Genomic DNA, 106,155 nt, shown 5'->3' on the forward strand with positions numbered 1-106,155 from the left:
TGGCACAAATGATGTTACTAGAGCCCTAGCAATACCACTGGAATAGGTCTCCTGGGTGGCACATCTCTCATCCCACGGGGCAGCTGGTTTGTTCCTTGCCTTTGAAGACATACTGCCTTGGCAGATACCCGAAAGAGCCAAATCTTATGGACTCTGTTGTCGCTTGACTGTTTACTGCTCTGTCATTTACCAGCAGCATTTCACTGGATTGAGCCCAAAACATGAAAAATCTGATTGCAAGATGACCACAGACAGAGAAGACCATTTCCCAGTCAGGTCCGAGAAGAACAGAATCCACCCTCTCCTAAGGTTACCACAGTCTGCAAATTAACCGTTTGTACACTGCAGCTTCAGCTGGGTTTCTTTCAGTACCAGTGCACAATTAGCAGTAGAGAGCAATCAGTCTTCTTAAAACTGAAATATTGATTATGCTAACAGCAGGAACACAGAAAGTAGACAAAGCAATTTTAGAATAGAAGTCTTTATTTTGTGCCCATCTGCCCTTTTCATTGCATAACGATAGCATAGGTCAGCCTGGCTTCTTCAGATGTACAGCAGAGAAGCGCTTCGGTCTGCACAGTCCCCTGATAGCTTCCTCTTTTGGAAGGAGAGGATCTCTTTTTAGCCATCCAGAGTTCCTCTGCTCAGATCAGCTCCAGCACTTCCTCTGCATCTTCAGCCGCCTTCTCCATTCCTGCTTGTTTTCTCAAGTCCTGATTTAACATCTCCATATAGCAACCGTCCTTCCAACTGAGTTAATATATCTTGTCCATAACACAGAGCAGTCGCATTTTCATGATGTGCTGTATTCTGCAAATCCTGGTGGAAGGTTATGTTATAGAGACATACGTTAATTCACTGTCAAGTGGCTCAAGGTTTAAAGCACCATCAAATTAAATTAATGCAAAATTGGATCAAAGTCAAGATATACCTACAAATTTATATGTGGACAAATTACTTTTTAAAAAGATGTATTCAGAGGAGCTGATATTTAAAGATTTTTTTAAAAATTATTTACTCGGAGAACACATATTTGGAATAATAAAAGTACAGAAAACAGGATTCTCCAAATAATCTAGAAAAGAAGGACTACAGACACAAACGCTATTTCTAGTGTTTCATTTCTTTTCTGCGTGTGATACACAAAGAAATAAATGTGCATATTGACTGTAGTGGCATTCATTGCATACAGATGATTTCCCTTCCGAGGAACATTTTAGATACAGAGTTCAGCTCTCTGGGAGGACTTTATAATGTCTTCTTTCATAAGCAGTTGTTTACATTGCTCTTTTAAGGCCCATTCCTGCCATTGTTCGTAAATGCGTTGGGACTACTCACCTGCACATGGCACAGTCTAAGCCTTATCAAATTCTTAGATAAATAAAGGAGCAGACCAGGCAAGGCAGAAACCTCACAACAGGCTATTGCAGGAACGCCAGCCCTGCTGTAATGATGCGATGGGAGGACAAAAAGGTTATGCATACACCACTTCACATGCAGCAGCTGTCTGATGTGCATTTACTGTGAGACTTATTTAGGTCTGTGGAAAACAGGACAAGAATAACTTAACAAACAGTATGAAAAAAGACAAGTTTTCTCTTGAAGACTTGAAGTCTATGCTGTATCTTCTATACTTTGAAAACTATACACTTTTGACTGGGATTGCTTTACCCAGAAGTATGGTAACGTATCTTAGCAACAGTGGCAAGGGGGAAGACTTGCCGTACTGTAAAAGAATTAAAACAAAATGTATATAGCTGCTGACTGTTATAAATACATCCCTACCACTCTGAGGGGGTGTTCAATTATACTCCTGATTACTTTCCACATTTCCTTTTTCAAAGGGGCGGGGGTATTTCTTCAGTTTTCAGCTCACCCACGAAAAGCCATAAGCATTTTAATTCCTCTTCAGCTCTGATTAGACAGGCCTTACAGTATAACCTGTCACTACCCCAGCTACATTAGAAAAAGCCATTACTGTAGCACCCTGGAGATAACCTCTTCGTGTGAGCCACGCTGCCACTCCCTCAGGTGTTCAGCTGCCATCAGCCTAGAGCAGCATCTTCCAGCTCTGTGCAGAGCAGGTGAGACTAGACATACCGGGACTGCAATATTTCACATCGCTACTTGTCAGGCAAATAGAAAGCTTCCTGCCATGGGGGAAGTTTGCACAATTTCACCCTTTACTAAGGTGTGTGGTTTTCCACAAGTAAAATAACCCCCTGAGCACAAGCTCCATCCATGCCCGCTACCTGAGTCCTCAGCCAGGCCGAGCCCCTTGCAGGCTTCCCGGCTCCCCAGCGGCGGCAAAGCCAGGTTAAGAGAACTACAGCGCTCTCCTCCTCCCTGCACAGAGCTCTGTGGGCAGCAGGGACAGGGACCGCATCCTCCTCCTGCTGTGGCTGCAGGGACAAGCGCTCAACTGCACCAGAGGCACTGAGCTGATTCTAAGGGATGAGCTACAAAGTGAGGGCAAGGGCTCCAGATTTTAAGTGACAGAGAGCCAGAGTACTGAAAACATCAGTGAAAAAAGTGAAAACACCTTTTTTCCTTCACCAAGGGCAGGTGGGCTCCGATTTCTTTTTAAGGATTGTCCTCTGCAAGCAACTCTGGCAATGGCTATGACTAACAGCCTCACCGGAGTACCTTTCCAGCAAACAGTTTGCTCTGCCTTCCCAGCAGTGAACACTAGTACTGCCCACCTCCTGGGGAAACTTCACTTAATACCTGTGAAACACCAGGAAATCTTGCAGGTGATTATTCCCTCTCAAAGAAGGGAAGGAGGGAGCCCTTGCTATGTACTATGGCAGGGGAGGGAATCTCAGTCCACACAGTTTGGAGCAGATTTACACACAAGAACAGACCAGGTGGTTGCCTAGGACAGCAGTTTGGTCGGGGGATCCTGAGAGTATGCCATGACTTCGGCTGGATATTTTTTACTTTATCTGCTACAGAGGATGGGGCAGGGAAAGGGTCAGGGACAAGCAAACACAAAGTGACTCTGCTTAGACTTGCCCAGTGTTATTTTTCAAGGCTTTTGGACTATCTGCTCTATCTAATGATCTATCTGGCACTGTCATTACTCCAGAGGTGTACAGACTAATTCCGTCCTAAGTGTTCTCATCTTTTGAAAGGCCGCACTTGACTACTGTTATTAATTCCGTGCATGATGAAGACATTTAAAGCCTCGCAGGCTTTCTCACAAGCGGACGCCTTTCATGCTTCGCTCTTAACTATCACAGCAGATGAATTTACACACACACGCACACGCCCGCTCCTCACACCAGACGCCGCTGCTGTGAAACGCGGGCCGGCTGCCACCCGCGCCACGGCCACCCCCGCCAGCATCCCCGGACCCAGCTCCGCGTTCCCACCTCCTCCTCGTCCTCGTCCTCATCATCCTTCACCCCCTCCCCAGCCGCTGCCTCCTCTCCCGCCGCGTCCTGAAGCGAACTGCGCCCTGGGGAAGCTGCCGAAGCTCGCCTCGTCGTCGTTCCCCGCGCGCCCGCCCCCCTCCCCCCGCCACGATACCCAGGGTCGAGCCGCCGCCGCACCGGGAGTGAACCAGAGCCCCGCTCGCCAGCCCTGCCGCCTTCCCTTTAAGGCTTTCGGAAACTTTTCTCCCCACCGTGCTGTCAGGCTCCGCTAGCGGGGCTGCGGGATGGGCTAAACCGAGCCGGGAAGTTTCTCCCGCGGGCACCGGGCCGGAGCAACTTTCCCGCACGGCCCTCGGGCGGCCGGAGCGACTGGGGCCCCGGCCTCCCGGGGGCCGTGCGGGAGAAACGCGAGGAGGAGCTCGGTTCGGGGGAGGGGGAGGTGAAGTCGGGGCGTGGGGAAGCCGCTCCCTTCTTCTTCCTCCTCCTTCCCCTCCTCCTCCCCCCCTCCGGCTGCTCCAGCCTGGCAGCCAGGCGGCCGCTGCCTCCGGCCGGAGCCGCTGCCATTGGGAAGCGACCCCCACCCCCCGCCGGGATGGGGACGCCTCTGACGGCTCCCGGCCTCCTGCTCCTCCTGGCCGGCACCGCGGGGCTTTGCCGGGCCTTCTTCTCCCTCCCGCTCCGCGTGTCCCACCCGGCCGCCCCCGGCGGGTCGCCGCCCGCCCCGGTGGTGCTGCGGCCGGGGGGCGTCAGCCGGCAGCAGGGTCCCCTCGGCGGCGCGGAAGGTTTGGCCTTGGCCTCGGATCCCGGGGGCACCCTCAACTTTTTAGCCATGGTGGAGAATCTGCAGGGAGACTCCGGCCGCGGCTACTACCTGGAGATACTGATCGGCACCCCGCCGCAGGCGGTAGGAGCGGTCCGGGGGCTGCGGGCTGGGGGTGGGAGCCAAACTTCTTCTCGGTGGGTGGGAGTCTGCCGGTGCCCCCCCGCCAGCCAAACGCAACTTTCTCCCGGTGCTCAGTGCTGGCGCCTCCCCGCCGGCCCCGAAAGCCGGTGCCCTGCGCCGCCGACGACCCCCGGTTTCAGGCTGTCTCCTGGTGTTTTGATTCGAAGCGAGACGTTTTGTCAATTGAAATGACTGTGGTTTAGAGTCGCGGGGTGGTTTGGTTTTGGATTTTTTTTAATCTTTTTTTTTTTTTTAAAGCTGCTTTGTATTGTGATTGGGTGCTTTCTCCCGGTGCCCCCTCCCGACCCGGGAGAATCACTCGAAATCTTCCCGCTGGACTAAGCGGTGGCTAGGCAAAAAACAGCCCCTGCTTTCGGGAATTCGCGTATTGTTCATTAATAACACGAAGAACGTGTCCGTTTTGAATATTGTTTTCAAATAGACCGTGTTTCCTTAAATCTCCTCCCACTGCCTTCACCAGCGTTGCCGAAGTTTTGTGCAATGTAGTTGCTCTTTCATCTCTGTCATGAGATCCCAGGAGGAGCGGTGCTGGGCTGCTGGTGGGGATGACTAGTCAGCTGAGTGGGGATTAATTTCCTGAAAGCCCTCGGGGTTTTTCCTCAGAACTTGGTGTTTGCTTCGGGAGTTCAGGTCCATGCGTTCCCAGGGTACACAAAAAAAAAATCCTTATTCTACTGCTTTAGCTCCACTCCGTAATAAAAAACCCATGAATGCCAAAATGCCTAGCCAACAGAGAGTGTTCAGCCGTTGCTGCATTTTTGGACTTCTGTGAGCTCTTTCTTTTTTACACCTTGAATGTAAGAGGGTTGGCCACATCTTGCTTTAACTGAAATGTATGATGGTAGGATTGATGCATGTATTGAGAAAGGGTGGCATTGTTTTATGATAAATAAATGGAGTTTAAAAAAAAAAGCTAACCAGGTCTGATGTATCAAGGTGTGGCCCAATAGCCACAGAGACTGTGAAATAATTTTTCCTTCGTGTTGTGTGCTGCATATTTGACTAGTTCTATCAGTGTGGCGTTGTGCGTGCTTCATTACTCCAGGCAACGTTCAATATTGGTTTCTGCCAGAATCAAGCATACCAGATTTGATTGGACTAATAATCCAATTCAGTATGTCTTAAATGAAAAAAATCATTTTAGGTAGAAAAAGCAACTATCAAGCATATCATCTTATTACACATCTAGGGGGATTCTGAAATGGAAAGAAATGGAGAAGGAAAAATATGACAGGCTTTTCATAATGTGACTGAAGGTCTAAAAGGGAGAAATGTGCTGCCCTCAGTGCACCTGGAGGCTTCACTTGTGCTTAACAGCTAGTATTACTTGTATTACATGTGATGTAAGGGTTCAGATAAACTTGCCTGAATGATTTTTTCCATCTGAAAAAAGCTCTGAATCTGGTTGCAAAGTTTTTACTATTGTGAACTAGTTCTGAATTCTTGTAAAGTTAATTATTTAAAAGACTGCCACTGGTGTTTAGCACATGTCAAGTTTTATTCACGAGTAGGCCCACCGAGGTTGTAAGTAAGGTTATAAATGCGCTTGTTTCCAAAATCAGATCTTGGTGTGTAGTGACTCAGTAGAGTGCAATTAAAATTTATTCTCTACTTTTGATGGAGACAAATTTGTTATCTCGTTCCCTGCCTGAAACTGGAAAACTTGCAGATCACAAATGTACTTGTTGTTTTTCTGCTTTGCAAGGGATAGTTTAAAGCTGCAAAGACGCTGCAGGCTAGTGCTACTTGAATCCTTCACAGTGCTGATACTAAAGGCAAGTATCTTGATATTGCTGAGTGTTGGGATCGTGTTAAACTCGTTGGACAAGTAGTTGCTGGAGTCAGAGTGGGCCATGATCAGGTAGAAAAGGAGAGATGTCTCTTACTGACTTAAATGCTCCTCCCAACCTGACTTTGCCTCACGTTAGAAGCTGCAGTGTGAAGTGATCCTTGGACACCTTTCTCTACTCTTGTACCCCTCTAACATGGGACTTTCCCCCAAGCTAACTCCCTTCCTCACCCAGGCCTCTCCCGGGACAGCCGAGCCCCTGCACAGGCTAGCGCTGCCCTGGTGTTGTTGCCAAGGAGGAAGAAGGATGCTGGCAGTGAAGAAGAATTGCGGAGCGGCACGGCTTCGCTTCCGCGCTGTGGGAGCAGAGAGGGGGATGGCAGAGCTGCTGCTCCAGACAGTGGCACAGGGAGGGGATGGGTAGATGCAAGCAAAGCAGTAGTAGACCAAGACCAAATAGCAGGTTGTGAGAAGAGGCACAAGATTTAATGTCGCAGTTGCGATAGTGTCGGTGCCTGGTAACTTTTGCAAGTGTGTGCGTTATGTGTTGAAAGCTACTGTGCCAGTATGGGGAATGAGGATTTGTGGCAAACTTCAGCACTATGGAGCTTGCGTTACTGCTCAATTGCATTTTTGGAAATTTTCCTTTTTTAATTTTCATTCTTGGAAGGAAGCTACTACAAAAGAATTTCATTTTTCAGGTCATTTAAGGTACACCGTTTGGCATTCATTCCAATTACGATTTGTCATATAACAGATAAACACAGCACAGAACTGAGTTTCACAATGGCAGTTCTGAAATACTTGTTCTGACGATACAAAAATAGAGCAGCTGTGTGAAGTCAAATTTATTTTATTTTCAAGAGAGGAAACTTCAGGGTAGTCAATCCAGTTTTGCAAAGTGTTAGCAGCCAGAGTATTTCTGACCATTTCCAGTTTTATAATACAGTATCCTAATCATATCGGGTCTCCAGACTAGCTACCAGGTCAGTGTCAGATGTCATTACCCCCATTAATTTTCATTCATTCACCTGCCAGTCTACTTAAGAATTCTGTGAAAGGTGGAAAAGAAGGTCTGTTGTATTGCAGTGTGATATATTTGTCTGTTATTTCATGGATGTATTATTATGTGTCCTACTTCTGACGGGTAATGTGCTTTACACCTCTCTGTATAGGTGCACCTTTTCCAATTCCAGATTGAAATAAAAGGTGGCAAGAGCCCAATATGAATTGTGTGCACTGTTCTTACTTCCTGAAATAATCTGATGGAATTCCTTTGCTCTATCTTTTATTATTTTGCCTGGCCTGAGATTATAAGCACTGTGAGGAATTGAATCAAAGATCATTTAGGGTTTTTCCACCATCTTCACTGCAGTTCTGTTCATATTAATCTTGTTTCTCCCACAAGCTTTTGACCAGTAGAATAGTCAAACTCTTAAAGTACCCCATGTTCATCACAGCTTGCTTGAAATCCATCCGGACTGCGTTAAATGCTTGCAAAGAAAGTACTGTTGCCTCATCTTGCCTCTCTTATGCTAGTCTTCATTGTATGAGGTGGTGGTAGTCCCACTGGTCCCAGTGCGTTTCCAAAACACTGCGTCTCCCACTGTGAAATCAGGTAAATGTTATTCCTGGACCTTCATTGTGAAGAGAGGCTGGGCATGTGCCTCCTGAGAGCTGAGAGTCACGTAGATGTGGTTTGATTACCAGATTATTGAAACCACGATAGGATCTGATTTGTGCTCTGAATGCCACGGCTCCTTTTTGAAATTTCATTCCATGCATGAAGAGGTTTTGTCTATTGTTTTTTCTAATGGCAGTTTGTTCTGTGCAGGTGGTGAGCAAAAACCTGTCGTGTAAACTTGCTCTGAAGTTTTAAGGTCAATGTGAATGTTGGGTCTAAGGGCCTTCACTGTGAAACACAGACTCCTATTTCCATGTAATTGGTGGGAGGTTATCTTTCCTTCAATTTCTTCCAGCTATTAAAGAAAAGAAGGATAAAGAAGGATATGTATTAAACATCTCAAGTGTGTTATGGACTCTTATAATTTATGGCTTGGTATTTTGAAGGTAATGAACACACACACATGAGCAATTTCTGCACATGCAGCCATTCTTCCTTAATTGTTGATAGCTCTTATTTCCTGAGTGTTGGAAGGAATGAAGATTGCGAGGAAAGGTTCAACTGCTCTTGTAATTTCATCGCTTCATTAGTCTTGCTATATTAGGTGATAAGGGCCTGGTTCCTGGAGCTGTATTATTCCCTGAGAAGCTGAGCTCCCCTTTCTTAATTTTGATGAAAGGGGGTTTACGGTCTTTCTAGATACAAGAAGGTTTGAAAATGTGATCCTTCCAGGTTCAAATAGCAGAAAGCAGGCTCCAACTCAAGTCTCTCTCTTCTTCTTTTTTAAAATAATAATTACTTGGGTCTTTTGTGTTTGTTTTGAGCTCTTTATGAAAGCTGAAAAAAGGAAGGGTTGAGGAGCAAAGACAAGTGCTGTGGTGTATTGGAGTATTTTAAGGTGGTGGCATCAAAATCCCTTCAGATCCCTCTAATGAAAGTACTACTGAAATGCAAAATATTCCTGTTGTTAAATGATGAATTGGGTAGATTTTGTTTTTTGTTGATGGATGCCTGCAAAATAAAAAGGACGAGGACCTGAAAGTCATAAGAAACAGGACTAATATAGTGATGTATTGTGATGCGGTGGGGTGTAATGTATTTTTGGCCAAAGACAAAGCAAACAAATGTACTGAGTTTGGATTGACAGAAGTGTCCCTGCCTTTACAAATTAGTATTCTGGCACCTCCTTCCATACAAAATTAGCCCTCACAAAAGGGGCTGTGTGGAGGCAGTGGAGCCTGTACTATAAAAATAACCCAAAACACGAGTATTAATTACAATGCTGTTGCCCTGACTAGAGGTAGTGTTTTGTAGCAAGGCTTTGCCTTGCTGTGTTTGTAAGTGGGCTGCAATGGCCTGCGATGTTGATGCACAGAGTGACACTGAATGGAAGAGGCTCATCGTGGTCATTCCTCAGGATGTGCTCCTCTCCCAGGGTCAGCAGAATTAGAGCCCCGCTAACTGCTCCTTTAAAGGCACTTTCTCTCCTTCAGAGCTTTATTATCCAGGGTCGCTGATCACAGCAGTGATGAATTCAAATCCTGGTGGGTCAGGGCAGAAGATCTGTTGTGAGGAACAGGGGTGGTGGCACGAAGTGTCAGGTTCACACTTTTTACCAGTCCTCATATTTAATTCCGTATCAAGGCAAAAGCATGAGTTAAATTTGGGAAGAGTCAAGTAGCAGATGAGCAAATAACTGTTTTGCTTGTTATTAAGGAGTAAATTAGTTGGAATTTGGAGTAAAAATTAGATGAAAACAAACCAGTGGGCAAAAGAAAGCCCATATGGAATTCCTGTGTATTTGGATGTTTAGGATTATTAAGGAAGGACTCTTTTTTTTTTTTTTTTTCCCCCCCTTGATTTTTTTTCTTTTTTCCCCCCTCCTCTAACCAGAGGGCTGTCACTTTTAGGGATAGTGTCTGGTAAGACAGTTTTAAAAGCCACTACACTCTGCAGGGGTCTTTATTTTTGTGAAGGGGACTTACGACTTCAAGTCTGTGAGGACACGTTAGCTGTTACATTGCCTCCACATTTTATTATCTTTGAAAATTTCTCACTTATTGTAGGTGATGCGAGTCTGACCTGAAATGTTATCTGGGCATTATCAAGTATAGCTACATTTGAAAAAGGAAGCTGGTACAATAGCATACATGTCTTTGCACATATGCATCTCCAGTGTGAATCAGACGTTCCTCTCTCCTTTTTCCTACTGTCTGTAAAATTTGTAAGAATCTGTAAAAAAATGTTAAAAAATCTGTAAAAACCCCACCAGATTTAATCATAATTTGTGTAAATAAGTGAAGGAACTTGTTGTTCCTATTTCTGCCCGGGTTAGGACTTGAGATCAGGTCTTCAGAGTAGAGGCAAGCACTCAGCTGCCCCAGAAAAAGGAAGTGTTTTTTCCTGCCATTGATGGGACTGTCATACATCTTGCTGCTTTTCAGCCTGGTTTTGCTATGTAGATCTAAGCTTGTAAAGCAAATGCATACGTGTTCTACAGATACCAGACTGCTGTTAAAATAAAAAGTTTTACATTCACATTTGTATCTGTTAGTTCAGTGTCCTTCAAAGCACTTGAAACAGCCCAGGACTAAAATAGATTTTATTTGCAGTTTTTTTGCACGTGAACTCCCTTAGTTTTAAAATAACAAGTTAGCTGACTATCTGTCTCCTCTGCATATGCCTGCATCGCAGCCACCCCTGCGACTGGATTGCGGCGTTGAAGAACCGAGCTGGTAGAAGCCAGCTAACTCGGGTTGCTGGCAGTCTAGTTGTGGCAACGGGGACCTCCGCACGAGCGATGGCCCGTGCTTTTCGGGGTGGCTCTGCAACACGCCGAGAGCTCCGTTACTGCTGGCAGCACCCGAGGTAGCTCGAGCGTGCCCGCATCAACCGCGCGTTTTGGTTTTGCTGCAGCAGCCCAGAGCCACCTGAGAGCCTTGCCGAGGAGCTTGGTAAACTTATCCCCTTTGGGATGGAAATTTGGCTGCTGAACCGGCTACTGCCCACGCGCCTGGCCCTTTCGGCAGGCTTCCTCCAGGCGTGGGTGTCCGATGGTCTTTTGGCCGCGCTCGTCCAAGAGCAGTCTTGTAGCAAAGTCAGCTCTCCTGCCTTCAGAAAGCCTTGGGCCAGAGTCACCATTTGCTCCCTCTTTTGCCAGAGGTTGATAAAATAATGCCTTTTTTCCCCTTCTTCTCTCTCCTCCTTCAGGGTTCTTCCCTCATTCTTCCTTTTGCCCGTCTTTCCATCTTCTGATCTCGCTGCCTTTTTATGCCTAAAAGTATTTTAGGGGCAGGGCAGCGGGGGACAGATGTTCTAGACCTTTGTTCTGTTTTTTTAAGTCCTCCACAAATGGATGAAACCTGTGGGGTATGGTGGAGAGGGAATTTGAAGAAAATAAGCTAGATGGGAGAAAAAAAGTCTTATTCGAGTGAAAATTACAATTCATGGAATACAATTAATGTGTCATAGTTAAAAGGCTCTTTTGAAGGGAATCTGTTAAGACAGTAACTGCACTCTACAATACTTTTTTTCCCTCACCACTGCTTACTAATAATTTGAAATTGTGAAAAATAAATTACTTGTAGATATTTTTTTCCTCTTTGCTCAGCTTGTGAGTACTAAAATTAGTTTATTTTATTTAACTTTATGGTTGGTTTATTTTTGTACCTACTTACTAGCAAAAACTGCTGTTAAGCTAGACTGCATGTGTTTAGGGAAAATCTTGTCTCAAAGTCGTTGCTAGTCTGGTTTTATTTTAAATTCTTATCTTAACGCTGCAGTAACACTTGGTAAGCTTCTCCTCAAAGACACAAATGAATCCATTCCTAGGGATCTAAAACTGTTTGATAGCACTACTTTTTCCCATTGGCATTTTTGTTTTAAAGAAAAACAGATGACAACTCAAGAACTGAGAGTCACCTCACCACTTGAAGGAGGGACTATAAGCTGCCTCACATTAAAGGCCAGCTCCTGCCATTTGACAGCGAAAAAATAATTGGATCCTTTTGGCGGCCACCTCTCGGATAATTCCTTGATATTTGTTTGTGGATCTGCCTGCAAGAGTGGTCCGTAGAAGAGCGCCTCGGAGCCCGCTGTGGTGCTATGGCTTGTTCTCAGGCTCACGTCAAGGCCAGATGTGAGAATTTTCTCTTTGTGTTTCTTACTTTGCTACCATAGGAAGCTTCATACCAGAGAAGACCAGTCATTTGGGGCTTCTACAGAAACAAAAGGCTTACCTGCTAAGCCATCATATGGAAGGTTGGGTCCTGCATGTCCCACCTTGAAAATTTGATTGTGATATTAGGGAAGAAAAAAGTGCATCAGGTCAGCAGAAGGTAAATTTTGAAGATTGCATTTGGCAGCAATAGCTTTGGCATAGAAAGTAATATTCTAGGGTGTCTTATTTCGGCTGCAAGCTTTGGATCAATTTTTGAGATTGTGACTTTGTGAAATCATCAGGGAGGGGTTTTTTCCTCTGATTTTTTTCTACCCAAATGGAAACTTTACTTCTGGAATTCCATTATGATACCTGTTGATATGGAAACCTTGACTGTCAGTGTTCACAGCATAAGAAATTAACAGTTGTAGCGTCTTTTCAAGGCAGAGCACACTATACCAATTTGGAAGGTCTTCAGGGCGATATTGCCACACTGCTTAAGCGTAGTATGGAAAGACCCATGCTTTTATTCACTGGGCTGTCTTGTAGATGTCTGTGACGGGTAAGAGTGAAATGTGAGGCGTGTCAGAAAATGATTCATCAGTCCTACCGATACTTTTCTGTGACTAAAGAGATTTTTATTTAATTCATTCATTCTCAGTGACTCTCAGGTTGCAAATAAGACAAAGGAGTCCAAAGGTGGTCACACTTTCCGAAATTCTGAGAAGTGCTGTAGCAAGATAACATCCGCTGCAGTCACAGTGCTTCAGTTTATCTGTCACAGAATAATCTGCTCATTACTTCATAGATGTATAGTCCTTCAGGGAATAACACAAACATGCTGCATGATCCAAAGTGCCAGATTTTTGCATTTGGACTGCTGAGATAAATAATGTATGGGGGGAGGGGGAAAGTTCAGAAAATTTCCCAGCAGCTGTAGTTATGAATGCTGGTGCATGTTACATGTTCCAGCTAAAGTTAACTTTCATTTGCACTCCGCTGAGCCTTCAGGTTAACCTTTTCTTGGTAAGTGACCAAATACTAGTGAAACTACCTGCATGTTTTTGTTCAGGTTTGGAAACTTTCTCCACAGCAGGTGTGCAGACATTTGCTGTTGCTAATGGGTAAACTTCCACAATTCTAGTGGCCCAAGTGCCATCAGCTCTGTCACATGGCTGCACTTGCTGCCTTCCTTGTAGTGCGTAAAGTGTTGGAGCCCTGGGCTGCTGTAGGACGTGAGGTACCATCATCACACAATGGGTTGTAATCCCTGGCCAAACTAGAAGATAGCTTAGTCCTACATACAGGTTCTTCACTATGAGGGTGGTGAGGCACCGGAACAGATTGCCTGGAGAAGCTGTGGATGCCCTGTCCCTGGAAGCGTTCAAGGCCAGGCTGGATGGGGCTTTGAGCAACCTGGTCTAGTGGAAGGTGTCCCTGCCTGTGGCAGGGGGTTTGGAACTAGATGATCTTTAAGGTCCCTTCCAACCCAAACCATTCTATGATATGCAGAGGAATGGACAGTGGGAAAGTGTCTTCTGTGTGTCATTGTGGTGTGTAGTAGCAGACTTTGTCAACGTGAGAGCATAAAAAAGTCTTTTAACTTCCTGCCCTACAAACTCAACCTGGTATCTGAAAATAAAGCTGTGTTCCTGCATGCCTCTGTGTTCTCCTGTGTAATAAAGATTTTTTTTCCAGTGGAACTTGGTTAACAATTGTAATGATGTATGAGCCACAGGCGAAGCTAGTTCATTTCCCAGAGCTGCTGCTTTTACAGTATTAGCCAGGCTAAAGAGTAAAGTGTGCATGTTTGAGAAGGAGAGAGAGAAATAAATGAGTCCAATAGCAGGGGGAGAAACACTGCTGCTTTTAAAAAAGAATTAAAAAAAAAAAAATTTCTTATTTCACTTGAGAATTAAATCTGCCTTTTAAATTGCCCTGTCAAATTTTTAAGTAAAAATGTTAGAGTAAATATGAATTAAAAAGATTCTTCTTATTTTTAATAAATCAAACACGTTATTGTGACATTGCCTAACAGCTTTTTTTTTTTTTTGCACACACCCCCCCACACCACCCCCCCCAGTAGTCCTTCTTGGTATTACGCAGTGGAAAGCTGCTTTCTGTTTGTGTCTTTGAACTCCCCTGTATAATTCCGAGAAATACCCATGATGACAATCAAATTCTGCTCCTTGATAATATCCTAAATAGGTCAGGTGAAATGGGGAGCAAAAGCCTTCTGTCTGTTGTATTCCCTTTACTAATTACCAGGGAAACAAAAACATGGGAGTTGCATCACCTTGTTTGCGCTCCAAGACCTGGGGCTGCCCGCGTATGTTCCTGCGGTCGCTTAAGACCGCGCAGACCGGTGGGCAGCCTCCAGACCACGCTCCTTTCCCCGGAGATGTGGCACGGCTTTTCTAGCAGGGAATACAATCAGAATAACCAAATTCCAGTCCTTATGCTTGACATAGCTGGACTTGCTTTTTTTTCCCCTCCTCCCATCCTGATCTCTTCCCTCCCTCCCCTTGCCTGCAGGAGCAGATCCAGTCGTGTCCCTTCGCCATCCGTATAGCAGCAGCCCAGTAGACGTGCAGAAGTATGGGATTGTGGCCCTTTCTGGGCAGAAAGGGAGGAATGGAGGTGGGAGCTGCTGTGGCAGGTGGGGAAGAGGTAGTTCAAGGGAGTTAGAGGATGGAACCAGTCTTTTCGGCTCCCCAGGCTGGAACTTGCCAGTTTGGCAATATGAAATACCACAGCAGCTCTTGTCGAACAAAATCTGGCAGTGCTGCAAGTCCAGTCCTGAAGAAGAAGTTATGGCATTTTTATAGCAGAGGTCATGCCTTGAAGTACAGGGAGTTCACAGTTGGTTTTCCAAGGTGTGTGCTAATTTGTGTGCTAATTTATTTACCTCTCTGTGTCCAACAATCTTGGCTAATCCAGGGATCCCAGTGCATGAACGTGGGATTGTCAGTGGCTTCCTGGCCTGCAGGAGGGAGAGGCTGCTTTCACAGCCATGAACTTGACTTGAGCAGCAAGGTGGGGGTTCCCATGTAATCATGTCCATTGGCTTTCATGTTTTGGGAAGGTTGGTCATTTCACCGTTGCAGTGTATGGATAGAGAATATCCAAGAAAAATTATGCTTATCCGCTTTGGTTTTGTTACAGTGTTTTAGGGGAACAAGTGGAAAACACCATATAAGCGTTCAGTGTCCTGCATGAAGAGAAGAACTAAAAAAACATAAGCAAGCCCTTCCTGAAAGCAGGCAGTAAGTGTGGCTGGAAGGATGTTCTAATGAGCGGCCCCACTGTGTGGGTACGGCTGCGGCGCTGGGAACAGCCTGTTCTGGGGAGAATGGATTGACCTGATGTGTCTGTCAGGAGTGTCCTGCCTTCACCTCTCCGTCTCGCAGCTCTCCAGGCTTTGAAAAACCTTTGCTAACAAACACCCATCTCCAAAACTAACATCTTGACAGAGGAAGGGAAAAAAACCTGAAAAGCATCATGTTGCTACCAGTGCGGGTTGACGGCGGGAGGAGAGGGAAGAGATCAGACCTGGCATGCAGCCTTCTCCAGACACTGATTTTTTTTTCACTGCTGACCTGCAAACGTCTTTTTCTTCCTCCTTGTCTCCAAAACGTAGCCTTTTTCAGAGTTAATCGTTCCCTTCAAAAGCTTCTTAAATATTGCAGGAGCAGCTTTGGCACCTAGTTTCACATCTCCACTGCACTTTGAAATCCGGGGGTTTATTTAAATTTGAGATTGAAGTTCGGATCTTTGATTAAAAGGAGACCTTTTAATGGAGGTAGGAATACAGGAGCGAGACTGAAGCTCTCCTGAGAGGCTTTTGCCTGCTACTGAATGAAGGGCGAGAGTACTGTGGTGCCTTTGACAAAAGGGAGATTACCAAAAAAAATACCAGCACTCATGAGGCTAGAGATACCTCTTGGCCTATGCCCAAGAGCATTAGGAATGGGCTTCAAAAGCTGTGTTGAAGATAGAAACATGGCCCTTGATTAATTCTCTCATTTCTAAATGGCACAGTAAACATGGGCAGCGACTCATGGCGTAGAAGCTTTTACAGCATGAGGAGGGCTTAAAGATTAGTCAGTTCAAGCCTTCTTGAGTTTACTTAGTATAGTTTGGCTCAGTGCACCTGTGTAAAACTGTTTCAGTCTTAGATACTGCAGTTGGAGGGTTGTTGCTTTAGTTTCAAAACAAACTTTTTTTTTTTACTGCACAGGACTTCTGTAAGCTAGGTAGAGAAGAACTAAAAATGCCTTTTTTTTTTTTCAGACAGCAGTTTCTCTGAGTCTAATGAACAATAGAGGTAAAGAAAAGGGTGACCTGACAAAGTAAATTGGAAGCTAATTTTGGAGAGCAAAAGCCTCAGAAAATTGAAATTCTGAACTGTATGCAGCTTCTAACTGTAATCATTCACTGGGTATAATACATTAATGCAAGCTTACTGATTTCATTTCCTTTAAAAAAAACAACAAAGCAAAAAGCCCTCCTTGGATATCGTATTCTGAAAGGTAGTGTATTAGCATGATGAGTCCCTTTCTCCTCTTTTTTTTTTTCCCTTAAAAAACTCTAAAACTGTTTGACATAAGACTGTGTTTTTTAGGAGTATCATGCCATAAGTAGACTAGTAAACAGAGCAGGCATAGCAGAGTGTATTGGGCTTGCGTGGTGAGGTTTTGATAACGGGGGACTACTACAGGGGTGGCTTCTGTGAGAAGCTGCCAGCAGCGTCCCCCATGTCCGACAGAGCCAGTGCCAGATGGCTCCAAGACGGACCCGCCGCTGGCCAAGGCCGAGCCCGTCAGTGGTGGCGGCAGCACCTGTGGGAGAACAGCATTAAGAAGCGCGGCTGGGAAACCTCTGGAACTGCAGCCAGAGAGAGGAGCGAGAATGTGTGAGAGAAACAACACCCAGGTCAGTGCAGCAGGAGGGGCAGGAGCTGCTCCAGGTGCCGGAGCAGAGGTTCCCCGGCAGCCCCTGGGGAAGCCCATGGTGAGGCCGGCTGTGCCCCTGCAGCCATGGAGCTCCACGGGGGAGCAGATCTCCACCCGCACCCCGGGAGGGCCCCACGCCGGAGCAGGGGGATGCCCGAAGGAGGCCATGACCCCGTGGGCAGCCCGTGCTGGAGCCGGCTCCTGGCAGGGCCTGTGGCCCCATGGGGACAGGAGCCCCGGCTGGAGCAGGGGTGCGGGCAGGACTTGTGACCCCGCGGGGGACCCAGGCTGGAGCCGTCTGTTCCTGAAGGACGGCACCTGTGGGGGGACCCAGGCTGGAGCAGTTAGTGAAGAACTGCAGCCCGTGGGAAGGACTCATGTTGGAGAAGTTCGTGGAGGACTGTCTCCTGTGGGAGGGACCCCAGGCTGGAGCAGGGGCAGAGTGTGAGGAGCCCTCCCCCTGAGAGGGAAGGGGTGGCAGAGACAACACGTGATGAACTGACCACAACCCCCATTCCCCGTCCCCTTGCACCGCTGGTGGGGTGGAAGGAGAGAAAACGGGGAGTAAAGTTGAGCCTGGGAAGAAGGGAGGGGTGGGGGGAAGGTGTTTTTAAGATTTAGGTTTTATTTTTTACTATCCTACTCAGATTTGATTGGTAATAAATTAAAGTAATTTTTTTTCCTAAGTCGAGTCTGTTTTGCCCATGAGGTAATTGGTGACTGATCTCCCCCTGTCCTTATCCCAGCCCAGGAGCCTTTTGTTATATTTTCTCTCCCCTGCCCAGCTGAGGAGGGGAGTGATGAAGCAGCTTTGGTGGGCACCTGGCATCTAGCCAGGCTCAACCCACCACACAGACATGTAACCTAGGACACTTGAGGTGGATGGCTTGGTTTTTTTTCAGTGAGGTGGTGGTTCTTTTTTTACGAAGTTTAGCTTCAGGTCAACTGAAGAAATTTGATAATGGTTTTCTTCAGGAATGAAACGAGTCAGGCTGTGACTAAGCACAAGGGTACAAGTGCATAGTGGTTTGCTGAGGGAGCTGTCTAGGGATGGCAAAACCCCTTTTTGCTGGCCAGTGGGGTGTGTGCCCCTGCATTGTGAAATACAGTTATGCAGCCCTTCGCCCATCTCCACCGCCCTCCTATTTACTATGGAGCTAGAAGCTGTCCCTCTCCTCAGGTCCTCCTGTGGTGCCCATAGCTCCATCTGATGTGTCTGGCCATTGCTCCAAAGAGTTTGAAATCCTGCCAAGTAGTGCCCAACAGGTCTGCTCTGCGATGGCTACGCTTGATGGTTACAAAGCGAGGCAGAGGTTTAGGTTGAGAAGGTGACTACAAAATCTGTCATGGCATTCATGAGCGTGTCTCCAAGAGTCAGGCTGGTAATAGAGGCGGACTTCAGGCATTTCTTCAATTTCTTTTTAGCTTTGGAATTATTGAATTAATAGCTGTATCTCCAACACCTTTGGCCACCATGTTCTCTGTGGAGGCAGGGGTGAACTCTGGATGAGATGCTTACTAATTCAGATGTGGCACAGACCTTAGACGTAGCCCGTCTTTAAACCAAGGCTGCATAGGCACTGGGATTTCTCATGAGTCTTGCAGTTAGACATGAGAGTTGGTCCCAATGGCATTCAGCTTACAGTCTCCCTTGTCTCATCAGTGCTGTACTGTAATTAGCAGAAAAATGATGGATTTAATTCCTATACACCTACTAACAGGTGGAAACATGCTTTCAGATTTAACAAGAGCTCTGTGCGTACTTAAGTGCAAATAGCTGATGTCTCCTGCATTCATTCTTGAATTTCAGGGGTGTTTGTGGGGTTTTTTTAATCTTCCATTTATATAGGCACTCATTAATCTTTCAATTCAAGAACGTGTTTAGTATAAATATAGAAAATATATAGATTTTCCTCACTCAAACTTTAAGTGCCTTACTGCTTTAGGAAGAACAGTCTACCTGATGTTAATGTGTGTTACTGGCTGCCCTGGGAGAGGCTGGTGAAGATACCAGTTGGCTCACATGCAACTCCTTTTTCCTGGAAGATGCAGCTCCCAGGGGGTCTCTGGGGCAACAATAACATCTGTTAAAAGACTATCACAGGTTTCCTCAGTCTTCTCAAACCGATCCAAAACTTCCAATGGTTATTTACAGGTGAGATTTTTCTAGACCTCTGGATTGTTGTTGTTACTGAACTTTCTCTTAACTAGTCCAGATTTTCCTTAAAAGCCAATGCCTAGAGCAGGGCATGACTTCAGCTGTAGCTAGTTTATGTGAACTAGAGTGTTGCTTTACGCACCTTGTTTTTTGTCAGGTGTGATATGGGAGAGGGATTTGTATCTGGGGGAAAAAAAAAAGAGAGGGAAAGAAGGTTAATCTTTTCTGAAAAGGCAATGAGAGAAAATTGCTACGATTCATACAGCTCTAAGATAAGCAAGTAATAGCTCATGTTCAACAGCAAAGCATGTTCATATAGCATGAATAGGATGGATGTGTTGTATGATAAATCTGGGCACAGCAAATAAATTTCAGCCTGAAAAATAAGATACCACATGATACGACACGTGCAGAAAGAATGCTAATGTTTAGGGAACCGCGGGCATTGGCAGAAAGGAGAAAGCAGAAATGAAAAATAGATACTTTGTTTTGTTACCAGGATTGATTGGCTGACTATTTTTTTTGTCTTTAAACCATAATAGCCTTCCCTTATTGTCAAAATGATAATATATATAAAGCACTTCCTGTAATATTTCTCTTCAAAATGACTATTCATCAGTCCCAGAGTCAGATGCTCATATTTCAACTCACAATTTAGTTTAGCAAGTTTATACTTCAGAGCAATCAGTCATTTTAGCATTTGTGTTTTTAATACAAATCTCAACTACAGAAGCACACAGTGCTCTTAAGCACAGATAGCTTGGCTAATCCAGATAGTACTTTGTAATCTTCTGGCAAAGAAGGAGATTATTGCTTTTCAAAGAGAAAAGAAAATATTCTTCCCAATCTAGCAGTGCAGATCATGAAAAGATGGAGGGCAAAGACTCTCTGTCTTCTGCTGGGCCCAGTGCAGGTGTGAGAGTGCCCAGGGGGAGGTGAGTGGTTTAGGGGGCAGGGGGAGAGAGTAAATGTGAGGGTACTATAGATGGGGTCAAATCCCAAGTCCTGACCAACTGGGAATGTGGTGATCTGCTGCAGCCCTGAAGAGCCTCCATTTGTTCTCCTACTTACTCCACAACCTACAAACACACCACAGTTTCTGTGACAAACTTCTGCCATTGCAAAAGCGGGAATTATCTTTAGCTGTGTACTTGACTTCCTGGTTTGGCCAAGTTTTCATGCTGCAATAAATCACCTTCCCCTGCGTCCCCAGTGTGACATTGCAGTGAAACGTGGGCACCACCTGCTGAACAAACAGCATTAGAAAATCATTAATCTCTGTTCCATTTTTCTTTCTCACACCACCTCTCTTATCTTGGCTGCATGGTTAAACCCTTCTTTGCGACTACAGGAGGAGTTTTTTTGGAGGTAGTAGCAGATAGGTCTGTTCTCTCTGGTGAGGTGACATCCCTCAGGGTACCACAGGACATACTCCTCCCCCCAGACTCAGCGTAACATGTGGGCCTGCCCCCTTCCTCCTTCTCCTCGAAGGTGAAGTTTGATATAGTCAAGCTGCAGAGATTCGTTTGGTTCTGGGTGGGGTGTTTATCCATCGTCACCGGTGGCTGTGCAGCTGTCAGCCAAAAAGCTGAGTTGTTTTCTGGACTCCTCTGTTTGGCACTGGTGAGGCCACACCTGGAGTGTTGTGTCCAGCTCTGGGCTCCCCAGTATAAGAGAGACATGGACATACTGGAGAGAGCCCAGCGAAGGGCCATGGAGACATTTAAGGGATTGGAGCCTATCTCACATGAGGAAAGGCTGAGAAAGCTGGGACTGCTCAGCCGGGAGAAGAGAAGGCTTGGAGGGGAATCTCATCAGTGTATCTAAATACCTGAAGGGAGAGTGCAAAGAGGTCAGAGCCAGGGTCTTTCAGAGGTGCCCACTGACAAGACCAGAGGCAGTGGGCACAAACTGAAACACAGGAGATTCCCTCTAAACACAAGGAAAAACACGTTTTTACTGTGCAGGTGACCAAGCACTGGCACAGTTGGGACTGTGCACTCCTCTGGCACTCCCCAGGTTGCCCAGGGAGGTTGTGGAGTCTCCACTCTTGGAGATATTCAAAAGCTGTCTGGGTATGGTCCTGGGCAACTGGCTTTAGATGGCCCTGCTTGAGCAGGGGCTTGGACCAGATGACCTCCAGAGGTCCCTTCCAACCTCAACTGTTCTGTGAAGTGCTGCAGAGCAATGAGGACTGGGCTGCTCCAGCGCAGGGATTGCTTACGAGCAATGAAAAATGGGAGCGTCCTGTCCCAGTGTTCAGGGGCAGTGTGCTGGTCTGTTGTACAGATCAACAAATTTACCCCTTTTTGGTTTCAGTCTTACCTGTTCAGCACAATACGTATTATTCTGCAAGCAGAAATGTGTTGTTGTGGAGGCTTTTTCAGCTTATGTCTAACTTTGCAGGCCTCTACATCTAGACATGCTTCCAAAGATTCCTCTAACTCATCTTTAATTAGGTTTTATTTCTGTAGCTTAAGAGGAAAAGATGAAGAATCTATACTATAAGCTTAGTCTTCTGAATTTGTTTATTAGAAAGTAAGCCGTAAGTGCTAATTCCAGGTAACACAGAAAAAAGCATACAGCAACTCTGTGCTTAAAAAGCCACTGTATATTGTAACATTATTAATTTGTGGAAACAAACTGCTGAAATAACCTGTCTGACAGTCTGTGCCAATAATAACACGTAATAACTGTGGGCAAACACAGCGTATAGTTGCAAGTGTGTTTTCTTTTTCACATGATGGTTGTAAGCAATTTTTGCCAGATGGGCTGATAATGTAATTAGGAATCGTTGTGTTAAATGAGGCAGTATTTAAATTGGCAACTAATTTTCCTATCTATTAACCAGCTTGAAAAAGAAGAGCTGTTACCCAAATGATTTCTAGCTGCTAATCCCTAACAAGAAACATAGCACTTCTTTGTGCCTTTATTTTAAGCACTGTCTAGCAAATTATTTTCTGTAGGGTTTATTATGTGTGGGACAAAATAAAAAAGGGAGGGAGTTAAGAGGTGTTACAAGTTCAAGGGGGTTGTTACATGGGGTGGACTTCTACTAAGCCCATCATGTTGTGTGGTTACTGGCTCATGAGCCAGTAAGGACGCATGAGAAGCCTGAGGTACTCAACAACTTCTTTGCCTCAGTGCCTCTTCCCACACCTCTTGGGCGGATGGACTGCAAGATGGGGACTGGAGGAGCAAAGTCCCTCCCACTGTAAGAGAAGATCAGGTTTATGACCACCTGAGGAACCTGAACATACGTTAAGTCTATGAGACCTGACAAGATGCATCCCAGAGTCCTGAGGGACTTGGCTGATGTAGTTGATATTTGAATAGTCCTGGAAGTCAGGTGAAGTCCCTGGAGACTGGAAAAAGGGAAACTTTGCACCCATTTTTAAAAAGGGTTGAAAGGAGGACCCTGGAAACTACTGACCTGTCAGCCTCACCTCTGTGCCTGGGAAGATCATGGAACAGATTCTCCTAGAAGCTATGCTAAGGCACATGGAAGGTGATTTGAGACAGTCAGCGTGGCTTCACCAAGGGCAAGTCCTGCTTGACCAACCTAGTGGCTTTCTATGATGGACTGATGACATCAGTGGACAAGGGACGAGCTGCAGATGTCATCTATCTGGACTTCTGTAAGGCCTTTGACACGGTCCCCCACAACATCCTTCTCTCTGAATTGGTGAGATACAGATTTGATGGGTGGACTTTTCGGTGGATGATGAATTGGTTGCATGGTTGCATCCAGAGGGTGGTGGTCAATGGCTCAATGTCCAGATAGAGATTGGTGATGAGTGGTATCCCTCGGGGGTCCGTATTGGGACCAGTACTCTTTAATATCTTCATCAGTGTCATAGACAGTGGGATCGAGTGCACCCTCAGCAAGTTTGCAGATGACCAAGCTGAGTGGTGTGGTTGACATGCCTGAGGGATAGGATGCCATCCAAAGGGACCTGAACAAGCTTGAGGAATGGGCCCATGTGAACCCCATGAAGTTTAATAAGGCCAAGTGCACCTGGGTGGAGGACTTTAAAGGTCCCTTCCAACCCAAACTATTCTATGATGAATGGGATGCTTCCTATTTATAGTCTCTACATGTGAACAAAAAAACATTTTTGCTTTGTGATAGTTCACTGTGTGGCATACTGCACCAAGCAGACTAGGACTATAAGCCCTATTTTAAGTGTGTGCATGGGCGAAATCATGAAAGCACAGTAGGACAAGATTTTGAACAGCATATGAATGTTCCTAGTGTGGAATGGTCACTCTCTTTATTGAGGATGGGAGAGAAGGGAAAAGAAAGGGGCACTCTTGGGTCAAGTTAAAATCCCAGAGACGCATGATCGCTTTTAATTTTCATCATGAGTTCTTGTGGAGCCAGCTTCTTTGGTCTGCTGGATTGTGCGGTGGAAGCTATCAATCGCCTATCATTAAGACTTTGACTGAACCCCAGAGTAAATGTAACGCTGAATGAGATTGATTATTATATTTATGGCTCTATCTGTGCAAATTTTATCCTTTTTTTTTCCCCCGCCTATGCTTCAGCTGAAGCAGGGATGAAGACCTGAATACATTTTTGCAGCCTGGTTTCTTCTGTCCAGTGGTGAAACTTTATTGCTTGACCTAAAAGGATCAGACCTGTTAACTTGAAAAAAAAACTACAGTGGATTTTATGATGGGCCAGTCTTTTACTGGGGACCAGGGTTATCAGTAGCTCAGTGTGAGTTACCCAGGGAATCACATCAAAAGCAGCAGCACAACAGGGTTGCATGCAAGCCCTAGGATTTCCACCTGGAAAAGGCTGTGTATGCTAAACCATGCAGAGAGCTGCTTCAGAGAAATGCATTATGCACTTGTAGCCCATGGGGTTTGTTTTGTATATTTTTCTGAAAGTTACCAAAAACTCCCAACCTCAAACTAAAACAGGAAAGAGAAACTTAGACTTGTAGAGCAGAACAGAGGCAGTATCTATCCCTGCTAGAGGATGCTAGCAACCTCTATGCAACAAAAATTGAATGATTGCCACATTTTATCACTTTTCCTTGAAAATGTGAAGCAAGTCACTTTCTGAATGCATGGTGGGATAACTGCAAATTGCTGTTCACCAGGCAGTTAAATGAGGTATAGATAATGCCTGGTGTTGATGACACCACATGATGCCACTTGCTGTGGCAGATAGGGCAGGTGCCTGAACCACAGACATACGAAGCTTTGCTGAATGAAAGAAAGATGACAGATCAATAAGCAATTTTTTTTTTTCTGATATCAAAATACAACAATATTCAGCAATGCTTAAAAATATTACGGACATGTGGTAAGTTAAATTATTGAAGCAGGATAGCATGCAAGTAAGTGCTGTTTGATGTTGGCGCTAAATCAAGCACTGGAAAGTTTGAGGGATCCTTGAAGTATTGACAATGTGCTTCCAGTTGAAATAAATCATTATGACTGGTTTTTTTTCAGTGTCTCTACGCCTTAAGAGTAGAAAGAATATAAAATGCATGGCCTAAGGAGGCTTCTGCTTTTAGTGTTCGTGACTTTTGGTAAACCGGTTTGGATTTGTTTCTTTTTATAAGCATGACTTAATGGCTTATAGATAGAGTGTCAGATTTCCTCTGAAGTTCGTCATGGCAGAGGTGGATGTTACTATCTTCCTTACTCTATAGCTAGGGATGTTTATGAACCTCTTATTAATAATAACAATGCTATTTCCATATAGGAAATGCATCCAGCAAAATAATTCCCAGGTACAATCCCAGGTGCAGATTTTGCATCCTATGGCTGTGGGAAAGGTGACCTTCAGGGAAAAAAAAAAAAAGGCCTTTTGCATTTGCTGTCTGCTTTCTGCTATATAGGTCTGAAATTGAACTTGGAAACCACAAAAAAAAACCCCAAACCAAACCCCAAGGCTTTCCTTCTGTGCCTCCAAAAGCAAAAGGAAAGTAGGTTTTTTGTTGTTTTTAATGCTGCTCACGTGATCAGTCAGCAGTCTTTGGGCAGTTTTTCCTTCATAGCCTCGTTCAGCCGTGTCTCTCCGACCTTGGCTTTCACAAAATCTGACTTCATCTGACAATGTCTGACAAAACAGGGTGATCACTAAATAATCAACTCTCAGTGACAGGAAGTGATTCACTGGAGATGGCCTTAATAAATCCAAGGAACTTGCTCCACCTGCCTGCGAGAGCTCTGATTCACCATCTCTGGGGCTACACGAGGAGGCATCTGGAGAGGACAACAGCCACCGCTGTTGGATCTGCCTTGGCATCAGGGCCTTCTGTCCCTGTGGCAGAAGGGTAAAGGCACAGAGAGGTATGACCACTCTACAGCTGCCACAGCGCATAGCTCAGTGAATCTAGTTTAGGTGCCATTTGTTTCAGTTTTCTTTAGTAAGTTGGGTGGCGAAATGCAGCGGCTGGGGAGTGAGCACACAATGCATTTGGCTTCATCTTTTGGGAGAGGGCAGGGCTGACCTCTAGACAGGAGGCAGGATGGGCATCCCTGGACCATAGCTCCTCCAGTTGCCACCCTGTGACTCACCAGAGCCTGCCTGAAGCTCCCCAAGTAGCACCATTAAACCGGCAGCAGGCAGTATGGAATAAAGTAGGCTCCAGTGGTGACAACATGAAAGTGGTTCTTAATGAGATGTGAAGGCACTAAAGAAAATTCAGACCCAAAGGGTAGCCAGGAGAGAAAGAGAACTCAGTAAGCTATACCCTCCCCAAAATGAGCTGCTAATCACTGGCGCTATTGTGAGGACTACAATAAATCAGTGTCTGCTCTGGCCGCCTGCATCTCATTATGCACAAACATGCGGATAGAGAATGTCAGGCTCAATAGCGATCTGTCATGTGAATGCTGCTGTGTCTGAGTGGGCTGGCACTTGCATGGTTAGCCGGCTTTGTATTTTCTTTTTTTTTTTTTTTTGGAGGGGGGGATATCTATTTTCTTTTGGAAATGTTGATTTGCTCCGTACTGTGGGTAGTAAATTTGATTTTTTCTTTAGTGATTTGTGAATTCTGTCATGATAACATTATATTTAGGGTGTGGGGGTAAAATATCTTTCGTATATGTCATACTTAGTGATTGGGGTTTTGTCTGGGTTTTTTTTTTTTTTTTTTTTTTTCCCCCAAGTCCTTCTCCGTGTATGGTGTCATGCATATTACTGAAGCTAGGACAACACCTACATGTATTTATGCAGCTGATGTATAGTGCCTGTTACTCAAGCATCACAGACTGCCTTGGAAAGGTTAATTAATTTAAGCCTGCAGCACCCCTTTGAGGCAGCTTTTGCTGGTCCTGATAGATGCACATGTTGTAGCTGCTCGTTGTTATTCATTTTTAATATGATTTCTGCCCCAGAGAGGGGAAGAATTAATAGTTCTTACTTTGTTAGGTAGTTGACAAAATGTTAGGCTTTTGATATCGTTGAAATAAAGTATGTAGCAAACTTTGGATTTTATTGTAAGCCACGCCTCAGAGGTTCTTTCTTTGTTTTAAGGCCTCAGCTCCTTGAGCCAGGTGAACCTATAGATGTCCTTTTGTTTTTAAATGTCTAGCTTGTGTGGTTGCAAAATAAATTTTAATGTATTGTCTCTGCTTAATCTAAAATCTGGGATGCAGTGAAGCACTTGACTAAGGTTGTACATTTGTTTCTTTTCAGTCTTAAATTTTTTGCATGATCAGGGCTGGGAATACCAATGACAGAGTGTGCATGCAGTTCCAAAGAGAGTCCCCTGGATTACTAGTTGGTTTTATGTTCATGTTTTAATTTCAGAGTTTGTCAGTCCCATACTATATTAACTAGGTAAAACAAGGGTAACCTTCTCCATGAGCAAACCAAAGATGTATTTGAACATCAACTCACACTTCTTTTGTCTATACTCTGTCTTAAACTTATTAAAGAAGGATTCAGCATATCTTCTCCAAATGCTTTATCCTCCTTTGTCTTTACTGTCCTTTCTGAGCTCTGCCCTGTTTCTCTGCTTCCTTTGTCAACACTAAACTCGTTTCCCCTACCTCATGTCGTGAGGAGTGATGAGGACTACCAAAGTGGCTGTTTCGAGCTGCCTTTAAACCACAGGCAACCCAGTCCTCATGTCTCACTCTCTCCTACAGGAAAATTCTTAATTCCTTTTTTTTTTTTCCTGGGGATCAGGTTTCCCCTATGGTCTAGGGCATAATTTCACAATTGTTTTAAGCCAATCTGAGACCACATTGTCACCAAAGAAAACAATCACTTTTTTCCAGTATCTGCTCCTACCATCTCTTTTCAAGTACCTGTCTGATAGGGGAGATTGCTAATTTTTTTTTTTTTGGTAACTGTAGGTGAGGAACCGATCTGATTTGTATTACCGCCCTATGGGTATGAGTGCTTATGCCAAGAAGCCCTGGGAAGCATCCAGCCAAGAGCAGGGAAAAAGTGTGACTGCTGCTTTTGGTAGCAGTACAGTCTTTGACTGACTTAAATTATCATTTAATGATGCTACATTTAATGTAGTTTCAAAGTCTCACTGAAAGAGGTGGTCCTGGACTCAGCTGCTCGCTCCCATGCTGTTACCTTCTGCTTTGTGTTAGCACAAGTTGTCATGCAGCTGTAGTGAACCAGCCTGGTTACCTGAGCCAAATGGGGAAAGGAGGTGTCTCGTTTTGCCCGTGTGGTTTTGTTAGGCAATTTTTGGCCTAAATTGTCCTCCCAATTAACCAAAAAAGTGGCCTACTCTTAGGCCACCTTTCAATCAATGCTTTTCACAGTGTTTATAAATATGCCATCCTCCTATTTAAAAGCAGTAAAAACTGTGGTAGGTTTCTGCTGCTCAGGACAAACTGGGCATCATTCCTGTGCTCTCCAAGCCACAAGGCAGCTTCGTGCTTCTGCTTACTTCTGCTCAGACTTGCACTCAGACCCTACCTCGAAACCTCATAATCTCTAAGGCAAACAGTGCTTTAAACAGTATGCAATTCAGCCTGTGACCCAGACAAACCAAGTGGCAGAGATACATGGGTTGGGCCAAAAAGAAATTTGAGATGGTTGTGAATTCATCTGCTGTGCGAATATGGGCTTGGCGCCCATATTTCCACCTTCCAGGAACATGACTACTTTAAAGCATGTCAGCATGATCAGCTGTTTTGAAGGGGCTGCAGCATATCTTTCCCAAAAGTGACACTTTGTATTCATTTTTCAGGGCAACTTTCATCATAATTTTAAAACTGAAGGTAGTTTAGACAAAAACTTTAATGATTTGTGCGTGTGTGTTTGTTTGTTTGTTTAGTTGAATATGAAAACCACCTCTCCTTTCTTCTGTTTTGGCAGTTAAATATTCTGGTTGACACTGGGAGCAGTAATTTTGCTGTAGCAGGTGTGCCTGATCCTGATGTCACCTCCTACTTCAATACCAAGCTGTAAGTACCTGTTCTGCATGCCGTGATGGGTTAGGATGTCTTTTAGATTCTGGCTCCTTCATGTGACAGAGGATGATACGGCAGTTCGTGGGGTTTCTGTGACATCCCGTGAGAGTGGGATGTTTGTTGCCTGAATGGGAAGATTGGCCTTGCCTGATGCAAAGTCCTGCCTGACACCATGAACAGTCCCACTGACAGCAGGGCAGCTGAGCTCTGAGTGCAGCCCTCATTAGAGCTGGAGAAAAGGGAAAAAGATTAGAGGGTAAAAATCATTTGCAAAATCACACCAATTTCAGACAATTTCTTATCCAAATAGTCTTTGAAAGAATTAAAAGTTTAAATATACTTTCCCTTTGTTTAAAACAAAAAGCTAAAACGCAGTGATTGTATCTGTTACTTGATGTTTCATCCAAAACCAAAATTAGTTAGTCAAAAACTAATTTGTTGTTTAGTTTGGCCAAGGGCCCAATCATTTAGTGATCTGGACAGACCCTGCTGAAACTGGTTGTTTATAAGATACAACTTGGCGATTTTGATGCTTGTTATGCACTAAATTTGCTGTGTTTAGCATGAGCAGACATTAATCACAGTCAAGCACAACTTTGTCTGAATCACCCTCCTTTCTTCCTTTCTTTCTGCCCTTCTCTAGTTTCAATTATTTCAGGTAAACTTCTCCAAAATACAGTGTCTATCTTTAGCTGAAGCATAGGAATAAAAATACTTAGAGGACCGGGAGGCTGGAGAGTATCACCATTCTCATTACCTCTGTATGTATTTTAACATAGGGTTTTGCACTTTTTTCCCCACTAAAGATGCACAGGTTATGGAGGGAAAGCCAGTATTTCCGTGCTGCTTACTAGAACAGCCTTACCTCCTGTCACATATTTGGATGTTAATGGAGATACTTCGCATCTCACTCTGATATGACAGGTCTGGAAAGTCCAGAATTTGCACTTGAAAGCTGTTTCTGCACTACTGCAGAGTTTTACATGCCAGCTATCCCCTTCCATAGGTAGGTATTGGCTAGTGGAAACTTAATAGCAAGAGATTAAAAGCACAAGCATTCCTTCTCCCTTTTCTCTTAAGTGATGTTATTTTGTCTGGAAGGACAAGGCCTCTCTCATAAGAACCGTGTGTATTGAGAAATGCTATGAAATCACTTCAAGGTTACAGTTTCTTACCAATGTTCTCAGTGTACACTGTGTTTTGAGAGCTTCGATATAAAGTTAACATTGGAACCTTGAAATTTAGGCCCTGAAGAGTTAAAGGTGCTTTGTAGAATGATTCAAACTCAAGTCATTACAGTCCAGAGCAATTGCAATAGCAATTTCTGGTTTGGATTGGATTGATGGAGTACTGCAATATGCTCAGAATAAAGTACAACCATTAGCATGCTTGAACCTGACTACACCATGCTTCTTCCATTTTAAATACTTTAAATTTAAATAAATGTCATCTGGGAGGGATCCTGGCCCCACTGAAATCAGAGAGATGTTTCAGAAATGTTGTTTGCAAGAAACCTCTGTAGGTCACCTAGTATATATCCCAAATGAGGCAGGGCTGTCACCAGATCAGGTCAACCATGTCTGAGTCCAGCCAAGTCTTGTAAACCTCTGAGGATGGAGTATCCATGCTCTCTCTGGGCAGTGTGTTTCAATGCTGCATCACACTCTCCTGTGGAGGAAATATTTCCTTTTGTCCAACTTGAGCCTCACAAAATGTAACTCATGGGTGTTGCGCTTTGTGTTATTATCTGGCACTGCAAGAAAAGTTTGTCTATATCATCTTTGTAACTGTCTTTCAAGTTTTTGTAAGCTGCTGGGAGATCTCCCCTTAGCGTTTTCTCTGCAAAAACTGAAGCCCAGCTCCCTTCAGCCTTTCATCACGGGTCCTGTGTTCATGACCTATCTGGTAGCCTTCCACCAGTCCCTCTTCTCTTTCTCCAGATCCTTGTTGAACTGGGTTCTCACAGCTGGCCAGTCTATTCCAGGTGTGGTCTCACCATTGTTGATCAGAGGGTGAGAGCATCTTCCTTGGATATGTTGTCCACGGACTTCCAAATGTGGCTTGGTGTGGAGTTTGCTGTATGCACAGGGCAAGCGTACTGTTGGCTTTTATTCAGTCTAGTGTCCACCATCACTCCAAACCCTTTTCAATCCTTTTCAGTTGTTTCCCAGTCTGTCCTGATGCATGGAGTTGTTTCATCTTGGCTACAAAACTCTGGGCTTCTCCTTGTTGAATGCCAGGAGGTTTCTGTTGGTTCAATCTTCCTGTTTTTCAAGGTTCCTTTGGATTCAAGCTCTGACATTCAGCATGTCAACTACTGCCCTTAATGTAGTGTCCTGTGCAAATGTGCTGAGAGTGCAGTCTGTCCATCATGTAGATTCTTGAGGAACATGTTGAACAATTTTTCCTCCGTTCACAACCCCTGGGGCACTGTGCACTGTCACAAGCCTGATATTGAGACAGTGGTCACTGCCCTTTGGGCCCAGTGACCTAGCCCATCTTCAACCCACACAGTGGTCTGTCTGTTCAGCTGCATATTCCAAATGGGAATGCCAAGGGAGATGGTGTCAAAAACCTGACTGAAGTCAAGATATGCCACAGCCACTGTGCTCTCATCATCTATGTAGCCAGTCATCTTGTTGTAGAAGGCAGTGAGGTTGGTCAGGTATGATATGCCTGTGAAATTCCTCCTTGAGTGTCCATGATCACCTTATTGTCCTTCATATGCTTGGAAACAGATTCCAGGAGGTTGTTCTCTGAGACTTTTCCTGACTTGAGGTGAAGCTCAATGGCGTATAGTTCCTTGGGCCCTGCTGCTCATCTCTTTTTGAGACTGGCCTTATGATAGCCTTTTCTCAGTAGTCAGGTTAACTTCCCTGGTTGTCATGATTTTGCATAGATGGTAGACAGGGCCCTTGACATCACATCATCCGGGTCTGTAAAATTACCTAAAAGTGACCTTTATACATGTGTAAGTAAGACAAACGACCTATGGACATTTGTCACTTTTCTTCCACACTATATGGAACACTTCAAAATTAGATAGATCTCATCTGGTAATCATTCCTGCAGTTTTTCCTCATATTGTCATGAAGTGCTTCCATACGAAAGTCATAATCTGCAAATACAAGACGAGGGGAAAGAAGGATTAGTAATTTGTTAAGTTAATGGGACTGAGTTATAGACATGTGCTTATTAGAATATTAATACTGTGTTGGCGAAAGAGAGCAATGGGTCTAAATTTCCTGATTGCCACCCGCTTAGTTTAATTTTATTCAAATGATCAAAATCTGAAATTAAATGCATGATTGTTTTTTGACTGAAATTGAGGAGGGTGCATAGGAAAGGCATTATCTTTGTTTCAAAGGACCCAGAGGTTGTGTTGTTCAGGAAGAGCCCTCATTGAGCAATTTTAGAATTAGCTGTTAAATGATGTTGTGTGTCATATAATCCGTGTCGTATAATTCTACTGTTTAATTATCTGGGTCTTTCTACACAAAATTAATAAAGCTGCTGTTACTAACTGTTTTACAACTTGAGCTTTTGAGTAGCTTTGACAAAACTTTGCTGTAAAAGTTCTGAGTCTGCTGTGATGATCATGCTGTATAAGTCATCATGATTTATAACATTTTGGGAAATGGCCCAGTTTGTGCTGAACTGAAAAGAAATCGCAGTGTTTGTTTCTCATGCTGTTCAAAATAGCAAGTATGTTTTGTTGTGTTTGCTATTTATGATAAAAGAACTACTTAAACAGATGTATAAAGGAATTTTTACACTTCAAACTAAATTATCAGGGATGGCTCTGTAGCAGTATGTGAAAAAGTGACATGCTCAGGGCTGTCAGTATTCAGCAACAGTATTCCGTTTTATTTCAGTGTGCCTCACCATCTAAAGTTTCAAGAGCAAACTGCTCAAGAGTTGATCATTCCAAGAGATAGGGAGGTAAGAAAATTATGGGAAATAAATTGAGGTAATACAGTAAGTTATATACCAGCAAGCAAAAGTAAAATGCTGCTTTGCAGTATGCTTCTGCAAGTTTTGTTGTGTACATTGTACAGCTTGTGGTTTGGGTTAAATTATAAACTTATTCCAGAACCCCTGCAAATTACAGGAGACTTCTTGGTTAAAAACCAATAATTTATTCTGGGTTTTCCTGTTAGCTTTGTCTTAACGTCATTGGCCCTGAATCACTTTTGTGGCATCTATCTATCACTAGAGAGGGCGTCAAAACTTCTGTTCAAATTTTTTTGCTCATTGCTATTTTCTGTCCCTTCTTTGCCATTGCTGTCTGTGGAGACATTGATTTGGCGCTTAGGAAAAAGTGAGTGGGTAAGCAGGAAAATCTTAACTCCTGGCTTGTTGCAGAGTGGCAAGAGAGCATGGAAGTAAGAAGGAATTGCACATGTTTGGCAAGGTTGGTGTTAAGCAGGGCTTTCTGCATAATGGATTTACTGTTGCCATGTTGAGCTTCCTTCAAATAAAATATGACATGAGTAGTAATATTTCAGTTATGTTTTGTTCAGTGCAGTATGCTGGTAATGAGGAGTAACTCTGCATGACAAAATGAACCCATTGCTAGTTTTCTCAGCTGAGGCTTGAGATCCATTCAAGGTTTGAGTACCATGTTTCTGTTGGCTGCTTTGGAGAGAAGATAGTAACCAGGAAGGAGAGGGAGAAGCAAGTAATGTCACTACAGCACCATAATCTAGGAGGCCTTTTTTCCTTGCCTCTGGCTAAGATACACTCTGTCTTGTTGGAAGAGTTGAATTTATTATTTTCTCATCACAGCCAAAATGGCTTGTTTGGAAATTTATGTGTTATGTGTTTGTTTTAAAACACTCAGCCCATGAATTTGAACAAGTCTCTACTTTTGACCTCTAAAGAAGTTTTCCTCCTTTAGTTCAGTGAGGTGGAAAAACACAGGCTGATTACAGTCAAGAAGATAGAGCAGCAAGTGGTGTTGCAGAAAAGAATATAATTTACTGCCACAAAGATTATGTGAGATCCCTTCCCACATTAAGAATTTTGCTCCTTGAAGGAAATAATAAGGCCTTCTCTTCAATACGTCATTTGTGCACTTTACAAGTGAGATGAGTATCCTCATACCTGTTTCTACAGGTGGAGAAGCTGAGGCACGGAGCGTGAGGAAGTGACTTGTCTTTCCTTCTCTGGAATTTGTGCATTTTTAAATATAATCTGTGGGCCTATTATCTCGTGTATTTCTGCTGTTTTGGATGTCACAAGCTACTGAGTCCTGAAGACCCTTGAAGGGTTAGGTGTTGGGAGTATCAAGAACTGCTTAGGGTTAGAGCCTGGCCTCTTACTACTCCCTTCCTCCCTTAGCTAGGAAGAGGACCAGTTGCATGGTCCATATGGCCAAATTGTCTGTCAGGATAAAGTGCTTAAATGGGTGGGAGTTGTCTGCATTGCCATCTAAAGGTTGTTCTCCGTAGTAGGCAAAATCACACCAACTTCATTCTGGTGAGCTGAGGTACAGGGGGCTTTGAAGCCACTTCATGTGGCTGTTTCTGTCAGAGCAGCTGTTAGATTAAAGCTGGGTTGGTAAAACTATCCATACTTGATAAATCACCTGTACTTTCTATTGTTTTGCACACTTGTAAAGGTGGTGTTATGAAATTATTTTAAACTTGCCTTTTTTTTCATTTATTTACTTTTTAAAAAGCTGTCAAGCAAAAAGTCTGTTCAGATCAACCGAGCACGGTTATCTGTCTCTTCAGAAGGAGAAGCTGTATGCCAAGGAATGGGACCAACATAAATTGTAAGGGATCTAGAACTCTTGTTGCTCTTCAGTGTTGATGTGGGTGGAAGATGACTACTATATTTATACTACAGGGTTTTAAAATGAAAATTCTACTGCAGTTTTTTCTAATGTTTTTGTTAAGCCTTCTAAACAAGATTCTTATCCTTTCTTTGCTTGCCATACTGAACTGTATGTATGCCTTTGCTGCCCTGGTCTAGAAAGAACTCCTTCCTTTCCTCCTCCAAGTCAGTGGATATTTTGTTAATAATATCTGAGTCTACTTCCTGATAGATAGACCAAATTGCAGATTTAGAAAACCTGTGTCTTACTGCTGATGCTCACAATAATATTCCAATTTACCCAAAATTGATTTTTTAATAATATTAATGAGGTACTAGTCTACAGCTATTCAGTTAGCTTGGCTTTTCAATTTTAGATTTGAATTCAGAAGCTTTTCATTTCCCGGTGCCACTTAATATGTTCTATCTCCAGTTAAAGAGTATTGCTCCAGTTGTGATGGACCAGTCTGAGTCAGGGACATGTTGCACTAGGCGGCAATAGAATAAAAAAAAAAAAAAAAAAAGACACACACTGTGAAGATTTGAGTCATTGATGGCTTCAGGATAAAATAAGGGCCTTGAGATTTTTTTTTTATTGCTGCTTTTTACTGCTTTTATAATCCATCCCCCTTTTTCTGTGAGTACATGTGATTGACTTTGCAGACCACTTTTTTTTCCTCTCTGGGAAAAACTGAGATTGAACATATTCTGTTGTCTTGCATTGTAAATGAACAGCTCATGCATAACTGTATCTTTTCCTTTTAAAGGTCAAGTACATACAAGTCTCAAGGGATTGATGTCACAGTTAAGTACAGTCAAGGAAGCTGGACTGGTGTGCTGGGTACAGATGTCATTACTATCCCAAAAGGAATCTATGGCAGCTACACCATCAACATTGCTACCATTCTTGAATCAGAGAATTTCTTCTTACCAGGGGTTAAATGGCATGGGATTCTTGGTCTTGCCTACGATGCCTTAGCGAAGGTAAGTCATCCTTTCCTCAGATGTTGTCTTTCACAATGGCAATAAATAGAAATCTAAGTATTAAAATAAAGTGAGGAGATGATCTGTCAGCATTACACCCCTCCCTTCCAACTGCTCTTTCTTATGGATCCTTTGTGCTTGTTCCAGAAAGAATAAATTGGGTTGTGATGGTACCACAGTCCCATGTGAGGATTTCGGCTTCTGTGGTGATGAAGGCTCCAATTTTATCTCCTCTGGAACGAATAAGCTTTTACAGAGCTTGTAGTACCAGAGTATGGGAGTGAAGGCTTTTGGTATGTGTGCGGAGGGCATATATTAGGGCTCTGATGATCTCCCTCCAGACTTACCAAAGGACTGCTGAACTTACTTGTCAAAGCCCTTGGCAGTTCATTCTAAGGCATTCTCCATTCATCAAGTAAAAGTTGAGATGAAGGGCATATATGGATTATTTCAGAACAAATATTAGCTACGGTGTTTTCATGAACATAGAACCAAGCACATCCTGTTCTTGTGGAGGTAGGAAATTCAGGTAGAAGTTTAAATTAAAACCTAAAATTTAGACCCTTATAATCTAAAACTGAAATGCGATTGGAATACTACATAGTCATGGTTTTCAACCTACACATAACTGTCTGAGAAATTCACAAACTGAGATATATCCCGTTAGAACAAATGATTCAATACTGCCTGCCAACTCTGAGATTAAAATGCTTTATTCAAGAGTTGTGTGATCATTGTATTGACTTCTGCCATATTTGCTGTCATACACTGTTGACAGACAGACAGAGAAGCTTCTCAAACTCAGGTTTGGGCAAATAGTGTATTCAGGGCATTTGTTTTTCCCTTCTTCCAAAAACTTAACTGTTGTTGGCTTCTGAGGCTGCTCTGTGCTTTGTGTGGTAAGAGCACTTGGCACCTCGCAAGCCAGCCAGGGTCTCTGCCTGTCATGAGATGTACCTGCACGGAAATCTGAATTACAGTGAAATTGCAGTACTCTAGTAACTGCAAAGGAAAGCATGACACACAGTGTAAGAAAGAACCTGTTGGCTGGCAATCAGTTGAAGTGAGTGTACTTGAATATGAAGTTCTTTAAAAGAAAGAAGAGGAAATAAGGGACATTGAATTAAAAGTTCATTAGAATTAAACTATGTTTAAAAACTGAAAATCCTCACTTTAAAATTCTGCTTTTTAACTGTGGAAAGGTGTGAAGGGCAAGTTATATTTGACTGTTCTAATAACCCAAAGCCTTTTCCAAACAGAAAGTATCAGTGAGAGCTTCTGCCTGAAACTGAAACTAGTATTTGCATTTGAAAATTGCAGTTGAAAAATACTCTCATGCTTTAAGGATTTCTATGACAGTGGTCAAGAGTAAAAATGTTTTTAAAAACAACAGGAACAGAAAAATGACAGATGTTGGTTTTTTAATGACTTATTATATCTAGAATTTTCATCACCTGGTTGACAGAAATTCAATTTTCTTGTGAAAAGTAGTCTTGTTTGAATGATTTGCTCATTTGTGCAAAGAAACTTTTTAATGAATATTTCTGCAATTCTTTTGTTTTTTGTTTTGTTTTTCAACACCTTCAAGCCTTCAAGTTCTGTGGAGACATTCTTTGATTCTCTTGTGAGGCAGGCAAAGATCCCCAACATTTTCTCCCTGCAGATGTGTGGTGCTGGACTGCCTGTTTCTGGAAGTGGTACCAACGGAGGTAGTCTTGTGGGTATCTGTCAGTCTGAGAGGGAAGATGTATCTTTGTTAATCTCTCTCCCTCTTTTCTGTGACTGTCGTACTTCTTCCAAATTTAGTGTTTAAATATATGGAATTTTTTATATTTTATAAGGAAGATTTTAACACTTAGGCAAAACTCAAGTGTCTATTTATTTTAATTTTCCATTCTTTTTTCTCTCTCAAGCTTGAGTGAACTTCTGCATTTCAAGTTTAATTTTAATAAAGAAAAACATAAATGTTTTGGTGTTTCCTTCAGGCAGATTCTGCTACCTTTCTCAAACTGAGCAGTCCCTTGCTCAGTTGCTAAGCATGTTCAATCTCATCAAAATGCTACAGTACTTTTTTTATGCGATGTGAAAAGGGGGAGAGGAATAAAGCTCTTTTCCTTTTTTGTAGACAACATATTTAAGGAAAAAATCTGGAGACCAGAACTTCTGCTTGTTGCTACTATGGAAAGTCTTTCCATAAGTTGTAGTGGGACCAAGAATTGGCCATTATTTATCTGGAATCAGGAGCTGGAATGACTGTTCCTGAATTGTGCTGAAATAAGCATATCAGCACAGGAGTTGATCACAAGTAGTTATTTTGCTGTGAATTCACATACTGTAAATGTTAACACATTTGAGAGAGATGACGGCCAAGAGAGAACTCGCTTCTGTTAGCTCAGTTCAAAGTCTGATGGTCAAGTATGCTCCCAGTCAGCTTCAACATAAGTTTTCATGGAAGCTAACAGTGATAGCAACGATAGGATGGTCATATTCCCTTTTGGATGTGTGTAAGAAAAATGAAATGTTCTTGTACAGTATTAAGGCTTTTCTGATCTGATAGTGAATTTATGATGTGCAAGTTTAATATTCTGTCCCATTTTTATATATTGCCTATATTAAACCACTGAAGATACTGTTTTGATTTTAAACAGTAGAGCTTTCATAAGAGAATCAGTGTGAGTTTGTAGATGAAGACCTTGGTAACTTGGGCCAATATGCAAATTCTGTTTGACTGAAGCATGATCTATTTAAAGTCTAGATGTTTCATACTGCTTTATTATTGACAAGGAACTTGTCAGTAAAATCTTTACAAATGGTGCTGAATTAAAAATCTGATGCTCTGTGTATCACAATTAAATATTCCCCTTTTCTCCGGTACGTGCCCCAAAACTAAACATCCAGGATTTTAAAGCATGTCAATTCCTTTCTCCTTTCCTTTAGGTTCTTGGTGGAATTGAGCCAAGTCTGTACAAGGGTGATATTTGGTACACACCGATCAAAGAGGAGTGGTATTACCAGGTTGAAATTCTCAAATTGGAGGTCGGAGGACAGAACCTCGAATTGGACTGCAGAGAGGTATTTGCAATTATGTGTTTCTGTCTAACCAAAATGCAAATTTGGTTAAGAAAAACACTTAATTGATCAGTTTTGTCTTGGCAAGCAGTTGTGTATTGTAGTGTCCTCTGAGAATTAAGGCTGCATGGTGACTTTGAAAAGAAATGAACAAGACATGTGAAATGCAGTGTGTACATCAAGCATGCTAAAATTGCTTCAAAGAGGACTTTAAAGCCATTTATAGTATTTTCAGTAAATTAGGAACTAAGCTACAACTGTTAAGTGAACAGTCCGCTGAAAATAAGGCTGCTGTAGTTTGGAAGAGCTCTGCCTCTTGACTAGTTTCAGTTGTAACGAAGGTGTCTAAACACTGAATATGGTGCATTGATTCAAGGAGACAACAGTCTTTAAATGACTACGGTTTATGGTTTTCTGTTATACTGTAAAATCAAAACAAAGGATTTTAAAGCAATTCTGGTCAAACAAAGAAAAGGGAGGATTTTGGATTGACCCCTGTGGAGATGTCTAAGCATGTAATTCATGGTGGCAATGGGCAGGTGTCATCCTGGGACACTTCCCAAAGTATCTCATCCTATGACTCCTTTTTTTAATTTTATTTTTGTAATCCACTTTTGCTTGCTTTAGCCTTGCCAGTTATTATTCCTAATGGATATGTTTTCTGTTTTTATTAGGAATAATGTTCTGCTATCTCTGAATCAGTCTAATGAGACTGTATTGTTGCAATTTTTATTCCAAAGCTGTTTCATTTTTTTCCTGGACAATATTTGTGTATGTGTGTGTTTAATTTGTTTCTTACTGTTGCTTGTTGCTATTCATGTTTTGATTTTAGTTCTATAATTTTCATGCCCTGTTTTCATTAGACATCTTAATTTTATCTTATGCTTGTTCTCTTAGTTGGAAATCATTGGGACATGGTAATTCTGAAGTTTTTATGATTCATACGAATTCAGTGAAATTCATGATAAAAATCTTCACATGTGCATAAATATATTTCCATACAAAATATGGAAACCATATTGCCATATAAAATATTTAAAAAGAGTCATATCATCTTTCAACTTAATAAGCAAAACAAAGTCTACTTAAATGCCTCCCTCTATTATACTGTTAGGAAAGCAAACCCCCTGGTCCTCTAACAGAAATGTTTGCGTTTGCTTTCCTTTCTTGCCTTAAAAAACAGTCAACATGTTTCTGAAGCGGAGCCCTTGTACTAATGGTTTGGTACATGCTGTTTCCAGAAAACAACTCACGTAAAAATCTAGCGGTATTACGAAAGTTTCCTGTTATTGTCGCTCTTTTCTGAGCCAGGGTTTGCTTTCACATCGTACGTGTTAACATAGTATGCTAGTCCCCGTTACAGAAGGCATCGTCCTTTTCTTGATCAAAGGAGATCTTCCCGCAAAAATTTAGAGGAAGAACAGTGAATTAGAGCGAGTATGATTAAAGTTTGGCTAGTTAGGGGCTTGCAGGGGATGCATAATTCACTGTATAGGATGATGAACTATGTGCCCTCTCTCCTCTTAGTTGTTTTCTAGGAAATGGAACATTTTTTGTAACCGTCACCAGAGACTACTCCTTTCCTTGCCAGGGCAAAGCAGTCCCCTCGCATCAATGCTGGGACTCTGCCCAGCGTTACGCTGCAGCTGTGGCCTTGAGCCTGGCAGACCAGGGCGGCGAGAAGTACTGAGCTGCCAGCAGTGCTCAGTGCACAGGGTCCGCTGTTAAATATAAACCAGGAAGACTAAGAAGGCAAGTTACCGCCCGCTGCAAGCATGCTGCACACAGCATGAAAATCCAGGTGCTCAGTCCCTAGCCGAGCGATCCTGCTACTCCAGGCATTTTGCATGGGTTTATGTTAGCGGCTGACCCTCTTGGCTGTGCCTCCTACCTACTTTTTTCCAAGGGTGGCTTTCCAGGATGCTGGCGATGGCGTATTTGTGGTACAAATCTGTTAAAATGGATTCCACGATGCCTTAATATTTCTCTCCGCTCCTTAGAAGTATTTCTGAGTGTATAATAAATGGTTTCCTGTTTGCTTTTCTTTCAACTCTGCTTGGCAGCCTATAGCAGCTCTTCTTTCAAAAAGAAAATAACTAAGTCAGAGTTACTCTTTTACTTTTTGGTGGGTTTTATTTTTGTCACTGTGATAAAGGTATTCCACGTGACTTGATAACATCGAAACCAGTGTATTTTAAATTCGCTTGCTGTTTGACCTCTTCCTAAAAGGTTATGTTGTATATTACCTTGTGTCTTACGATTATGTCATAAACATGTCACACTTCAGTTACATTGAGCCTGCTGCCTAAGCTGGTAACAAAAGTAGTTAGTGCAAACAGCTGCCACTGCTACTTCCCTTTTTTGTTCCCATAATTAATCCGTAGTTTTTAAGGAGTTCATTAAAAAAATGTACCTTTCAAAATGTTTATTCTTTGTTTAGTCTGTCTGAAGTTTGTTGAAATCTCTTAATCTGAGGGTTTTAGTGATAATGAAAAGAAATGTTTGCTTTGGTTTTTTTAGTGCAGATTTTGAGAGGACAAGAATGAAATTTCAAGGTTTTTTGTTGTTTGTTTTTGTCTGTGTTTTAGTGGTTTTCAGCAGTCGAGAGAGAAAGGTGTGGCATTTGGCATTTATACTCGAGCCAGTACCAAACATGACATGTAATGAGGCCTAATGTTCCCTGACTAATTCTTACATTAGATATATCAGCCATTACAAGTAGGCTGCTGTATTGGGTTTACACTAGAGTTGTTTCCATGATAGCAGAGACCTTGATTCAGGGCTTGGACATATATGTAGGCTACATCTGCATGCTTAGTGTCTGTCTGTACTGACCGTGAGAGTGCTTTTGCCTAAAGCATATAGGAGGTAAAGTGGATTAGCTGACACCTCTGAAAGGGGCCAGGCTTTACTTCTTTTTACAGTGGTTTGGCCATTTGCACCAGCTGTGGTGACACGTAGTAATTTACTGACTGGTGCAGATAAACTCACTGTGTGTCTAGACTGACCGTATCTTGCTCTTGCTCTCAGACTTCATTTGAATTCAAGCTATCAGCTAGAGAGAGCTGCTGACAGGCATGACGTGCAGGTTTGGGAAGACAGCTACCAAAAAGGAACAGCTTTGTCATTGTTATGAAATGGTTGAATCTACATTACATTAACTACAGTGTGTAACTTGTCCTTTTTTCTCCCTCCCTAGTATAATGCTGATAAAGCAATAGTAGACAGTGGGACCACGCTCCTCCGTCTGCCCCAGAAAGTCTTCAGTGCTGTTGTGCAAGCAATAGCTCGCACATCCCTGGTAAGCTAATGTCATTAAATCTGTTCAAAATGTTGAATTCCTATTAAACGATCACATGATCTTTGAAAGGAGTATCATCTTTGTTATCTACCTTGTAAGTCATAGAGTTTTAATCTGAGGGGAGCAGAATCTTTCCTGGTCTACTCCTCTTAATAAGACAGAAACGACTGGTAGGCTTTGATGGAAATGGAAAAGGGAAAGGAAGAGGTGAAAAGGGAAAGGGAGGAGGGAAAAGGGGGGTCCAAGTGCAAACAAGAAGTGCATGTATGGAAATGTGTCAGAAGGAGCACGGAGATGGAATATTTTGTTATAAGCATTTCAGAAACATGGACATAATCCCTGTTGCTCTGATTCAAAGTATTAAGAGTGCAAAAATCAGTCCTTTCATTCAAAACAGAGTGTTTATAAAGTAGAAGAACCTGCCACTGCAAGCCATTATTTTCCAAGTATAATGCTTATTGTTGTATGGAATGGATGCCATTCATTAGGATTATTCACGTCAATAAAGCTGCTTTTGACATTCATTATTGAATTGTTTATTTTAAAAGCATCTTTCTTTGGAATTAGAGTGGGCTTTAGAAGTCAGGCATGGGGATGGTGGATTTCTCTGCGTGTAGAGTAACTGAAGCATCATTTTCTGGTTAATAAAAACTATTCATAAATTTTGGTTAAATACAATGAACAGCACCAAGAAAGTTAAAGATGATCAGAGGGATGGAACACCTCTTCTATGAAGACAGGCTGAGAGAGTTGGGGTTGTTCAGCCTGGAGAAGAGAAGGGTCGGGAGAGACCTTATTGCAGCCTTTCAGTACTTCAAGGGGGCTTCTAAGAAAGATGGGGACAGACTTTTTAGCAGAGCGTGTAAAAGTAGGACAAGGGGTAATGGTTTTAAACTAGAAGAGGGGAGATTTAGACTAGATGGAAGAAATTTTTGACAACGAGGGTGATGAAACACGGGCACAGGTTGCCCAGAGAGGTGGTAGATGCCCCATCCCTGGCAACACTCAGGGTCAGGTTGGACGGGGCTCTGAGCAACCTGATCTAGTTGAAGATGTCCCTGCTTACTGCAGGGGGGTTGGACTAGATGGCCTTTAAAGGTCCCTTCCAACCCAAACTATTCTATGATCCTATGAAAGATGAAGAATAAATCCCAGATATTTCAATGTGAACAATTTAAATATTTTTGTCAGGGATTCACAATCAGACAGTGGTAGTCACTGCAAATCACAGGAAATACCGTAACTAGACTGTTGGCTAGCTGCCCAAAAGACACAGTATTTGCCTGTTTGCTGATAATTTAAGACTGAGATCCTTTTCCTACCTGATTAAGAGCAGAGATTTGGCATGAAGTGTTCTTCACTGCTTGCAGGTGTCCAGTATCTGAAATAAATGTGCCAGTTATGTATCTCATCTTCCCTGGTTGAAAAGTTCTACTCTTTGCAAAGCACTTAAGTATTGACTGGAACTACTTCTGTCGGCAGAGGTGAATTGAAAGAAGCCTACCCAAGAGCTCTTTCAATGGCACCTTGGCTTCTGTGAAGTGGGTCACAGCGCTCCATACTCCTTTGTGATGTTGGTCAGAAGGACATTTGAACTAGGGCGTTCCACATGACAAGTGAATAGTCAGTCAACTGATCGATAGCTAATAGTCAGTCAACTAATAGATGTTTTAGAGGGGAACCACTCACTCACTCTGCTTTATGCATTTTTAATAGGAAGAACAAAAAACATTAACTAACTCTTCTCTTTTCAGGGTTTGTTATTAATCTCAAGGACCTTGTTGCTGTACCCTTTTCCCTCTACACATACCAAAAGTTACTTTCACAGCTTTAAACAAAGGAGATAGTCTATTAAAGAAGAAAGTAGTTACAAGATGTAAGGATCAGATTCCAGCTATGTAGGAGCAATGTCAGGAAAATGGGTATTTTCAGCGATTGTACCATGGCATCACAACTGTACTCTTAGTGCTCTGTGCTTCTGGCAGGCTATGTATCCCTGAAACATAAAATCATCTGCTGTAGTCAGACATACTTCTTTGACCATAGGTGAACCAGGTTAACAAGTTCCTGCTCCGAGCAGCTTGTTATGGAGCTTCCCAGCAAGATGTTCTTGCCACCTCAGGTATACTGGTATAACAGCTTATGAAGCATTCCTTTATTCTGCTCCATAAAAAAACAAGGCTGTGAGCTTTATACTCTTTAGTGGTGCAAATTCTTTTACAAACCTTACGTATTTGGATCAAAGTCTTTTAGGGAGCAGCTATAGGTGCAGTTTTGATGTTGGCGATGCAGAAGGGTGGTGGTTTTGGCAGAGGGGCAGAGATGAGCCACAGAGGGGTGACAGCTACTACACCTCACTGAGCTGAAGTCACAACAGCATGTCTGTCTACTCACAGCATTAAAGTAATGCTGAGTTAATAAGTTGGAGAAAGGAAGGCTCAAATAAACCTAAAATCTTCATTTTAATAACCTTTTAGATATCATACAGCCAAATGCCCCCAGTGCATTTCTTCAGCATACAGAAGTAAGGCAAAGAAATGCAATGCAATAAGCAGTCTTTCCAGGAAATAAAAGTAGGCACTTAAAATAGAGCACTTTATAGACTTGGTCTGTCCAGTCTGGGTCCTATCTTGCAGTTTTTCTCATATCACAAGCTCTGCTTTCCAAGAGAAAATGGAAAGAGAGGAGAACTGTATTTTTCAGCAGGTCTGGCCTGGGACTTAACTGTGAGGGGCAGAGCATTCTGTCCGATGCCAAGAAATGTACTTAAGTGTGCATTGGGAGTTAAGGGGTAAAAGCAGTCTATTTGTGATGGTAAGTCTCCTTGTGTGTTTACATGCGTGTACGCTTGTTGGCCCAAGAGCACCTGGAAGTATTGGGTCTGTAATACTGTGCAGCCCTAACAAATATTTCACTGGCAGGTATGCGGGGGTGTGTGAATATTTGTCACCTGTAAAATGCCGTATAACTAATGCATAAGCTGATGTTTACAAGATAATGGATATCACAGATAAATACAAATGCGGGGAGGGGAGAGTCTGGATTCCATCTTCTTCACCCAAATGGGAGGCTTTGGCGTGCAGCATCAGAACAAGATACTGCCTTGGATGTTACTTCATGTGGGAGTAAGATCCAGCACAAAGTAATGCACTCAAATAAGGAAGGTTTTTCCTCTGATCCGGCAGAACAACAGCTTTGTGTGCTTCAGGGAGCATAAACATTAGACAAGTTGTTTGTCTTAGGCAAGCAAACTCTGTAGGGGTTTGATTTTTGCTTTGTTAGTGCCATGGATATATTAAGAAGTACTGTTAATCCACCTTATTTCAAAGCATGTCAAGTTGTGTTGGTAGTGAGTGGCAGGGCAGCGAACGAGACAGAGGGATGTGTTCCTTTCCATTGACTGTAGCAGACCTCGATTCACTTAGATGCCAGGAGATTTTGGCTTAGCCCCTGGCTTCAAAACTCTAAAGCTGAGTAAGAAGCTGTAGGTCTGTGGGGAAGGGAGGTGACGCTATTACATGGTCATGTGGTTTGCATTTTGCTTTGTGCTTTTAAGAATATGTCTGCTGCTTCAAAACGTTGGCATTTGGTCAGAGCTGTTCCGAGAAGAGGTAGATAGGTAGTAAAAGCCCATGGGTGCTTTGCCTCTTTGTGGTACCGATTGCTTAGGGAGGTCATACATGTTCATTGCAGAAGTGGAAGTAATGAGACACAAATGGGGAGGGAAGGGAGAGCTAAACTTGCTTTTGCATCTTGAAGTCATAATGGGTTATGACGCACCTCGATTTGTGTGTTGGGTTTTTGCTTTGATCCTTAAAGAAAAAGCTCTTTGTCAGACTTATGTTCAAGCTTAAATTTCTCCATAGGAATGGAATAAGTACCGAATAGTGGTAGTGATCATTTACAAAAGTCTATCAAAATATATGTAATCTGTATATATAATTTTTTTTTTTTTTTTAAATAGATACAAGAATTCTCTTCTGGTTTCTGGACTGGTTCACAGCTTGCCTGCTGGGATAAAACTGAAAGACCCTGGTCCTTATTTCCCAAACTCTCTATATACCTGAGGGATGAAAACTCCAGTAGGTCGTTTAGGATCTCTATCCTACCACAGGTCTCAACCTTCTTTGTTTATTCAGTTATGCATTTATTTTTACTAATATAATGCACATGCTCTTAAAAAATAGGAGCTATTTTTAGCAGTAATAGAGAAGTGGTTTATTGCATGCAAGGGAAATCTTTTTAAATTAACTTTTAAAAATCAGATTTTAAATAGGGAAAATAACAAACTTGTCAAACCTAAAATCAAAAAGAAAAACAACAATTTCCCTCGGAGTGCAGTCCATGTAGTTGGGTATGACTTTTTTTAAATTGTCAGGAAAAATAGGCAAGTTTTTGTTTTGTTTTCATGAGCTTTAGCCACATTAGATATCAATACAGAATGTCTCTGCTCATTTTTATCTCATCATTTTGGGAAGCAAATTGATTTGTTTTTCATGGCATTCTGAGCTGGCATTCTCCTGATTATGACAGTCTTGGCAATGAGCCTATGTGATCTCTTTACCAGTTTCTGTAACTTGGCTGGTTTATCTTTTATTAATGCTCCATCCCAGCTTTTAGAATATAATGTGCCACTTTTATCTTTCCTCTCTGGCTTCCCCTTCCAGTATAGGTTGCAATATGGGCTACTATCCTCTAATATTACTAATTCAGTCTTTTACCTTAGAGGATGGTCAGCAGCAAAGGGGAGAATGAACCTTTTAAGTACATTTTAACTTGAAATATAGTAAAGCCTTATGATATGCTTTTTCTGTATTGATCATGTAGCTTGGCAATCTTTCATCTTCCCTGAGGAGACAAGGGGTAAAATGTGACTTGAATTTATGAATCTAGAGCCTTGAAGCAGATGCTGTCTGAATGAATTGCATCCTGATAATTTTTTAAATTACAAAATTATTAGCTAATATGATAATATAATATCCCAAGTTCTTTCTCAGCTATCCTTCCCTTATGGAAAATACAATTAAAAGTGGCTCTCATGAATGTGAAGTTGACCTTCACATAGTGACAGACTGTGTTCAAATTTAAGCTTAGAATCTAAGAGCTTACCTCTTACCTGCATGTAAGCTTTGACCAGTTTTAAATCATGTACAGAAATCTGTTTGCCCCTATTCATTCTCTATTTCTAGTGGAGTTTGAGTGCTTGAATATAAAAATCAAAAGATCTGAACTTCTAAGTACTGTGAGGTGTTGCTTCTTACACTCTGGCTTTTTTTTTTTTTTAATAGCTTTATATTCAACCCATCCTTGGAATAGGAGAGAATTTACAGTGCTACCGATTCGGCATCTCTTCCTCCACAAATGCTCTAGTTATTGGTGCTACAGTCATGGAAGGCTTCTATGTAATATTTGACAGAGCCCAGCGGAGAGTGGGCTTTGCAGTGAGTCCGTGTGCAGGTAAGACAAATATTGTTCAGGACTTGGTGAGTGAGGAAACACCTGCTGTTCTCAGAGAAACACCTTTGCCACTTACCTGATGGGGAAAAGCATGGTTACTCATGAAATGTGAAGGGTATATTTTTGATCAATCCCAAGCTGTTCAGATTTCATGAGGAAGGAAAAAAAAAAGCCCTATTGCATGCAACAGTCTTTGGGCATGAAATAAATCAGCCTCAGCTCTGGGTATCTTAGCTGCGTTCTTCCCTCTGGGAGAAGATCTTCTTTCTGAGACATCTGCCTATGTGCATGGTTTTCCCAACAGTTACATGAGACTTGTCCCTTGTTTTAATGCAGCTTCATTTTTGTGTAGTTCCTGTTCTAATTTGTGGATAAATGGATTCTTCAACTAACTTTTGCAACGTGCAGTGAAGTACCTTACTCACGCTTTTTTTTTTTTAATCTCCCCATTGTTAATGGGTTCAAAATTGTCATCTTTGAGCTTGCTACGAAAGAAAATATGGATATTGAAGTGAGTTGCTTAATGAAGACCTCTATGAGGTACCATGCAGTGATGAAAGACAAATTTTTGAATGTATCTGGAAGGAGAATGTAACTAGATAAATACTGCAGACCAGGTTTTCCTGCCTTTCATTCTTCCTTGTGCTTCCTGACTGGATTTTACCAAGCGTGGAGCTGTCTCCTGTCCCTGTCCCACGCTGCAGCCATTAATGGAGAGGGGAGGGGACATTTTGACAGAACATATTGACCGACATGTGGTCAGCAGCGGACACAAGCCAGCTGGTGCTTATCAGAACTGCTTTGACAGCGGGTCTTAGTTGAGAAAAAGAGTCAGGGAACCATAATAACACCTTAATGTTAATATTGCTACATAGAAGCATAGAGTTTGGACACTTCATGTAGTTCTGCCAGCCTTGTCTAGAAGGGAACTGAGCTTGCTGAATAGAAACGAAATCTGAATTTACATGAGCTTGGACACATGATGATACGCAGCTGGTACTAGAAGGCGTTTTCTCCTTGGTTTTTTGTCCATGTTTCATGCATACGTCTAACCTAGCATCATGGGAACTTAGCTTCTTGAGAAATCAGATGATACAAGCCACTGACTGAGACAAGATATACTGATTTGTCAGACTCTACTCACACGGGGCAAATGACATTTTGCTGGATGTGCCCGTTATTCTGAATTCACTTCTTCACAGCTTGTGGTTTCCATATTTAACACTCTTTTCATCAGAAAACCACAACTGTGAGTGCTTAGCAGTCAGTGCAGTGTGAGGGATTAAGCTGCCTAACTGGCTTCCTGTGGAGGCCAGCCATGTCCTCCATAGCAACTATATTAATGTAATTTGTTTGGAGCTTTTTAGTCTGTTCGTGGGCATAAATTAAATTGAATTACTGGTGGCATAAACCTTCAGAAACAGAGAAATATAAAAGACCATTTGGTGTGACTTTACAATGACCTATGCTTTCTTGTTTACAATACAGTGTTAACACTAAATCTAATCCCATGGTTTTATAAGATGTTAAACGGGTATGTGCTGAATACAAAAATGAGGGGAACAGGACTAAAAACCTTAACTTCATTGAACTCCCAAGTTTCTGTTGAGACTTGGCTAGAAATGAGAACTGGCTTATCCCACAATACTCCTTGCACCATTTTCATTCTCCAGGATGTACCAAGAGTGAGAAGAGTTAGATGTCTGCAGGAAGCTATTCCATTGTAGCAGGACAAGAAATTTGCTTTTTCCTCAATATGTGAAACCCTTTAAGACTTTTCTGCCTATTACTAATTTCAAATTTTTTCAAGTTGCCTGTTGATAATTTCAGGCAGTAGGGATAACCTACTGTTTACAGGATGACTAGGAAAGGTTTTGGATCAAGTCCTTTTGGCAAATTTCCCCTCTTTTGATTTCCTCTCAGTTTCTCTGGGGGTGGAAGAGAGTGAAGGAAAACTTTCATTTTTGGAGGGAAGAAAGCAGAGGCTGTGCTGCTATCAAGCATTCTCAAAATCTAATTTAAAATGTCACTATGGCCACTATGGCAACAGCTTTTTATTGCGTTTTTTAATAGGAGTAATTATTGTACTCAAGCCAAATAATGAGTAATTAGGGACTGTTTATTTTCAAAGCTATCTCCACCATGGAAAATTGTGCAGCACTTCCCCCCCCACCTTCTTCAAAATACTAAATTTCTAAGTAGTAGTAATACTTATGCCTTGCATTTCACATTAGTGTTAAATGTGTTTTAGTTTGGTTTTGCCGCAGGACTTCATGGAGACAGGTGAAACAGTGTGAGGGGGTGAGATGTCCAGAAGAAACAATGGCATGGTAGACAAGGTTCAGTTCTGGCACTCTGAACAAAACAGATTCTCCCACGGACCTTGTAGATAGTCTTTTACAAGTCTGTCCACTACTGTGCAGCTACTTTATCGTATCTGTGTAACAGCAGTGTCTTGGCAAAGATAGGCTGACAATATAGGGCAGTTTATTACCATCTGATGAGTTGAGAGAGTGTGTGTTTGATATTCAGCAGTGTTAGGGTGCTTGGGGGTGCAGCCTCAGGTTTCACCCAGTCCACTCTAACAGTGTATTGCTGCTAAAGGAGTCTTCCCACACTTGCAAGCTGGAGAAGGACTTGGTTCAGTTGAGTGATACTACAGAAGAGTCCTCATTTGGGCATTTTGTTTGTTATGACAGGTTGGTTTTCCATCAGATCAACGGTTGCCTGACCCTCCTTACAGCATACCAGTCACTAGCACCAATACCAGAGAGGCAGCGAGGGACAGGAGCGAGGGCGAGCAGGGCTGTCTCTTTCAGCAGCAGCCACCCACAATTAAGTTGACTTAAGTCTAATGAGACTTAAACCTTAAAATAATAGGAGGTGTTAGGAGGCCAGGGACTGAATACCCATGAAAATATCTCCCAATAAATTCCAGGCAAAGCAAACCACCTATTCTGCATTTGTTTCTCCACAAAGAACCTTAAAGGCCATCTTCCTGCCTTTCCAAAACCCAGGCTCCCCTCTTCCTTCCAAAGGGTATTTTATGCTAATCTCTTTAAACGTGCTTTCAGGAGTCGTGTCTAAGATACGTGTAAATAAGAGATAGTATTTTCAGTAGGCAGAATCACTTACAATTTGGCAAGAGTGTGTCTACGTGTAAAAAGAACAAGAAATTAAGCAGGAAGGTTAAAACTGAGGCCTTTATAAGAAACATACAAATGTGTCTTGAAGTATCTGACTAGAGAGGTGAACTACAACTGTTGGGAAGATTGTTAAAATGCACAGACAGTACTAACTGCAGGCTCCTAGTTGCCCCAAGCAAGCTGTAAGTATCCATCCTTCCCTGGCCGGGGACCTGCAGATACGAAACGCTCTGAATATTTTGTTGCCCTAGGCAACTCACTTGCTCTGCCTTTACAATACGTGTAGCCCTGTCCACAACTCAGGGGAACTTTTCTGCGCTTGCCACGGTTACTGTGACAACCATGGGCAGCATAACCCTTTTTAGCAAATACTGGTTTAACAAGTAGGGGTTTGTGATGGTAATGAAACAAGTCACACAGTCTGTGATGTTACCGAGATGGATGGCTGTTCGAAAACAGAGCTGCCAAGGCACCTCTTCACGCTTCTTGCCTTAGCTTTGTCATCTCCATTTTTCAAGCTGCTTGGTTAGCTTCTCCCTCCCTTCCCAACAGCACTGCTCTTTCATCTCCCAGCTCCTTGCTCCTGACGTTGACCTTCCTCTCCACCGTTCCCCTTTTCTGTACAGCTGTCACCCAGCACTCCTGCCTCACCTCCTCTCCCTTCTGAATTTTCACCTCCACTCACAAGAGCATCTGTGCTGCTTTCCACCCTGCACCTTGTGTTTAGGATACAGTCCTTTAAGGTGTCTATGAAGCTAATGATCCTGCATGCTGCTCCCTAAGACCCTGGAAGATAGCAAACACAGAAGATGTAAGAATCATCTGAGGTACTCTTCCAGTTGTTGCGTATGCCAGAAACAAACAAAAACTGTCCAGGCCCTGACCTACTCCAGCATAGGTGTTGTAGGATTTTTTAAGCTTTGTTAAATTCACATTTCTGAAAGGTTAGTCCAGAGAGAAAAGGTGATCCCGTAGCTTGGGCTTTAATCTGGGCTGTGGGAGACCTGATTTAAATGTCTGCTCTCTAGCTGACAGCCAGTGTAGATGTGGGAGTATCATGGTCTCCTTATGCTTCAGATTCCCATTTTATAAACACAGAATACTACTATTTTTATTCCAGTGAGAAATACAATAAAACGTGAGTATGCTGAGATGTATGATGGTGGAGGAAAGGGATACATAGGTATTTAGGTTAGATCTTTTGTTATTTGCTTTTAAATGGTGTCTAGAGACTGAAATGTTTTTCTTTTTGTAATTTCTCAGAAGTTGATGGCTCTCCAGTATCGGAGATTGAAGGCCCTTTCACAACAGCAGATGTTGCAAGCAACTGTGTTTCTAGCGTTTCTTTCCATGAACCAGTGTTGTGGATTGCCTCCTATGCACTCATGAGCCTGTGTGGAATTATCCTCCTTGTACTGATCATCCTGCTGCTTATTCCACCACGGTGTCAGCATCGCTACACCGACAATGACGTGGTCAATGACGAATCCTCCTTAGTGCGTCACCGATGGAAATGAGAAACTTGATCGTGAAACCTGGAACTTAAACAGAATGAAGAACAAAGTACTTTGCCAAGGGGAAGAAGCCAATGCCTCAGTCCTTTCTACCTTCATTACAAATTGCTGTTGAAATCCCGCCAAATATCCTGCATTATAACTTTTTAAGCTTTATTTTCTAACACTGATTCTGAACCAAAGCACTGTTAACCACCTCTTAAGTGCTACGGTACTGGATTTGCTACTGCAGTACAATGAGCCTTTATGCTCTCAACCTTCTTTAAAAAAACAAAAAGACAAAAAACCAAAAAAACCCACACCATCATGTTCTTCCTCTGTCTGAACAAAATTGTCCATCCCTCTTTCACGAAAAAGGAGCTGTCAGTATTTTCTAGGTAATCAAGCCCTGACTGTAGAAAAAGAGAAAAAAACGTTAGTACTCTTTCTTATTAATTGCATTAAATGAATACTACTTTCTGTTTACATCAATTCATTCTGAAATTTTGTGTGCTCATGGTGCAGGGGAGGGAGAAAGGTCAGACTTAAGCAGCAGAGAAAAGCAAGTGAGGTTGAGAAGAAATGTTGGTTTATGGGTTTTTCCCCTCAAGATCACTGCTGCCACTTGAGAGGGTTGCCCTTCCTGAGTGTCATTACAGAATAGTTTGAAGAGGTGAAAACTGGGAAACAAACTTGTTCAGCCTTAGTGTAAAACAAGACTACCTCTCTTAATTTATAACGATGCTACCACTGGTAAGCATGTGGCTTAGAACTGGTCTTGAAGCACAAGACACTCCATACAACCAAATGCAACTCCTTGGCTTCTAAGTAGTGGATTTTATAAAAATTAATACTTCATGACTTTCCACTTTGGTGGACAAAAAAAGCCTTTCCATTTTCCCCCTAATATGGGGTTTTGTGGGGTTTGTTGGGTTTTTTGAGTTGAGGATCACTGACATTTAGAAAAGGCTGGTCTGCATGTGTATGGACAGATGATAAAGCGAAGGTCCATGTTCTGCCATCTCTTTTGGTATTCCTAGTGAGCATGTAACAAAAAGTAAACAACAAAATGAGGGAGACGACCCTTTTTTTTGGTTGAGCTCAGCAACCTAGAAGTTCAAGGGAAAAGTATCTGTCTCCTTGGACAGACTGTGAAGTGAAAGTCTTAATGCTGGCTTGTTTTTCAACTTGAACAGCTGTTGGAGGTGTTTAGTGTAGCTTCATCGGTGTGTCAATCAAATGCAAAGTGTGTGTACTGACCAGCTGAAAACAAACGTGGTAAGACTTAAAACAGTAGTGGGAGAGATCAGGGAAGAATATATTTGACCTCCATTGTGCAAGCATAGATCTTAATACTGAGGTCAGAACATGGTATTACTTTTGCATATCTAGTCAGCGAGCGTTGCAGGACCTCCATTGCTTTTCTATAACACTGGCATAGTGGGTTGAAATATAAACAGTGCAAGGTTGAGGTGTCTGGTGATAATTATTAGTTGTCTGGGTTTTTTTATTTAAAAAAAAAGGAAAAAAAAATCCTTTGCATTTCGATAGCAACACAGTTTGCATATTTGCGTGGGAAACAAGGAGAAAAAAACCAGGAAGCTTAGTTCTGAATCTCTCAATCCCTTGCCTAGAAAATGTTCTGCCTATAATCCTTTCATATAGCTTTCTGATTCACACTGCCTCTGCATCCAACTCTGCATGGAATAAGCAAAGATTTCTTTTTTTTAGGAATGGTGCTTTTACAGAGGTGCACATAATGTGTGTGAAAATAAAGCACTGGGTTTTTTTGAAACTAACTTGTGTATTTCACATATATGGAAGTGCCTGTGGTTTTCTTTCTTTTTTAATTCTTGCACTTTCAGATTGTTTGGCTGAATAGAGTGAAATAATTGGTGTTGTGATCCAACGTCTGAAGATTATTTCTCTTGGAATTAAGAGTTGGAAATAGGAGGAAATTTTGAGTTTGCATCCTTCTTCCTCTGCCCCTTAGTTTTTAAGGGGAGAAAAATGGTGAATTATAAGGAATGTAAGAAACTATAGAGCTTAGACGTTTCTCCCTATTCTGTTTTCCATACATGTCTCTCTCAGTGTCTTATAGTTAGAATTTTTACTACATGGTATAACAAGTAGTTCCCTCGAGTTTTTCTTAAAGCAATACACTTTGCTCTGAAAAGAAAGAGAGGGATATTTCCAGTTCTGTGATTCGGTTCCGTATCATCCTCCTGGGTTTGGTTTGACACATAAAAAATCATTTCAAAGTTGTATTCCTTCTTCTACAGTGTAGTAATGCAAGTAATGCTTCTGTCACCTGTTTCAAACAGAAACACAGTGTGAATGTTTGGATTGATACAGTGGTAAACAATGAACCCTTTTTCAATTCAGAAAGTCATAACACTTGTATGCTCTTAAAATGTTTCTTAGTGGCTTCCCTCTCCCCAGCCCCTCCTACCTCCTTACCACAAAGAGTTTTAGGAAGGAACTTATTGCGAAAGGTTCCTAATATGCTTTCTAATGACAAGTGAGATTTCTTCTGGGTTGCTTAACAAAGTCTTTAGTGCGCTAGATTTCATATAAAAGCCTTTCAGTTTTACCCTTTCACTTTGAATGTCATTGGTCAAGACATTTTAATAGAAACACTTGAATTATATGAGCAATAATCAAGTAGCACAAATGAAACAATAATATATTCTTGAGTTTTCATGGCATCCCTTGCCGCTAAAATTTGGCTTATATTAAAAATGCTGTTAGCGACATCTGCTAGCAGCACAAACTTCATCTCAGCTTGTAAATTGATACTTACGCTGGCAGATATTCAGGTGAGTATTGCTTTGTTGCTCTGGCAACAAGAGCAATAGAAACCCTTGAGGGTTCATTTTTAGCCTACAGCACATTAAGAAAAATAATGCTCTTGAGCATTTTTCTATGAACGATGAAATACAGTGATAGACGACAGTGTTACCAAGTGTGTCACCAAGTGTGTCTTACTAGTGATCTCTTTCCCTGATACTTTTTTTTAAAGGAGAGTGCTGTGAAGTCTTTTATACTCCTGTTAACTAACGTCAGAGATAGGAGTAAATCCTACCTCGGAGAAAAAAAAGGGGTGGGGTGGCAAAAAAAACAGAGCTTTGAGTAAAGTGGTGCTACAAAATATTCTCTATTTATTATGGAAAACAAGATGCTCTACATTACAGCACTCCAAATCATTCCTTGCATACTATTACATATCAATATTTCTTGTGGAACGAGAGTTCTCCTCTTGTGAATGTAGTATCATATGCCATGAAAATGTCAGAAAGCTGTGTTTCATTGGATGCAGCATTTTAGATAATTGATGCTATCAGGTCAGTCACTAGGGATTTCAAGATGTGTGATTTGAGTTCAAGTAGTTAAACCTGGGTTCAGGCATGGGAATAGGTTAGTTCTATCCCACTGCCTTCACAAGTTTTAGAAATATTATCATGGGCTTTTGGGCTCAATTTAAATGCTGAAGAAAATAGATGAAGAATTTTAATAAGCCTTTTTTTCAGGTTATGTAAAAGAAGTTAGGTAGAGGGGATTATTCTGTTTTTAATGTGAAAGCTTGTATTTAGGATTTGTATGTTGGACCAATCTAAAAGCAATATATCGAGGCAATGTACCATTCCATTTCTCAGCTTTGATGCTGTGCAGGTTAACTAGCAGTAATCAGAGAGCTCTTGGTTTTCCTATCTTTTGTTAACATACCAATCGCTTCACAGTTAACTGTCAGCTAAAGTCAATCTATGGGTATTCTACCCAGTTACTTGCTGTGTATCGGTTGGCTGTGTTTCACTGAACGATGAGTCATTTGTATACTAACATTTTTCTTTTAAATATGAAAAGGCTTATGAGAGTTGCTTATTGTAGCACTTTTTTCAGAGAGAGAGAGTGGTTCTTAAGTTTTCTGACAATCCAGAATGATTGTGCTGCTGAAAGCGTCTTTGACTTCTGTAGAGGTTTCCAACAACTAGGTTGGTTGGTTGTCATATCCTGATCTCAGACATGAGCCTCATATATACAAGTAGTAATATGAGCTGCATAATGAAGGGGGCTGGTACAATGTCCTATGGAGGTGAAAGTAAAGGAAATTATGAAAAGAGAAGTAAGCAAGCTACCCTTCACTTCATTAAAAATTGTAAGAGCATAATGGATTGATCCTTTTAAGAAAGGTCTGTACAATTTACCAAGACATTAGTTCCTGTCAAACTTGACTATCTGATAAATTGTTCATTTCTGAACTGCTGAATTTCTTGCTGCTGTTCAGAGAAGTGAAGACAGATTGGTAATGGGATACGAGCAATCTTCTGAGCCAGTCAGATTTTCTGGCTTCTGGGGCCTAATTAAACATTAGGCCAAGCTTGTGAGTAATCCAGAGTCCTGGTGATGGCTCCTCAGGAACATTATCTGAAATATAATTGTTGGCTTCAACTGAACCCCTGGGTGAGATGGATCCATACCACAAAAGCCACTGCTACAACTTGCGCTAACTGACAAAGGGGCTACGGTGAGCTGAAGCTGGCTGGTGGTGTGAAATGTGGGGATGCTAAATAATTGAGTCTTCTACCAGAATTCCAGATCAAGGCTGAGGCACCTTGGGAGAGCAGAATGGGAGAGCGACTGCAGTTGCTGACAAACTGCTCTAAGTGTAACGTCAGTCAGTCACCTGGCTTCTTTGGTAAGGGTTCACTTGTCTGAATGTTTTGAAAGCCAGTGTACTCTAAGGTGCTGATTGCTGCTGCTGGGAATTATCCACTCACGGGTGAATAAGGGGCATGATCATCTTCAAGTAGAATCATTGGCCAGTTACTGAATATTCCCCTCTCCATATAACAAAGTGCATAGTGATACGTCTCACGCTTAGCAATAGTCTTTTTGTAAGCAACAAAACAGGTTATTTTAAAACTTGTTGACATTGGTGACTGTACAGTAGTAATATAAAAAGTTTTGTGTTTGCCCTTTTTTTTTTTTTTTCCTTTTCACTGTGTGTAGGCTTTGGCTGGATCTTTGTGGTCGGGTAGGTTTTGAAATACTGGGAATTATAGATTAGACCACAAAAGCACATGCAGAATTTCTTTTAAGCTAGCCAAAATGTATAACAGAGAAGGTAATTTTCAGCATTTGAAAGGAAGTAGCCCTCAGTAAGTATCCTTTCCTTTTTTTTCTTTAGTCCAGCTGCTGTCCTACTAATTCACTGGCTGTAAATCTTATGATTTTTCTGATTGTCTTCTGCCCGCTTCATTCCTCCCACCAAGAAAAAAGTTCCTAAAAACTGAAGACTTCTATATCCAAAATTCAGCCTTTTAACAAAAGATATGTTTTTCTTGGTGACAATTCACAGACCTGTTTTAAAGTAGCGTGTAAGGCTTTACAAAGTAACTTTAGGTTGAAAATACTTGCATTAGTATTAGGAGGAGAATTAGAGCCAAAACATCATCAATCTTGGTGGTCCCTGAATTTGCCTGTGTGCAAAGAACTCCTTTGTGCATTTGACTACATTTCCTAGACCTCTTTCACTTCCCACTTGGAAGTATTTAACCACTTGTTCTTCCTCACTGGTCCTGTACATTTTCCTGTTTCTCTGCCCTTATGAAATACAGGGGTGGAGGAGAGGACCACAAGGAGCTGTAAGAGTTAGCGCCATTCCTTAGCAGATGACACAGAATCACACAGAATCATTAAGGTTGGAAAAGACCTTTAAGATCATCAAGTCCAACCATCAACCCAACACCACCATGCCCACTAAACCATGTCCTGAAGTGCCATGTCCACACATTTTTTGAATACTTAAATGATATAAATGATAATGTTATAATGAAAGTGATATAAAAAATAATGATGGCCCCTTCCTTGAAGGCCTTGCCGTTTTTTGTCCTACCACCAGCTGTAGTGGACCTTTACTGTCTGTTGGCTTTTTTTGCTGCCTGAGACACTTCTGCTTTTTCCAGTTGAGCAACTCAGCCTGCTCTGATTTTACAGTGATGTGCGCTTAGGCAAAATACTTGAATAAATGACATTGTTTGTAACCATCCTCTATCACATCCCTCTATGAAGAGGGAAATTTTCAGAGCCATGTCAAACCTGAAAAGGGTATGTTCATTCCTGTGTTGTTAGAGAGGAATTATATAGTTGAATGTTTAAATGGCCATATTTGCAACATAGCTGTCTGTTGGAAAATTATGGGGGAAAAAATGGACTCAAGAAAGTCATGTTGAAGGGGTACTGAAAAGACAACTGACAGTTTCTTGATAGCACCAAGGCATGGATTACTGCAATATGTCCTGGAAAAAATTGCTTTGCTAGCCAATACTCTGTGTGTGCATAAACTATACAAGGTTGAGTGTTTAAGTAAGATTTATCTGAAACAGGCAGTTCACGTTTTTATTGAAAATTTCCTATGGAGTTGCAAAAAACCTTTAAGACTTCAACACTACATCAACTGTTATTTGATAGTTCTTTAGGAAGCGTGGAAGGGATTTCACCTTTAAGGAAATTATTCCATCTCGTAGAGGCATTTGTTCACATGTTTTGTTTTTCTAATAGATGAGATATAACATCGACTGAAAGGAAAACGGAATCAAAACTTTGAAAAAAGGGGTACAGTCTTTTTAATTCAGTCTTCAGGTGATGTTAGGATATCTATCTCACTGTCAAGCCTCATTAACTGAATTTTCAAAAAGTTGATATTTTGTACTTTCAGGTCTTGCCATTTTCAGATAAACTCTATGTAAAAATCAAATTTTCTGCTGCTTGAAATAAATATTAATTCTTTCCACCTATTCAGTGTCTGTTTAAATCCTGTTAAGATGAACTTCCAAGCCAATGAATTATATCCATCCAAATTCTTCCTAATACTTTGAGACTTGCAATTCCAACTTCTGGCTTTAGCTCTGAAAAGAAAGCAGAACTGCTCTAGATCTCATCTGAACCTTGAGGGAAAGGGAGGAGGCAGGCAAATTTAGCTCCCAGGTGATTTTTCTTGCTTACACACAAATAACAGACATTCTTGTTTCAACCTTTCATCAGTTCATTTCAGTATTGGACAGAAATCGGGCACAGAAAACATTAACTTGAGAAGATGAAGCTTCTGGTCATCTGGAATGGATTCAAGTAATATTTTGGACTGTTGCTGTCTATTGCCCTAAACTATAAAACAAGAAGGCATACAGACTGAATGTCCCTGTCCCTAAGACAGCCAGCCACCCTCAGAGTGTTTCAAGAGCCCGGAGGAGGGTGGTTACTGTGCTCTCTGTTTTGTACCCCGGGAGGTGGCGCACATGGTTTGTTTTTTGAATAGGAGAGTTTTGAGCCTTTTCACAGCAAATTCTGTTGTCTTGTTTGAATTCTGTTAATTCTGTTAAAAGTACTTTCAATTTTCCTCTTATTTTAAATATCCTACCTGAAAAGGTCCTTAACTTGAGCTCTCCTGATCATTTGGTAATATCCCTCTTCCCTCCCCCTAAAAGCCTCTTAATAAAAAGCCCATTACTTTTAAGCCCTGAGCTTTTATCTTTAAAGGTAAGTATGGTGTATGAATGTTGATAAACAGATTTGCACCAACTGTTTAATACAGTGGTTTTATTTCACAGTTTGGAAAGCTGGCTGGTTTTGCTTCTTACTGTCCTGATATTCAGTGAAGCCTTATTATTACACAGCTCTACTCACAGGGGTACTGTACAAGTTTTCAAATTTTTCTTGTGCTTAAACTTCTATGCTTCTGAAATTGCCATCATCTTCAGAGCACCCTCTGTGCTTCAGGCTTATTAAATCCAAAACTGTAAAACTGTTCATTCACACTTTTCTTGCCCATCTTTCCCCATTAAAGCTGGCCCATCTAGACAAAACACCTTTTAAGTTTGTGTATGAAACACAAAAGTAAGAATTTATTGCAAGAATATGGCTTTTTTTGGTAACCATAGTGCTGTACAGACAAATACGTGAAGGTTTACGATTCAAGTGCTCAATGTAATTTTTCAGAACAACATATAATTCTGATGGCCACTTAAACTGTGAACATTAACCATTCTTCCCATTCTGCACCAAAACAAACTCTTCTTAAAAATAAATGGCTTGGATTTTTTTTTTCCTTCTAGGGCCTTACAAGTAACAATCTGCTTATACCTTGACTCACGAAATATAGGTTATTGTAAAGGCTACAAGAATCAATGCTGCCAGTGTATACATAAATATGGCACATTGGATTTTTATAGTTGTTAGCTAGATAAAACTACTTTTGATGAATAAACAAGGTATTGTGTTATTCAACTCATTTATTTCCATGCACCCAGCATTGTTCTATGCATGATTACTTTGGTTGAGCGGGTTTTTTTGTCAGCTTAACATTACCTTTGGCTTTCCATATTCTTACAGTGTGAGATTATTTTATTGTTGTACATCCTGGACATTCTCCAGGCTGGTGTTTTATACTGTCTTTTAACTGCTAATGTATTTTTACAGAGTTTTCTAGTTTGGTCATATATTCCCTTTCACTGCCTAACTTGTACCACCTTTTTCCCCACACCGTCCTGCAATATCGACCCACTGTGACTGCCCAGGTCTGTTGCTGTCCTGGCCCACAGGTAAGGTGATACCTTTTTTCTCTTTTCCCCTTCCGTAGCAGACAGGCCTGAAAGAAATCCAGCTCTCTTGCTGTGTGTGCAGATTGGGCTTCAAAAGTGGATTTACTGTGGTTTTTTGCTCTTTTAGAACTCCCGCATCACCTTTGGGTGACCTGAGCCTGTCATGGCGGCGTCAGCCTGGGTCCCTGTTGAGAAACCTGGTGTTGGCAGAATGGATCAGGGAAGAGCTCCAGGACATGCCGTGGGATGTAATCAAGCTTACAGGTGCTTTGAGATTGTTGATAGCAGGGACCTTGCTGGTCCACCTCCCTCTGGTAACTCCGTACTTGATTGAGTGGGCTTGCAGAATTGTTTACATCCAGATTTGGCCGCAGACCATGTGGGATTGAGATCTATGCTAATAGGGACCTGTAGGCCTAATGACTGTGCTGACAGCAACACTTCAAGAAAACAGAAAACAGACATCCTGAAGGATTGTGCAAAGTCATGTCAAAGTATCCAGCATTTAACAGAGGGATTTTCCTTTCCCTCTCATTTTGCCCTTCTCCCTACCCTTCTCTTCCTCTTCCAAAAAGTCTGGGCCACTACATATTAAAGATGAGTAGATTTGGACCCAAAATGTATTAAGCTAGTGCTGCTAATACTGAGGAAACTTTGCCAGTCAGCGTCTTCTATCTGGATTAAGTGCAATTGAATATATTTTCCTTATGTATCTCTGGCTTAACAAAGCATAAGAAAAACACACAAATATGCCCCACCTTTGGGTTGTTTAACAGGCAGGCAATGTCGTGGGAGCTAGACTCACTAGCTTTACAGGTTTTCTAGCTTATCAGCTGAAAGTAATCATTGCTTACTTTTTGTCTTTTGTTATATGATCCATTTTTGCATATCTGGGAGGAAGGTGTTAAGATTTTAATATATCCACAGAAGTGTCTAAAAGCTGTCATCTTGTTCTAAATATTTGCTCCTGTTTCATAAAGATGTTCAAGGTATACCAGAAAAAAAAAAAAAGTCATTGTATTAAAATATACATCTAAATCCCTATTTCTCCGTATTACTCTTCATGCTACTACAATTCAGGATGCTGAGGTTCTACCTGAGTTATGGGCACAGGCACAGGGTGAAACATAGCTGAGTTACGGTAGCTTAAAGAACAGCTCTTCCACATTGCCACCCCTGTTGTCCATGTGTATGTTCCTATCTGTCCCAAGTCCTAGGTAAAATTAGTTAACTTAAACATCAGTTGCATGTTTTATGTAGGTGGTCTAGTTTTTCTAGTAGCCCTTGAAGTCCTTGTGACCTCTACAAGCAAAGATTTGGTACAATATTCTTACTCTGCCTCCATTTTAAATCATTAAATTATTTTGACTCATCCTAGCAGGATTAAAAATACATTGTTCACCATTTGTGGATGAATAGAAAATATGTAAATTAAATAGCTACGAGGACTGGAATGACACTTATGCTAATTTGTTAGCCAAGTGGTGTGGATGCAGAAAATACCTCTGGGGGTACAGCGGCTCAAAGGGCAAGCAGGAACTTGCTCTGTTGTAATTTTACAGTGTTAGCAAATACCCATGAACTTTCTCTAAGGCCTGTGGCTTTTGTGATGATAAGACAGGGCTAACACATAAGCTCTGTGTACGTACATTCACCTATTCCATTTAGTGTCTGCAAGAGTTGTTTGTTCCCTGAGTAGATTTCCTGTGCTGCTTATCGCTAAAAGGTCTTACAGCCTCATAAGCATCGAGAGTGAAGGTTAATGTTTTGAAAGTTTTTCTCTTAAGCTTTCTAATTACAGAATGAATGGTTACAGAATAAGAACAGAAATGATACTTCAGAAGTGTTCTGCATCCCAGATCTTTGATTAATTGCTAAAGAAAGAACAGTATTGCCTTTCTTTTGCAGACACAAAACTGAGATACCTGAAGTAAAACATTTTAAAGTTTCCTAGTCCTTCGGCATTTAAAGCCACCAGATCACTGGGCTTTGGCAGGCAAGCAAACCAATTACTCTGTTGCCTGGTTTTGTAGCAAATGCCTGGGTGTAGTTCAACATAGCTTAGTCAGTAATGAAAATGAAGTAACCTGCCACATTTTTCTTGTGGGTAAAAGCAGGTAAATTATCTTGAGTCCTAGTTAATTTTCCTTGCTCTAATAAAAGTATAGAAGTTTTTATTTGGCTACCATGAACTGTAGCATTTTGGGTTTAAAGACACATTATTTTTACTTTAAAGGCTAGAAAAGGCATTCTTCAATAGTTTCAATCATCTGTTAGCAGAGGTATCATTTTCTGATGTGCCATCTTGCAGGATAACAGTTCCTGCAGAAATAACTGCATATCTGGAGAAGTACACAGAACAGTGTTATCCTTAACCCTCTCTTGCCCACTCATAAGTCCTTTTCCTTTTTGTCCTATACTTTTTATTTCTTAAGTTCATTTATCCCATGCTACCGCTTTAATTATTCGCATGCCTAGATTTTACTGGATGTTGCTTTTCATTTGCAAGCTCCAGTACATTTGAAAATAACCAGCGGCAATTACTCCCTCAGGTTTTACCTGCAATTTATAGGATACTATCATATCCCACTAGCAGACGAGGACAAGAAATGCCTCTCCTCCAGGGACTGGAAACATTTATAGCTTTTGCGGGTGTCCTGGGAGGAAGGCAAAAACCCCAGTCTTGCTGTGGTCCTATATGTGCCTTCCTGCAGGCTTTTATTCATCTGTTTGCTGAACTAAATGTAATTTCTATGCATTAGAAGCAGAGGAACAAAGAAGATTAAGGGAAACTAAATCACAGCGTTTTAAGAGAAAACACTAATTCACAGCGTAGTTTGAGCAATTTTCAAAATGACATCACTAGCTTCCTTGTTCAAGGTTTGCCCAAATTGGAGGTCTTCAGCTCGGTTTCCTGAACGTGTTTGAGTGACTACTTCAATCCTTAGAAGCCGTCCGTGATGTGAGCTGTAATTTCCCTGGTTCAGGGTCAGGGCTGACTGGTGCTGGTGGGGCTCAGCGCCCACGCAGGCCTGCAAACACCCATCAACCAGAGCACACTGGAAACTGGAAGTTTTAAAAACAGGAATGCAAGCCCATGATGTGGGGCTCCTGATGGTCAATGCCTCTATCTCACGTTACCTGCCACAGACTAGAAAACGTGTGCGGCCAGCACCGTGCTGTAGTTTCACAGACCTTACTTCTGGCCTGGGAGGCTGGGGAACAGGAGAGAAGCGAGGGTGCTGCCCCACATCCCAAGTGCAGTCGGTGCCAGGTTTTTTGGCAGGGTGATAGGAACCGAAGACTGACTAAGGTACCCCACCAGGAAGGAGATGTCCAGGCGAGGGTGCACGATGTCCTGCTCACAGTACCATCAGGGCCCACCGCAAGAAAAGATGAACCAAGGGCTCGGCCTGGTGGGCTGGAGCCCCTGATAGGGCTTGTGTCATCCCGGTGCCATGGCGGTGGGTGGAAGAAAGAGGAGGGGGCTCCAGGGGGGCCCTGCCCCACGGCCTCGACAGCTAAAACATCAGGCAGACCCTGGCCATAGGAAAAAGAGTTTTTTGAATGGGCTGCCGGATGGTGTGTGAGCCTTCCTTTTGATCCCGCCGGCCAGTTGGTTTCTTTCTGCAGAAAATAACTTTTAGCACTACTTCTTACGTTTGAGTTTTTAAGTGGCAGCTGCGGTTGTATTTCCTTGGCTCAAAACGGGGTTGGTTTGGCAGATGAATCCTCCTGCCCCCTAATCCCGCATGCCCTCTCCTCCTCAGAGCAGCCGCGGCCGTTAGGAGGGCCAGGCCCTTCGCCATCTTTGCCAAGGAGGTAACGTGAGGCCTCGATGGTGCCCAGGCCTCCCTCACACCACCAAAGGGCAAAGCGGCCGGGGAGGCGAGGGGGGCGCCGCGCCTCCCCTGCTGCACCCTGCCCCGCTCCCCTCAGGTGCCTCGCGGCTACCCCGGGCAACGTCGCCGGCAGAGCCGCCTCCCGCTCGCGGCAGGGAGAGCCTCGCTCTCCGGCCTGCTGCTGCTGCCGCCGCCTCTCCCGGCGGCCCCCCGTGGCCTCCCCGTCAGATGAAATCGCTCAGGGCAGCAGGTTGCGGAGCTCGGCCGGCGGTGCCCTGCCGTGCCATGCCGTGCCGCCGGCGGCGCCGGGGCGGTGCGGCGCGGACGGGTGGCCGCTCCCCTTCCCGCGCCGTCCCGGTGGCTGCAGGACGAGGCGGCGGCGGGGAGGTCGGTCTTCCCCGTCCCGAGAGGAGGAGAGGCACGAGGAGGAAAAGCGGGCAGCCTGCCCCGTCCTGAATGATGTCGCTGAACCGGCAATGTGAGTAGCAGCCCCCGCGCCGGCGGGGGCTCGCCCCGCCGAGTGAGGAGGGCGGCGCGGTGGGCGCCGGTGCCGCGGCCAGCCGCTCCCCGCGAGGCAGCCGGCGCCTCGCTCCCGCCTTGCGCCCTCCTCAGGTGGGCGCCCCGGAGCGGCTCCCCGGCCGGCCGGGTGGGCGAGCCGAGGCCCCTCTCGCTGCGGGGAAGGGTCGGGAGGGCTGTTCCCGTCGGCTCGGCGTCCCCTGAGGTGAGCGGGGGCCGAGCCCCCGGCCGGGGTGGAGGGGCCACTGCCTGGCCGCGTGGCCGGGCCCCTGGCCAACGTCTGAAAACGGATCGACACCCAGCTGTTCAGGTTGGAATAACTGAAGCTCGAGCCTTAATTCTACTTTTTTTTTTCCCTTCTTAAAGTCCTGCGGCATACGGGTGGGTGTGTATTAGCGAGATGTGGCAGCATGAGGATTTTAAGTCATCAAAGCACAAAATAAAATAACATTGTGCTTGCCTATTGTGCTTGTGTTTAGTGCTTTCGTTGCTGCCAAGGGACAAGCACGCACCTGAAGGAGAGAGGAAAATGGGAGTTTCTGTACGGTGGGACTGCTAATCATCTTACTTTCCTTCTGCTTTGCTGTCTTACGCCTCCTGCCAACACCGCCATCCGGACTGTCCGCACGGTTTCTTCCTCCCTGCTCCTCTCTGCCCTCTTACGTGTCTGGCACCGTGAGTATTGCTGAGTATCTCTGGCTGAATACCCCTCCGTGGCAGATAGGGAGTGAAGGAGGTTTGTGACACCAGTTTGGGCACAGCAAGCCCCTCTGCGGCACACCAGCCCCATACTGCTCCTCGGTGCTGAGCTGAGTAGTGGGCTGAGGAGCCACAGTCTCTAAAATCAGGAAAAGCGCAGTCTGGCTTTTGTGAATGTAGACTGGACTTTGCGCTTTATGACTCCTAACAGCAACTCTTAAACTCTCTTAACTATCTTGAGTTTGTCTGAGCTTATGGCTTAGCTGCTATTGTGTAGGGTTTTATGCATATCTATGCAGGTACTCAAAAAAGAGTATACGTGTGCCCGATATGTAACCTCAGTAAATCTAAGCGATCCAGGTGAGCCAGCAGAGAGGGTCAATACAGTCCCCCAGTGCCTTCTGAATCCAAGAAAGCAAAACCAGAAGTTGGATGACAGTGAAGATATTTTGTGACAGTTTTGGGAACTAAGTACAAACTGTCCAGTAGAGTTGGTATATGTGTGCCTTAAAACCTTAAAAGGCATATTTTTGAAATGTTCAAGAAGCTTGCAGTTCAAGTAAAATATGGAATATAATAACAGAAGTTAGACATCTTGCACTTCTCCTTAGGTAAAATGCGGCGCTGTTGAACCTGTTTTGCAAGAGTTGCCCCATAGTTTTGATAAAAAACAGTGCAAAACCATTAAACCAGTGTAAAGATAAATCTGCTAAGCCAACAACAGAAAAAGCAAAGCAAAACAATACCTGACTGATGATCTCATAGATGTTTACAATGTACCCCACCCCCTGAAAAAATAATCACTGAAATCTTTAAATAAACTTCATTTGTTGTTTTCACGTAACTCTTCCTGGCTTTTGTCTTTGAAACTTGTGATTTGGTCTCCTTTACAAATTAAATATATTTTGTGTAGAAATCTGATTTTTTTTTTAATATTCAAAAAGAGAAAAAGTGAATAAGTAAGTTTCATTCTGCCTGGTTCCTGCAGCTTCCTTCTTTGCATGTGAACTTTGATAGTCTTCACGTTCACATTCAGTGTGTGAATGAAATATTGGAGTAATTGTTGGTATTATTTTGGTGCAGGTTTACACCACTACTAGTGGTAGAGTGAGACAGATCTCTGTTAGACTGAGGTAGTAATAATTGGGAAACTTGTTATATCTCTGGAGATTCATTATATTACTTTCTCAGTCTTAATCCTTTGATGAAAATATAGTAAGTTTCTCACAGTATCTTCCTTACAGTCACACAAATGCACATACTTAACGACTCCTAAATACAATGACACAGAACTCTTTAAGAGCTCAGATCAGTATCTTAAAAGGGTTTACTTTCCCCTTTTTTTTTTTTCTTTTTTTTTCCTTTTTGCTGATGCAGGAAATGAGAAACTGGGATTATTTACAGAAGAACCTTCAATGTTCATAATGATCTGCATTCTTCCTCAGGTTCAAGGGCTGGAGTACAGCTGTGCTTCATTTGTGAAGGATGACTGGGTCAGAGAAGGCCACTTGCTACTTCTGTTGCTATTATAAAGAATGGGGAGTTTAGGTGATAGTCCTGTTCAGTGTTAGCTTCACCAGTCTGTGTTTTCTGCAGTGTTTTGTTAGGCTTTTTATTTTTAAAGCTAGGTAGAATGCAGGAATAACGACATGCGCAAATACAGGATAGGGAGTAGCTAGAGAGGTAAAATCTTTGCAGGAAAAAAGATCTGGCCTTTATGGTGGATTATAAATGGAACTTGAGTCAGAAAAGTCTACTCTTATGAAAAAGAAGTCAAACTTCCTTCTGGCATGACTAACCAGAAGTAGAGCCTCCAGAATGTGTGTGTTGGATTGGTGTGTCCATTCTGCGCTAAAAGACACAGACCAGTTGGGCAGAATTCACAGGAGAGCAGTAGGACCTGCGAAACAGGATTTAAGGAGAACAAGTGAACAATTTGGCTTTATTCTAGAGAAGAGGTAGGGCAGAAATCTTAATATTCATGAAAGGCAGTTCCAAGAAGGAAAGGAATCTCTTCTTGAGTGTAAACTGTTATAAGGAAGATTTAGGCTAGATAATACGCAATGTTTTGTAGCAGGTGAACATACTAGATATTTTGGGCATTGGTTCTGTTCAGCTTGATTTTCAGGACTATGAAACTAAAAATTGTCCTTTTTCACTTTAATGGGACATTATATTCAAGGACATGTTTCTTTACAGATCAGCAACTATGTCATGATATTAAAACATCAGTGTTTCACCATTGCAGTGTGATATTTCCCTGTTTAGCATCCTAAATTAGGTGATGCATTTCTTGCATGTTAGCATTTCTGATGATGAGGAAGAGGAGATATCCAATATGGAATTTATTTATATTTCTTCATAGTCAGAAAAATTGTGAATCTTGTTGTTTTCTTAGTGTCTAGATGCACTGCTAATACAGTACATGGAAACTGTGATATAACTGAGAGAAGGTGAAACAGTCACTCTAGTCATGTTCGAATGCAGTCAGAGCTCATTGTGTCAACACGATTATTTGGGCCGCCTTCAGTTATTTTTACCCAGCTTGTCAAAAGGTGGATGGAGGGAATTCCCTGTATGGTTAGCGTTTTTAATCATTCCCGTAGTGTCTGCCTATCACAGAAAATCAGTAATAACTGCTTACTACCTGTATAGTCATGTGTACTATCCAGTACTTAATTTTCAGAGTCAAAATCCTACTAGGATTAAATTTAACTTCATGTTTCTTTGGGGTATTATGGGTGTGGATTGAGGGGAGTCTTGTGGGGAGTTTTCTGCTTGAAGATCAAGTTTTAGAAATGAAAGGGGTTGTCAGAGATAGGAATGCAACAAATACTCTATTGATGCATCTCCGAAGGCTGAATGGGAAGACACAACATATCAGAAATAAAATAGCCAGTTCGTGTAGCAATGCTATAGAAAATGCAAAATTTTTTGTGTTGCTATGAAAACACCTTTATATCTCTGTGGTTTTCCTTCTTTTTTTTTTTTTTTTTTCCCTTTCCCTTGGCAGATCTTGTGAAATTAGCAGGGTTCCTGTTGACATCGTTGGCTGCTTGGTACTTGGGATACTTACTCGCTGCTCTTTTACCCAAAGAGACAATAAGAACATCTTTTGCTAATCTTCAAGACACTGCAAAGAAACCAGTGTTGAGGGGTGTGTAATTGTATTTATTTTTTTTCTTATACTATATCTAATGCTGTATATTTACATGCTAAATGGCAAATGGCTTGTTAGCTAATAAGTTGGCTGTGTAAAGTTAAGTAGTGCAAGTCTGACTATGTCTTAGACGCTATCTGTGAAGAAACACATCATCCTATATTTACCAGTATGCAAATACAATTAATTGAACAGTAATGTAAGAAAACCTTATTTGTTTGCTGGCATATAAGCACAAAGCTGCAGCTGTTTGTTTGCTGTATTTGTAAAATACAGCGCATGTATTTTACAGTTATGGTAAACAGTTGAATCACTAACCAAACTTTGGGATTAAATTCTCATTATTTCTTTCCTCTAATCTGACTGGGTGGCTTAATGTGTACAATTTTCTCATTCTATGACTATGTTATCATGTGAAAAAGGCTTAAAATGAGAATAATAGCCATTAACTTCAACTTACTGGTAGGAATCTTTCATCCCTCTAGCTCTTGTTTCCTGTTATATGAAATAGTACCAAATAATTACTCTAGATTCAAATCAGATCATGCTATATGTGGCATTTTTGCCTAGATAAGCTTGCTCTTGGTGCTAGCAACTGTTTCAAAGTCAATGATAACTTAAAGCCCAGGCAAATCTATGATAATGTTGCCATGATACTGGAAAACTGACAGGATTGGCTTCTTTGTATATCTGTTTGAGCTTAGCATGTTGACATTAAGTGATTCTTTCCATGTAGAAATTGCTTATGCAGCATCCAAGAAAACATTTTCTCATCTTTGTTGTCGCAGCCCCAGTCCCAAAAAGGCAGAAGTGTGATCACTGGTCTCCCTGCTCACCTGGGAGCTATGCCTATCGGATTCTTAGTGGTGGTGGCAAAGGGAAGCTGGCTAAAATTTGTTTTGAGGATGAGCTGTGAGTACCAGTCGAACTTTAAATCTAAGTACGTGCTTTGTAGTGTGAAGAAGGGTGTTTCATTTTGGTTCAGTAGTAGCAAGTAAGCTCCTACCAGGGGACTCCTGATGATAAACTTCCGAATGTATCTGACAGTATTTAACTAATTTTTTTCCCTTCTTCTTTTTTATAAATACCCAATCTCAGGTTGTTTTCTTTGTTCCTCTACATATGCTGCAATCAACTGTTAGTTTCAAGTATGATTTTTAATTTAGATAGTGCAGGATAGCCAGTTTATAGTATGTTGAATGGTCAACACCTTCTGAAAGTCAGGTTCTTTCATGGCTTTTCAAACTGGACAGGTAGAGTAACTTCAAAACCTTGCAATGAGCTTTTGTGTAGATATAGTCCACACAGAATACTGCCACAAAACCACATTTTATCCTGGTTTTTTTCTACTTTACCTTTGTGGCTGCATTTGTATGAATTAGTTTCTTGATCTGGCTCATTTTGAAAGACTCATTGTGCATTGTTGAAAGAAACTGACTGATAAAATGTTCAGGATTTTTAAGTCATAGCTCGTGTTTATTACGAAGTTTTGAATTAAATAACTGAAGAAAACATGAACATCAGAAAGTGACTTAGCATTGGTAAATATAACTTTGGATCAGCGCTTCTAGAGGGATGTATTCTACTGATACTGTATTTATTTCGATTCCAGGCTTATAAGCGAAGGGAAGAGGAATGTTGGAAGAGGTATAAACATTGCCATTGTGAATTGTAAGTGAGAGAAAAAATGTTAGAGACATAACTTTTGTACTGCAATAGTTTACAAATGTTCTGGGGGGGGATTGGGGTTTTTTTGGTTGGATGGTTTGGTTGGGGTTTTTTTACTAGCTAGTATGGAAGGAAAGGGAAAAGAAAATTGCAAGCTTGATTCATGTTAAATGTAAGAAAAAACAAATCTGTGTTTGAGACAAATAGTCTTCTGGATAAACAAAAGAAACTTGTTTGTAATCGGTATAAGAAAATAGAAACCGTGTACATAGAAGCAGTATATGTGTATTTTATTAAATAAAAGAACTGCTTCTTAGTAACATAGCAAAAATATCTGTGATCTCCAGCAGTAAGACTCAACTTTCACATTCAGTCCTTGGTAAAAAGATACCTACTGCTCCACTGATAAGGGGAAAGCAGTAACTGAGAATTGCAGTTCTGCCCCAAGGTATGACCAAAGTACAAATTCCTTTCCCAGACTTGGTCAGTGGACAGAAAGACAAACTCAAAGGTTGATTAATACTAACCTGCTGTAATACGTCTTTGCTTATAGTAGGAGCTGTTTGCAGGCAGAAAGTGCAGTTCATTCCAGATCTGGAGGCACCATTTTAATTTAGATGAATGGGAATGATGACGAAGTGCAGTGTATTCAATAATGGATCCTGAGAGAAATGAATGCCTAAATGTTGTGGGGGAGAGGAAGAAAGGGAGTTCAGCTGCACAGTCCAGTTGGCTTTAATCACAAAACATTTATGTTCCAGTTTTTTTGTCTCACTATTGCTAAGCAAGGTCATGACCTTGTCTAAACTTGCATGATTTTATTGAAGTTCCTGGGTTAAATTACCATAGCCAAGAATCTGTTCCAATTTTTTCTTCCCAGTTAACTACTGCATTTTTTTTTCCAATAGGGAATCGTAAAAACTTTGCTGGTTACAATGGGTAATCAGTTAAAAATTAGTTTTCAGCATAGAACTATAGGGTAAATACTCATCCTGAATGTGTAAGCAGGGTTATAGCAAATAGGAGTAGGGAGCTAGCATTGTCTTTGCATCTGACATTAGTGAGGAAAAAGAAGTGATATATCAAATTTCACACATTTTTATTTCCTTCATCACACATATAGTCATTTTAGCTACACTTTCATCTCCATCTGCAGGTAAATCTGTCCATTATCTCAAACCAATTTGTAGTGAGACTTATTTTCTATATGTCCTCTAATTAGATCAGTCAAGCTAATGACTGTGCTCAGTAAGTTTCCTATGGCATCACACTTGTATTTTTTTCTGTAATGATAACTGTTTCTTCTCGAAATGAATATGGGCTTTTGTAACAAGGAAGACAGAACTACTAAGCCCAAGCTAACAACACAGAGGGAGGGAGAAAGATTTTTGTGGATTTTCTGCAGCCTTTTCCATTTTTTTTGTGATCTCTGCTCAGAAACAACCCAGTTCTAGAATGCTGTTTTACCACTGGCAGATTTTTGCCACCTTTTCCACTCATCAGCGTGATAAACCTACCATTTAGAATCCTGTGTTCAGAAGAATTTACCTTCATGAGTTTACCGTACATGGATCAAAGATAAGCCAGAAATTAATCAGGAACTGATGGATGTTCTCACTAGAAGTGAGCTGACTCACTCTAAATGGAAAAGGCCCTCTCATGTGGCAGGGATATTGGTCTCAGATAATGAAAATCAATTAACTCAGTTGGCATGGATTTAGAAACTTGAAAAGTATTTCCAATTGTACGTGTCTTGTTTAAACAAAGATAGCCATTGAAACAGCAGCATAATTAATGATGAATATTCACCAAAATGTTCTGGAATGACTAATTGTTTGCATGCCTAATTTCTGATACAGTAATGATGAGTGAGTTTCTGTCAACTGAGATTCAAATGGTATGAAACACTGCACAGAATAGTATTAAGCTCATTCAAATAGTCCTAGGCTTAACTAATTTCCCTATATATGGTTGTGACCTAGTATAGTATATATAGATAGAGATATATATAGATCTAAAAACATGGAAGCACGCAGTAAACTGAATTCCGTCTTTAAAATAAAAAATAATAAACATGTTTTAGTCACATTTGATTCTTCAGAGACTACATGAAAGAAAATATTGTCCCCAAATCTTAAACTTACATTATTCCATATTCCTTCCGATTAAAAAATTTAAACAAAACAAAACTCAGAAGCACAATGGTACACAAAATTAGAGATGCCTAGCTTTAGCTGAAAATACTGTATATGCTGATTGAATTTAACAATTTTTGCTTATATTTAAACAGCTTTTTTTTAATTACAGATAAAACGGGAAAAGTTACATCGGTAAAATTTTTTGACATGTGGAAAGGAGGTAGGGAAAAAAGTGCATTAAAGCTTTTGTTAGCATTTCAGTGTTAAGAAAGGGGCTTATATAAATATAAGTTCTTTCAAATTACTATGATTGTATTATCGAAGGAGGATAGCTAGAAATAAACAGCTGTTGTCTTCATAAAATATGCTCTGGTCAGATGTGATGACAAGTTTTGCCTGAAAAAATTTCTCCTCTTGGTTGTGATAATTATCTTTTTTAATTGTCAAATTTTCATTTTTAAATTGTCTTTTTTTTCCCTTGATTATTTCAGTCTGTCAGGAATAGGACTTAAACAGGTACCACATCCAAATACTTCACTCAGAAAAATTCCTTTCCTGGCATATTTTTTTCTATTTTACTTGTAAAATCATCACAGGAAATACGGTAGTCTGTCTATTAACATCCCTTCATGTAGCTAGAAAGATGATCTTCTTTTAGAATAGCTTTTAATACATTTTCCAAACTTTGAACAATAACTGTTTCCTTACCTATTAGTAAGGAGAAACAGAATGCTATGAGGCACTGGAAGTTCATTCTCTGACCACTTAAGAATGCTTGTGACCTTATGTGCATGAATAGAAATCACATTGGGACTAATCATGAGGCTACAAGTCGATATATGGTATGTAGACCATAATGTCTCCAGGGCTGCTGTTACATTTTTTTTGTATGGAGCACAAGTGTCTTGTGTATGTTTAGCAATTGCAAAACCAATAAATAGCTTGCTGCTGCAAATAGGCTGCCACTTAATGAAAGTGGTTGTACAGTAGGGTGTGTAACTCAGCTCTGCAGTTAGCATGGTAGTAGGAAGCTCACAGAATAGCAATGACTTGTCTTGGGCTATTCCGTGCTTTGCTTGTGTGTGTAATATCATGTGAGGTAAACATAAGAAACCATCTATATACTTGCCCTAGATGTAAATGGCTGTTGTAGAAGTTCAGAAGTATCTTTGTTTACTACTGGGAAATGCAGATCAATCCATGCTCTCCTAGCCTTCAGTGAGAGCTAGCAGCTTTCTGCACCTTTCAGGATTAGGCCCTCTGCCTGTCAAGAGAAGAATTGCCTAAGTGCATCTCATTTTGAATAGACAAGGCCAAAAAGTGAAAACAAGTTGAAAGTAGGTGGAATGTGATACGCATGTAATGAATAATCAGTTGTGTAATTGATTCAACAGACCACTCGGGACAGATGGTGACTTTCATTAAAAATGCACCAGAAGGGTCCCTCCTTTTGATGGTGACTCAGGATGATGGAAGCACCCGGTAAGCAAGTTATTCATGACAGGCTGAGGAAGAGAGCAATTAATAGCTTGAAAATCACTACTGTATAATGGTGTAAAGGAATCGTAAATTTCACTCTATAGTCAGGGTTGTTCTGTCATTTCCTTTCACGGTTTTGATTCCATGTCCATTCAGTATTTGCACATACGTTGATGTTTCCAAAGACATATAGATAGTGTTGTATTTGTTTAAAAGCACCAGTTTTTCTCATAAAGGGCACTGCAATTACCTCTGGGTCACAGCCTTCTATTAAGAAGGTATCCACACGTCCAATTATAATGTATCTAGTTTGCATTCCTTTTTACATCTTAATGTGATTCTTCAAGTGCTTTCAGATCTTGGGGGGTTTTTTTATTTGAGTTCATGGCATAGTAACTATACAAGGAAAGACTTAATCATTTGGTTGATAAACATTTGATGCCCTTGTCCTTATATAAGAAGGGTTGAAACATCAAATAGTCTTTTTGATACATTTTTCTTTCTGCTATGCTGTTACAAACAGATTGTATTAACATCAGGAATGTAGAGAGGAAGAAAAAGGCTTTTGCTCTGTGAGTTTAATGGCGTGCTCCTAAGACAGCTGTCAGGATTTTTTAAACTTCTCATTGTTGTTTCTGCTGACCTACTAATGTAAAGCATGAATCAGCAGTGTTCTTTTTCAGCATTTTTCACATCCTGAATTTTTAACACTTTTTTTCCGCTAAATTTTCTTAGGTTGAAAAATTACGCCAAAAAATTAGTAGGAGACCTGGGAAGTAAAGAAATACAGAATATGAAGTTCAGGTCAAGCTGGGCTTTTATAGCTGCCAAAGGCTTCAAGCTGCCGGATAATATCCAAAAAGAAAAGGTCAGGTTCATTTTATTTTCACTTTATATTTGTCTGTATGTTAGGTATAACCTTCAGGTGCAGATTTTGTGTGTTAGCTATAATAACTCTAGGCCCTGTTCAGTAAGTCTCAGGCATACAAAACAAGTTCTCTAATGTGTCATCATTCTTTGCTTTGGATCTGAGCCATGTACAGTAGTGACTTCTACCAGATGAGCACTAAATCATCTGTGGGCAAATTTCAGAAAGGACCAGCAATTCTAGAGAGCCTCGGTTTTGAAATATCCAACCTGACATGCTGAACAGAGACTTACATTTTCTACTGGAAGGACAAATTCCAAGGATTTCCTAAAAATAAAGACTGTTTTTATATGAAAATTGGGCTGTCTCAAATTGTCAGTGCAAATACAGTAACGCTTGTATCACAAAACTTTTCCAAATAACTTGCCCTCAGGCTTCAGGAGGACTAAAGATACCATTTTTGTATCAGATTTCTGTTTGCTTCTGTGTCCTTGTTGTCTTTGCTTTCTGTAAGCCCAGCAGTGCTGATCTGTATGACAAAGAGGCAGACAGAAATGAGAAAACCCAACACAGAGGTCAGTTCCTTTGATGATACTGACTCCCTCCAAAGGCATGTGAAACTTCCATAGTTTGGGGGTTTTTTTCCCCCAGAATGTTGTTGCAATCTTTTTCACATTACAGAGCTTCTGCAGGAATATGGTATTCAATTTAGTGTATATTATGACAGACTTCTGGGAAATAAAGCACTCTCTATAAGAGAGAAACTGGTGGAATCTTCACCCATTATGGCGAGCAAGATGTGCAATGTGCTACTTAGCTTCCCAGACCTACCCCATTACCCCCTTCTGTTGTATGAGGTTTAACAAACTAGTTTGTAAATGGAGAACACCAAATATTGATTTTTTTTTTAACAGATAAACCACTCTGACAAGAGGAACAGGTACGGTGGTTGGCCAGCTGAAATCCAAATAGAAGGCTGTATCCCAGGAAACCTGATCTGAACAAATGTATACCTCATTAATAAAGATGATTCTTTATTTTTATATCTATGACTCTAGTAAATTGCCTCCAGAACCCAATAAGCATCTGAACATTAATTGTAAAATAAGTCATATGCACAGTTTTTAACCTTTCTTTCCTCTGTGAGGTTTTACTCTAATCTGAAAACAAATATTTTGATGACAAGTGGAAATAAAATACACTGGTTTTGGAATTACAATATTTATGAAGTCAGTCATAAATTAACAGGATTTTTGAAAGTAAGTATACATTGTCACTAGTAATTTTAGGGGTTGGTTTGTTTGTTTTTAGTATGTATTTTCTTTCGTTTCCCTTTAAAGACTAAGATGCAACTAGAACTTAGTCTAAATTGTAATATAAAATCACTAGCAGTAAAGCAAATTATTTTAATGTTAGTTTATTAGTAACATCAATTATCTTCAAAAAAACTATGGAAATAGCAGTTACATTTGCTGAGCTGGTTTTAGTGATGTTGACAACATGGAAGAGCAATGTTTAACATGTAAAGATCAAGTTAGTTGAATTATTTTACCAAATTTAAGCTGCAAATCTGCATGGTTTTATTTATTTTTTCTTCCTGTAAGTTTAACTTGTAACTTAAGTGTATTAATGCTAACTGTAGAATCAAACACATGATTGTAAGGAAACTGTAGAAGCCATTTATTCAATTTCCCTTTTTCTGAAGCACATCAAGTATGTCTGGACTTTTCCTAACTAGTGTTTGTCCCCCTGTTCAGAAGCCTCCCATATGGCAGATTCCACAGCTTAAGTTGCTTCCTGTAGCATTTCACTGTTATTCTAGTTATTCCCCAAACATACTGAATTAGCCTAAAAGGACCAAGCCAATTACATGGAGTATAACTCATCATTCTTTTTATGCCTGTCTATTATGCATCTGAAGACTGTCCTCATCAACTCTCTCATCCCTAGGTTGAACCTACATGGTATATTTTAATCTTGGTTTACATTTTTCTCAACATTAAAGCGTTTGTTTAGCAGCAACTTTCTTAACCTGCTGTGCTTCAGATGGGTCACAGCACTCTATGCAGCTACTTAGGAGTGTCCCGCACTCTAGGCTTTGGGCAGGAGAAAATCAGAAGTGGTGAACTGGCAGCCAGATTCTGCCTGCTCTTGCTCTCTGTGTTGCCTGGTTGAAGGCCTTCCAGCAGTGATCCCTTAGAATCATAGATTCATTAAGGTTGGAAAAGACCTTTAAGATCATCAAGACCATAAACCCAACACTACCACGCCCACTAAACCATGTCCCAAAGTGCCACATCTAAATGTTTTTTGAACACTTCCCGTGATGGTGACTCCACCACCTCCCTGGGCAGCCTGTTACAATGTTTGACCACTGTCAGTAAAGAAATTTTTCCTAATAGCCAGTCTAAACCTCCCCTGGCACAACTTGAGGCCATTTCTTCTCATTCTGTCACTAGTTACTTGGGAGAAGAGACCAACACCCACCTTGCCACAACTCCCTTTCAGGTAATTACAGAGAGCGATAAGGTCTCCCCTCAGCCTCCTCCAGACTGAATAACCCCAGTTCCCTCAGCCACTCCCCATAAGACTTGTGCTCCAGACCCCTCACCAGCTTCGTTGCCCTTCTCTGGACACGCTCCAGCACCTCAGCATCCTTCTTGTAGTGAGGGGCCCAAAACTGAACACAGGATTCGAGGTGCGGCCTCACCAGTGCCGAGTACAGGGGCACCATCACTTCTCTACTCCTGCTGGCCACACTGTTGCTGATACAGGCCAGGATGCTGTTTGCCTTCTTGGCCACCTGGGCACACTGCTGGCTCATGTTCAGCTGGCTGTCAACCAGCACCCCCAGGTCCGTTTCCGCCGGGCTGCTCTCCAGCCACTCCTCCCCAAGCCTATAGCGTTGCGTGGGGTTGTTGTGACCTTTGTCACAGCTGCCACTACCTAGTTGTAGTCACTGCTGTGTTCCCAGCAGCTTTGTGGTATCATGTCCCCTACTAGCCCCTAACGCTACGTTTCCTGCTACCAGTTTGCAAACTGCTCCATAGCCCAGGGATGCTGCCAAAGCAAGCAGTTAAATTAGTTTGACTCAGTTTGTCTTTGGCAGGCTTATGATGGTTGCTCCTTATCACCTTGCTACTGATGAGGCGGTTACAAATTGAGTACTGGAATAGCTGTTTCAATATTTTTCCACATCCAAGTCATTCTTTTTGCTTGTTCATCCTACAAGTTGTGTAGGTCAGGGGCCTCGTGTTGGTATTTTACATATCTAATAGTAAATGAACGTGAACTGTTGTAACACATGCTGAACTTGGCCTCATTCTCAAAACCTCAGGATTTGGATGGAAGACCCAAGGTTTGCTAGCAGATGCAGGCTACTTCGCAGTTAAGAAAACTTTTCTGCATCTGCTGCTGTTCCTTACACATGTGTTTTAGCAAGAGAGGAGAGCTATCAATCATAGGTGTCGTATCTTCCGTGGGAGCCTGTGACGGGTGGGACACAGCTTCTGTAAAGATACTTCAGTGCTTATTCCTTGGGAGGTTTGAAGCAGTGGGTTCCAGGTGTTGGTATGTGCTTCCTAGGGATGTTATAGTGTTATAGAGGGGTTTTTACATATGTATAAAAAACACTTATATATAGATGTAATAGCGAAATCGAAGCTCTCCTTTGGTTCGGATAAAATGACCTAACCAACTGTACGTTAGCGTTCCTGCCATCCAGATCAATGCCAAGATGTACAGCTTGTGTATGTTCACTTTCTTAAGTGCACAGCTTCATGTCACCAATAATTTATTCAGTTAAGTGTTCATGTTATTGGCAGAACATTTATTCCTTTACATTGCAATCACCTTTTGTTACATGCCTGAATTATAAAAATAAAATAATTACAGTTCTGATGGTCGGCAATCCTCAGAGTGCCAAGCTCTGAGGTGGTCCTCAATGTCTGTGCAGTCTGACAGTTATTGACTTCTACTCCAGGCCACAATCAATCTTTTACATCAATTACAATTAAATTTTACATCAATTTCTGTTTAGCAGTTACCATGAAGTGTGCAAGTACTCCAAGTACTCCATTCTCTGCAAGTACTCCGTTCTTTACATTTGCTCTGTTCTTCACACTCTGTGCAAGTACTCTGTTCTTTACAAATGGTCAACAGTAAAAAGTACATACCTGTAATCTGAATCACAGATCAAACCACCAAGAACTTTTCACAGCACAAGCCCAGCAGTCCTGGTTAACAGGGGAGGTCCCAGAAGACTGGAGGCTTGCCAATGTGACACCCGTCTACAAGAAAGGCCGGAAGGAGGATCCTGGGAACTACAGGCCTGTCAGCCTGACCTCTGTTCCAGGGAAGATTATGGAGCGGTTGGTTTTGAGAGTGCTCACAGGGCATCTGCAGAACAGCCAAAGGATCAGGCCCAGCCAGCATGGGTTCATGAAAGGCAGGTCCTGCTTGACCAACCTGATCTCCTTCTATGACCAGGTGACCCGCCTAGTGGATGAGGGAAAGGCTGTCTACCTGGACTTTAGTAAAGCCTTTGACAGCGTCTCCCACAGCATTCTCCTGGAGAAACTGGCGGCTCGAGGCTTAGACGGGTTTACTCTTCGCTGGGTGAGGAACTGGCTGGATGGCCGAGCCCAGAGAGTTGTGGTGAATGGCGTTAAATCCGGCTGGCGGCCGGTCACGAGTGGTGTTCCCCAGGGCTCGGTTCTGGGACCAGTCTTGTTCAATATCTTTATCAATGATCTGGATGAGGGAATTGAGTGCTCCCTCAGTAAGTTTGCAGATGACACCAAGCTGAGTGGGAGTGTTGATCTGCTGGAGGGTAGGAGGGCTCTGCAGAGGGATCTGGACAGGCTGGATCGATGGGCAGAGGCCAACTGTATGAGGTTTAATAAGGCCAAGTGCAGGGTCCTGCACTTTGGCCACAACAACCCCATGCAATGCTACAGGCTTGGGGAGGAGTGGCTGGAGAGCAGCCCGGCGGAAAGGGACCTGGGGGTGCTGGTTGACAGCCGGCTGAATATGAGCCGGCAGTGTGCCCAGGTGGCCAAGAAGGCCAACAGCGTCCTGGCCTGTATCAGGAATAGTGTGGCCAGCAGGAGTAGGGAAGTGATTGTGCCCCTGTACTCGGCACTGGTGAGGCCGCACCTTGAATACTGTGTTCAGTTTTGGGCCCCTCACTACAAGAAGGATGTTGAGGTGCTGGAGCGTGTCCAGAGAAGGGCAACGAAGCTGGTGAGGGGTCTGGAGCACGTCTTATGAGGAGCGGCTGAGGGAACTGGGGTTGTTTAGTCTGGAGAAGAGGAGGCTGAGGGGAGACCTTATCGCTCTCTACAACTACCTGAAAGGGGGTTGTGGCGATGAGGGTGTTGGTCTCTTCTCCCAAGTAACTAGTGATAGGACAAGAGGAAATGGCCTCAAGTTGCGCCAGGGGAGGTTTAGATTGGATATTAGGAAAAATTTCTTCACTGAGAGGGTGGTCAGGCATTGGAACAGGCTGCCCAGGGAGGTGGTGGAGTCGCCATCCCTGGAAGTGTTCAAAAAACGTTTGGATGTGGCACTTCAGGACATGGTTTAGGGGACATGGTGGTTCTGGATTAATGGTTGGACTTGATGATCTTAAAGGTCCTTTCCAACCTAGTGATTCTGTGATTCTGTGATTCTGTGAAAATATTCTTTAACTCTATTGTGTTTTCACTTTTTCAGAAATGCAGTGGAGTCATCTAGACAAGAGTGTTAATAATCTGCAGTGATGAATAGCTATCAGCAGCTTTGTTTTCCTTTGTTCATGCCACAGTGTTTAGATATGGTGGGCAGAGGACCCTCAAGTATTTTGGTAACTCTCTGATCTCAAGAAATCATGGAAAAGTGGTCACTTCAGCAAAATAGGTGCACTTTATTCATCTCTTTTCAGAATAGAAGTAATGTTACAGAGGGTTGGTTTGAAAGTGGGATTTATACCTTGCGCATACAACTCGAGCCCTTTTAAACAAACTGCCTCCTAAGGAGGAGTTAACAGCTTTTTCATGGAACTGTAATTCTGAAAATTAATCTAGGCAAACATGAAATAGCCTTGGATTTAAAAACAAAACAAAAAAAGATCAGGAAATTAAACATTTAATTTTATTTGGGGGCAAGGCCATAGGGTGTAGGATCCCTTATGCAGATGTCCTTCCTCACCTTCCCTGTCATGTGCTCTACGCCACAAGCAACCTCGAGCGGTGGAGGTCCATGCTGTCGATGCCAGGTGACACGATCCACCACAGGCAGCGGGTAGGAAGCCATTTGCTGTCCTTTCCTGGGCCGGGTGGGTGCTGTGGTCTTCCCCACGCCTGGTGAAATACCTCTGGGTGGTTAGTACAGCACTAAATTTCACCACGAAATAAGGTGAAAACCTGCAGAGCAATTCATCTTTTTCTAGCCCTAGTAGGCAAATCTGATGGGAAAACATGAGCTTTAGGCAGTAGCATTACTCGGGGCTTGGGTTTGTGTACTTAAAAGCAAAATGGCACAGAAGGTGGCAGCAGTGTCTTTCCAGATCTTCTGCATCTCTTTGAACAAGTACCCGACCTCTCTGTGGTTACCTGTCCTGGACAGACAGTGGAAGCCCGGACGGGGTGAATGTCACCTTGCCTTTCGCTTGCAGCTGGGCGGGAAGCCAGCAGCTTCGCCTCTAGTGCGCCAGGCCTTCTTTTCCTACGATTTGCCAGTAGCAGGCTCCCATTTTAAATAACCCCACCAGCACCAGCCTACCGGTTGGCATTCCTCACAAGCAGCGTTCAGGTAGGTCCTGCATATCCCCTGACCATTTAGGTAGATGTTTTAGATAGAAGCAATTAGAAAAAGTAGCTATTGGTCGCACTTCCAGTGTGAATGTAACACAACTAATCCTGTAAAGAACTAAGTACCTGGACAGAAGCCCTTTTTTATCTCTCTATTTAAGAGAATGAAAAGCATTTTCAGGGCCTTGACATGCCTTTTAAAAATCCCTGGATCCCTGGCAGCCCAATTTGATGGCAGTGGTAGGAAATATTGATCAAATAATAGGTAACATTTTCAGTTTTCTCAGTGGTAACTGTTTCTTCAGGTTCTTTGTGTAATGTTACCCACATGAAGTGGGAAGTTTCCACTGTACTTAAAAATACAAGAAAGGAAAATGAAAAGATGCCCTTTTGCAGGCAGGCTGTGCTTAAAGCAAAACTCCCACTGACTGCAGTCCACTCAGAAGAGCAAAGAGAAGCTGATGCTTTCACTTACACATAATTGCCTGGTGGGAAGTAATATGTGAGTGTCATATCTCTGATCTCTCCTTAGCTGCAACTGAAATGCTGAGTGATGACTAGAATTCAGGGATTAAGATGGGTGGTTTTAATAATGTTTGAGCGACAGCAATTCCTCATTTCCAGGGACTGTGAAGTTTTGATTTCACTTCTCTGCTGGGTTTTTTTGTGTTGTTTTTTTTTCTTTCCAGAGGAGATTTTCAGCAGCATAGAAAATGTAGATACTCCCCCTTCAAATACAACTTTACACTAGCAGCTCTAACATGACTTTTTCCCTCTTCGAAAGACAGAAACATCAAGATAGATGCTTTAGGCTAGCCCAGTATCCATTGCAGGTCTCATTACAAATTAAAAAAAGATTTTTTAATATATTTTAGCCAAAAGCAATACATTTCAACCTTGTACTTGTGATATAAATCTTACGTGGTTATGCTTTATATAGCTGTTTTCTATCTCCTGGGCATTCCCTACCAGAGTTTGGGAATGAGACTGAACTTCTACCTTCTTCCCCAGATTGGGGATTCTATGGCAACCTAGACTTGGAAAAGAGGAATGAGGTCTTGAAGTAAGACTTTCCAAAGTGTTACTCGTGCTTTGTGGTCATACTTGACAATAAATTCCAATTTTTCTCCCATCCTGGTTCACTGGAAATCATTGTGCTGCCTGATCTGATTTTATTGCCTACAAGGACTAGAAGTGGAAGAATTAGACCTTGCGTATCTCTGGATTTTGCAGCCAGAACAGAAAACACCATGTACAGCTAGTTTCTGCTCTTCCCTCTGCTAACTTACAAGATAGAACCGGAGCTCAGGAGGAAAGCTCTGCTTTCTGTGAGATTTGTGTCCATCACAGTGATCCACATCTCTGGATGTTTAGTTAATGCTGAAGTGTCTACTTGCCATGTTGCCACTCACCAGCTAAGCAAGCATTCCTTGCAGCAGATGAACCTGAGCTCAAGAGTCCCAAATCGGCAGTCTTCTGACTGCTGATCGTTGAAAATCCCCCTTGTAATAAAAATGGAAGAGAAAGACTACTTCTCCTCCATCCTCACCTCTTCCATATTCATGAGAAGATTTCTGTGCGATGTGAGGTACTCCTGCCTGCTGCAGGCAGAAGGTGCTTTGAATGGATTTGGTTCTTCCACAAGCAACCTTCAGCCCTAAGGATAGGCCCCTTCTGCAGTAAATTATTGCCTGCTCTGCTGGGGCCTCAGTAATTTCCGTGTGAAGGACATCTAGAAACATAATCAATAATTTTCAAGTAAAAGGAAAGGGACATACAAGAAAAGGGATTCTACAATTCACAACTTCATTTCCACTTAGAAACTTTTCAAGCCGTTGGGTGGAGATAGAAAAGCATAGTTAACAAAGATAAACTACTGCTATCCATTTCGTTTCAGCTCTAAGGGCGGCGATTTGGGTAGGTCACGGGAACTCACTGTAGCAATATGGAGCTCAGCAGACTAATGAAGGCAATGCTGAGCCTCACGCTGCTCCAGCTCGACTGCTGCCAAAGTTGCTTTCAGGCCAGCCCCTGAACTTTCTCAGCTGCTAGTGGCTTTCTGGCATTGTAGCACAGCAAAGCTCCCAGCCATAGCACTTACCACAGTACTGTGCAATTATCTCCACAGTTTACTGAAAAACTTGAGCCTTAATCAGTCCTGGAGAAGCATAGCTCCTGAGGATGCAAAAAATAACAGGCTTTTCCCTCATTTTATTAGTTCTTTGTAAGTGTTGTCCTAGCAGTAAATAATGTCTTCTGGTATGAATTGTTCATTGATCATAATTTTAGTCCTTTCCTCTTGTTTTCTTTTTATGCCTGTAATTATGCTTTGTCAATTCAAAAAAAGGAAAAATTGGAAATATACTGGTCCTAATATTACTCCATCTGAAAAAGTATTTAAGCACACAAAAGCACTGCTGCCCCAGCTGGTAGAAGTTTTAGCCCTGATTATCATCTGCTGCAGGAAATGGTATAGTGATATAAAAGCTCTTCACATGTTTCACTGTGCTCTGGTTAAAAATGTAATTAGTTGTTTCCAGGTTACTCACAAATAGTTGAGGTTTTATCAAAAAGTGCTGAGAATCACACCATTTATAATCACTACTACCAGAAGCTGTACCTTCCACTGAGCTTGCCTGGCTCCGTTGCAGAGGTGACAACAGGAACACGTTCTTGAGCCAACTCACTAATGGTCAGTTAGAAAAAAAAAAAAAATAACCTGCAGACCTGGAGCTGGACAGAATTGGTTTTAGGGCAAGCAAAGAGAACAAGGAAAAAGTATCTATCTAACATGTAAATGGCTCTACATGTAGTAAATTCAGATGTAACCTGGAGCTGCAGAGGTTACAATGGAGGAAGGTGTAAATAAGTGCTAGCAAACATACATATATGACCCTAAGTGGAAGAAGGAAGAGAGGAGGGGGAAACAAAAATGAAAAGAAAGAAGAGAGGAAGAAGAAACCATCAACATGAACATCGTATTCCTCCCTGTGAAGGACTCCAGGTGCTTACAGCTCTCTGTAATATCCCACCACCACCAGCAGCATGAAACCACTGACCTTAGGACCCAAAGGAGCAGTGGAGGAGTGAGTCAAGAAGCATGTGTTAGTTTTACTTGTATTATTGCTCTAATTGTGACTTTTTCTGTATAGAACAGCTCTACCTGCAATATTGTTCTTTGTTTCTCTGTAATAATTAGATCATGTAATAATGATTCTTGAGTTAGACTGTTAAGATTTCCATTATACTAACAATAAATTAATGTTTAAATATATATACACACCTATATATATGCATCTTCTTTGTCTGTAAAGAAGACTTTGAATCTGAGTGCTCCAGCTCCTGCTTGCAGTGCACTTTCTCCCTGGTGAGGCAGGAGGAGTGGAAATTTTCGCCTCCTCTACTACCAGCCAAGAGGTGCAAGAGACAACTCCTCCGACCCCTGAGTTGTGATCCCTCTCCACTTCCCGACTGAGGCATTCTTCCCCCTGCTCCTTGACTGAACCAAGCCTCTTGCCTACAACAGTCTCTTGCCTGTTCCCCAGGTAAGTTGTAGGAGCAGAACATGAAAATGGCCCTTCAGGTATTTGCTTTCCTCAAAGCTGGAGCCGTATAAACTGATTTTTTACAGACTCAGAAGCACTCTGTTTTATACAGGGTGTCTGTGTCTATGTAAGTTATTACTCTCAGGATCATGGGTGTATATGCATGCCCTGAGTATGCATCTTCTCCATGTTCAGATGGGGATGTTACCCACTTGTTTATTTAGAGGCATTACTTGGCAAGTGCCACTGAGAAGCTGTTTGGGAACCCCTTCACTCCTCAACCCTCTCACAACCCTCTCCTTTCCTGGAGAAAATAACGACGAGGCCCTGAGGGTAATTTTGGCAGCCTTTTGAGTTTCCTAACTATAGCAGGCTAGACCCTTCTTCACTCCTCCCTCAAACGCACCACATGACGAGATGGTCTGTAACCCTCTTTGTCCAAGTCCTTTTGCTCTGCAGGGACAGCCAGCAACGCCAGGGCCTTCCAGCCGTGTCCAGCGTGTGAGTCATTTGGGAGCAGCAAATGGGCTTACAGGGTCCCGCAGACAACTAAGCCTCATTGATCTACCCCGTATTTGGATGGAAAAATGAGCTAATTGCCCTTGGGTTTTTCCAAGCAGCAATGTGGAAGCGATGTTGAGGAAAAGGGACTCCACTGAGCAGGAGGCAGAGGAGCGGTAGGGGGAAGAGAGAGCAGACCGCTGCTGAAATGGGCAGGCCTCGCGGCTTGGCCCACGTTTGCCCCGAGCTCAGCTTCGGCGTGACCCGCCGCTCTCCGTCGGGGAGCCAGGCTCCCCGCTCGCTCTGTCGCACACGTGCACGTGAATTTGGCACCCTCTCAGTGGCCAGAGGCTTTCGCCTGACGATGGCACCATCCCTGGGATATTATAAGCAAGAAAGCTCTCCCACTCCTTCTTTTGACAGCAAAGGAGGGAAAGAGAATGAAAAAACTTTAAGAGGTTAAATGGAGCCAAGAAAGAAAAAGTGCAGAGCAAGCTCTAAAATAAGAGGCTCGCAGGGCTACAAAACCCAAGCCCGCGTTCAGAAGAAAATCCTTTCACGCAATCCTAGTCAAAGTCTCCTTGTTCCCAGAATAACAGCCCTTTTTGCAGAATTAAGTTGTTTTCCTCCACTCAGAGATGACAGCACACAGCGGGTCTTTCTCGGCACTAACCTCACAGCCTTCATTTGCTCGCTCTCCGCTGTTCTCCGTGAAACAAATTGCGGCTCTGTTCAGTGCTGCTGCAGGCACCGTCCCCTGCGCACAGAAGAGCTCTTCAGAGACCAGGACGCTTTAACTTTTTCTCTTATAAATGCGCCAGCTTCCCAGCCGGAGCCCTTTTCAGCTCTCTCTGGGTTCAGCATCTTGCAGCTGGTCTCCCACAGCTGATCTCATGGTCCCTGGCATCTGGGAGGCAGGGGACCTGATTTCGGTGGCTATTCATGCTTGGCTAAATATACTTTCCACTAGCAGCCATTAAATCCTGGTCTAGAGACAGGACACCCAATACTCAGTGTACCTACAGGGGTATTTATTCAGACGAGCTGGGAAAAAAAATTCAGAGCAGAATATAACCTCTCACTCACTTTGCTGCTGTAGCTGGTGTGTTCAAAGCAAAACGAAAGCAACCCCTTTCTGCAGAAAGAATGGGAAACAAATGTCCACCTCCCCACTGCCACATGACTCGCCCTGCATGCGTCTTTTACAACCGAAGACACCACCTGTAATTGCTCGCAGCTGACCATGGAATCTAACATTTATTGCGGTAAGTGCTTTCTCCTGACGTGGAGGATTTTCTGATCAGGCTTTTAATCCCCTTCACTTAAAATGGGCAGCGCTCTTTACCGTCGTATATGTGCATGTGCAAGTAGGTTACAGTTAAACCTGTTTTACGAATGGGTAGCTCAGTGTGACAAGACAGGGTTGGGGGGGCAAAGCTACCGAGGGGCTGGCACAGCTGAGACCCCCGCTGGAGTTCGCCTGTCCCTGGGATGGCAGATGCTGCCCCGTTCTCCAGCTTGCTCAAGCTGTGTCTGGCTCCCTCAGCACGGACCAACAGAGGCGGCTCGGTGGGGCAAAATGGCCTCCATGGCCTCACTGCGCACAGCTCCTGGGTGAGGAGGAGGTTGCTTCAGATGGCGTTTTGTTTGCTTTCAGGGACTCTACAGCTGAGAGCGAGGGGCATTAGGTGCACTCCTGGTGCCCATCCGCTGGCTTGCTCTCATCCCAAAGCAATCCGGTTTGGATGCGCTGAGTCTCCCCTGTGACGTGAGGCAGCTGTAGCTGGGAACGATCCTGAGATTTGCTTTTGAAGCAAGTGAGAAGTCATGGAGCCGAAGTAAAATGCACCCTTGTACAAAACAGGGCTGCTGCTGCGTGTTGCGGTACTGCAGGAAACTTGGGGACGAAAGCTGATAAAGTGAACCCTTTCTGCAGTCTCTAGGAAAAGCAATACAGACAGGGCTTTTAGGATTGAGCTTTTGCCCAACAACCATCTCCAGTCCGTGCAATTCCTGGCAAAGCCAAGCCCTCTTGTGCTCTGAGGGCTCTCAAGCTGTCCATGAGTTCCATGCAGGGCCAGGTCTTTTCCTCATTCACCGCCCAAGGTAATTTCTGCTTTCTGATAGTAAAAAGAAAAATAATCCCCTATTGGTAAAAGCAGGAGCTTAATTGCTGCTTTCAGTAGCTGGTCTCCCGTGTGCAGGACTGCCACCACTGTATGCAGTGTTGGCTGAGGAGGAGTTGTTTGGCAAAGGGCTACTACAGCTCAATACAACATTTGTAATTCTGTACCATAGAGCATCGCTTGCGTTGGCACTTGCTCTCAGGGACAGTCCAGTATACCATATAGGAGAAGATCCGGACATTCATTGTGCAGTGCAAAGAGGTGATGGGTCAGACCTGTGGAAGCAGCAGATGCCTCCAGCTGGGGTAGAAAAAGGTTAGGCTGCTGGGCTTTTTCTGAGGGCCACTTCTCTGGGCACTGTGCACGTTTGATCTAAAATTAGGGCTAATCTATTGATCTTTTGAGCGTGTTGAAAGACTCACTGTCACAGGAGAAGCAACAAAGCTGGTGGGGGGTCTGGAGAACAAGTCTTAATGAGAAGCAGCTGAGGGAACTGGGGTTGTTCAGTCTGGAGAATAAGAAGCTGAGGGTAGACCTTATCGCTCTCTACAACTACCTGAAAGGGGGTTGTGGTGAGGTGGGTGTTGGTCTCTTCTCCCAAGTAACTGGCAATAGAATGAGAGGAAATGTCCTCAAGTTGCACCAGGGGAGGTTTAGACTGGATATTAGGAAAAATTTCTTTACCAAGAGAGTGGTCAAGCATTGGAACAGGCTGCCCAGGGAGGTGGTGGAGTCACCATCACTGGAAGTATTCAAAAAACGTGTGGACGTGGCACACTGGGACATGGTTTAGTGGGCATGGTGGTGTTGGGTTGATGGTTGGACTTGATGATCTTAAAGGTCTTTTCCAACCTTAACAATTCTGTGATTCTATGAAAGGACCTCTTGCAGGGGTCATGCCTATGCTGAATGAGGAGTTCCTCCTGAGTAGTTGCTGCTAGTTACTCTCTGAGGTAGCTTTTTATATCAAGTACACAATCTATACTGTTCTTTAGTCATCACAAGAGGGTTGCAAAGGCTCGGTCAGGCATGTGTGGTGATTTCACCAACTACAGTCCTGTAGACTCAAAGCTTCTTCTGCACAAATAAAGTAGTGATGATTTTAAGAGACATGTAAAGTGCCTGGACCTCAAAATTTACCAGGGCTCCACACATCCCTGTTGACTTCAGTGACTACAGCACTGGCCTGAGGGCACCTCTGCGCACACTCAGCAACTGCTTTAGAGTGATCTTTTCTGCTTTACTGAGAGTCCCATGTCTGATGGCTCATATGAACAAACTGTGAGGGCTTTTTCATCCCTATTCTCTAGGGTCCTGGGGTCCTGTTTCATGTCATTTCAGAGAAATGAGCCAGGAGCAAAAAAGGTTCAGGTCCCACTGGGCTTCCCTGTCACAAAACCCATGTCTACATACAGCTCCAACCAATGCTGCTGAGAACCATCTCTGGAGGAGGGACTGAGGGCTGGTGGGACTTTGATGTAGAAGAACCATGTTCTGGGAGCCTGCACTTCCCCAAACACCTGGGGCACTTCAACAAAGAAGTGAAGGAAAATTCCCCTGCTGCTGCCCACAGCTCTGCCATTCTGAATCAAAGTGTAACATTCCCCCCCTGAGCTGGGAGCCCAGACCAGCAGCACAGTGAGCCCTGCTCCTCCCCTCCTTTGGCTAACATGGACAAAAAAGGGAGATTTTATTTTGTTGTCATTCTCTTAACACTTCCATAGCGTTGTACTAAAAACAAGGGCTCTGGGGTTTTATATGTTCTAATTTCCCACAATTTTTCTTGCAGGTCACCTTGACAGGGCTGACTCTAGCTCCACTAGGGATGCAGTAAAACTAAGGAAAGGGAGGCTTCCTCACTCTGCTCAGCAGAGCATAAAAGACTCCTTGTTTATGTATATATCACTACAACAGTTATTTTCTAATGCTGCTGAAACTAATGTGTAATATCCCAGGGGGTTCCCACAAAGGGATTTCCATTTAGAGATTTACAAGGTAAGGTATTGTTTCACTTATGTATAACTTAGCCATAAAACCTTAGTGAAGCATATATACGTCAATCAGAGATCACATTGTTCCTTATAAAAAGGTTGTTTCTGAAGTACTTAGAATCATAGCATCATAGAATCATAGAATCTTTGGGTTGGAAGGGACCTCTAAAGGCCATCTAATCCAACCCCCCTGCAATGAGCCAGGACACCTTCAACCAGATCAGGTTGCTCAGAGCCCCGTCCAACCTGACCTTGAGTGTTGCCAGGGTTGGGGCAGCTACCCCCTCTCTGAGCAACCTGTGCCCGTGTTTCACCACCTTCATTGTGAAAAATGTCTTCCTTAGATCTAGTCTAAATCTCCCCTCTTTTAGTTTAAAACCATTACCCCTTGTCCTACCATTACAGGCCCTGCTAAAAATTCTGTCCCCATCTTTCTTAGAAGCCCCCTTTCAGTACTGGCAGGCCGCAATAAGGTCTCCCCGGAGCCTGAACAACCCCAGCTCCCTCAGCCTGTCCTCATAGGAGAGGTGTTCCATCCCTCTGATCGTTTTGGTGGTACAGACACAACGGACCTGAAACTGGCCCTGCAGATTTCCTTACACAGTTGTCCCTGTGTTTATTCTCAAGATGTGGTGAAAGCATTCGCCTTCTTTCCCAGTCCACTGCTTTGTGTCTGCACCTCTGTTTGTTTTTCTGGAGTGAAACTCAAACAGCTTGAGCTACAGACATATCTCATAGCCAAGAGGCAGCACTGATTTAGTTCATAACCTGTTTTGCTAGTATGCCATGGAAGGGGAAATTCAAATTGTAACTGCTCAACAACGGTCATTCGTGATGAAGGAATGATCTGGCATGGAGGGCAAGAAGGGACTAGCTGGAAGCAGGGATGCCAGATAGAGACTACTCCCTGTGAGGGAGTGACGTTTCCCTAGACGATGAGGTAAGAAGTGCCGGAGCGTTGTCTGGCAGCAGTGGTGCACTGGGAGAGCTCAGGGGACACCTTCGGGCAGCAGAGCTGCTGCTGGGGCATGGACCATGGGGCTGCGGTGCCCCGTGCGGACGCTCACGTGATGGGTGCCGGTGCAAGTGTGTATGAGGAATGCCACACCTTTGCATAGCACTTCTAGAACCACTTATGGTGGTAGGAGTCTGCCCAATACATTGTCCATTAAATCTTTTGGTATTTAAGCACAAACGTGTGTTTGGTTTGCCTCAAGGGGTACAATAAGAATTCCCCAACACTGTTCTGCCAGATCCGCTGCTACCATTTAGTTTCCTGTTGAAAGTGCTAATTTACGTGAACTGAGGAGCTCATCTCAGTAATTTTTAGTGTAACAAGATTAAAGGAACTGAAGCAGAGTAAGCACATGTAAAGCTAGTTCCACCTAAACAGTTCATGGGCAATCACATACACTACATGCAGTATTTTATTCTTCAGACTACCCCCCCCATCCCCCTAAATTGTACCACTAAAGAGCTAAACAGCTGTGAGGAACTGCTGATTTTATTTGCCTTTTCTGTAACAGATAATGCTTTTCTATTCCTTTCTCATTGTCAGAAGCTAGGAAAGTAGGAGAAAGATTAGGGAAAAATATCACCACTTGTAAATATCCAGACATTAGGATCCATTCTCTCCTGGCAACTGTTTAGATACCAATTAAGATTTCAATATCCCTTGAACAAATAGTTTTAATACTCTAGATAACACAGTTTCAGTTCGTAGCCACACTGCCTTATATAAATTGAGGAAATGGTTCCTGCCTTTGAAGGAATTTACATAATGTAAAATAAGTTTCCATGTGCTTGATAATAATTCCAAACATTTTGAATGTACGTCATCTGGTCACATCACCCAGTGGGGAATGATGGAATTTTCTACTCTAGGCTGACACTGCTCACACTAGGGATGCATTGGCCACTAAAGCCCAAAACAGACCTTTGACAGCACACATCCGTGCTCTGCTAATGTTGCCCTTGCCGTGGATGCACAGCCAGCTCACCCGCAACGACCATGAACTGTGCTCCTGCAGCAGCAGAACTACGGGCAGCTACGCAATTTTAAAGGAGCTACTGAGCGGGCATGTGGGACGAAATTCCTCACTTTCCTACTGCCTGTGTCCTACTCCACCCAACTTCTGAGTGGCTGGAGCTCAGGAGACAGCAGACAGAGAGAGACTCGAAAGGAGCACCCTTCACTTGCCAATTTGTGTTTAACTTCCTGAGTTAAACAGTTTTTAAGCAGTTTAAGGTTTTACTTTTCATTTTACACCAGCTTGGATATTTTTCTTCCTTTTTTCATCATTCCCCTTATTTTGTGGTAGTTTCTATTTGTTTGGGTTATTTCATATATTTTGGCAGGATGTTTTGTTGTGTGTGTTTTTTTGGGGGGTGTATTCTTTTTCCTATTAGTTTTTTGTAGAATTTGTTTCTTTGCTGCTGGCTTTGTTTTTTTTCTGACTTTGTAACCAAGGTGGTAGGGAATTAAAATAGCGTTAGAAAATAGGTTTGTGAATTTGTAGCAAGTTGTAACTCTAAGAACATTATGCACCAGCAATGCTGCTCGAGAACCCACCTAACCCTTCCCATCTTGATTTAATTATCAAGGAGTTAAGTGTAACTTTGTGATCATGGTATTATGTTTTGTTCTAATAACAAGTAGTCAGAAAGAAGGAACCCCTTGGTCAGTTCTACGGTCCGGTGGGTGGGTAATTATTCATTCTATAGTCCTGTCTTAAAACAAAGGACTGTGGGGTGAATGATTGCATATTGGACCGATAGCCCGTGAAGATGTATTTAGTGTTGCCAAGTTGAAATGAACTTAGAGGGAAAGGTAATTCCGGCAGGGGGAGATCGCGACCACCGACTCAGAGACCACCCACTCAAGAAACCCTCCGACTCAAAAGATTAAGGAAGTAAAATCCCAAGAAATTATAGTGAGCATGCGTGGTCATTTACATGGTAGGCGAGGAATACTTAACCAATCATTGTATGGACACTTGATGAATATGTATTAATCTTGCCTATAAATGTTTGATTTTTGAACCGATCGAGGAACACGATTTAGGAGGAGCTATCCCCCGTGTTCCCGGCGCCGTGAATAAAGAATGCCTGCCTTTTAACACTACATTGGTGTTACGAGGTTTATTCCCGATTTCGGTGACAGTTTTGGCGACCCAGATGGGACCCTGCTTGTGAATCTCGACGGATCCGTGGGATCACAGGACCTCCAGCCGGCACCGAGGGATTCTCGGGGAGAACCTCTGATCCCCGGACCGAAGAATTCTGAGCAAGTCCCCTGGAAAGGTAATAAGGCATTCTTTAAAGGATTGAAGTAACGTGGGTTTGAGTCCCACTAGCTCGCTCGTAAGGCGCGGCGAAAGCTACGCAGAGTAGGGCTGAAAGGTACCTCTGGAAAGGGTGAGGGTACGAGACCCTCACAAGGAATGCCTGCCTATAAGACACGGCGAAAGCCTCGCAAGGTTGGGCTAGGGGCCCAGGTAAGGAGGTTGGGGGATTTCTAGCAGGGGGCTAGAAGATCCAGAGGGACCCTCGAGGAGAGTAGGGGTCCCTCCGACTAGTGCCTGTGATAGTGCACAATCACACCCACTAGTCTTGGGAAAATGGGAACATTTCCAAGTAAAAGATCTATCCCACAAAAAAAAACACCTTTGGGATGTATTTTGAGGCATTGGAAAGATCTGGGAGGTGATCCTCTGGCTCGGAAGCAATTAATTGAATATTGCAATCATTGGTGGCCAATGTATGTCCAAGGTTGGACAGTGGGGAGAAATGGTCAGAAAATGGGACATTGCAATATAACACCATCTTGCAATTAATGTTGTTTTGTAAAAAGGAGGGTAAATGGGAAGAAGTGGCTTATATTGTTTTGTTCTTTACACTACAAAATCATCCAGAATGGCAGAGACAGTGTGGAATACATCCGTATGATCCCATGGTAAAGATTGTGAAAAAGGGGAAAATGTGATGAGAACTCGAAACAGTGGTGGTGAAAGTTCCTTTTTCAATTACTGATTTAAGATCATGGAAAGAGACTGCAGGTACCTATCAGGAGGATCCCGAAAGGGTGGCTAAGGTAAAATGCTTGAAATTGCTTAGGCTGTATATAACAATAGAGTAAAAGAAAAATAGGTGAGGCAAACCCGAAGGGGTGGAAAGCTACTAGCAGTTTTGGCAGGGAATAACAGGATAGGCAGAGGGAGAGGACAAGGAATGAATATCAGAGAGAGAAGGAAAATAAGCCCCGATTGGCAGAAGATCAATGTGCTGTTTGCAAGAAGTGTGGGCACTGGAAAAGAGAATGTCCTAAGGCAGGAGAATTAGATCCGGCTCTCCAGGCAATTAAATTAATGACTCTGGATGAAGAACTATGAAGGGGACTGGGGGAATCAACCCTAGCTGAACCTCTGGTTACATTGAAGCTAGGGAATGAAGAAATAGAGTTTCTGGAGCTACTTACTCAGTATTGTGTACATGTAAAGGGAAATTTAGTCACAAATCAGTAGATGTTGTTGGTGCGACAGGGCGGAAGGAAAATTGGCCATTTTTAGAGCCATTAAAGTTTAAATTGGGAAAACAATGGGTAACTCACCAGTTTCTGTATATGCCTGAATGTCCACTGTCTTTGTTGGGACGAGATCTATTGAGTAAATTAGATGCACAAATAACTTTCAAAGATGGAGAAATCAAATTGTTAATGCCAGAATCAAAAGCCATAGAGGCAAGAGTGTTTATGTTACAGGATTCCTACAGGGAAGAACAGATTCCAGAAGAAGTGGAAAATGCAGTTATTCCTTTGGTCTGGGCAAGTGGAATTCTGGGACGATCTAAACTGGCAGAGCTGGTAAAGGTGATTTTAAAACCTGGAGCCAAACTGGTAAGACAAAAACAATATCCTATTAAGTGGGAGGCTCGAAAAGGATTAGAGGGGTTGATTACAAAATTTTTAGAATATGGACTATTGGTAGAGTGTGAATCAGATATAACACTCCCATATACCAGTAAGGAAATCCGGAGGTAAGGAATACCGATTGATTCAGGATTTAAGAAGTATAAATCAGATAGTCCAAGATATACACCCAGTAGTGGCTAATCCATATATTTTACTGACTTCCTTAAAAGAGGAACATAAATGGTTTACTGTACTAGATTTAAAGGATGCCTTCTTCTGCATACCTCTAGATATAGGCAGCCAAAACATATTTGCTTTTGAGTGGGAAAGTCTGGCCACAGGACGAAAGACCCAATTGACATGGACTGTACTTCCACAAGGATTCAAAAATAGCCCTACGATATTTGGGAATCAATTGGCAAAGGAATTAGAGATATGGAAGAGACAGGACCAAAAGGGAAGTGTTCTGCTATCAGTTTACTAAATTTCCTAGGCCAAGGAGGATATAGAGTCTCCAGAAATAAGGCCCAAATAGGAAAAGAAACAGTAATTTATTTGGGATTTGAAATATCCCAAGGACAGAGACAATTGGGAAATGAAAGAAAAGAAGTTATCCGTCAAATTCCTGAACCAAGTAGCCTGAAAGAATTGAGAACTTTTCTGGGAATGGTTGGGTGGTGCTGACTTTGAATTTTGGATTATGGATTGTATGTAAAGCCACCGTATGAGGCTTTAAAGGAATCCAAGGATCAGTATCTGACTTGGACACCACAATGTTAGAAATCATTCAAAGAACTGAAAAAGGCATTAATGATGGCACCTGCTCTGGGATTACCTGATGTGACCAAACCTTTTGAGTTGTTTGCACATGAAAGGCAACATCTGGCTCTTGGAGTGCTGACGCAACAGCTGGGACCCTGGAGACGACCAGTGAGGTACTTCTCTAAACAACTTGACAACGTGAGTAAAGGATGGCCAGGATGTTTACGCACTGTGGCAGCAACAGTATTGCTGATCCAAGAAGCTCAAAAATTGACCATGGGTCAAAAGATGGTGGTGTACGTACCGCATATAGTAATAACTGTTCTAGAGCAAAAGGGGGGGTCACTGGCTATCCCCCCAGCAGAATGCCGAAGTATCAGGTTGTCCTATTGGAACAAGATGATGTGGAATTGAAAACCACACCGATTGTTAATCCAGCAATATTTTTGTCAACAGAGAATCCAACAGGAAATTTAGAACATGACTGTTTGTTAACTATTGAACAAGTTTATTCCAGTAGACCAGACCTGAGAGATGAACCTCTGGAAAAGCCTGATCTGGAGTTATACACAGATGGAAGCAGTTTCGTACGAGAAGGAAAACGAATGGCTGGATATGCTGTCGTCACCACCTCTGAGGTATTGGAAATCAAGGACACTACCTGTAAGTACCTCAGCACAGAAAGCAGAATTGGTGGCATTAAGGCGGGCTCTGCAAATAGCAGAAGGAAAAAGGGTAAATATTTGGACTGATTCTAAATATGCATTTGGTGTGATCCATGCTCATGGAGCCCTCTGGCAAGAAAGGGGACTGCTGTCAGCCCAAGGAACACCAATAAAGTATAAAGAAGAAATTCTCCAACTCCTGAAAGTTGTGCAGAGACCGAAAGAAGTGGCGGTAATGCATTGTAAAGCTCATCAGTTTGGTCAGACGGCTGTAAATGTAGGTAATTGATTGGCAGACAAAGCTGCAAAAGAGGCCACAGAACGAGGTATCCTTGCACTAGTACCAGTAAAACAAACAAAATTATTAGATTTGAAACCGAAGTACAAAAAAAATTGGATAAGCAATTAGCAAAACAATTAGAAGCATCACAAAATGCAGAGGGATGGTGGGTGACATCAGAAAAACAGGTGATAGTAACCCTGCAAATGATGACATAACTCGCAAAGGAAAAACATGAACAAACACATTGGGGAGTAGATGCTATGGTTTCAAGTTTAAAAACATCTGTAGTATGTGTAGGAATAGTTAAATCAATAATAGCTAGATGTCCGATCTGCCTTAAAAATAACCCCATGAACCAAAAGAGGCCACCTCTAGGAATGATAAAACACGGAAATTCTTCAGGAGATTACTGGCAAATTGATTTCTCTGAGTTACCCAGTCAAAATGGATACAGGTATTTATTAGTACTAATTGATACATTTTCTGGATGGCCGGAGGCCTTCCCTTCCTGCACCAACAAAGCTAGAGAGGTAGTTAAAGTGTTGTTGAAGGAAATAATACCAAGATTTGGAATGCCATTGGGAATGTCTTCTGATAGAGGACCACACTTTGTGGCAGATGTAGTTCAATAGTTCAGTAAAGTTTTGGGTATAAAATGGGACTTATATACCCCTTGGATGCCACAATCGAGTGGAAAAATTGAGAGATTGAATCAAATGTTGAAAAGACAAATAAGTAAAATTTGTCAGGAAACATCTTTGAAGTGGCCACAGGCTTTACCACTAGCTCTCTTGAAAATCAGGATCCAACCAAGATCAAGAGACGGTATAAGTCCATATGAAGTCCTGTATGGTAAACTGTACCAGACTCCTTTAATCCCAGGGGATATGAAGGTAGCTGGGGAAACTGATTTGCAAGTGTATCTAATTTCTTTAGGAAAAGTCCTTGGAGCACTTTGGAGATATATTGTGCTGACTAGGTCACTTGCCTGTACATCAGTATCAGCCAGGTGATCTTTAAACTTGGAACTCTGAACCACTGCAGGAAAAGTGGAGGGGACCATTCTAGGTACTGTTAACAACTTATACTGCAATCAAGGTTGGAGGAGTGGAACCGGGGATACACGACACCCGAGTGAAGAAAGCCCCGTCATGGAAGGTCATCAATAGGGATCTGAATCCCTATTGATCCCTATAAGACTGCAAAGTTGATTTTAAAACATGTTTAAGAAATTATCATTGGAAAATATGGAAAAATGGGTTTGATTTGGAAACTGATGATGTTGGGAGCATTATTTGAGATGATAATAGATCAATTGGAAGGGAGAGTGAAGCAGAGCAGCTAATATACATTCCAAGGAGAACTCCAGGAGAAAATTTAATGGAAAGATTGATAAAAGAATTTACAAATTTACAAAATGTAACCCAAATAACCGCATGTCTTCCAATTCCAAGAGCAGTAGGTGAATCAATTCCGTGGGGAATCTTAACAACAAATCTGAGCGCAGTAAGCACAAGGGATGAACAATTATGCAAAGAAATAAGTAGAGGCCTCCCTGTACATGATCCTGAGGAAGCTGGACATGTAGTCCATAATTGTGAAAATCAAACTAAGCGAGAGGCAGAGGTTGCATGGGATTCAGTGTGGTCTATGGATATTTTATCTCAATTTCAATATATGGCTAATACTTTATGGTGTTTTGCCTGGGACGGAACAGTCTTTACAGTTTTCCCATCAGTTAATGACAGGAGAACCACATCCAAGGAAAAGGAGGATATAGTACCCTGGTGGAATTGTAAAAAGATATGTAATTGCAGTACAGTTTATAGAGCAGTTCAAGAAATCCCTCCCTTAGCAGCTGCATTGAAATATGGGTATTGGTGCAAAGGACTCAAGAACGATTTAAATTTGACTAGTGTATATAAAATTAGAAGGGGATCAGTATTTAGTTGTAGAAGGTCTACAGTTCAGAGCCCGGGACATTTAGTTTGGGCAATGAGTGATGGAACTTGGACCACCCATTTACCAATGGACGGGAAAGTAAAAATTACTTTAGGAATGCCAACATTATGTCCAATCTGAAAGAAAGCTCCCTTTAGGGGAGATTCTGAAAATTTAAAGTTAATATGGACAAAAAGATCACAAATTGATGATGATGATTGGAATGAACCCTCGACAGGAGTGAAACTTGGATGAGCCTTAGAATCCTTATTGACTCCCCTGGTAACTTACAGGAATAGAGATTGGTTATATAAGTTGACAGGTCAAGTGAAAAGATTAGCCAAAATAACGAGGAAAGGATTTAAACAACTAAATTTACAGTTACAAGCCACTTTGAAGATGACCCTACAAAATAGGATGGCTCTAGATATGCTCTTACTAAAAGAACATGGAGTTTGTGGATACCTGAGGGATAGGATAGATCATTGTTGCATACATATCCCAAATGTTACCCAGGATGTTGAATAGGATTTGGACTTATTAAGAAAAATAGAAAAGGATACTCAGGAAATACAACAAGACATGCAAGAAAATTGGTTTGATAAAATTTTCAGTGGATTGGGATGAAACTTGAGTTCTTGGGTTAAGTCCTTAATTGGTACTGTGTTATTATTATTAATAATATCTTTGAGAATATTATTCATTTATCATTGTTTGAAAAAGGAATTTACAAAAAGAGCTACCATTGATAGCAGAATTACACTTGCATTGACTACAAAACACCAAAATTTAAATGGACTAACTAATAATGCTCCTACCATCATACAATGAAGTGATTGAATGTTAATAAGGAAATTAATTTGTAATGGAAGTATTGAAAAGAAATTATTTCAAAACTTCCAAAGGGGGGAAATGTAACCAAGGTGGTAGGGAATTAAAATAGCGTTAGAAAATAGGTTTGTGAATTTGTAGCAAGTTGTAACTCTAAGAACATTATGCACCAGCAATGCTGCTCGAGAACCCACCTAACCCTTCCCATCTTGATTTAATTATCAAGGAGTTAAGTGTAACTTTGTGATCATGGTATTATGTTTTGTTCTAATAACAAGTAGTCAGAAAGAAGGAACCCCTTGGTCAGTTCTACGGTCCGGTGGGTGGGTAATTATTCATTCTATAGTCCTGTCTTAAAACAAAGGACTGTGGGGTGAATGATTGCATATTGGACCGATAGCCCGTGAAGATGTATTTAGTGTTGCCAAGTTGAAATGAACTTAGAGGGAAAGGTAATTCCGGCAGGGGGAGATCGCGACCACCGACTCAGAGACCACCCACTCAAGAAACCCTCCGACTCAAAAGATTAAGGAAGTAAAATCCCAAGAAATTATAGTGAGCATGCGTGGTCATTTACATGGTAGGCGAGGAATACTTAACCAATCATTGTATGGACACTTGATGAATATGTATTAATCTTGCCTATAAATGTTTGATTTTTGAACCGATCGAGGAACACGATTTAGGAGGAGCTATCCCCCGTGTTCCCGGCGCCGTGAATAAAGAATGCCTGCCTTTTAACACTACATTGGTGTTACGAGGTTTATTCCCGATTTCGGTGACAACTTGTTTGTGGGACTTTTATTTCTTTATTTAGGCAGGGGCTGCTTTTGTAGTTTTTTTGGCAGTGTTTTTCTTAACAGTTGTCTGAGGATGTTAATTTATTTGGGGTTTTTTTTGAAGGTCCTTGTCCACTGAGCAAGGACAGATACAAAATCCTGCTCCTGGGACAGAATAAACCCCTGCAGTGCCATGAACTGGGGACTGGTTGGCTGGGGAGCACCTCTGCTGGAAAGGACCCTGGAGGTCGTGGTAGACATTCAGCTAAACGTGAGCCAGCAGCATGTCCTGGCAGCAGTGAACACCAGCAGCACCCTGGCACCATGTGGACAGGAGCTGGCATGGGATGGAGGGATGTGACCGTCCCCCTCTGCTCGGACCTTGTTACACCTCACCTGGACACGGCCTCCTGCTTAGAGGCCCTGGTGTGGGAAGGACAGGGACAGAATGGCAAGTTTGAGGGAGGTCAAGGGCAGGAGCGGTGGCCCTGGGTCTTGCTCAAGCCAGGGATGGGGTGGCTGGTGAGGGTGGGCTTGTAGCAGCCCGCCAGCACTTCTGTCTGAGAGGATGAACCTGGGCTCTTTGCAGAGGTGCACGGTGGGGGAATGAGAGACAGGCAGCATAAACTGAAACAGGAGGGATATATCCAGCCGGATATGAAAAGGAAAAAAAATCACTCTAAGGCTATTTCATCATGTGAAGGAATTTTGCAGTGACGGTGTGGAATCTCCATCCCTGGGGGCTTTCAAGACTCAACAGGATAAAGCTCAAGACAACACGGTCTGAATCACTTGGAGTTGCAAGGTTTTGGATGATACCTGGTGGTCCCTTCCTACCGGAATAATTTTATGACTAAGGATTATGCCTAATGGTTTATGACACATAATAATCCTGACAACTAGTGCATTTACATTACATTTTTATATTCCCTTTTTAAAGTATAATCTGAATTTGCTTTGACAAATGCTTGGTCTTTCATCTTTTGCATTGTGTCCCATTTTTCTTTCATTAAAATTATTTCAAAATGTACTCTATACTGAGTTTTGAATGAAATTCTGCTTAACCTCTTTTTAAACATCTTTTATTATGTTCTGTTAATCTGTAGAACTGTACTGCCAGTGAAATGTGCTCTTATAAATCATTACATAAACATGAAACCTGTTTTCAATGCATTACACTAAAACACTTCCTAGTAATGGGGTAAAAAATTTATTTTGCTGATTCAGGAGAGAATAGGAGAACTGAAATCTTGGCACTTGGAGAAAGGAGAACCCAGATTTCTCCCTTGACAGGAAGACGATATGGCCCAGAGCTCCTCTTTCTCTTCGAAACATAGTCCTGTGATTAAGCAAAACCCTTCAACCGACTCAACCACCTAACAAAGGCACTGCCCAAAATTAATAAGCTAATCGGTAGCGTGACTCAGAAGCCCGTTCCCGCACAGACAGGTCTGCTACACGCTTGAGGGGAAGCAGAGTGGTGGTGGAGGAGGCCAGGAGGGCTTGCAGCCGGGGTCCCTGCCGCAGCCCGCGCCGAGCCGCGGTGCCGCCCGCGCGGCGCCGGCGCTGCGTCACTCCCTGCTCCGCGCCGGAAGCCAGCGCCCCGCCACACGCCCTGCGGGTCACTCGAGGAGGAAGTAGGGAGAAGGGCTGGCTCTGGTGAACACGATGACCGCTGTTCAGTCAAACCCACGGACTGGAGTAAGGCAGTCTGAAACCCACCACAGCCTCCGGGAACAGAGAGCAGCTGATGGAGGCAGCAGCCAAAACCAGAGGGAGTGAGAAATAAGGGCTGATCCTGCATCAGACTTCCAAAACCCTGACTGGACAGAGCAAGGTGATTTTGCTTAACAGCTTAGAGTCTATAAAACCATAAAAAATTAGGGCAGGAGAGCAAGGACAGCAGAAGAGATAACAACCTGACCCAGGTATTAGGTTTGCATGGTGAGGTTTTTGTAGCAGGGGGGCTGCAGGGGTGGCTTCTGTGAGAAGCTGCCAGCAGCATCCCCCATGTCCAACAGAGCTGGTGCCAGCCGGCTCCAAGACGGACCCGCCGCTGGCCAAGGCCGAGCCCGTCAGTGGTGGCGGCAGCACCTGTGGGAGAACAGCGTTAAGAAGCGCGGCTGGGAAACCTCTGGAACTGCAGCCGGAGAGAGGAGCGAGAATGTGTGAGAGAAACAACACCCAGGTCGGTGCAGCAGGAGGGGCAGGAGCTGCTCCAGGCAGAGGTTCCCCGGCAGCCTGTGGAGAAGCCCATGGTGAGGCCGGCTGTGCCCCTGCAGCCATGGAGCTCCACGGGGGAGCAGATCTCCACCCGCACCTGGGGAGGCCCCCACGCCGGAGCAAGGGGATGCCCGAAGGAGGCCATGATCCCGTGGGCAGCCTGTGCTGGAGCCGGCTCCTGGCAGGGCCTGTGGCCCCGTGGGGACAGGAGCCCCGGCTGGAGCAGGGTTGCTGGCAGGACTTGTGACCCCGCGGGGGGCCCAGGCTGGAGCCGTCTGTTCCTGAAGGACGGCACCCGTGGGGGGACCAAGGCTGGAGCAGTTCATGAAGAACTGCAGCCCGTGGGGAGGACTCATGTTGGAGAAGTTCATGGAGGACTGTCTCCCGTGGGAGGGACCCCAGGCTGGAGCAGGGGCAGAGTGTGAGGAGCCCTCCCCCTGAGGAGGAAGGGGTGGCAGAGACAACACGTGATGAACTGACCACAACCCCCATTCCCCATCCCCCTGTGCCGCTGGTGGGGTGGAGGGAGAGAAAATCGGGAGTAAAGTTGAGGTTGGGAAGAAGAGGGGGGTGGGGGGAAGCTGTTTTAAGATTTGGTTTTATTTCTCATTATCCTACTCTGATTTGATTGGTAATAAACTAAACTAAATTCCCCAAGTGAAGTCTGTTTTGCCCATGAGGTAATTGGTGACTGATCTCTCCCTGTCCTTATCCCGGCCCAGGAGCCTTTCATTATATTTTCTCTCCCCTGCCCAGCTGAGGAGGGGAGTGGTGGAGCGGCTTTGGTGGGCACCTGGCATCCAACCAGGGTTGGACCCACCACAACCCAGTAATGTCAAGAAAACAGTGCAAAGACCTGAGAAACAGCTCGAGCCCTCAACTGCCCTGAAACAGTGCATAACACTGAGAAATGACACTTTGCGTCACTTTGCTTGCTTGTCGCCCATGTCCAGCAACCTTGGACATGCCCTGCAGCCTCCGACAGCAAAGGTGCAGCCCGGCTGAGTGCTGGCAGAACTTGTCACGCTGGCTGGCCTGGAAAGTCTCGCACTGAGGTGGTAAAAATACTCTTCGTCCTGTGGCGGGGGCCCTCACCCGCTTGCTTTTTGCATGGAGGGATGAGGAGGCTGAAGGGGTCCCCAGGATGGCACGGAGCTGGCATCCCCAGGGAGCAATCCCGGTGGGAGCGGGGCAGCGCAGTTTGCCTGGTCTCCTCTCGACCTGTCTGGTTTTGCCCCATGTGCGTGTGAGCTGACGCAGTGAGCTGACTTGTGGGGGAAGACAAGGAGGGTTGTTAACCCTGGGCAATCTTTCCAAGCACCTCTGTCACTTGGCCCTGCCACCCCGCTGCGCAGCACAGGCGAGTGAGGAGGCAGCCGGCTGTGCTCATCTGAGTTTTATTTCTGCACCGCGCTGAACAACAGGGGGAAAGTTGGCTGGTGTAGAAGGAAATGAAAGGAAAAAAATAACAATGCATTGCCTTAGTATTTCCAGAACGATCATGAAGTGTTTCATGTCAGAATTGGTTTCATTTCTCCCGATTCTTGTCACAGTGTGGAGGTGGAGCCTGTAAATAAAAGAGCACTAGAAGAAGTTGAAAAAAAGTTACTGCTTCTCCTCGCTACGGGACACGAGACAGGTCAGGTTTCTCTTTTCCTTATTCTAAAAATAATCATGTAATTTTTGACTGTGATCTCCATTCCTTTTAATAGCTGTATGTGAGAAGGCTGCATGAGTCTAAAGTAAGTGTGGTTAAACAGGGATGCCAGGAGTAGGTTTTGTTGTTTTCTCGTGTGGGGAAAAAGATGACATTAGTGTTATTTCCTCTCTAAAGGGAGACAACTGAGAGATGGCATTTAAATTGGAATACATTTTTTAAAGTGGGGGCAGCGTTCAGCAACACGGTGTAGCCCGCGGTATTCGTGTAAGAGTATTCACGTGTAACAGCATGAGCTTTGCATTGCTGCTTTTTTTTTTTCTGAGAAGAATAAACGTACAACCCAGAGGCTGTGTAGTTTACCCAAATATGCTGAAGTCACTGGATATGTCAGGCAGAAGTCCGTGCGCTCTTCTGGCTGGACGCAGAGCGAATAATTACAAGAGCTGTGTGGGTACCGTGGCTTTGCGTTTGGGTTTGATAGCGTATTTTGTTATTATCCCTTGAGATACAAAGCTGGGATCATTAGAGAAAAATGAGGGAATTCCTCTTCAGGCCCATCAGCAGGTTGGTGCTTCATGCAGATGTGGTCATGTAGTGCAGTGTTTCATGTTGCGCTGGGGGAGGTTTCCAACACACAGACAGGTAAATATCTAAAATAAGGTTCAAGGAAACCAATATTGTCCTGATGATGAAGGCAGGGGCAGCAGGTGAGGGGGTGGTTATCAGGCTTTCAGTATCAGGACATCATCCAGGTGTCACGTGTGGATTCTGGCCAGTTTCAGGAAGGCACTTAAAAATTGCAGTTCTTTTTTTCCTCTCCTTCGTTCTTTCTTCCATCTGATGTTGTCAAGGCTCAGTACAAAAAGAAACCACTATGCCTGCATGGCACAGTGAGGGGTTGCACCGACCTACCTAACCTTTTTCAGGTCCAGCCCTTGCACTAAAATTTTTCAAAGTTGTCACTTATTTTATCAGACTCCTTAAGTCTCAGTTTCCCAGATGTCACAATTTTATCTTGCAAGATCTTTCTTTTTCTTTTTGTTTTGTTTTTCCTGGTCGACTTATTTTTGCATTTCATCCTATTTATGGCTAAAGCTTGCTGTATAACCTCTTTCTGAAGGAAACATATCCATGTTTAGGAGGCCGTATGCTAAAACCAGTACATTAATAACACTGAGCACAGCCCAATGAGTATAAATAATGTAAAAGGGATGGAAAATTGTTCCTGGGTAATATTTACATTAAATTAAAAATTTATAGGAAGTGTTAATTCCAATAAATTGAAAGGCAGGTAGAGAGTGGTAGAGGCAATAAAAGGGATTACTGTTAGAAACATTATTATCAGTAAATTATTCCTGTAATAGGAATAAAAATCCTACTGTAGCAGTAGAAAATCACAAAAGAATCTGGTGGCCAGTGAATGGAGAATGTATGTTTGTTGCCAATAAAGCACTGAGTCCTGATTCACAGAAGAAAAATTTTATAATTCATTAATAGAAAGAGAAAAAAGTTCATACTGAAATATTAAAGGAAAGGAACGTGTGGAAAAAGATGAGGGAACTGTAAAATTAATGCCTATAAAGAAATTAAAATAGTTCAGTCATCTTTTATTGTTGGTCAAAATTGAGAACTTTCCCCATAGTCATTTATTTTTTATTTTGATAAAAGGAGACAGGAATATCTATTAAAAAATTGTATGGCTTTATTAGAAAGAAAGACTGAATAGCAAGTATGGAATTAATATGTTTTTTTCTAAACTTGTTTTACACATTGAAAGTGTAACTTGCATTGTGTCTGATCATCCTGTTTTGACATCTGCTCAAATTAGAAAACCTGTAAACTTAATTCAATCAAAAAATTAAAAGAACAGGAAGTTACTTCAGGTAAAAATGTGTTTCTCCTAATTCATTTTCCCAAGCGTTAGAGCTAAACAGGTCTTGTTTATGGTAGGGGAAGGTTAAAAAAAAATCTAGCTTTGAAAATGTACTGTTGGGGTTTTTGTCTTTAAGTTAAGTTGTTCTCTCTGGAAATCACTTTCTCTGTCAAATGTCACATCAAAAGCCTCCAGTTTCTTCAGAGACCTATAGAAAATATCTCAACAAAATTTTTACATGAAGAAAAGCTGAACAAGGAAGTAAAAATTCTCCTAGTTCTCCCTTCTCTAACATCATGTCAAGCAAAGTCTGCTTTTTGGAGAGGGTTTTGAACTATAGAGAAGAGGCCTGATCTTCTAAAATAGGTGTAAGACTTGCCTCTGACAAGTGTTTCTACCGCACTGAGAGGAGAGTTGGCCACATAGCAGGCAATGGCTTGGTGTGTCCTGGTCTTACGGCCAGTGGCCAACCCATGTAGACCCTCCTTGTGCAGCCGTACATACCTGTACTCCTGACCCCAGCTGACTGAAGTTAAACATTCACACACTCTCTGCAACCATGCCCAGCAGCTGCATACTGACTGAGCTTCTCAAAACATCTTTC

The 106,155-nt window shown here is 42.6% G+C and overlaps 3 protein-coding genes across 3 annotated transcripts in view; all 3 read left to right on the forward strand.

Moving 5' to 3' along the window:
- Positions 1-3,642: 3,642 nt before the first annotated feature.
- Positions 3,643-52,273, forward strand: BACE2 (beta-secretase 2). Its single transcript, XM_082009839.1, has 9 exons — positions 3,643-4,281; positions 28,340-28,428; positions 35,022-35,238; positions 36,827-36,955; positions 38,176-38,310; positions 41,507-41,608; positions 45,573-45,722; positions 46,897-47,065; positions 51,475-52,273. The coding sequence occupies exons 1-9, from the start codon at positions 3,970-3,972 to the stop codon at positions 51,726-51,728; spliced, it is 1,557 nt and encodes a 518-aa protein (XP_081865965.1). The 5' UTR covers positions 3,643-3,969; the 3' UTR covers positions 51,729-52,273.
- A 12,329-nt stretch (positions 52,274-64,602) lies between these two features.
- On the forward strand, positions 64,603-75,799 carry FAM3B (FAM3 metabolism regulating signaling molecule B; the record flags this gene model as incomplete). Its single annotated transcript, XM_082014181.1, has 8 exons — positions 64,603-64,621; positions 68,372-68,515; positions 69,307-69,430; positions 70,131-70,189; positions 72,494-72,544; positions 73,719-73,806; positions 74,539-74,671; positions 75,586-75,799. 8 exons carry the CDS (start codon positions 64,603-64,605, stop codon positions 75,670-75,672), a joined length of 705 nt encoding a protein of 234 aa, XP_081870307.1. The 3' UTR covers positions 75,673-75,799.
- Positions 75,800-100,119: 24,320 nt separating this feature from the next.
- LOC309416679 (interferon-induced GTP-binding protein Mx-like) overlaps positions 100,120-106,155 on the forward strand; it is a gene marked incomplete at both ends in the record, with an annotated part of 23,659 nt that continues 17,623 nt past the window's right edge. Inside the window, one exon of the mRNA XM_082014030.1 lies at positions 100,120-100,317. Within this exon, the coding sequence (XP_081870156.1) occupies positions 100,120-100,317 (198 nt within the window). The remainder of the gene's footprint in view (positions 100,318-106,155) is intronic.

This window comes from Phaethon aethereus (assembly GCF_964289735.1).
Source record: "Phaethon aethereus genome assembly, chromosome: 1".
In the NCBI taxonomy this organism is placed as follows: Eukaryota; Metazoa; Chordata; class Aves; order Phaethontiformes; family Phaethontidae; genus Phaethon; species Phaethon aethereus.

Excerpts from the sequence above, each read along its gene's own strand:
- BACE2 (XM_082009839.1), top strand. The coding sequence starts at position 3,970 with ATGGGGACGCCTCTGACGGCTCCCGGCCTCCTGCTCCTCCTGGCCGGC. Across the intron at positions 4,282-28,339 it reads TCGGCACCCCGCCGCAGGCG|TTAAATATTCTGGTTGACAC; the intron begins GTAGGAGCGGTC and ends CTGTTTTGGCAG. Across the intron at positions 41,609-45,572 it reads CAATAGCTCGCACATCCCTG|ATACAAGAATTCTCTTCTGG; the intron begins GTAAGCTAATGT and ends TTTTTTAAATAG.